This window comes from Eleginops maclovinus, chromosome 21 (assembly GCF_036324505.1).
Source record: "Eleginops maclovinus isolate JMC-PN-2008 ecotype Puerto Natales chromosome 21, JC_Emac_rtc_rv5, whole genome shotgun sequence".
Taxonomy (NCBI): domain Eukaryota; kingdom Metazoa; phylum Chordata; class Actinopteri; order Perciformes; family Eleginopidae; genus Eleginops; species Eleginops maclovinus.
In genome coordinates, this window is record NC_086369.1 from 3437087 (window position 1) to 3581265 (window position 144179).

Here is a 144179-nt window from a genome sequence, read left to right on the forward strand (position 1 = left end):
CAGTAAGCAGGGCTTTCATTGGCCCTTTCTCACTTGTGGGCATTACAAACAAATTCCCTGCGAATACAATCACATGTAAATGAGATGTTTCAGAACACCGTGTTTGTCAATGATTGGATTTTCTTTGACTGGTGTTTTATTCAAATCAAGGTTCAAAGAATTGAACAAACGCAGCTGTGTTCCAAGGGCAGAAAATATCTCACAAGTAGCTGTAGGTGAGGGAGGAGCGCACTGCTTTACATTGAAAAGCATGTAAGTCCTTAATAATCGCTTTATATTTCCTAAAAAAGGAATTCATTGAATTAAAAGCAAATTTGGTGATGTAATTTGGATGTCTTGCTATTATTATTTGTCTATAATTCAATGAGTTTTCAGAGTGAAGTGAGGTGGAAAACTCCCCTGAATTGAATTGAGCTGTAAAAGTGACCCCATGGTGGTGCTTGTATTCTTTCCACTCCTGTTGGAAGCAGCACATTTCCCCTCAGATTACTTTCACTTGCTAAGGTTATTTCAATATCTATTTTATGTTTGATTTTCTAGTGCACAGTACCGTTCGATTGCCCTACCTGGGGCCGCGGGTTAATTTGTTGATGCGTCATTCGCCCTCAGTTTAATCAAAGGACAAGCCCATACCTGAAATGAAAGGAACCGATAGTTTAAACTCCCTGATTCCTCCTCTAGCTCAAGCTGCCTTTTTTTATATACTGTAATTGTATTCTACATCTCAGAGTAAATGCCAAATCTAATAAAAATGCTTCAAATTTCCAATCTTGTTGGGTAAAGAATACATTTTCTGTTATGCAGTATGCTACTGATCAAATTTGTCAGCTATTTGGATTTTTGGATGAAAGCGGTTGTTATTCAAGCAGTCGTTCCAGTTTGGCCTTTCGGTTTTTTCCCTTAAACTCAAGTTTTCTTTTTATAAATGATAAATTCCTCATTTGAATACCAGCCTCGAACAGTACATCTGTGCCCCTTTTGCTTTGTGAATGTTCGCTTATTGAATTACATTCTAAAGCCAGAGGAATGAGAAAAAGACCCGACCCCTCGCCTCATCCTCCTGGCGAGGAGTTTTATGCCGCTTTGAATTGGATCAAATATAATCATCATGCAAACAAATGTCATGCATTTTGCCTGGAATTTGGGCTGTACTCTATCATTAAATGTTCAAAAAGCTCTTTATGTTTCTCATACTGCCTGTGTTGCGGCACCTCTTTCACCCTCAGTCTGAAACCAGAGCCCAGTCTGCTCTGATTGGTTAGCTAGTCGTCTTTGTTGTGAATGATTTCAGACTTCCCATCTGGCAAATCCTATTAATTAGTAAACAACACTTATGTAGTACATTTCACAGCTATCTATACCTCCTGTTAATGTCATATTGTATCATATACAGGGTCTTATTGTTTGGGGGAGGGAAGAGAGCATGCTGCTGAGCTGTCAAAATGATACAGACAAATCGTATTAGCAGTGAGTGATGCAAATGTGTGTCTTTGTAGAGCAGATGGAAGCCCAGGGATCAACAGCACGTCCATTTCTTTGTGAACAAGTACATTTGCAAACATACAGAGTATATAGAGTGAGTGACATCTCTCACATTATCTAAGAGGTTCTCCATTAGGCTGTGTTTCTAGCCAGAGGAATATAGATTCTGTAAAAATTGAAGCTGCAGAAACTCAAATATCCTGACTGATACAAACTCCAAACTCGCTGGATCTTCTGAATCAACAGCGTCTTTCAATAGTGCCTCTGCGCCTGCTGAGCCCCCAGGTGTTCCACAGTAAACTCCATGCCCCCAGTTTCTAATACAGCCCATCACATGCAAGCTTGCACTGAGTAATGTCCTATGATTGAACAGAGCCGAGAACATGCTGGTTAGAAATCCCTGTGAGAACTCAGCTGACCTTTAAGGACTCAAGGATGCAGTTCCCCTTTGAATACGGCCGACTAGACACGCCACTAAAGGAAGTCAGTGGAGAATAAACACAGTCAGTGTAGGGCTGTATCTAACGACTCTTTTAATGATTAATTATTCAATTCTTTTCTGAATCAGCCAAGAAGCAATCCCAATTCCTTAGAGCACAATGATTTAAAATGAACAATTATAAAAGTTGATCCTTAATAATTGAAGAAACTTTAAGGAAGGTTTCTCCAATTTGTAAACAATACTTATATTTGTATAAAAGCTGAATTTATTCCAGTTTTTTCCGTTGCTAGCAGGGGCAAACACATTATCCTTGAACACCAACATGTCCACATTAATGATAACATTATAAGCTCAACGCCCGCCTTGATTACAAACTGAGAGGGGACATAAGGACTAAAAACAAATCCCCTAACAATGCCCCCTTGCTTTCTGATCTGGCGTTTCATGCTCTGGCCACTATGTTTTAAATGACTAAGTATGTCTAACACACACACACACACACACACACACACACACACACACACACACACACACACACACACACACACACACACACACACACACACACACACACACACACACACACATAAATCCCTCATGACCTTCAGCGTCATGCAGGATTTCATAACGCTGACACTCGCTGAAAGACTGTATCTCTTGTCTCATAGACGAATACCGCGTTCACACTCGTTGCATATACTGTACATACGCACACCCCTGAAAGGTTCACAGGCCTCCTGCCCCTAGTTACGGTTGCTATGAAGGATTGGACAGAGGGCGGTGAAGGGTCAGTAAAATGCTGCAAACATCGGTGTGCTTCAATTCCCTTTCTTTCCTTAGGAAAAACAAAAGCTTCTCAGTGTTGCTTCCTAATTAGAAAGTAACCAGCTAGCACAAAGGACAAATGGAAGTTGTCATAGCAACATAAGGTTTGTAGAACGATACGATGCATATGTCTAATGATTAACATGAAAGCAATGTTGTTGAAACAAGACACTTCATGTTATAACGAGATTTTTTTTCTGCAATACGCTCTGTGCAATTTATTTATTTTATTATATATATTATATTATTTGCTGCATTTTTGTGCAAATTTCATCCTCAGTGTTTCATCCAGTAACTCCATTTCTGATTGTTGCATTCATTTTCCTTTTATTCAACAGATAGAGCAACAGATGGGTCTCAGAAACTCGGTGATACTTTACATTTTAAATTCAAATACCTCTAATGACTGGTTGGAAACGTAGAGTACAGAGATAATGGATGTTCTTGCTTCCAGATGTCACAAAACATAGTGGTTAACCTGAAAAGGGTAGAGAAGGAGAAAACCCATTTTGCAGTAAATTGGATTCCTAAATGTCCCATATAGTTCTACTTTCAAAATCACGGCTTAACCTTTGATGTCATTCTCTCTTGACTCACAATTTGACGTCTTTTCTCGCTCCACATGGACTGTTTACCTGCATGCACCCAAAGCCTGCTGAAACGTCATACAAGCAGAGATGCAATAACAAAATCGTATCTGACAGATGTCCGTTTAGAGAGATAACATTAGATAGGATTGATAAGCTTCAAAACTCGACTTAAAGCTGTTTTGCAGCAGGATGTTTGTTTATTCCCCTCAGATATGTCTTTATTTGCAGACATTTATCAGATCAACTCTGTAAAGACTTCCCTCAGCAGAATCTTAGTACACAGCTGTCACTACGCTCCCTCAGGTGGAGGCAGAAACAGAGAGACTTTGGAAGCATCACCTATTGCATAACCATGATGATTCCAACCTTGGCGAAGCAGTTAAACAAGACTTGACTGGACTCCTTGAAAGGGGCATGCCCACTTGACAGATCTCTATCTGCTGAGAACACCATGACAGCTCTTCAGATTCTGACAGGAAGATGGTGTGGCTGAAGGAAGGTTTTGGATAGATATGTGTCAGTGGAATCACACAGGTCACACACACAAGGCACTCAGGTTGAACAGGAGTAAACCAAACGACTTATCTGACATTGTTGCTCTCCTGATGGACAGTGTGAAACAACAACGGATTGACATGTCATCTTTTAGATCCTGCACATCGTATCCCGTGTCAAAGGCCAGTAACGCTAAAAGCCTTGAGCTGATATCCTCAAGCAGAGATAAGGAGCAGGATGCAGAAGTCTGGATCACTCACTGCTTTTGATTTCTTTTTGAACTATATTGACTCCCAAGCACAGACTGTGCCGACCAAACGGCAAAAGCATTTAACTCCTCAGATATGAGCAGTTAGGGGTCAGAACATTTCGGAACACAACAAAAAGACATATGCTACTGAAAAGATTTCAAAAGTTGACCTTGACTTTGTTTTCTTTGCGTAAATGGGAGGGAGTTTCTCTCCCACACACTCCCCCTCCCCTCCTGCCTGAAACGCCTTCATTGGACTCCTTTGTATACTTCCATAACATAATGACATCACTATGTAACACTGGCACTTTTATTTGCTAGGGCTCCAACTCATTGTACATCACAAGCCTAGGGGAGGGACATCTCTAGGAGGTTGACCAATCACAACAGAGCCGGCCAGTTAACCAATCAGAGCAGACTGGGCTCTGGTTTCATAGTGCCCCTTTAAGTGTTGTAGTTGTTTACATTTGAATTAAGTTTAAGCATATGTCCTTTTAAAGAGGCCTAATGGTAATATATTTCCCTTTGTTTTCTTTCTACAGCTGAAATGTGTGTTTACAGACAGACACTTTTCCCTTTTTCCAAGAAGACACAAATGGAGGTAGAATCCATTTCAATTCCTCCAAAATGTATTAAGAAAATATCCTTTAAAAGCTTAACAAAAGTCATGATACTATTTTTGTTCGGCAAACAAGATTATTATTTTTAACAAACTCTTTGATTAATAAAACTAACCTAGTCCATGTTTTCCTGCTCCATTAACCCCGTGGTTTTTTTCAGGTAATCACACATAATCACAGCAACAAGCGCGTCAGTGCTGAAGCTGGGTACATCGATGTTAACTGCCTGGCACTTTTCTGTGAAATTCATTTCCTCGTCCGAGCGCTCAATGAAATGCATCATCTTTTGGTGGATGAAAAATGTGTTTCCATCTCTGCATGTTGCTTCTGGTAATTATGGCTGTCCATGGGAGCCCAGGCACAGTGAGTAAGATGATAAATAACTAATAAGGAACATGTTCCTTGACAAAAGGAAATAATTATCATCTACATCCGTCAAGGAGGATACTACATCTGGGTTCAGTGGACATCAGGTTAATTAATTTTCTCTTGAACAGCATGATGTCTCGATGAAAACAGCGTTTAAATCTTGAGAACAAGTCAAAAGTGATGTTATTCTTTCAACTATGCCAGTCAATCGGATGTTAAGCAACCATTGCATGGCCCCATTAAATATGAAATAGCATGATAAGAATAAACACAATGCATGATTCTTCAATACTTCCTTTTCGAAAACAAATCTGTGCGACAAACAGAAAACTGGATCTGTTTTATTTGACCACAAATTGTAAAAAGTCCAAATGATGCATAATCTTCCTCTGTGCCCAGTTTGCGTGTTTACTCCATCAGCCTGGCAGTTCAAAAAACACTCTCACAGGCTCAATTTCCTCTCCCTTTCACATTTTGAACCCAGATAATTCATTTCTTTCCACTATGCCGCTCAAACCTTTTAGCCTCACTTTCATTTCTTACCCTGCAGGCGATTCGGATCTGAGAGTAAAGGTTCAAATAATAAAAGCCTAGTTCTGCCATAGATTACATTTTGAAAGCAGAATCAGCATAAGAAGTATGTCCCTGATTAAGTTATTTTAATTAAGCTAACACATCACTGTCTTGCTTCGAGAAAGGCTGATTTTAAAGTATTCTCCTGAGCACTCCTTCTATAAAAAGCCCACACGCACTGCCTGAAAAACACATTTAGCCTTTCTGCTTTTTGCCACACATGAATGAGCTTCTTTGTTTCAGTGAGAGTGCATGACGGAGAGTCTTTCTGTGCATTAACATCAAGGGCAAGTGGGACGGCGCAACTCCACCACATTATCACAGACATCATGTATGCTGACAGCATAATTACTCTGTCACGTGGTGGGGGGCCCAAAAGGTAAATGTGAGCACGCAGTGATGCTTTCTGCAGACCCGTGGCCTCAATTCTTCTCAATGATGAGTACTTCATAAAAACAGATGACTAAACTCTTCAAATCCCTTATTTTGTCTCTACATGTTCTCTGCTTTTTTTCCGAGGGAGACAGGGAAGTGGGAGACGTAGGGAATGATATGCAGCAAAGGGTTGTGGGTGAATTCAAACCCAGTCATCTTAGCTAAGTACTGATTTCTTCCAGGTGTGTCAGGGAGACAAATGACTCATTTTCAATGTCACTTATATTTCTACATTCATTGAGAGACTTTTTTCTTTTTACTTTCTTTGCTATATTTTATTATTCAAAGTTGTTTTGGATTTGTAAGTATTTATCAACACAATTATCAATACCTTACGTATATATATCCACTGAAACGTCCTTTTGTGCTTTATCCACATCAAATGAATGTCTCTAAAACCCCTTAATATATACTTTAAATATAGGTTATTTAATGTATAGCTGTTGCGTTTCTCCATATAGTGACTTACATATACACGTTGGTGCTGTAGACATGCTTATGAGAGCAATTTAAGGTTAGGTATATTGACCGTGGACACTTTGACATGTTGACTGCAGGGACACGGGATAGAACCACTGTCCCTCTGATTGGTAAATGCCTATTTTCTCTCTGCACCACAGCCAATAAACTGGTATCCCTCTTAATCTGGATTTGAATAGGGCTATGTGGGAAGTGTGTCCTTCAGCTAATGCAAATAGAAAAACTGCACTTATAGGATTGTGAAGTGTTTGAACACCTCTTTCTATTAACTCAATTGAATTAATCTATAATGTTCAATGTGAGGTTACATTGCTCCATTAGAGATGACATGTCAGATGCTAAGAGTTAACCCTGATAGTAAATTAAGACTGAAAAATATGTCCCCCGAGAGCTCCTCCATCTCATTCAGATTCAGTGGATCAACCTTCCCATTAGGACACTACTCTCACCTTTCCCACTGTGTCATTCAAACAACAAATAACATCATTTTCCCTTTGTGTGATTCAGCTGAAATGAATCATTTTCAGAGAAAAATAAGTGTATTTTTCATGCTGGATAGATGCGACGTGGACCAACTATCTTAATGTGAAACTTTCTTTTAACATAACATTTTAATTCCTGGAAATGTGTAGATACTATTTGAAAATCCGACATATATTACTTAAAGTAGTGTGCATCGTGTGATTATCAAACAGTGAAACGGGTTTATAGGTTACATCCAAATAGACCATTGCTTTGTGTTTTCACTTCATGAATATTTAAAACCTCATGTCGAGGATGTCTGCTGTCATATGTCTCTTGAGAAAGACAAAAATCACCTTATTTCACGTTATTTTCTTCCTCTTTTTAGAGGAGAGAGGCCACAAAGTCGTAGAATATTAATGCTGCTCGACCTGAAGTGAATCATAATGAAGTCCTGCTCACCAGTCCAGGGAAAGTCACTGAGGAGCCTGAAGAAATTGGTGTAATTCCTTCTAAAGTATGGAAGATATATTTAGATGTACCTATTGGTAATGACTGAAACATGACGGTGGAAAACAAACAGCACACTCTGGTGAGTCATTTGAGTTGCAAAGACAAGTAAAAGATAAAGGACCTTACATTTCATTTGGCTGATGCTTTTATCCAAAGCCACTTACAAAGAGTGTAATCGAACATGCAAAAAGGAAAAGGAATTTTGTTCATTAGCTTTTATTATCCAAACCTTTTGATGGCTAATGCATCTTTCTTAATGCTACATACAGAAGAAGGCATTGTTTATATACATTTTATTTTCAAAGGCCAAAGACCTTCAGCGTACAGCGTGTAGGTTTTTTTTTAACAATTGGAAACATTTGGTGTTATTTAAGTCCACATCTTGACAAAGTATATAACACGTGTCTAGTTCTTTTTTTAGACAATTGAATGTGGAAATATAAAACATATTCTTTTCTTTAATTGGATGCAAGCAGAATCAATGAAAAGCAGCTTCAGTCCAAAAGTCAAACATTGTGAGCAGGTGTGTCCACATAGTTGGGTCCACCTGTTGTTTCTAGCAGTCTGTGTTTTTCTTTTTCCCACTGAATCTCAAAGTGGTCAGCACAGAATAATGTCTCCAAGCAGCCTGTGTGGGCTTCTGCTCGCCTGCTTCTCCGCACTGATTCATTTGAACAATTCATAACGTCATTGCAGGGGGCAAATCAGCGTTACTTTACAACCTATTCAGACTGAAAGCTCCTCAGGCAGGTTCAGATCAATACTGAGCGGAAGTCCAACAGTTTCCATGGTCAGGATGATGCGGAGCAGGATTTGCATTGATTTAGTAATCCAGTCAGAGTTTTGCCTTAGTTAAGTAAATATTATATTTTAGTTTAATGGTCTTGCCTCTGTCTCATTACGAAAGGTAATTGACGAGTTGTTTCCATGGTAATGTTGCAAAATGTACAAATTCACGGTCATGCCTTTTATTTACAAACCACTTTGCTGCCATCTAGTGGACACACGGTCGAAGTGCACAGTAACGGTTTAAACAAAAGCGCAATTATTCTTTATTCTTTTCAAATGACTAATGAAAAATGCCTCATATTTTAACAATACTTAAAGTAAAATAAACAAATCCTTAGTGTTTGTGCAGTGTAGCTGTTGTTTGCCATGCAGGGACAATGTGCTTCTGTGTTGTTTCTGTAAACTTTTGAAAAGAAAATATATTTGACAGGAAATATATACATAAACATATTTCAGGAAATATCAGTACGAGTGTCTAAATAATAAATAAAAACACGTTGTGTTATAGTAGCACATTACAGTGAAATGGTTTGATTAAGCGCTACAGGGGTGCTGGTATTTCATTGGCCAATGCCGAAGTCGCTGAATGTGATTGGTCCACTCGCGTCCCTCTCTCTTAGCATTCCGACTACACACACGGTCCCTTAGACATTGAGGTACCCAACAGATAACGTTATTAGCTTCATAATAAAAGCCTTTTTTTAAAGACAATTTACGCCAGTGAAACTCTTGGATTTTTTAACGAGAAATAAAGAAGGAATGATACTCTTCTGCTGCTAGCTTTCATTCTGTTTTTGAAGGTAATATATCCTACTTGTATTATTGTCACGGTGTGCTAGTAGCCTTGCTAATTGGCTGAAATGTTCTCGTTAGCCAGGTGGGACATGAACTCACAACATTAACACTAGATATTTAACCTAACACCAGCTGCTGCTTCCAGTCTTACTGAATGCTTTATCTCCTGACGGTAACATTTAGTCAGTAGTCCGCTTGTTTTGGAAAATAGCATCTGTAGCCACCGCTAGCTAGCTGATGTTGCTGCACGGCTAACACAGCTGCATGAGTGCAAACAATTAATTCGACCGTGATCAGCTGCTGCTTATGGTCAAGTGTGATGGCTACACGTAAACTATCCACTAATAAAGTGTCACTTTGTTATGTTCATCAACAATATCACACATCACCATAACTACAATGTCTTTAATTTCTGTGATTAAGTTTCATGCACTGTTGCTTTTTGTAATACAGTTTACTCCAGCTATGTATTCATTTCCATCACTTTGAATAATAAACTAATGTTAATCTAAATGTAGCCCTATCCCCAATGACTGAAGAGGCATCAATGGGAAACCATATTTGAAGGGGAAGTTGTTTTAACACCAGTTTGCAAACTATTACTATCAGAACGCTACAAAAACATGTCCTCCCAGTGTCATGCAGTTAAGCAGATAAAGTGTTAAGTAATATTTGATCTGGGTGCATTTACTTTTTTAAGTTTATATCCTGTTTTGTAACTTGATTATTTTGTCCCTTCCCCAGTCATGTCTTTCCACCAGGATCGGGGGAGTCCCAGGGGGCCTCCAGGCCATCACGGCCCCGCACAAAACTACCGTCCCACCAACATGAGACCACCCCCTCCCCAGCCACCTGTTCCCCAGTACCACTATGACCCTCAGGCCCCTCCCGGCTCAAGCTACCATGGAAACAGCGGCTACATGCCTCCACACTCTGACTTCATGCAGTATCCTCCACCAGCACCGTCCCACACCCCGAATTCTCTCAACCAGTGCCCTGTGCGCCCACCTTTCCCCAAGCCCCCTCTCCGGCAGGGCTTCCCTGAACCACCGCCTAACTTTCCCCCTCCTCCCCTCCCCAGCTCCACAGGTGGTCCCACATCAGGGTCTTCTCAGAATGCCTACCACCCTTACATGATGCCTCCTGTGCCCCCACCACCAGTACCTCACCAATCCATGCCACCTCCTATAGCTTCTCAATCGATGGGATACCACCCTCCATACTCCATGAACTACCCCCATCCTCCTCACCCCCCTTTCCCTCCTCCCACCTTCAGCCCCGGCTACAATCAGAGCCCCAACTCGTTCAAACCGGACCACAGCTTCAGACAAGGGCCGCAGTACAAGTATGAGAAGCCCATGGACAACAGGAGGTCTCCAGAGAGAGGGTATCGCCCGGAGGAGCACAGGCAGAAGGGCTTCGGCTACCATGGTGACAGGCACAAAATGGAAATCCCTGCAGAGAGGAAGGAGCGTGTGAGGAGTCCGGACAGGCGAGGCAGGCCGGAGGGGGGGCGGCACAGGTCTGAGTATGACAGAGGACGTGCTTCACCCGGACACAGGGGCAGGGACCGCAGCAGGTACTGACATACTTACAGCACTCCCGTGGGATCAGTGTGTGAAACAGTTTCATCTCACGTGTGTGTGTGTGTGTGTGTGTGTGTGTGTGTGTGTGTGTGTGTGTGTGTGTGTGTGTGTGTGTGTGTGTGTGTGTGTGTGTGTGTGTGTGTGTTCACAGGGAGCGGTATCGTCACAGAGAGAGTCGGAGATCCCAGTCACCTGACCGGCACAGGAAGAGGCCTAGAAGGTACACATTATATCCATGATTATTTTATAAAAGAAGAGGAGAGCTGTGTTGATTTAAAAGAGGTAATGTGGTGAAGAAATGTGCTAGTCTACATCTTTTAAATAATTTCCCCCTGTTTGTCACTTTAGCTTTAACCACAGACTGGTATTAATTGGAATTCTGCATATGAAATCAGCAGAGCTCCTCCTAATAACTTTCACCATGTTTCCAATCATCATTTAGCAATTGGATCCGCCTCAAGTGTCCCCTTAACTTGGTCCTCTGGTCACATGACAACCGGTGTTCATAACCTCCTATTGGTTGATTGCAATAATTGTTTTCCTTTCATTTGTCTGTGTTCTGTAGTCGTTCCACGAGCAGAGACCGTAAGCGTGGCCGCTGGGAAGACGAGAGGGACAGAAGGTCAGAGAGCACGTCCGGCCCGAGCAGAGAGCGCAGCTACTCGTCCGCCAGGAGCCGAGACTCTGAGGAGACGTTCACTGACAGGGAGCGAGAGCGGGAGAAGGAGCGGGACAGAGAGAAGGAGAAGGAGAAAGAGAAAGGGGAGGACGAGAAAGAAGAGGAAGCACAGCTGAAACCTGCCTGGATCCGCTGCACACACGCAGAGAACTACTACTCCAACGACCCCATGGACCAAGTGGTACTATTGCCATTCAAGTCTTAATTAATGCTCCTATTCCCTGTTCTTATTACCTAATTGTTTTTTCAATTGTCTTTACGCCCTTAGGCAAGAATTTGAAAAGCCGTAGAAATGTTCTTGGCTGCAGTGTTAGGGCAGATTAAACAGGAGAATAGCTAACTTTCATTTGTTGCCCATTAAAACTGATCTTTAGCCACATGACTGGCAAAGTAATCCTCACGAATCTTCAGTCTGCCATTTTATTATTTTGTCTCTGAAAGTGGTGCAGAAGATTTGAATTCTCTGACACGGTATCTTTTTCAGCCGTTCAGTTAATAGCCAGTGCACAAAAGACGGCTCAGTCATCATTTGCAAATCACCACCTTCCTTCTGAGACGCTTTTCTTCACGTCTTTGGATCTGTGGGATATGGCCGACTCCCTTCTCTAAGACTCTGACCTTTAGAAGGGGTCTCTGGGTGCTTGCTTCATGCTGTCATCAGCTTCTTTTTATTTGCCACAAATTACACCTTCCCCCCAGGAGTCCTGACCTGTCTTTCAATAAAACCAGAGTGAAGGTAAATGTCTCTCCTGCGCTGACAGAGAGGACACTGCCTGTGAGAGGTACTCTCCTGAAGAGTGTTGAATCAGATTGAAGCCTCAGCAGAGTGAGGGCAGATCACTCCAGCAGATTAAATGAACTCTATTTGGTAAAAACATTGTCTCAGAAATCAATAGACATCATTTCTTTGGGGCGTATTTTTAAATATATTACTTAGCCTGCAAAATGAATCATTATTACTCAGACTCTTTAACCTCTGTTCCATAGGACAGTGTAATCCTATAAATATAATCCTAAATTGACTAATGGAGAGACTGTTGTTATGCACAAAATAATGAAAGTCAGCTAGACTGAGGTAGCTTTTATGTTCACTTGCTTTATGTCACATTTAAAACAATGGAAACATTCATTTGCACGTGTTCAGGGGGACTCCACTGTGGTGGGGACCAGTAAACTGCGGGAGCTGTACGAGCGCTTCGAGGAGGAGCTGGGCAAGAGGCAGGAGAGGGCGAAGGCTGTCCGGCCCATGTGGGACCCCCCGAAGACCAAGCTGGACGAAGACCCAGGTGGGCAGACCTGCAAAACTAGTTGGGTATAATTTGTGATAAGTTTAAATGTACATTTATAATCCAAGTAACGTGCATGATGAGTCATTTCAATTACCTACTGCTGATGAAAGTAAGTTAGCGTTGAATGAAAACCTTTAAAAAAATACCTATCCTACCTTTCCTGTGTGAGGGCTCTTCCTCGCTGCTCCTCAGAGTTGTTAATACTGAGTCACATCTAAGGCATAAAAAGCGCATTATCTCCAGGTGTTTTAACAATGCTGGACTTCAACATTTGACTTTTAAATCAGGGTCCCTCTCAAGACAATAACTAAATTATATATTTGAGCTTTACCTAAATAAGTGTGCTTTGCATTTTCAAGTCCTTCATTGTTTGAGCTATATACATGTTAATGTTACAGGGTTAGGGCTATGTTATTGTCATTCCAGAACATTTTAGACATGAAAGGGAACAAAATGAGGTATCAGGTCCTATTGAAGGTAAAAATACAAATAAAACAAGTAAAGGAGTACACAATCAAACGGCATCAAAAATAACAAAAGTAAAGTACATGATGGTCGAAGTACAATGAGGATATTGCTTAATTACTTTCCATCGTTTAACCTCAGTATCACAGTCAACACTCTAAAAACTGAAATCACCTTAGTCTCCCTTTCAATTTGCGAGTCTACTGACAAACGTTAGCTAGCTGGCTAAAGCAAAAAGCAGGAGTGACATAAGAACTGGATTTAATCAGACCTGTAATGATGGGGTCGGTGTTCGTAATGCTTTGAAATTAAAGGTATTATTGGCTTTTATTCTGCACTATGCAAACAAAGTTAGGAAGCAGGAAGCAGAGTGATCCTTCTCCTGCTCTTTCTCGCTACTTTTGTGAGCATATATGTTCTGGGTAAGTGGAAAACAACAATGCGCAAACAGTTAACACATCTGTTGGCAATCTTTTGTAATTGATATGCACAAAAGCGCGCCGTCTCCTCGGCAGTGCATTAGGCGGAGGCAGAGATTAAGTTCAGCGTTTATGATGTTATCTGCGGGGCTGTCAGCCTGATCCGTCTCTCTCAGAGCTGCAATAATAGAAATGTTGCTCGGGAAGATCTCCTTTGCTAAACACGATGCTCGGGGCGCTGACTTCACAATCGAGTGCTCGAGTCAAAATGCTGATAAGGGTGGAAGACTGCTTAGCTGAGGAGCACAACGTATCCACAGACTAGTGATTATAATTCCTATTTTGTTTAGCAAAGAAAAGTGGGAGATAAATAATAAACATCATTTTCCAGTGTCAGCATTGGCAAATGTGCTGCTCTTTGAATCTCATACATGCTTTTGTCTTGTTAGGAGTAATTATAACAGAGTGGGATATTCAAACAATGAATCCAGCATAAGGATTGGTTAATCCCTCTAAGCTACATATGTGGAAAATTCAAGTTATTTAATAATAAAAGTAGTTATTTCTCAATATAGGTCTTTATATGGGGCTCATCTAAATGACTATATGTGATATGGTGTAATGTCTTCCCTAGTTACACAGTAAGAGAAGAGACATTTTAAGAAAAAGGACCAAGAAATAGAACAAATATAAACATATTGAGAAATATTTAGATGAAATCCACACCAGTATAATAAAATACAAATATGTGCAGTATTAGGATAGAGGTGGAGGGCCTGTGCAGATATTAAAAGAGGTTGATTTGTACACAATGGTGCAAAGTATACAGAGTTATATGCAGGACTCACGATATTAAGATGAACAAGAATCGTTCAAATGATGTGCATTATTTAGGCTAATATTAGTTTTAAGGTATTTTGTAAGTGTTAGGTGTTCTTAAGCTTGTTAAAATACATGAACTCTCCCATTCTAGATGTGTTAGTAATACATATTCTGTTCTAAAGCTCATCGGGGCGTCCCGTTTCTCAGATCTCCATTAGGTTTTAACTTGCTGTATTGTGTGGATAATTATTCCTCTAAGAGTCAGCACAGTGCACAATCTGGAAAACATTTTGACAGATTGCTTTACTGAGACTTTATGTTGTTTAATACTTTCTGAGGGCACAGCTGAGCCGGGGAGCTTAAACAGTGAGCGCGCTCCGGCTCATCGTATTATGTTTCCGCTGTCAGCCCTGTGACGTTTCGGCGATTAAAGACCCTCTTTGCACTTTGCTTGCAGAAGACAGCAGCAGTGAGTCAGACTGTGAGTCGGACGGGGAAGGAAGCACCTGCTCCAGCAGCTCTGACTCAGACGTTTTTGATGTCATCGCTGAGATCAAGAGAAAGAAGGCTCATCCTGACCGGCTGCACGAGGAGCTGTGGTACAACGACCCCGGGCAGGTCGGTGCCACCCTCTCACGCTTGTGGTTACAAATCATGGTCTACATCCATTTCCATGCTTCTGTAATCCAATACAGGTCTCACAGAGTATTAAAGGTGGAGGGCAGGGCAGGATCATTGATGTTCATTTCTTAAATTCAGTTTAGTGACACAATTGGTCTTCATAACATACGTGTAGAATTAAAATGCATGTCTTAAGTTTTATGAATCCAGCCTTTGTTCTTCCCACCAAACATACATGCTGTTTCACACAGTGAACAGATAACAGTAGATGGCAGAAGATAATAACAGTTATCCCAATAACCATGGCTTTGGAACATCTTATACAGCTCTGCTTGAAGCAGCTGCTCCGCCACAATCTGTGTGGAGTCAAAAAACACAAAGAAATCAGCGAAATAGAAAACCCTTAATTTCTTTCCCAAAACCAAAAACACACTTTGATTTGATCATGAAATGCAACGTGTGTGCATCATTTAAATATATCACATAAAGGAGGGACAACTTGGTTTCCAAGTCAATGTATAACCTAGATACAGTACAACGGCTGCACAATTATTTGAAATAGCAATATTGTCTAGTACTTTATTCAAATCCAAGGAAGCACAATATTTGTGAAAGTCAAAATATGTTAAAATACATTTTCAATACATTCTTGTGGAGCTGCAGAGATAACCCTGACCTACAAATGGTACAAATCCTTTTTTACTATATAATTGGAAATAAATCTTGTATAAAAAAAGATTATTGAATAGTTCTGCCTATTTAAAGGATGCATTTTCAACTGTTATAGGACAAAGGATAACCTTTAACTCCCGGGGAGAAATGAATGTGCACCGTTTAGAGCTGTACAATGTCCTGTAGACCTGCTGTTATACATGGCAAGCAGCAGCAGCAGTGGTTGTGTCTGATTTACGTATTTTCTCCCTGTCCAGATGAATGATGGTCCCCTGTGTAAGTGCAGTGCCAAGGCCAGACGTACAGGGATCCGCCACAGCATCTACCCGGGGGAGGAGGTATGACACGCCGTGAATAAATCCCCTTTCATAACCTTGAAGTGGTGCCACAGAGGGCCAAGGACATTATTCTAGTCATCTTAAATGTGTTCTCTGTACATTGACCATTTTCCCTTGCATTTAAAGGGACAGTAAGTGGAATTTCATCATCCCAAAGAACCAAATGATGATATTACATGTACATCAGTGTGAGAGCTTGACAGAGGGAGTTGATCTATACCAATGACTCATCGATTTCCTTTTTATTTTGCCAGCCGCTGAGATTTCTGCTTTCCAGCTCTGCTCTGTTTATGAACCAAAACTCCCACATAGACCCGACTTCATCTGAGCAATTTAACACATTCAAGCAACTGCAAATGTCAAAGCTATTTTATGTTCCCTGTATTTATCATAGGTGTGATATGACACCTTTTTTACATTTAAAGCAAATCACCAAGGCTAAAACATGCACTTTCTGGGGCTATTTAGTTTGGTTTACATGTGTTCTTCCCAACAATTGGAAAAGAAAATGACAAAAAACCACATTAAGGTGTTCATTTTACTACACTTTGTTAATTACACCTAAAGTAATGTATTTTATTAACTAGGGACGTTTTAAAGAGACATGTACTAGTTATACGTGTGTCTCTATTCACCCGTATCGTATATGTAGGAATCTTGCAAAACATATTTTTTTGAGGCTTGTTTTCTAAAATGTGTTTTCATTCCTCATCCTTAAAGTTAGAAATCTCCAAACCAACAGCACTTTCATCCACCAAACCTTCCAGTCCAATTCTGAAGGTTTCTGCTCAGGGCTTGGTTCATATATCATTCATAGCCGGATTTATAGAACATTTTTATTCCTAAAAATGGGGTGAAAATGGATTTTCGACTGAATTTTCGAGGCAAAGAGATATACAAAATTCAGTTTGTAAAAAACATATAGCAGGGTGTAAAAATTAACAGAGCTCTCCCCCTTGTTCGTCCCATTAGCTGACTAATTCCTTGTTACGGACTTGGCTGACCTGCGCATCGTTAGTCAATTAATTTGTTTTCATGGGTTCATACGGTGTATTGGAAATGGGACTGTTCATTAAGAGCATGTCAATTATTTTTACTCATCAGGTTTGACTGGAAAATATGAGAACACAATTATATTTCTCTTTTATTATTTGGTCTATGGTGATGTTTTCTGCGAGATGTGTACAAAAGCTGTTTCCCCAAACATCCTTTCTATCTATTAGGCGCCCTTTCTTGTTCTTACTTTGTGCTATTAAAAAGCATCAATAACCGCACGTTTCTGGTGTGTCGTTTTCAGCCTGTGAAACATTGTCGCCCAATGAACAACAATTCGGGAAAACTGTACCACTACAGGATCACCGTGTCTCCTCCCACCAACTTCCTGGTAAGTTTATTCTGTCCCGACTCTAAAAGTGAGACCAGAAGTTTCTTATCTGAACAACATTAAAGATAAAATGTGAATTCTCTTCCCTTCAATCATGATTTCCCCACAGTGTTCTTCCGCGTCCTTTAACTGCTATTGTATCAACGTATTATTATTCTGCATTATGTTTAATACATTTTCACACACTATCATAGCAGTGTATATATTCATATGAGCTGCTGTGCATTTGAGTAGTGTCACTGTTTTGTTTCAGACTGACAGGCCTACAGTGATCGAGTACGACGACCACGAGTATCTGTTCGAAGGCTTCTCCGTTTTCTCTCACACTCCTCTCACTAACGTAAGCTGTCTTTGATTTGTGCATGGTGCAGGAATTAAACAGTTAATGTTACACTACAAAACATTTAACAGTGTACTGTAGAATGATTCCATTATATCTGTCAAGGTTTTTACAGTGTATTTCTGAGCAGAATGGGCAAACTTATGTAAGGCTAAAATCTGCAGCAATGGACAATTACATGCAAAACAATTGAGATACAGCACTGAAGAGAAACAAAATAATTCAATTTTGGGGTGAACCCTCCGTTTAAGGCATGGCACATAGGTTAGCTCAGCGCTCTACTGAAATATCCCCTCCTCTTTGAACTTCACTCCCTTCAAAAATTAACTGAAATTCGGCTTTTGGCTTTGGGTCGACTTCTTTGCGGCCCGGACACGGAGCTCTTCTCTCACTATGCTGACCTTGTCTCAGAGTCCTCTCAAACATGAGAGAGGTCGTGACTTAAAAGAAACCTCTCTTCCTGTAGACACTTGAGCTCTACGCCTGACTTTTATTCTAAGGAGGAGCTTTCAAGGGAGGGAGAAATCGAGAGGGAACCCTATTTCTTGAAAGTGTGTTCAAAGTGTGAATATTTCTCCCTTAGATATACATGCGCGCCTGTGCCCGTCACTGTCTGTGCGCGTGTACTCCCCCCCTGCATGTTTGAATAATAAAGCACTTGGTCAATATCCGTCTAGCTTGTAAAGAGCCCTGAGGATTACGCATGATTTGAACTGGATAATTTAAGGAGCGCTTGTTAAAAGCTGGGGTAAACGCTTCGTGGCAGCGTGGGGATTAGGGACCTCGAAGCGTGCTGATATTAGCCCCCCGCTAGTTAGCCGCCGGGATGGGCGGGAATGAATGTGGCTCCCAGGTTAATCTCTTAAAATGGACCCCACTGACAACAAAGGCTGTGTAGCGAGGGAGATTAAACACAGAGGAGCAGGCTTATCTGTTTAGAGAGATTTGAGTTACTTAATTTGCAATAGTCAGGTGCCTGCTGATCTGTGTGGAGGCATGTGATTCTTGGATTTTAAATTGACTCAACTTGTGCATGTTTACACACTTTTCAGCCTGGTTTCTCAACACTCCTTCTCATGGTTGTGAGTGCCATTTGATTTGAGCTCCGTGGCAGAGATGAGGTTTTAATGAGTTTCCTTGAAAAGATGTAACCTCTGCCTAACGCCATGTTAATGAGCGGGCCGTCCTTTCTACTCCTCGTCCTCTGTCCCTTTCATCATCACAGATCCCATTGTGCCGTGTGATCCGCTTCAACATAGATTACACCATTCACTTCATAGAGGAGATGACACCGGAGGTCAGTAAAACCCTGCTTTATCTCGCGGCTCTTTCTCACCCCTTTTTGTTTTCATCTCAAACGGCTGAGTCTGAGCACAGCTGAGCCACACGTAACCCTCACACCTGAGCCAAGGTGCTAATCCTCCCAGAAGAGGGAGAAGAGATTCTTTTAAACCTGCCGAGGTTGATTACATCGATACGCTGGCTTATGTGATAAAGTTAAAGAACTGGATTTAGTTATCAGTCATATCTACGTGAACACTCTTTATGGCAGTATGCTTTTTTTTTTGAGTCTGCTTCTACTGCTAACCCACGTAACACTGCCTCCCTTCCCCTGTGGCCAGAACTACTGTGTCCGAGGCCTGGAGCTGTTTGCCGCCTACTTATTCCAGGACATGCTCGAGCTGTATGACTGGAACCTGACAGGTAAGAGTCCCAAAAGGGATAGAAAGTTTGCAGGAAAATAGGAGTGTGAGGGAACACTGAGGTCACATTCTGGTTCATTCCCATTATAAGATAAAGCCTCAGAGTAGAGTGAAAAAAACAAGATGCATGATCATTCATTTATTTTCATTTGTTTTGTAGAGAACGACCTACTCCTCTAACTTGGGACTAAGTCAGCCTTTTGCACACAAGCAACTTTCATTATAGTAAATAAGGAACATTTCAGACACTTCTGGATAACACTGTACGGAAAGTCACCAAACAGTTTACTGAAAGCAACAGGACACAATTTAGAAAGATCATCTTGTTGGAGTGTCCTTGGACAGGATACTTAACATTCCATTAACAAAAATGAGTGCCAATTGCTTTAATTGTTGAGTAACTTATCGCAGACAATTTGTAGCTCCTCTAAAGGACCTTTTTATTTTACAGTCACACAACAATTGGGATGAAGAAAGTGAATTCAAGATGAATTCTGGTTAATAATTATGATGCTTTTAGCAACGAAGTGGGGACTATAATTTAGCGATAACTACAAAAAACCCTCTGCTCTCTCTTCCAGGTCCAGAGTTTGAGGCTGCTGGATGCCAACGGTTCCATTTCATGCCCCGCTTTGTCCGGTTCCTACCAGGTAAGACTCTTTAAGCAACCTACTGTCCCACTTTCCTGCTGTTTGTCTCCCTCTGGTGGCCAGCGGCGGTACAGTTATCAGTTCAAAATATGCTACAGAAAACAAAGTCTCCAGTAATGCTTCCCCCCACCCCAACCCTTCTGCATGTGCCGCTGATGATATCTGATGTGTCGGCTGGACCTGCCGCGTGGCGCTGCTGTGAAGCTGCATGGTGTTCACCTCAGGAACACATGATGGTGCTGGTGCTCTACCATATCTCCACAGTGCTTGTTATGACAGCCGTGCCACCTACCTCCTTTCCATCAAAAAACAATTTCTCTCCCAGCTCCCCCGATTTAGTCCGCTAGAAACACTTATCTGCCTCTTTTTACAAAAGCACAACCCCCCCCCCCCCTCCCCCGTCCGATGCAATGTTTCTGAATTGATCTGTAAAGAGAGCGTGAGAGGAGTTGCAGTAAGAGCAAGATGACGCTGTGTTTGAAAGTTGTGTGATTTTGTCTTAATGCATTTGCAGGAGGGAGAAGCCGCTTGCATTCTGTGTGTCTGTCCATGTGAGCACTCATAAATGGAGGTCAATCAATTTTGCATGAGTATCTATTAAATTCACTCCATTTGACCCGCTAGGTTGCATGCATGCGCCTGCCTGTCTCTCCCCGTGCATTTGTGTGCTCATTTCTTTTTCTCCTACACTTTTGCTATTCTATCCCCGTGTCACATTGTGTTCCTTCACGTATTGTGTGACTCCTGACCTTGCATCAGAGCCTCTGTTTACCTGTGCATTTCCTGAACTCTGCGATTGCGATGCACAGGGACATTTTTCACAGTATGTAATCTTGGCTCACAAACTGGAAAGTTGGCAGAGGTGAGGCTGGGTGAGATGCTTGTATAAAAACAAAGATTTTCTCCTAATATCAGACTTGAATTTGTGCCAGGGAAAGAATGCATTGCGTGGAACCCTATGAAACAAAAGTCAAGGCTTGTGTAATTTCACAAACTTTAGCTCTAACAACTAAGAGCTCTTTTTTTTTTTAATTAACTTGAAGTCTCTAGTGAGCTGCATACCTTGTGGTGGTGTTTATGCTTCCGTTTCTCATGAATTTCTTCCTCTGTCTGCTCATAATTGATCTCAGATGGGGGGAAGGAGGTGCTGTCCATGCATCAGGTGCTGCTCTACCTGCTCCGCAGCAGCAAGCCGCTGGTCCCCGAGGAGGAGATCGCAGACATGCTGCAGTGGGAGGAGCTGGCGTGGCAGAAATATGCGGAGGAGTGCAAGGGCATGATCGTCACCAACCCGGGCATGGTGAGGCCCCGGCCCCACTGTTACGACAGGAGGTTGCCTTGTCTGCTCTTTCAAGGGCAATCTTCGCCCCCCCAACCCCGCACTGCAGGAATAAGGCTGTTCCTGTTTGCCTGTGACATGAGCAACCCCACCTATTATCCCCCCCCCCCCCCAAGGGCATTTGCTGTCACCAACATTATTCGGCCCGAGCTTTTATGTCACGATGAAGTTGGTTAACCTTCTTGTCTTGCCCATATTTTTAAAGGATGTGCAGTAATTGTGTCTGGGGGAAAAGGTGAAGATGTCATTGCTAGCTAAAGCGTTGCATATGAACAGTGGATATGATTGTATAACCTTTGGCGTGGGTGAGTTATCGAGTCAACTGCTCTTCCTGGCAGGACTGAATTGTTGCTGTCGGGTTTCCAGATAGGTGGGAGGATAATAGTCTTCAATCCCCAGACTAATGTTAAGGATTAGTCTGCCAGTCAAACAGTCTTTTAAAAAGGTCACATAAAGAGACGTGCCTTGTGTGGTGGAAACACACTTGGGTCATCAGTGGCCATCTTCCAAAGATTGTTTAAATATTGCATTGTTGATTATTTTCTAATAACTTCACTCCAATTTATTGTTAAAGAAAATCCATCTGGAAGGAACTTTGGGATTTTAGCCTTTGCAGACCATTTAAATGCCCACAAACCCACATCCCCAACAACCATAATAGCCTCTTTAAAGCATTTATTCAGTCAGTGCTGTCAGAAACTAACATTCACTAGTTCTTAAAATGACTTTTCTTGTACAAACATTCGTCCAACTCATAATGATCAGAAACCTCAAATGTGTCGAGGTTATTCTGCTTGGAAGTTCAGAATAATAAAAAACACCTCAGCTGGTGCTATACAATCAATAGAATGTAATTCCCAAGCTCAGTGACCTAACTCCAAACATGTTCACATATCTGGAAGTTTCACCAACATTAATGTCAAGTTGACGGCTAATAATTTCACACAATGGCACAGTCGTCAAATGTCATCGACCTTCAAACAGCGTTAGTGCATTATTGCTAACGAATCCCCAGTGCTGTTTGGCCTTGATATATGAATTAGCATGTACAGTGTATTTGTGTCTGCATTGTAACCCGGGCAATCATCAAGCCCTTCCATCAAAGCCAATCAAACCTGATTATGTCTTTCTAAAAGCCAAATCAAAGATGGCTGGCGACCTCTTGCTCTCGAATCAAAGTTTGTATGCGGGCCGCGCGTCGAGTCGGCGCTAATGTCAAGGTGATGCGCGTCTCGAGCCATCTGTCGCGCAGCTCGTCACGCCTTATGCTACAACCCCCGTCCTCTGATCTCGCAAAACGCCTGACAGGCCAACTGTGAATTGGGAGTCGGATGAGGACATGTTGCTTGTCAATCTCTTCCCTGATTAGAGAAGTTAGCTCGCCACCCCTGACGTCACTTTATCAGATCTACGAGCCGGACCCTCGGCTCATCTTTCCTGTGACATACGACCCTTGTGGCGTGGATAATTAGCCATTTCCTGTATCAGCATCTTAGAATTGAACGATGGCTGCCTTGGAGCTCTATTCACATGTTGGGTCTGATTTGTTTTACCCTAGAAACCGAGCTCGGTGCGCATCGACCAACTGGACAGGGAGCAGTTCAACCCGGATGTCATCACCTTCCCCATCATTGTGCATTTTGGGATCCGGCCTGCTCAGCTCAGCTACGCTGGGGACCCTCAGTAAGAGCTTACACACACACACACACACACACACACACACACACATCTGATCTCCCCCCACCTGCTGCGTCTCATCTTCCCTCTGCTTCTTATTCACCGCCGTTCTCCCCGGACACTGTAAGGTAACATCTCGTGACGCACGGCGAGAGCACCGCATGTCGAAGAGGAGGGGAGACGGATAGATGGAAACACAGGGACTAGAAGGATGAGCAAAAACGAGTGGCGTGACATTTTCGCATTGCCGTCACGGGTCCCGGGCTTCCACTGGGTGGCTCCGCCGTGGGAGCCGCCGTCTGGTGAATAGTAATGCCACACGCCACAGGGCTGCAGCAGGGAATACTGTACTTTGCTGCTGCATAATTAACAAAAGCAGTGTATTAGATCCTCTGAGCCGCGGTCCCCGAGGTGTTCAGAGACGATGCGGCAACAACGCGTCAAGCGCCAATCATGAGTCTGTACACAACTCCTTCTGCGGGGCTCTAAATTTAAACCCGTGTCTTGTCTTTTTCAACTCGGAGGTTAAGTGTCAATCACAACATTCAGGAAGAGAGCTGATGGAGACACAAACAAGAGGCTGATCGTTAGGAAATCCATTTAGGCAGAACTAGTTTGCGACTAATGTCCGCTCTCCCCCGCCGCTAACATTTTAGCCGCGTGTCCGCTGAGCTCAGTCATCCCTGTGCACCCTGCTGCCATGTCAAACTTCTCATAGCCGGCAGACGACGACAAATTTATGGACGGACTGGGACATCATTAGCTGATGCAGAAACAAGGGGTGAGAGACCAGTGGAAAAGGATTTCCTACAACTGCTAATGATGCGTGTAGCGAGGGCAGGAGTCGGTGTTGATTGCGGCGGCGGCGATGCCACAGAGGAAGCACAGGGCCACAGTAGAAGCATATATTAACTCAGGAGACTGAAGGAGCTGTGCTGTCTTCTTCCCCCCCCGCTTCACACTGGCCGCTACTCAAGCATCTCCTGCTCCATCATGACAGCTGAGGCAAGGCTGATGACATGTCTGAGGTCAGGCAATGTAAAGAAAAGAACAGGACAGACAACCCCAGCAAGAGCGGGAAGACATGGAGGGAGGGAAATGAAAGGAAGGCAATGTCAGTTTACTACATCAGCCTAATTGAATAAGTCTCTTTCTGTAAAAGTAAAGGCACGTTACATTCCTGTAACACGCACCATAACACAAGTTCTAGTTGAGTTCTCTCACATGAAACACACATGCCTGCAGAGTTCCCGTCTCTCAGCCATGATATTGAGCACGCAGTTTAGATCTTTTTTTCTCGCATGGGCACTCTGCAGACATGGAAGTGGTTAATATACTGAGTGCTGTGCAACGTTTCCCTTATTTTTAAACTCTAGTAGCTTGTTAAAGTTATCTTGAAGTGATTTTCAAAACTGTTGTCTATTTTTCTCAAGATTCTACACACTTCAGGAGTAGAAAACAACTGCGTCACTTCAGGAGCAAAAATAAATTATCGTCAGGTGTTCTCTGCCTGAGCGTGAAAGGAACAGGCCATTGCGCCTTTCATCCTGCTCGTCACATTTTCAGTAACGAACAACAAAAGTCAGATTACCATTCGTAATTCTTCACAAGATAGTCTATCAAAGAGCAGGCGATGAACCCCCCCGTGCGCAGGTAGATTTTTTCTTCTGTCTGCAAAAGTCCGGGCATGTTTAAGTGGAGCAATCGCTGCGCGGTCACGTAACAGATAACTGTTAAAACGCTTAAAAGCCAGCGGATAGATGAAGCCAGCTGAGCTACAGATACCATTCCTGAAAAGAACCTGAGATAGGGGAACAGAAAAGAGAATAAGGGAGGGTGGGGGGGGGCAGAAAGGAAGAGACAGCATATGCTAATGCAAGCATGTGCAGGGAGTGGCGAGAGCGGCGGCGCAGCTACCCTGAGAGCACACAGCGGATCTGCGGAAAGGTCATTGGAGCGGATTGGGGACGAGGGGGCCTCCCAGGCTGGGGAGACTCTCTCTCTTTCTCGCGCTGTCTCACTATCCCTCTCTGTCTCTCGGCTGCCTCGGTGCGGAGGTGGTGGTGAGCTGATAATCGGGGCGGTAAAGCCGTCTCATTCCCTCGTCTCAGTCTCTAATGAAGTCCCCACCATTAAAGCTCTATAATTCTTGTATTCCACGCTACACCCCCACTTCCCTCCTTTCCTTGCTCCCTTCCCTCTCTCTCTCTCTCTCTCTCCATTCCTTTTATGCCTTTCTCTGTCAATGCGCCATCCTATCCCCGAAAACCCCGCCACCTCACCCCTCCATCCCACCAATCATAATTGAATAACTCTGTGTAAATGAGGAGAAAGTCTCCTGAATGGGAGCAGAACGGTCACACTCGGCCCTCAGTGCATCAATCAGGAGGTCTGATTGAAAAGAGAGGGAAGGGGAGTCGGGTGGGGGGTTAGGTGGTTAGTATGATGGCTACATGTCACCTTGCCGATAACTCCCTGCCTCCTTTCAGATGCAAATGAGAGCAAAGACAATGGGGTTTTATAGAAAATGAGAATTATGAGGTTAGGAGACGCGCCGGGCCACTCGTGTGTTTCATGACTTGCAGCTTTTCACGAGAAAACCGAAAATAAGGTGAAGAGCATTTCATTAGTCCGTCTTTGTGTGTGGACCTCTCCTCGCAGTTCAAACAGTGGACATCTGAAACACAAACTCTTCTGTGTCTATTGCCTTCACAAAAAAAAGCAGCAAATGCAATATCGGCCGCAGGCAACTGTTAAATTACCTCTAATGTCGGGCAAGCTGCAGATGAAATATTGATGTGTTGTTGCAAAGCAGGAGAGTGAGGGGGGGAGATGGACTCCTGTCAGCCTGACGCCTCCCTCTCTGCTTCCTCTTGCAGGTACCAGAAGCTGTGGAAGAGCTACGTCAAACTACGCCACCTGCTGGCCAACAGCCCCAAGGTCAAGCAGATTGACAAGCAGAAGCTGACGCAGAGAGAGGTGGGTTGAAAGGGAAAAAAAGGGGAGATATTCTTTCCCTTTTTCTTTTGTCTCGCTCACATTTTTTACATTGTCAAGTGGCCTGCACTTGTTATGTGGATGCTGGGCAATACGCTTTCAATTTAAATGTTTTGAGAGCTCATTTCCCGCAGATATGAAAGGTTACGCTGGAGCATTTGCACTCTCTGCAGAAACAAGAGCAAAACTATTGCTTTTATTCCCGCTGTGCACTCTGATTCAAATGCAGCTTATCTGGAACTTGCCTCTGCTAGTCAGAATTATTGCCTGGAAGAAACAAGGATGCTGTTTCACTAAACAAAAGCGACTTACAAAGGAAACATTATTCTTCTGGTTCTGTAGATTCTTTTTTGTAGAAAACGCTGCCTTGCATTCAAACATTAAAGGATATGGCACAACAGAGGAATATTTAAATATGGCATCCAGGGCTTTACCTTGAGAGCATGCATTTGCACATTAATGCCATGTACATACAAATAAACATGTGTTCTTTGATGTTGGAAACTGTATTTCGGATGTATATGAAATGTGACATTTATCAGTCTAATTGTCAAGCCTTTGCAGATATCTCCCCTTTTATTGTTTACAAACTGGTCCTTCTGAATAGTTGCTGATTTTCTGTTCTTACATTTCCTCTATTCTGTTTCTGTTTAAATACAATTATTATTGGCTTTAACTACGCTTGTATGGAAGAGGATCACGGCCACATGAGCATTTGATTTAGATCTGATCAAAAGTGATTTATTTTTTTGTTCTTTTGAGATCAGAGTCAGAATTCTTAAACCTCAGTATTTAAAACAAATAAACAAAACACTTTTGTTCAGATCTAAAAACAGGAAATACACATCGTCTTTCATACTAAAGGAAATAAAGCCAATAATAATTATGTTTAAAAGTAAACGGGCTGGACGTCCTAATCCTCTTCCATTTTTATTTTAGGTATTAATATTTCCCCTTAACTTCGACTCCTTCTCTACTTTTACTCTACTAATAATACATAATTTAGACGAATGTGTAAAACCGCTGTACCTGCTCTCGAGTTGACTGAAGGTCAAACCCCCCCCCAGGGACTGAGAATGAGGTTCAGGTTTGGTGAAGCCATGACCATGCTGTGTGTGTGTGTGTGTGTGTGTGTGTGTGTGTGTGGGTGTGGGTGTGTGGCCCACGAGTAGCTGAGAACAAGCTCTTTGTGCCGTCATATCTCTCTGGTACTGCGCTGTAACTTCTGGACTGCTTCATCACTATCTAAAGCTCTGAGCGCTCCTCTTCCTTTGAAACACCCTGAACCAATAATGAGGAGGAACTCAGAGCTCAATCAGCTTGTTTCCCAGGTAGCTCGGCAAAAGCTCTGTGGCTAACAAGCCCTGACAATCCTACTGTCAACCTGCACCGGAGCAATTAGCGCACCCCAAACACATGCACACACACACACACCGGGCCCGTCAGACACCACCACAAGCATTAGCCATGTCAGTGTCTCAGCGCTGCAGTGGAAGTGTGGCATCGCTACTTATTTAACGCCCCAGGGAACACTCGAGCTTCCTCTGTAAACGGTCTTTCGCCGATAGACTTAACGTCTGTTTTTTTTTTTCTTCTGAAAGGCGTTTTCCACCATTAAGAATCCCCCTGTCAGAGGTGTCCGCTACACGGTGGTGCTGCTCCAAACGGCTTTGTGATGCCTGTGCGCTCAGTGTGGACAACACACACCTACAGAGAGGTGGGGGGGGGGGGGGAGTTTTGGCTAGAACTGGCCTTCACACCAGGGAGTACCCATTTCCAAACCCCATGCTGAGTGTGTGGAGGACTGTGTTTGTGTGTGTGGGTGGAGGGGGTGTGGCGTGAAGAGGCATGCAGATTGTGCGTGTTGCCCAGATGGATTTTGTGCTAAGAACCTCAGCCAAACGCACGCCTGGGTTTCAAACGTGCAGACTGATATTGTCTTCAGAAAACACTCCTTTTTTAAATTGTATTCACATTTTGGGTTTTTTTTGTACTTGGTTGTCTTTACAATTTTACGACAAGCAGAACACGTGTCGAAAAACATTGGTGTGTAATGAATGGCACTTTCACTATCTCAAATCTCTAATTTGAATAAGTATTCAGCCCCGGCCGTCCCTTCTTTGGCAGTGACTTCAGCATTGACGCTTCTCTCTCAGCTCGGCATATGTGGATTTGGGGATTTTCTCTGATTCTGCCTCGCAGATTTGGCCAAGCTCAGTTGAGCTGTATGAGGAGCATCTTTGAAAAGATATCATTCCGTTGCTATCAATTCTGGGCTTCAGCTTGGGCCACACAAGAACTTAACTTCAAGGAATTAGGTCTTGGTTGCCAAACTGAAAGTATATTGTAGTCACCTTATAGACTTAAGAAAATGTGCAGTTATCAGATTAATATTTGATAAATGGCATAAAATAAGGAACTGGTTGCCAATTTCTCTAAATGTTAATAAAGGAAGATATGCTTTATATTATTTTCACAGCTTCTATCATTATGATTGTAATAAACTAAGGCTACATACATTACTCCAAATGTAAAGTCTGGTTTAAAGGAAGTCATTTAATATTCTTTAAAACAAACGCAGAGAGCTTACAGTACCTTTCTACTACCCAGAGGCAGTGAGTTCCAAAGTATAGGGGCATAAAATCAGAAGGCACTCTCATCAGCACTTTTATGGGACACATAAGGTACATTTAAAATAAAAAGCAGTGGAGTGCCTCAACATAAAATGAGAGAAAAATCTGTGATCTCGGGAGAAGGAGAGTAATTTATAGCTTCATAAACAAGTGGAAAGCTTTAAAACCAAATCTAAAACAGAGGCAGCCAGAGTGTTTTTTTAAAGAATCTAAACTAGGTGTAGTTTCCTGAGGGAATTAATAAAAGCTTGAGTTGGTAATTCACCATCTTTCTTAGTTAACAAAAGTCTGTCTTTGGCAAAATGCTAATGCACAAGTAAGCCAGGGAGCACACATGCAACAGATGGCTCCAGCCTTGCGCAGGCAGTGAATTTCAGACAGTGTCTTTGGAGTTTGACCTCAACCTGATCCAAAACACAAACACTCCTCTCCGCTGAACGATGTGATGATAAAAGTCAAATGAGCTGTGCCCCGTCTGTCTGACCCTGCAGAAAGTTAGTCTCTCCGCCTCCCCTCACTACTCAATTGTTGACTTTTTTGTACTTCTGTCCATTCCCTGACCCTGTAGAAAGGCTTGCATAACAAAGTATTTACATATCATTCGCTGTGATTACTGCTTTCCATATCCAGTGGCTGGCTGTCCACGGACGGAGTGTGCTGTGTGCGGTTGTGCGTGCTTGTGTTGCGCGTGGGCGAGCTTGTTCACTTTGATGCGCAGTTCAAAGTAGGAGGGCATTATTTATTCATGCCTTTGTTGTTCTTATTTCCTCTGCGAGTCAAAAATTCCTGGCGTTCCATTTTAGGCAGATCACGGCGAACTCAGACGCAGTCGATAAATCTCAGCTGAGTGAGTGCGCACACACATCTGGAGGAGCAGTCTGTCAATACATCTTCCGTCTCGGCTGTTATTTGTAGGACCCTGTTTTCTTAGAGCCCCCTCCCCAACTGAGTTTCCAGTTATTTGCTGTAGGTCTGACATGATGTGTGTGTCTGTAATGATTCCTGCTGCTGCTGCTAGTTTTGAGTGAGGGTCCTAATGGGCAGGCAGGTGCCTTGGCTCTTGGCGACTGGGCCTGACGCCTCCATATTAGCCTTCCTCCACCCCCACTGCCTACAGCCATGCTGACCCACAGCAGTGCCTCAATTAGCCAAGGCCAGCAGAGCTGTCAGTGCCCTGTTGCTCCTGTCTTCAGCTCTACAGTATTTATGTCATGCTATGGAGGTTTCACTATGTTGCATCTGCCAGCCGTCTCTGTTGGGGGAGTAGGAGGTGGTGAGGGGGCGGGGTTTTGAGGATGGGAGCTGTCCCCGAAGGCTGCGGCAGATCAATAATTGACTGGCTGATTGTTTGGCAGGAAGCTCTTCAGAAGATCCGTCAGAAGAACACCATGCGCCGCGAGGTGACAGTGGAGCTCAGCAGCCAGGGCTTCTGGAAGACCGGCATCCGCTCCGACGTCTGTCAGGTAACGCGCACAAAAAACACCGACACGTTCGGCAATGCATACTCCAAGATCTAACTTGCACTGAGATGAATGCACTCAGTGATACACACAAGCATACTTATTTACGTGACATTTACATATTAATCTAAGGATTGTACTAAAATTAAATATACAAAAACAAGAATACTAATTTAAGTAATACATGGCGTATGATAAGTGGAATTAAAAACACAATTATATTGCTTGATAAAATATGTTTTGGTTTGCAAGACCTTGATGTTGTAGGAGAGCAAACAGGATATGTTATAGCTAATCCTTTCTTTTAATTGTGAGAAAATGGTGAGCAATAATTGATAAATGACTATAAATGGATCCAATGTGCTCTCATTGCAATGCCCCCTCACCTACAGACACCAATCTGCTCCCTGGTACGGCTATTAGCACTGAATCTCACACCAGGCTCTGTATCTGCAGGATCAGAGTCTCGGCAATCTAAACAGCAGCCAGACCATGAAGAGCCCTAGGAGTTATCAATAAAATATTAAAATCAATTCTGAATCCGACTGAGAGCCACTTCAAGGCACGTCAACACTAAGTGCCGTGGTCGTGTTTAATGGACACTTCTGCCTCTTTACATCCTTGTTTTTGTGGGCAGCTAAGGACAATTAGTGACTTTCCTTGTGTATACACTTAGAGGTTTGACTATCCTCTAGGTTTCTATTAAACATGTAATAACTTTGTAATACACCGCAATTATCCTTGGCACATACATGGAGGACTTCCACTCAGACAGACACACACCAGTGCTTGTGGCCAGTCAGGGACGGGTCTTCTGATCTTTCCACGCATTGCGTCACTTCTCTATTTAAGTGTCAAAATCTGTGTAAGGAGAGTGGACTCCCACAGAGCCTCGGTAGCCATACCATTCATTAAGTGATGTGACGTGACATTTTATTTATACACAGCTTCACAAGCGCTCTTTTTTTTCCTCTAAAAACATTCCCGCCCGCCCGCACAGCGAGGATACCCTACAGCTGATTTCACATTTGGAGAGGAGTGACGGAAAGTTCTATCCCCGCAAACCAGACCTCTCTTACAGCAAGGTCTAGCAACAGAGGATCCAATCCATAATTGCCGCCCAATTATATTTGCTTCAAGCTGTACCGCTACGACTAATTGGTTCATGAATAATTTCAGTTCGAACTGCGGTGATACTCTGCACAACGTGCGACACAGACCAGATATAACGCCTAAACTGACCCATAGTTTCCCCAATCTAAAAACCAGGATCTCTATTCGGAACAGAACCAGCTCCCTCCTTACTGACTTCCCTCGGATACACCAAGGTTGCTTCACTTGAAAGGCTCTGTCAAGGACTTGGCAGCACATTAGATTTATTTATTCATCAATGTTTAAAGAAAGAAAAGTTATAATTAAATGTTGCTTTTTTTATTCACTTCCGTTTCTCTGCCCGATCACATGTGAAGGCTATCAGTCCATTTTTACATTTCAACGGAAGGTAGCTTGTTTTCCATTCTACATCAGAGAGAATAAGTGTGGGCAGCTCTGTCTCTTTGATTCATCACTCACTTGTTACGTTAATCGGCCTACTTTTGTATCACATAACCAAGACACAACACGGGTAAATACAACTCTCTGCATTCCTATTGATGGCAGCAGGTAGGTAGGAAGTAGATCAAATGCTTCCTGCATTGCTGATTATAAAACTTATATAACTTGCCTAAAACAGTCTTTAAAAAGAAGTCAGAGTATTATAAGTCTTAAAAAGAACATAAGCAGAGTTGTCAATTTTTATTTTGTTAAGAAATGATCCTACAGTCAGTATCGAGCTTTATTTTTGGGTTTACGCTAAAATAAAACTGATATTTATTATAATTATTTATTCACACCTGTTAACCTTTTTAATGTATGTTTTTTTTTACTTATAACACTCGGACACCTTAAACATTAAAATATACAATTATTTCAAAATAAAAGTTTGAATTCTTATTTTTCTCCATTTGCTTGTAGGAGAGTTCAAATGGGATAGAGTAGTGGTTATTTCAAAACATTTCTTAATTGAAATACATCCAGTTAGTGTATTATAAAATGATATTTTAAAAACATTACTACACAGCGTGATATATATATTTTTTGGGTCATATTTTTTGACCCTTTTCAAATGTTTTTATTCTGTGAGAAACAAATGGATGTGATTATATGTAAGCGGAGACCATTTTATCACACCCCAGTTCATTAAATCCTGATCCAGTGATTCATGCTGCAGATATTTCAGCCAGGGGAACCGCAGAGTCAGACCACTGCTCCGTCTGGCCGCTGTCCAAACTGCCCCAACGCGATTCGTGACAGTAAATTAGACATTCCCCACCTTTTAATTAGCAGAGTATCAACTCTAACAGCCCCCATCACTCCTCTCTAACACACACACACACACACACACACACACACACACACACACACACACACACACACACACACACACACATACTCACACTCACACTCACACTCACACTCACACTCCGACAGTCATCAGAACAGGTCAGGAGCTGTAGACACGACCAGGGCCTGGCTTTGTTAATTGGCTGCTTAACAAGGCCTGGGGAGTGTGTCACCACGGCCCCGGTGACGGCCCCGGGGCTCCGTGGCAGCGCTGCTCGTAGCCGCCGGGCCCCGGGCTCACCCTCCCCAGCAGCGCTAATTAAAACATGCATGGCTCCATCCTCTCTCATGTGGTGGCTCGGGGTTAATGTGTGTACACCAGCCTTTGCTACACTTCCTCAGCCGCCACTTACACCCGACTTGATAAGCCCCCCCCCCCCGCTAATGATCCTGTAGATTGGCTCTCTGACTGTCAGTGAGAAGAGTCAGTGGTCAGTAAATGAGCCTGTTGCTGTTCCTTCTCACAATCCCGTCGATGCGCCTCCTCCTCTCCCTCCTTTTTCACTTTTTCTTTCACTTTGTTGCACTGAAACTCCCCCCCCCCCCCCCCCTCTCTAATACATCAGGGTCAGAGGGGGCTGTCAGTGTTTGTCCGAATGTAAGAGTGTCAACATGTTGAAATGGGCTTCGATTTCACTGTCCTGTCCAAATGTGAATTTCCCTCCTCTCTGTCATTCCCTCTCACCGTGCTGCGATTGGGTTTTTGATTATTTCATCTCTCTCTTGCAGAGCACCACTTAATAAATAATGACCGGCTGATTGATTTCTCCCCGCCTGTTCCCTCCATCAACCCCTCTCCCTTTCTTTCAATCTCTTCATCACACTTTCTCTCAAAACACAATCCTCAAGCACATCTTTCATATAAAGCATGATTCCTATTCTCTATCTCTTCCTGTTTTTCTTTCCCCTTTCCAATTTTGTCTCCCTTTTGCCGCCTTCTCACTTTTTGATAGATCTCTCTGTCCCCTACAGCACGCCATGATGCTGCCTGTTCTCACCCATCACATCCGCTACCACCAGTGTCTGATGCACCTGGATGATCTGATCGGCTACGTCTTCAAGGAACGCTGCCTCCTCCAGGTAAGGCACAGTGACGATGGCTCTTTACCCCCAAAGTGCGACCCAAGCTGCACTATTTAAAGGCTGCAGAAGCTGATCACTAACAGGATATAGGTAGGCAAATCCCTGGGGTTCTCAGTCAGGGTGCAATGTACAGCCGGTTAGATAGCATGATAAAAAAAAGTTTTGTGCAGAGATCCAGGGAGGCAGCGTTTGCCTCATTACCGTGCCCAGTCCACCTCTGCAGGGATAGTTCAGGTGGAAACCGGGGCTCAGAAGTCAACTCAGGTAACCCACACACCCGCCTGAGTCATATCTCTGCAACGAGCCGCTCGGGTCCACTGTGAGCCGCGGTGACAGTAGTCAGGTCAACAACAGCCTCCTCCGTAACGCCAGCTTCTCCCCTGTCAGGTCTGCAGCCTCAAGCTGTGTGCTCCTGTTGCAAGCCCCCCCGGCCGCCTCCAGCAAAATCGAAGAGCTGTCATAACCTGATACATTAGAAATCAATGCGTTGTAGCCTGTACATAGTTAAAACGGGGAAGGATGCATTAAGATTCGCTCAAGGCTCCGTGTGTGTCTGCGCTCTGGGCGTGTTCCCACGAATCGATCGCCGATTGACCTTTCTGTCGTTTGTATAATGACGAGCCATCATTACGAGTGTTAAAAAGGGAACGCGGACCCGCTGCGAGGCCACCCGGCGGCCGACAGCCTGCGTGGCTTTCATCGAGGAGACGCCAATTTGAGCCGTCTCTTGGGGAGAAGTTAATGGATCTGCCCCTCCCTCCACTCTCGTTGTACTCGTTCGTCTTTCAAAAGAGACAAACAAACAAAAGAAAAACAATCAGTTTGATCATGACAGCTCCCATACAGTTCCCTGCAGTGTGTTACCTGGCTGTCTGTCTGCATCACAATTCTATCCACTTAAGTGTGAACAGCATGACACTGCTGTGTGTGTGCGTGTGCGTGTGCGTGTGCATAAAAGCCAAGCCTGTCAGCAGTTCACCACTTCTGGGACTGAAATGACCCAAGGAGGGAGCCATCATTGCTTGGCTTACAGTACATTCCTCATATACTGCACACACACATCATCTACTAATGTCCCACAGAACACACACTTTGTGCCCAGATAGGTTTGGACAGGACGGCTGCATGAGTGCGACGGTGCTTTTTCAAAAAAGCCCTCTTGAGTCAAACTAGTTTCAGATCTGCCATCACATCCCATTCCCCTATTTTCTCTGATGACATGATCATATTTAATCAGAGAAATGTTTTCCAGCTGCAATTTATTTATTTCTAATATGAGAAGAGCTGGAGCTAACAAATGTTCTATGGACTATTCTCTCAATAAAGTAAAAGACAAATTGTGTAAAAAGAGACCGTAAGACTGATCCACTCATTGGTTACCTTTTTATAAAAACCTACATTTTTATTGTTTAATTGCAAATCATATTACCTGTCCAAACTGAATCCATTAAGTGCATGTGAATGCCCCATAGACTCACTTTCTTTTCTTTAGTGTGCTGTTATCGACCCAGAAATATTATTAGGATAATTTCAACCATCATCATTTAAATTTAATATCGACTTGAGTTTTCCTCTCCGAATTTTAACCCATTCAATGCGTTCTAATTTTCTTGAAAATGAATTCTATTTTATTTTATTCACACCATTTGTACAAAATTCTTGCCGAAAAAAACAACAACTGCAGCTCCCTAGAATGAACATTCATCCAAGTGTATTAATGTTCAAATGCAGTATACCTTGTAAAAGTGTAAAATGTTTTGACATTTCTATTTTGACACATTTAACACACACTGAGTGTTAATGAGACATACTGTGGGTTACACTTAGAGGAGTATCACTGCAGAGGAACCGGCTGTCATTCCTGGTTTGGGGCAGTAGAATAGCTATTTCAGAATGGGATTTCTTGTTCTGGCTTTGAAGGTTAATGAGCTGTACTCCCATTAAAGGCATGCTATATTTTGCTTAGAAGAGATGAAAGCAGCAGATCATTTGGGAGACAGAGTTTTGTGGGTCTGTGCGGAAATCAATGCTTGTTTCCAGCTCGCACTGTAATTTAATGAAATCATATCTGGGAATCAAACACGCAGGGAGAACGTGTGTCAGAGATGTTTGATCACTGTGCACATTCAGTCAGGTAATCCATTGGACATCCTTCGATTCTCTGTGCAGCAACACACCTGCTACTTCACTACAAAATGGCAGTGTGATCTTTGCATGAGGCAACTTCCCAAAAAGCCGGGCAGAGAGCGGGAGCCTTTGCACTCGCCCCCCCCTCGCCCCAACCCGCCTGACTCCAGTGGAGCCGCGGCCCTTTGAAGCTCCTCTTCTGAGAGCCTCGCTGTTAAACATTTAACATTTAAAACTGGAGGCGGGGGGTGGGGGGCAGGTGGATTTGGGTTGGAGAGACATGTGTTCGTGGTCGCCACATGCTCCCGCATCCCAACATCCACCAGACCCTCATAATCACCCCCCCCCTGTTGCTTCATCCCCGTCCCTCACTTTTGACCCATGCTGACAGGATGAGAGGCATCACAGAGGATCTCAATAATTTATCCGTACAAGTCCTCGGCCCCGACTCTGATATCGCATGCTTTTGTTTGTGGTGCCCCCACGAACGAGGCTCTACACAGAGTACCGGGGTGTTTCAGGCTTTTTCCTTGTTCAGAATGTTATTCGTACCCAGCCATATCATCGGGACGCCCATCTTTTTCATGCATTTTACGGCTTTAATATGTGCTTATATTTCTGAGCAAATATTCCAAATGTTAAATATTACATAACAATGCAAGGGGATGGACTTTTGTGCCAATGTTACGTAAGAGCTGCAGACCCAGCTGTTAAAGGAATCATTCACCCCAAAAATGACCATTTATTTATTAATAACACTTGGAGACAACTTCGTTTTTCTCGCTTGTTCACACAATGAACGAAGAATCAAGAACATCTAATAGATTCTGCAACAGAGATTACCGCTGTAAGGGTAAAACATGCAATGCCTTTTATCATACAAACCCGATATTTGAAAGGATTCCAGTCTCTTTTCTTTACCTCTGAGTCTACCTGTGCATATCAAATAATGCAGTGCACGGTAATAAAGAGGTTGTTGGGCGCTGTTTGCCAAACAGGCAGTTTGCCCATCAGCTTCCCGGCATGTGGGTGCAGGAACACGCTTTCCACTCGAGTCTGCCGCTCTCCACTGACTGATGATGTTTACTCCCATTTAGCCAAAGGCAGTTGAGCAGCAGATCACTAAATCCAAATCCCTCCGATACGTTACGCAGTCATTATGTTGACGGGAACAGTCGCAGACGTCAGTCCGCCCCACAGATTCAACTTAAAAGCCAATACCGCTGTTGAATGTTGTCCGTAACTGTGATGGACCTGTGCTGTTTGCAGAGTGTGTTATTCCTGATGGGTTTCCTGTGGAGTACCCAGATCTGCAGTTGAGGCTGTGTAGTAGGCGGTCATCGACTTGTGTCTGACATTCGCACAACGGGGGGGAGTTGGAATTAGAAATAGACATGGTTTTTTATTTTTATTTTATCAAATTGTCAACACGGCTGAGAATTGCTAGATTTCTTTTCGTGTCATGTCAAATAACTCGCCTTTTTTCTTCTTAACTACAGAAAAAAATACAATTGCTGTTGAATCTGTCGCTTTGGTGTTCAAGGCTACAAAGCTGAAGGCCTCTTGGGCAACTATAAATATTGAAACCTCTCTGTTAACTTTTACATATATATCTCATTGGAGCTTGAAATTGATTTGAAGTTGGCTGAAAGGAGACAAGCATTTTGAAAAGCAAGCCCAGGGGGGAGAGTAGTTGCAGTTTTTTTTTGGCTGAGATTAACATTCTCCTAATGTAAGATTGATAAAGGCTTGACATATCCTACTGAGCCCTATCTTTTGCCTTTTTCTTCCCTGAGTGAGTTTGAGATGTTCAGCTGCGGCAGTCTTTCTAGGCACAGCAGTTTTCCGTCCTCTTTTCGAACAAAGTTGAATGTCGACTAATACGTTTCCTTCAGGCGTATTTTACCTCTAAATTCCCATGTCTTTACAGGTTTAAAAGTTAAAGTTATACATTTTCATATAGACAACCTGACTGTGACAAAGAGGCGCGAGGGAACCTTCTCTTTTCTGAGTCTCACCTAAGCACACAACCCTCTCTTCTGTTCCTTCGAGCGATCGCTGATCAGACATTATGAGACTGATTTGCGTTGAACTGTGCTACCGTTTGTAATTAGACAAAAAGAGGAAATGGAACGCATCAGTCTCTGTGGAGGGTTTTCATGCAAATGAAGACTCGGGTTGCGGTTTAATTTTGAAAAACAAATCAGGTCCATGAGTCTTTTCCTAACCAACCTCAGTGGAAAAACATCATGGGGTTAAGGAAGGATGTGAAGGAGTACTCATCAGGACTTAGATTGCACTTAACTGGGCGAAGCCATCATGATGCAGCAGCTAAGGTGACTTGGGTTAACTATCTGATTTCCGTTCGTAAAGGATGACCCAGAGTATCCTATGCTAGGATATAATAAAGGACGCATTAAAGCTCCTTTCCTTTCATTTAGAGGACTCGTACAGCTCTTATCATGGCTGACACTTGGCAACATCCGGGTCATTTCACTCCATTGAGAACATTTGTAAGCAGTCTTTTCCACCCCAACCCTGCTCTGCTCCTTTCCCCTTCTTTGAAAAGCGTCGCCTCCCCCTCTTTGCTAACTCCCTCTTCCTCTCCTCCAGCTGGCCATGACTCACCCCAGTCACCACCTGAACTTCGGTATGAATCCTGATCACGCCCGCAATTCCCTCTCCAACTGTGGCATCCGCCAGCCCAAGTACGGAGACAGGAAGGTCCACCACATGTACATGAGGAAGAAAGGTGGGTGCCTTATTCATGTCATTGAATCCCAGTCTTATTTTTGTTCTTACCGTCACATGACCACTCCATCCCTCTCCTCTCTACCCTGGGGATTTTTCTTTTTCCAGGAATCAACACATTGATTAACATCATGTCTCGGCTGGGGCAGGATGACCCCTCCCCCTCCAGGTAGGCCTCCTGCAGCCACATATCTGTTCACGCTATCACTGACCACAGGGGCAATCAAAGGGACAATCACTGTGATTAATACACCCAGCGGGCCTGCTGACAAGAGAATTAACTTCATCTGAGAGGAAGGGACGTCACAGGGGAATGAAATGAGCTCATTTTAAGGGCAATGGCTACTTCTTATTGAGCGTGAGCTGCTGTTATTCTCTGATGCGTGTTTGTCCATCCTTCACATTACTTCTTCAACTCTCCTCCCCTCGTGCCGCCTCCTCCTCACCCCCCAGGATCAATCACAACGAGCGACTGGAGTTCCTGGGTGACGCCGTAGTGGAGTTCCTCACCAGGTGAGAAAGCGCTCTCCGCATCTTTGATAGACACAAGCACTAATTGAAGCCGACTACAACACTACCAGCCTTTCTTCTCCCCCCCCCTCCCCACCTCACTTCATCTCTCCCTCTTTCTTATTGTCTACGTCTATCCGTGTCTGTCACAACTACGCTCTGCTCCATACTTTCCCCTCGATCAAGACAGTGATCTACTGGTAATTGGAAGCAGGGATGTAATTTTTCCCCCCCACTACCCCTTTTTAACGGGCTGCAATTCTCCATGACAACTTGCAATTAGCTGTCTGGGATTGCTGTCTGGAATGCTGACTGTGTTATTGACTCCCAGGTGAGTGTGGACGTTGCTGCCCGGCACTTACCCGAGCACAGTGCTAATTATGAGTTGCTATTATTAATCTCACACAACCTAGCGAGGCAGAGCCCACCGACCCACAGTACCTCTTCATCAGGGTGGATGGTACTACTTGAAAACATAAGAAAAGCGCTTTTTATCTCTTCCTCAGGACTTAATACAAAGTTACAAAATGGATATTGTGGTAGATTTTTAATCCCCCTAAGAGAAATGAATAAATGATCCATAAACAAGTTTTTCTTTTGATATATTTAATAAGTAAAGTCCCCAAAACATTTGAAATCATTCTCAAATTGTAGGAACAGAGCAACTTCACCACAAGTGGATAAAGAAGTCATGCCCCCAGAACACAGCTAACAGTTCCTTCATATGCAAAAAAGCCAACCAATCCTACCCATAAATTCTCTGTTTGACACTGTCTCAACATCCCACCATTAAACCATCAAATCCTCCACTCATTAACCATTTGCAAATCCACCTTTCACCCCACCTTTTACCCTTCTGGAATGTTCTTTCCAAACATGGGTCTATGTTTCGCATGTTTAGCCATGTGTGCACTTTCCCAGCCTGAATGAGTTAAACTGTGACAGTAGCTATCAGTGAGTTCCGCAGGACATGCCCCCGCTCCCTTCAGCAGGAACAGTGTTACAGAAAAGGTGGTTAGCCTCTGTTTCTCTTGTTATCTCCGGCCATGTTTTGCCTTACTTCCTCTGCCTCCCTTCTTTGATTGTTAGCGTCTGACGAGACATGCTTGGCCTACGCTCTGGCCCTCTGAATTATTTATTAGCCTCTTGTCCAGTTAAACGGGTACAGCAGATCCAGCCAACTGCCTTGTGCACCTCCAGTGCGCGCTGCCCTCAGAGGCTATCTGTGCCTCTGCTGTCCAGCCAACAGAACATTTTTGCACATTTTGAATAGCTCTAACACAGGGAGTATGTGCTGAACAGAAGGGGTTAGGGCATGATTTAAAAAAAAAGAAGTCCACTGACAATATTTCCATTCCTTCTTCTGGAAAAGATAATATTTAATTAGGAGTCTATACGTTCAGGTGCATTTTTAAATTAGTAGTGATTATCAAAGATGAAAGCCTGACCATAAGTCGTCTTTGGAATTGCACTAAGAACATTTAAGAGTAAACATCACTTGTGTTTTTTTTACCCAGAAGGCTTAGAACCTCTGCTGCTGAACTGGTGAATGAATAACTTTCAGAATTAAGAGAAACAGATCCAGCTTTCATGTCCACTTAATGAACCTTTGATGTACTGCACGCTCAGTGGGGTCGATCGTTCAGTGCTTTTTTAAAACATTTTTAAGTCCGTTTTTTCTCTGAATCAACATTATCTTCAGATGAATAAACTAAAATACAAACACCATAGAACCCCATGCAGCCCAGTTAGCCACTCTCTGTGACTGACACTTTATCCAGCCAACCAAAATCTCTGCTCTAATTATTTTTCATTACGCACAAGTGTTTTGTATTAATTCCAAGTGCTTTGTTTTCACACTAAGACCACAATAGCCTGACAAATAGACCTCTCATGAATTTGGAAAACAGAGCACCACCTGCTTTCCTCTCTTTGCATTGATTAGAAATGACTGAATTAAATGGCCTGCTTTAATTCAAATGAAATCAAATGATACGCCGCGGTTAGGGAGACGCTGGACCGTAATGAAAATGGAACCTGCTCGCCCGGAACCCAGCTGTGGAACCACTGGAGCGTCCGCGGACATCTCTGGGTTCCAACACAGACCTGGAAAGGCTTCAGTATCTGGAAAATTAATTAGGAGGACTTGTCAAAATTGGTATATCCAGGATGAGGCAATTAAAAGAAATATCTAGTAACCATTTCTTATCTTACCGCACAATTAGGAAAGTTGTACAACACGTTTCTTCATTACAAATTCTCCTTTTAGGATCCAATTCATTCAAGGAAGAAGATGAATATTTTTTTTTCCCTTAAGCTGTAGCACTCCTGTTCTCTAACCTAAAGTGTCTCCAAACCATTAAATCTGACATCAGTGACTTGTTCTTAAACTTATCTTTTAATTTTTCTTAATTCCTCCATCCGCAGTGTCCACTTGTACTACTTGTTTCCCACTTTGGAGGAGGGCGGACTGGCCACCTACAGAACAGCCATCGTGCAGAACCAGCACCTAGCCATGCTGGCCAAGGTAAACCCGTAGCATGTACCTGTGAAAGGTCTAGGAACTGACAGGAGAAAATGTTTGTGACAGTGTTATTTTTTTCTTGTCTTGCCGTGATGACTTTGCCTCTTTTTAAGGGGGCGCTTGGGAAAAGGGTAATTTTGTCTTGCTGCCATCCCTTCCTTCTTTTTTTTTTTTTTTGCCCCCTCAGGTTTGTAATTGGAGTTAAAAGGTTGTTGTTTTGGAGTGCTAGACTAGTACGGCTTGGTTCCCTATGGGCCCCTAGAAGTCTTCCTGAAACACTCTCCAGTTCCTGTTATCGCCGGGCCCCCTTTCTTCCCCCTTCCCTCTCTCGCTGGCAGCGTGGTACAGCCAAACCGCACTCACTGGCACGTTTGTAAAGAACACAACAATAATCGTCCCGTGATGTGGAGAAAGCAATTAAAAACTTCAATCTTTCATGTTGCTCCCCGCTGAATACAGAGATGCAGCCGCCCGAATCTGCATTAGTGCTGTGTAGCAGTTTGGCTTGTTTCAATTTGCCGCTCGCGGTAAAGTGAGTGTGATACAGTGTTCAACGTTGCCAAGTTGTTTACCAGGCTCCTCTAAAGCCGTCTGCTCAAGAACACTCGCAATTATCTTTCAAAAAGTATCTTCAGCGAGCAACGGCACAATCCGCCACTTCACTTAGAAGGCTTAAAAGTCAGACCGGGTTCCCTCTGAGTTGGAGTATTTATGAATTGTGATTTAATTTGTGTGTGCAATCACGGGGGGTGGGATACCACCAACAGTTATCAGCCATAATTAAATAGCACCCTGACTGTTTTTTGCCGGGTATTCTTCTGTGGTGCACTGCCAGTAAAATCAACTTGAGCTACTGTTGACGTGGCTCAAAGGAAAAGTTGCAGAAAGTTTGACTGACCCTCAGTCTCAACCAACACAGAGTTATTTACAGCAAGGCATTTCCATATTGCAATTATGTTTTGCCTATTTTGCATGAAAAATGACTTGCAACAAATAATCATTTTTCCCAATCGTGGTAAATAAGTTTCCTGTTATTAGAGCAATCAATTAGCCACCTATTAGTTGCAGCTCTAGACATGAAAATAAATATATAAAACCACACACCTGGTAGTCAATAATGTTGTGTGAAATACCATTTGTGTTCCGTACAGTCGGGGGCTGGATTGATCTTTTAAAGATGAATAAACCGTTAAAAATATATTGAATATTTGCAGATATAATACATAGGTGTTAAATACAGGGGTGATAACAAGATATGTTATAACGCTGGAATAAGATAAGAACTAAATACTAAATTGGACATAATAATGCAACTTTACAGTCACCACTAACGTGCAATCAATATCTTAATTTTTAAAGGTACTCTTTTATGCTCTTTGGGGTGGTTTTTGTGCGTGTAAATGATGTGCAGAGGCTAAAATCCAAAGGAGTTGTTGTCCGTGATGCATATTTACTACCCATGTATTTTATTGTAAAAAGCAGCTCCCCACGCTTCAGACAAAATGAAGGTCACCACTGTACTATTTCACAATTTATCCAGGGATTATCAAGCATGTCCGTGTGTGTGTGTTTGCCAGTGTATTTCGTGTGTGTGTGTGTGTGGACATTGTGCTCCTGCGCTGGCTTAGTGCATCATGCCACAGCTGGACAACACATGGGCACATCTGTCAGTGCCATGAAGTAGAACCTTTTCCAGCAAGGGCAGGCAATCTTTTTCATTTCCCCGGAGTTTGCTGCCCCCCCCTGTTTTCCATAGAGAGCCTATGAAAATGTGCAATACCAAAAAATGCTATTACTTTTTCAAGAGGCTATTACCGAGGTGGCGGTGGCGGCGCACTGATATGAATGTGTTTGTCTTTTGCAGAAACTGGAGTTAGATCGCTTCATGCTCTACGCTCACGGACCCGATCTGTGCCGGGAGTCGGACCTGCGGCACGCCATGGCCAACTGCTTTGAGGCTCTTATCGGTGAGATTCCCCCGGGACCAAGACCGAAGCAGGGATGATGGTTGTGCCAGGGAACCCCAAAAAGGGATTGCATTTTGAGTGAACTAAATATGCAAATCTATTCCTAAAAGGCTAGATTTACATACACTGAAAACAAATGGTGTCTCTCCGCTCCTCTAAACACAACACAAAATTCGATAGGGGTTTAATACTGTAATTTAACTCAAATGAGGCCTTGCTGGACTTTGCAGCAGCACATGGGCTTTTACATCGTTAATGCTTCCTTGCATTAATGGGTTTAATCACCTGCTAACTTCATGTGCTTTGAATAAAATGGACTCTTTGAATAGTTTAGCTCAGGTCTGTGTGTGTTAAGCTGTGCAAATAGCTGCAGTGGATCTCCCATTAGGCCCTGGAAACATTACACACTTTATTGATCTCGGGAGGTGTGGTTTGACCTCTGGCTGGACGAGGCGATCCCCAGAGCTCGGCTCAACACGCACACACACAAGCTCGCTATTCGTCTTGCTGGCAGCTCAGCGATGGAGTTTGTGCAGTGATTAGGACCTTGTGCTTAAACCATACACACACACACAACTCTTGGTGGGGACCGACTCCCTCTCTCCAGCCGACCCCATGGGCAGCGCTAAGCTAAGCCTCACTCCTCGAGAGCTGCAGAGTCGGCAGCTTTCCTCTTCTTATCACCATCTTGATTGAACCAGTGCAGCCAAGTCTGCGCCCCCCTGATGATAGATACGGAAAGTGGGTGGCTTTAAAAAGAGACCGTCCTCCCCCTGCACCAAAACAGCAGTGCGCAGGGAAAGTGCTGACTGGTACCAAGGCCCCCCGTCGGCCCCGGGGCCCCCGAACTTGTTACGGGTTCATTATCGGCCGAGACTGAGCCACAATCTGTTCGGTCCTGTGGCTGCCGCTGTCGCCTCATCGCTGCACACACCCGAGCATAAGCAGCGGGGCCACGACACCGGACAGCCCTATTTTCTTTTTCCCCTTGCCTTTTTCATATTTCAACTTACTAAAAGTGATGAATAAACAGCTGTTCTAAAGGAACCGGTGAGGAAACCGCTGTCAGAGAGCACCCTGCGGTGATGGGTTTTAGATAACTAACTCAAAAAAAATACACCACCGACACACATGCTGAGGGGCAAAACATGCACACATACGCACTTTGAAAGTCGGTTGAATTGCGAATGCCGTCTGATGTCGTCTCTCTTCTTTCTAGGAGACTTTTGTCATCTTCATTTCAGTTTTTTTTTAGCTCAAACGCCTCTTTTAAGACCTTGTCGTTGAGCCGTCTATCTGTCTCCACGCTCCCCTGTCTCAGCCTTACTCTTTATGTCCCTTTGCGTTCCTCTAACTCTGTTCCCCCCCCCCTGTGATCTCGAGTTTGGGTGTTATTAGGTGAAATATGTGCCACGCAGATGATGAGTCATCATGTCGCTCTGTCATCTCCAACCTCCTAATCCCCCAGCCCCTGCAACGGGAGTAGAGCCTTTCCTCCTCACAACACACACTCGCACGTGGCGGAGGATGATGCGAGGGGCCCACAAACGCTGTCATGTCATCCTCACGCACGCTTCTCTATCTGACAAAGACATCAACCACCACTTTCCTAAAAGCAGCAGGCGCCACATCAACAGACATGCACTTGCAGACGTGTCGCTGCCTTGTTGTCTGAAGGTAGCGTCACTTCTTTCTGTTCTTTCCATTTTATCGTGTTTGTTTCCTCTAGCGTTCACGTGCGTGGAATTCAAATGGGCCTTTTTTCGCACACTGAAAGCTGTGATGGAATATGACATGCTCGTAATATTTCCAAGGCCGTGGCAGATAGCTCTAACGGCTTACTATGCATGTTTTCTGACCTTTGTTTTATTTGTTTCCTTGCCACACTGACCATTGAACCTGGACTTTGTTGGGAATGGCAGATAATCTCCTGCTTTGCATGGGCAAAGCTTTTCCTCCATGAAGCCGAGAATGTATCTCCTAACCCCGAGGCAGGGCCATTCTTTAGCTCGAGACACAGAGAGGGAAAGAAAGGCAGAGAGCTGCAGAGAGAGGCGGGATGGAGGGAGAGCGGTAGAGGAATGGAAAGCAAAGGCATCTGCAATGCAAATGGGTGCCCTGCAACCCTGAATAATTCAAAGTGTTGAATGGAAATCTTGCTTTTCTGATCCCCTGTCATTAACTTCTGCCGGAGTGGGCCATTCTCATTTGGGCTCTTTTGCCCTGCTCACCTCCCATTCTGTACCACCCCCTCCCACGTTCTCTCTCACCCTCTCCCTCTGTACTTTTGCCCACTTTACCTCCTAGTCTTTAGAAGACGCTTTTTTCCCCTCTGCTTATTCATAGAAACTCTGCACGCCTGTTGCCCTCCCGTTTCCCTCACAGGTCTTCTTCACTGATAAGCCTTTGTCGCTTCCTTCCCTCTCCGAACAGTCTGAAAAGAATTGAGAGAAGAAGAAAAGAGGCCTCACTCTGTTTTTATGGCCCTAATTTCCTTGTACAGTTGATCTGTGGATTATACGCTGCCAGCAGCCATGGGGGATACAGATGGTGAACCTTTGTGAGGGCCCTCTCTAAGCTCTTCCTATTAAAAGAACGGAGAGAAAGGATTATCTCTCACTTGCTGAATATCAGATTCATACACAATGCAGCCGGTGTGTTCATCGAGCGAGTGCGGCTCCCTTTGTTAATTGCTGCAGTGGTGGAGTTGGTTTCTTGCGAGCCTCTTCTTCTTCTTTTTCTTTTTTTTTGTTTCTCCTTCTTACCCTCCGCTCTAAGCATCAGTTTTGAAAAGTAAGATGTTTGATGTTACAATGCTCTCAGCCTGCCTTTGTCGGTGCTGTAGTAAAAAAAAATCTATTTCCATGTTTTGTTTCTTTTCTTTTTTACTTTAATGTGTTGCTTTCTGTGTCCGTCTGCTGTTTCAGCCCCTATTGAGCCGAGAGGGAGCGGCTTAATATATTATTTGATGGATTAGAGCCTGAGCGTTTTTGAATAATTCATTTTAGGTTATTAATGTGACTGTCAGCCGCTGGTGTTTCATATGCCCCTGACTCTGGGTTTTTATTGGTCACTGAAAGCCCACAGACATTGGAATTCTATTCCTAAACATAACACTGTACAGTTGGCATGGCTGTCTGCATTACACTTGTGACAGATGTGGAGATTCATTAATGGCACGCCTTCTATGGCCTTGAATGATATCCTTTGCACAGCACCGGAAGAAAAGTTTTGATTTATCACTTTCAGGTTGGCTCTGGTTTCATTTCTAAGTCTAATACAAAGTTAGGAAAATTCCCTGATTCTTTAAGCTAAGGATCTGACAAATCTACAGGGGAAAGATTGCAAAGAACAGTGTAAAGGTAACCATTTATCAAAATGGCGAAAAAGGTAATGTGCTTTGGGAGATTGGAGGTCAGGTGCACTGAAATCTGAGTTCTTGAGTTATTTGTTAAGTTAGTAATTTAAAGTTCTAAGGTAAAACTCAATAAGAGATTTGATTAAAAAAAAGGCTGGTGAATCACATTTCCTGAAGGTTTCAAAAGGCCATCCAGTGCGCTCTCAAACAACTGGGACCACCAGCGCCGTGTCAGTAGTCCTTAATGTTCATATTCCAGGCAGGTTTACCTCTCTGGTAGTAGGCCTTCTGTATTGTATGCTGTTTCCACAACTTAGGGAGCTGAATGTGCTGGGGCTCTGAGACTGCAGAGTGCTTTGACCCGTGCATGATGTTACTGCGAGATGAGCTGCGGAGAGATGCTAGCATATAATTGCCCGTTGAGTTGGCTGGGCGTCTTTGTGGGCTGTGTGTATTCAGGGCGTCAGCTGCAACTTTGCAGGCTGACGGGGTTTACTGTGAAGCACAGATCTCCGTTTAATGATTGCAGCAAGTTGTGCGATTGATTGGATCGCTTTGAGGCACACTTTTGCACGGACAGGCGCCTCGTCAAAAGTCTTCTCGCTAAAATAAAGCGCATATCTTGGTTTCTTCATCCACAGGCCCTTTGATTGACACCAAAGGTGTTGCTTTGAGATTTGTAATACCTTTTTAAATCCCTTGAGGCTCTCCTGGTTTTTCCCTTCCTCCCTGCTTACCCCCCACCTTCTCCTTACTCTTGGAAGAAGTTTTAAAAATGTAATAGGAAGAAAAAACTTCGAGTTCAACGTCTTTGAGGCTTCCATTTGGAGAACTCTCCGAATCTGCTGTGTCATCAGAACATGAAAAAAGCTGCCTCGCGGTCCCACCCACACCAAGCTAGCTTCAGTGTTAACACACATGAATGCTTTATGAGTGATAGTTCAAAGACGTTCAAAATCTGGTCCTATGAGGGAGTTCTTATCCTCCCACAGCGGGTCTCCAGAGGAAACATCTGCTACGTAGAGGCGTCTAGAACTGAGGTCCACATTATGGTGAAACCGAAGAACCGCTCCCCTCTCCTGGGCTTCCTGCGGTCAGCCTCAGTGAAACGCTCACCCCGACATGCCAACATTTCAGAAGCCCTGCCTAGTGATGAACATCTGTGTGGACAGCGAGAAGAATTTAGAGTTATAGATATTGATTTACTGACATATTGTGGTCAGATTTTGGATGGTTATAAGCATTGCAGGAAATGATTCTTCCGTCTAAATAGCACATTAACTGCTGCCGTCCAAATTCTGCTTTCATTATTTTACCAGCTAGATTTATATATTAAAAGGGCATCCAAATGTATAAAAGCCTGCCATTAGCCAAAGTAGCTGCTAGGGTTAGACAAACATGTCAGGCTTAATCAAATTTCACAAACATTTGGGCGGCGTCTGGCAGTAATTTCCCCCTCTGTTTAAAAGTAAAGGGCATGAAAGGCAGAAAGCGTGGGTGTGTTTGTCTTTGTGCTAGGTGGTTTGTTTGTATTTCTTTATGGTTTTGGTTATGTAGGCTGCATCTTCACTGTTTGTCTAAGGGGGCTGTGTGTGTGTGTGTGTGTGTGTAAATGGCCTGTTAGCCATCTGAAAGCAGTTTCCCTCCTTCGATGATGGATCCCTCATATGTTTTTGATGTCGTCCATGAAAGCAGTTTGCGCATTTAGACTTGCAACCGCACCGCGCCCCATTTCCACTGGCTCATTTATGCACATAATAAAAACCGCTGCACAATTGTATACCCAATTTGCCAGGTGGTTATTGCCTTCTAAATTGAATGAGCCACCCTAAGTGTGATGGTTGGAAGTTGTATGCAGCTTAAAGGCACCATGATAGTTCCACTGATTTCAGTAGAAACAGCAGAAGAGCAAAACAACAAAACACACAAAGGAGTTGTGTAAAGGAGCTGACTATAGCAACTGAATGAGCGGGCGCCGCTGCATATTATTCCCATAGAGAGATACATTTGGGACACTTGTCTTGTTCTTTGCTTGCTGTGACAGCAGCTCTCTGCAATTTGGGCCCAATCCTCCATCGCATGTCTTGCTTCGTCCTTTGTCTTTTATGTGGGTCTCGTGTTGAGATTGTGTTTTTTCTCGGTCACAATTCAAGTCGGATTCACCACATTCTGTTTATGTGGTTCTGTACAGAAAAGTCGGGTCAGTATGTGTAGGCCAGTAACAAAGAGACGTTATACTTTTGTCCGCAACCTCCATGAAAGCCTTTGACCATGTAGAACATATGTGTATGGGCTTGTGTGTGTTTGTAAGGCCCATTCATGCCTTAGCCTGTGACAAGGCTCAGCCTACCGCAATTTAGATGTTTATGTGACCTTGTCCTGTTCCATCCCGGTGTGGTGATGCAACCATCCCTTCCTCCTCCTCCTCCTCCTCCTCCTCCTGCGCTCTGACAAGGGCAAGGTGGATCTGAAACCCAAGGTCATTTTCACTGCCAAAAAGCAATAAAAATGCACTCCTACTTTTTAATAAAGCAATTATAACTCATTGCCGAGTTCAATTAATTTTAAGTTTTCCATTAGCAGAGAAGTCTGAAATTGCCTCAGAATTGTAGGATATATTTCACAGCAGCACCGGTGGACTTTAGTGCTGTTCCTAGTTTTCAAAAATGGGTTTTGCATGTTCTACACAGTATCCTACACAATTTACAGTCCAACTTTGTTTTGTTTTTCTAGGTGCTGTGTATTTGGAAGGAGGCTTGGAGGAATCCCGGCAGCTCTTTGGAAGACTACTTTTCAACACACAGGTAACTGACACAATGTGGTTTCCTTTGCATCTCTGTAGTTTTATGTAAGTTCTTTTCTGAGGCCTTTCTTTTGGTGTACACTCGTGTGGTTTTACATCATTCAAAGAGACGAGCTGCGGACACACTACACAACATTCTCCCTTTCTTTGATTTGTGGAAGACAGAACTGTTATGCATTCACCCATGCAGCTTTTTTTGTTGGTTTTAACCCACACACTGCGCATTTTGGCAAGCTCCACATATGGCACGATACCACCTCAGAACCTGAGATTGCAAATAATCTTGCTTTACCCCGCAATACCTTTGCCTTGCTGCGCATTGTGTGCATTGTACTGATATGCACAAAGATAAAACAATAGGACTGAGAAGAAAGAAAACGTGGATGAGCCACAGCGCGGTTTGTATATTTTGTGAAATGAACTGGAGGTGTGGAACATTGCAATTTGCCAGTCTTGAGCAGGACACCTGCTATTGTTTGCTAGTGTGTGTTTGTGTGTGTGTGATCAGCGGGCATGAATAATTGATGAATGGATCAGTATTTGCATTTATCTTGGCAAGAACTGTTATGAGTCAATTAAATGACTTGCAGCGCATCCAGTATGTAGCAGCAGGCTTTGTTCTAATTGGCTATTGTGGGTGTTAGTCTGAGATTCAGCCGGCAACTCCCACACACTACAGGACACATGGCTGGAATATGTTTGATCAAAGATGTTTGATTTTGGAGAGACCGGATCAGAGGAGTCAGGACTATATCTTTGAAAACTTTACACCATAAAACAACAGGGGAAGAATATCATTAACCCGGGACCATCCCTGGAACTTTCTAACCAACCTGATTTTCTTTATACTTAAGTAATAATTGTGTTTTAAAATCTAAGCATTTCTTTCTTTCACTATGAGTCTTATCTACCACACAGCTAGTCATTGTGTTGGAGTGCCAATCCTTGCAGTATGGTCTTCCTCTGACTATGAAGATGTCCTCAAGTTATTAAGTTGTCATGAATTAGAGCTTTTTATTTGTATCATAAGAAATTCCCTTTTTAAAACGGACGTCTTTCAGCTGCTGAAACAGATGGACTTACTTTTTTTAGTCACCTTATAATAAAAAGCAGTGCATAATTATTGGTATAGGCAGAGGACACGGTGAATATTTAGAAAGTGAAACATCCTTTCACAAACATCTTCTAATGTGAAATACACTGGCAGCATTGAGCCAATGGCTACAAAAGATACCTGCTGTTATTTTATTTGTTTCATCACCCAGGGAGGCAACAGATGATGGGAACGATAGCCGTGCTTACAACACAACTTCCAGATTGGAGATTTTGTGTTCAACAGATACAGACGGGGTGTGTTAGTAACATGTTTTTGGGGAAAAGGAGCCCAATTAGATATGTTGTATGATATCAGATTCTGAGATGATTTCCTTAGCTGAATTCCTGCTGTGTTTTTAAATACTAATTAGTATAAAACTACAACACAGATCTTGAACTAATGTCGGGTAAGGTGTCCGAGCTTAGAGATGCTTTTAATTAACGTAAAAAGCTAGATCTAAAGTCTGCTCTGAACAGATTGTCGTCCGAGAAAAGCAAAAGTTCTTATTTCTGTGGTTGTGTCATATTTATCGACTTCCAAAATTTGAAGAAATGGAAACAGCTGCAGCTAAAAAGAAACCTCATGTCAGTTTGACAATGTTTTGCACTATAAAACCTTTACAACCACAACGTCCAATGATGAATTCAAGGCCGTTAAGTACAGCCAATATGCGGGACTCTAGTGAATAGCAGAACCACAGTTCAACAATGACTGCAGAGGGAGCATGTTGCATGCGAGTGAGACTCCTCAGAACATTTGCGCTGACCAAAGTTGAGTGATTTCCAACTTTTAGACATGCAGACTGAGGATTGAAATAGTTTGGCTTGTCACTCCCCCCCCTGCTGAATCCTCCTGATGGCTTCTCTGTCACACAAAGCTGAGAGGAGACAGATGGACTCAGACCAGAAAGCCAGCCGGGTGGTGTGTGGTGGAGGGCAGGGGGGGTAGAGGAGAGGGGCAGAACACAGAGACGGACACACAGAGGGTGAGATACATTTTCTGCAGCACGACTTGAATCCGTTTCAGAATGGGTCTTCACGTCGCACATTACCAAAACTAATGAGAGGAAGTGTAAAATTGGAGGTTTCAATTTTTCACACCCTGGAAGGTTTTGTCGCTCCTATTTATCGGTACGGTATTCCATTCACACATGGCTGATCAATCCCGTGCCCTCCTTTTCTCTCTTTGTAACCACAGCATGTTGGCTGTTGTTTCTCTTTGGCTCGCTTTTGTTTTTCTCTCTTTCCTATTTCGTTCTTTCCCCTCTCCAGCACTCCAAGGATGTCATTTCCCCCCACAGATGTTTTGCTCCACTCCTCTTATGACAAGTCACCACAAAAGCTCCTCAACTCCGGAGGTAGAATTCTGAATTGACTTCCCTAAGACAAAGCATGCATGTCATTTCCACCTCAAGAACTATCCAGACAAACAACGGCCACCGTTTTCCTCCCTCTCCCCCTTTCTGTTATTCCATAATTGGTATGGCATTCATGGCTGGAGCGCAACAGTTATTTTGGTCCCCTTGTTTTTCTCTTAACATTTCACCTTGGCTGGCGCTGTTCCCCAAACAACAGGGCTCTCGCAGAGGATGGAATCCGGCTTCATTGCACACAGAAGCCCCGAGGAAACAATAGATGCTAATTTGCTAATGATGTTACTGTGGAGGTTATTAAAGCATCTGCAGAGTGGCAGGAAGCATCTTCTTCAGGGGGTGCTGCTTGATTGCTCCCAACCTGGACTCAACAGCAGTGCAATATTACTGGGAGAACATGTTGATGCCACTGTGCTGTCCTGAGGCCTCTTCTGAGGAGCAATCATCCTAATGATGATCTCACCAGTTACCCAACGGCTAATCTGTTGGATTTTTACCAACACCAAATCTAACAAAGGTTGCTGTAACAACCGAGATGGTCACCATGGCACTGTGGTGGTCGTCTTTTGGCTGAATGGCATCACAGCCTTTTTCCTATCGTGGAAATGTATAATTTAAATGTCATTCAGATATTTTTTAAGTTGTTTTTGCCTTGGCTCACTATGGCTGGACCCAGAGGCTTGTTCACAACTTTAGTACACACGTCTGGCTTCCTTCTGTTCTCTAGCATTCAACTCACAGAAGGGTGCCACTGTGACCATAGACAAATTATCACACGGATGTCTTATGTCCCTTTGATTCCCATTTGGTAGGCTGTAATGTAAACTACTTAGTTGCCTGTCCCCCTTTGTATCATCTTCCTTGTACCACATGTTAGTGCATGTCTTTCTGTCCTTCCAGCTTCAATATATTGATTCAGTTGAATGCTTCAATTCCTTAAAGAGCATAACTTTGGTTTAACTTATATGTTGGTTCATTTCTTACCAGAAGGTGATTCATTGTGGAATTTCCACAACACTTCCTACCTGTTACTTCTGGGGCAATACTTTAAAGGAATACAACAGCTGTCTTTCAACACACTCAAGCAGAAATTTCATCAACGCTTTGACCCTTCAAACTCCACATTTTGATATTGTTAACAGTGCTGATATGTGTTCTGAATCGATTGGTTTTGCAGAAAAAGGCCAGTGAAGCAGGTATTTGATAAATTTAACTCTTCCTGTTTTTTCGGTCTCTTGGTGCACCAGTAGAGTGTGCTAGGCTTGCATGCTCACACAGGTGAAAGGCTCTCTCTCAACTCCCTCTGTACTAAAGGTCAGCAAAAGCAATTCCTGTCTGTGATGTATTCTGGTGCATTCAAGCTAGTTCTTTCTGCATAAACACAGATTAATAATGTGTGTTCCCATCAAAAGAACATGTACTGGACATGGGCCAATTTGAGATTGAGTAAGTGTTTCTATTTTCCGTTGCATGAACCACAAACAATGCACTCCACTCGGCTACTCTTCACCTTTTCAATGGCCGAATGTCCCTTTCTGTGAAATTTGTATGCTTTTCATGTGACAGCTACAGACAATATGTCCACATGTGAATGAGAGCGTGTATGCCTTCTCCACTGTGTCCTTGGTTTAGTAATAGTGGAAACTAATCTCGATCTGGCAAAAGCAGCCTGTGTATTTTTTGGCCTTTAGCCTTTATTGTAGAGACAGGACAGATGGACTTGGAAAGGAAAGAGCAAGGGGGATTACATGCAGAAAAAAAGGTCGGAATCAAACCTGTGCTGCTGTGGTAAGGACTCAGCTCTGGTTAGTGCCCACTCTACCCGGTGAGCTTTGTTCCAGAAATTGTTGTCTTTCGTGTTTTTGGAACACGATGGCCTATTATGGGAGAATTGCAGCAGAAAACACATACATATTTCTGCATATGTAGAAGTTTAGCTCATTGCCTCAACCCCTAAATCACATGATGGACTTCGCCAAAAGGACTAAATCAGTTTTCTCATATTTGGAAAATCACCTTGACCATTCACTGGCAGAAGCCTCGGTTTTGGACTTAGGGCCGCTTTTATGTTGGTATTGATTAGCGGCGCTATCTCTTATTGATCTCCCTGCTGCACTACTACGTCTGATGGATTGATTGGCAGCCTGTAGCTAGAGACCAATTTGTCAAGGAGCATTGGACCTTGTCAGCGTAGAGCACCATTATGTCCCAATCATGGATGGCCAACAATCCCAGGGGTGTGTGTGTAGAGGGTATGCTATTCACGGTTGACTTGTGAGCCCTGAGTATCTCCGAGCCTTTGTCTGGAATCCCCCGTGAGTTACAGCAGCGCTGATTGCAGCCCACCTTAAAACAGAGATCATAGGAGGCTTCACAAAGTTGCCTTTCATTACGCTCATTATGGGTATGCTGTTGACATTCAAATAAACATGTTTGCATATGTTTCTTTTTCTTTCAGTTTGTAGCACTAGAGTTCCGTCCTCCAAATGGCTGGGATTCAGCTGCTGCACATGGTGATTTGCGCCCCCAGTAATTATACCTTCCTCGTGCTAGGAGAGAGACAGAGTAGGGAGAAGAAAAAAAAACCTGTTGTTATTCTTAAATCCCCACTGGATGCTGGCTTAATCATTGTCTGCCTTGTCTTTGGAATGGCTTTAATTGAAACATTAGCTGTTCGGGTCTATATACAGCATGTGGGTGGATCGCGTGCGCCTTGTGGATGGATTTTCATCGCTTCCTCCTGCGTTCTAGATGCATCACTTACATGCGTATTACAGCAGTATGTGCCACTGCCGAACCCCAACGACAAAAACCCAATGTCGTATTCACATGCAGGCTCTGTGTCCACTTGAAACCTGCTATGTCTTTAGTGCTTTTAAACTCCAGTCCCAGACCAAGAAACAAGCTAACCAAAAGGAAGCATTTCTCAAATGTATTGACCACTTTCATGAATTTTTCATTGGCTGCTCAAGGCGATGGGTTGCCAGCTGGGTGGGTTGAGAAGATGAGGCGCCCATTCGATGCCGCTGACCACACACAACCCTCCCTGTGGGGTTAGCGCCGCATTTTAAAGGTTTATCTCCTTGAACCTTTTAAACACCTGAGTGATACTGTACTTTAGAGGCCCTCGCCACATCTCTATCACCGCTATGACTCACCTAACGTTAGACCCCAGGCCGAAAGCTGCTTCTGGCTGGCGTTGTCCTTGGCAACAACTTGAGAGCCACAGCTACTCTCTCTCTGTGCTGTCTATTTTCCAGCTTCAATCTCTTCTACCATTCAATCTTGTGTGGTAACCTCAGAGCATGTTTGAGGAAACATGTTGATCTCGCACATCTTTCTCCCCACAGGCAGGGGACTCCGGCGCTGCCAATGTGTGTCTCCAGAGACAACACACCTCTCAAAGCCAAATCCCACCAACCCTGAAACCGCAACACCCTCGCCTTCCACTCAAATCCAACATCAGCAACCCCTACTCACTGTCAAATAGGGGGTCGATATAAAGACCTTTTGGTCAGAAAATGAGATGCCAACTCCTTTGCTGTAATCTCACCGCCCCAAGTGGGGTTTTATGGCCCCTGAACCACTAAAGGAATGAGTGTCCCCAACATGGCCCTAAATAGTTAAAGGAGCCCTATTGCATTTTGGGGGTTACCTTTCCTGTAGTGTGTTGCTTTGGTTTGTGTTAAAATCCCAAAATTTAAGCCAGAGGGAGTCCCCCACCCCCTGCCTGAAATGCTTCCATTGGACTCCTTTTGTTTACTTCCTCGACATAGTGACATCACTACACTCACACTTCTTTTGGCTAGCACTCCAACACATTGGATGTGATGGGCTAAGGGGGACAAGTGGTTGACAATCACAGATCCGGCCAGCTAACCAATCAGAGCAGAGTGGGCTCTGGTTTCAGACAGAGGGTGAAAAGAAGTGCTGCAGCACAGGCAGTGTGAGAAACATAAAGAGCTTTCTGAACATTAGAGCATGGAGACATGTTAGAGGAGAGACACTAAACACAATTGAAACCTGAAAATGAGCAGAATGGGGCTCTTTTAATAAATTAAACACTTTTGTAGGTACGTTGCTCTTAAATAAGTGAACAGTGAGTTGTCAAGACCAACATGTTAAGTCTCGGAGGCTTTTACTAACCAAGCATCTGTGGTTTTCTGTATGTCTACAGGTAAGCACATTATGACTTTGTCAGTGGAAAGGTTTCCTGTCCACCGGAGAAGCCAACGGGACTTTTTCTAGACATACCGTTGCATCACAGAAAAATGCGCAAAGCTGATGAAATTCAACAAAAAACATGCAATACTTCAAATCCACCTTATTATCATACTAGGTTATTTTTCCAAAGCTGGGACATTTTAATTATTTGTGAAGCAAACACATATTTGTATTTAATGTTTATTTCTTAAGTTCATTTTGTGGTTTTGTTAGAATGATGTTGTTTTTGTGAGCATGGATGAACTACACACAAAGCGGAGACACCACTTTCGTTTTCTTTGACTGCTCACCCCCCCCTCCTCTCTCTCTGTTTCTGTCTTTGCAGGGTCTACAGGAGGTCTGGCTCAACTACCCAGCACACCCCCTGCAGGTTGGTTGAGAAATGTTTTATTGAAGATGTTTGTTTTGGACTATGTGCCTCCCATTAAAACTCGCCTCACTCCTAAGACAAAAAATATTCTCCCATTTGAAGTTTTCTTGCAAGGATGTAGGGTGTGTGTTTGTGTGTGGGTAGGTGTGTAGGTAGGTAGGTGTGTGTGTAGGTGTAGCTGACAGAGGTGGGCAATTTCCCTCGGGATAAATAAAGCTTCTTGAATCTTCTTGAATCTTGAAGCTGTTAGCTATTCTGCCTGAGGCTGACTAAGTTCCTTATACCTGTCACAAGCCCCCCAGCAGCCTTCCAATCTTCATTGTTCTGCTCCTGTGTCTCAATGCCTTCCATTTTGGTATAGACTCTAATGTACTTTTTCATTTACACACTCTTCCTCCTCTCCATTCCTCCTGTTCTCCATCATCATGATTCTGTCTCTTCCCCTCCAGTTATGTTTTTTTTTTTGCTTTTGCCTGATCTGCCCAGAAACATTGAACATGTCAACAGTGTTTGTTTGAAATTAGGATTTGGAAGAAGAGATCAAAGATGCCATAACAGGATTACAGTCCCGAATCACACGAGGCCTCCAGGGACCATCAGGCTCTCTGATGTCTGTGTGGAGAAAGTGTTTCTTTGTGTGGATGCCGACACTCGTCTTTAAGCAGTTAATTCTCTTCATCTCCCTACGTGTGCTCGAGTGTTGCTGCGTCTTCATATGTATATTTTTGCATATCCATGTTTGGCCCCAAAATAGCATTGTTTGCTTCTGTTTACGTACATTTGCGTGTTTGATTTTTCCCTCGTCTGTCCCTCAACACCTCGTTTTTCTTTTTATCCCCAAACGCTGAGGACCCAGCGTGCTTGGATGTTTTACGTTCAGCTCTTCAGGGCTCAGAATAGCTCATTGTATTCAGCAGCTTGTGTTCCTGGTGAGTTTCACAGCAGGGGCCCAAGCAGTATGCAACCTGGTCAGGGAGGAGGCCCAGGGTCAGCCCCCCTAGCACTCTGTGGTGCAGGGGGAACCTCCACAGTGTGCTGCATGAGTAGTCATTAGCCGGTTCTGAGCCGCGGCCTCATTACCACACACTGTGTGTGTGTCTGAGGTTTCCTGAGGGTGGTCCCCTGCCAGTGGGGTAACGCCTGTTAAATTGTGCCTCTTGCTAGCTTGATAGCATCCTGACCTTTTAGCTTGAGATGATCTAATCAAAGCAGTTTCTCACACGGAGCAAACAGCTTTCCCTTTCATTATTTATTTATTTCATTATTTATTCTGTAACTGATGAAAACCCCCAGGAGCTTAGGCTGGAACATTATGCCAAAAAGTTGTTGCTGAGGATTAACAAGGTGTCGTCCCTCCTCCCTGCCCACCAAGACGAGGATGATAAAACCGAGGTTAAAGAGGAGCTGTCTTAATGAGGTTTGAGTGGATGGCAATGGCAGCTCGCCATGGCGTGGTTAATTATGCGTACAACCGTCTTTGGCATACACGCATACATTAGCCATGCCACCGCCGTGCCCTGCGGAGCGCAGAGGAATGCTACGTGGTTGACAGGCAACTCTTTATGTCTTTCGTGTTCACTCGATCCGCACCAGCGCATCATCAACCCCAGCCCTCCAGAACAATTTACCCAAACGTCATTTACGTTTTGAGTCGGGGTTTCAAATTCTTTCTTTAGTTTTACTTTGGGGGGGATTCATGAGTGTCAGGCTTTTTGGGCCTCAAAAGACCTCGGCTCTGATTCTGCCTTCTGTCTGGACTGAGCTGAAAGTGATGCTTTGAAGCCATTTCAAAAGAGTTGTATTTTTTTCACAACTGCTGTTGATTTTTCCTCCGCTCTCCACTTCGTTTGAAGCCTTGCTGCCGGCCATTCCCCCTGAAGGATAGCTCATGCCTGTAAGGGCTGAACTCGTCAGATGCCTTTAGTTGTGATGCATGACATTTAAACGCCTTTCGTTAATTAACACAGGGAAAATAGGCAAGAAATGTTTCTTAGGACACATTGGAAGATGGAACCATGACCTTACTGGCCGTCCAATTAAAATACAGAGTTTAAGCAAGCATCTCTGCACTTGCTTGACATGGGAGACTCTGAGGAAGCTGTTTACATTCCTTTATGAAAACACAGACATAGGAGAGGCTAGATAATAGAGAAAGTATGCATCGTCCCCAGGAGAGCCTAGAATGGCGTTTTCTTTATTCTTATTTTTAGCGCTTTATATACAAAACCACACTTACAAAGTCAATTTAATGTGCTTTAGTTCCCTTTGAATGTCAGCACAAATGTACGTGGCTCAGTGTTTCTGTTTTGCTGGGAAAAGATGTCTTGGTCAAGCCTACAGTTGTTCCACGCAGAGTCCAATTAGATGTTTTCTCGCAGTCTAATTAATGCACCCATAAGGATATGTCTTGATTCAACCAACACGCATGCACATATTTTCCAAGCTTATCATTTCTTGTCCTAATGAGCACAGACATCAGCAAATACCGTAGTCAAAGCGAGCGGCGTGTTCGGCTGAAGCATTTCTACCTCTGAACTCACCAAGCCCTAAAGCTGATTTTAATAATAGTCTACAGCAATTTCACAACCAAAAACTATTCTTTCAAAACATATCGAAGTCATGAGGCCGGCAGTCTCTGATATAGCCTGCTTTAGACCAAACAAGACTTACAGTTCGGCTGAGTCACCAGAGATATTAATTGACTGTTTGAATCACCCGATGTTTGCGAGAGCGAGAGAAAGGCGAGCTGTTTGACTTAAAACTTAATGACTAAGAGATTCCATCTGCTGCACATCATCAGAGTTTGTTTAGAGGTGGAGTAAAAACACACACTCTAAACAGGCCCTCAAGCAGCACACACTGTAGAGGTTCATTTAATTTAAGGCATTTATTTGAGGCTGTTATGCGGAACGACTTCATTGAGCAAATACCATTTTTTTTTTGGTCCTGTTCAAAAAATCCGTAGTAATGCTGGCGTTACTGGAAACAGAATGGCAATGCATTCAAAAAATATATATATGAATATGGAGAGTGACTTTATTTGTATTTACATGTACTGTTCCCAATACTGTATGATTTAATAGCCATAATTGGACAAACTATTGTAAAATAAGTAGTTTAGTGTAAATGAAGAAGTCTTTGTTGGCTTGGCACAGGATTATTGTCATGTTGAAATAGAAGAGTGTTTTTCCATAAAGATTGCCTTTTAATTTGTTTAAAATAGAATTTTACGCTTCTCCATTAACTGTTTTAATGACCCTAAACAATAATGTAAAAAAACACCCTTATGGTGTGCCTCTATAGCCCTGTTTTTCTAACCAGAAACACCTTTCTCCTGTTCCTCCTTCCTCGTGGCCAGGTCCAGGAGCCTCTAACGGACAGGCAGCTAATTGAGACGTCTCCCGTCCTTCAGAAACTGACGAACTTCGAGGACTGTATCGGCATTTTGTTCACACATGTGCGTCTACTGGCCAGAGCCTTCACTTTGAGGACTGTGGGCTTCAACCACCTCACCCTGTAAGTACAGCAAGTGTTTGTTTGTTTATAATGGAGTTACAGCCAATTAAAATGCAAAGCGAGGCACTAGATGGCCAGATGTAATTTGCAAGCATGCTGCAGAATAGCCAGACTTTGTCTGCTGTTCCCTTTTAGAGGTGATGAGGCATGATGCATTATAATATATAATATGATCTGAGACGCTGGGAGTTTCAGCGTACGTCGAGCATTTGAAATCGTTTTATCTGTTGTGAATGTGGCAGCCTCTACCTCCCACATCATCGTTATGTGTACCCCCCACAGCTTCTAAATTTTTTCGCAGTCACTAAGACTGCCTGTATAACAAATGGTGTCCTGAATGTCACGTAAAGATAGCTCTTTCACTGAGTTTTAGCCCCCTCCCTTATCCAAGGGGTCTCACAGCCGAAAGAGAGAGGCCTGAGGGACTCTGAAGTCCCCATATCTGTAGTCTGCCTCTATCTGTGAGGCCATAACCTCAGTGCCTCATGGGAAATGGGGTTTTGATTCACTGGGTTGTCCAGGGCAGAGGGTTTAAAATGTGTCTTTTTTTCATTCATTGCAGCCACAGATTTTATTTGACAGATATTTTTCTCTCTTTCATGCTTCAGTCCACCTTTTGAATTCCTGGATTCAACAACTTTGATTTGTTTTGAATCCAGATTTCTTTTAAATATATTAAAAGTACAACCCTGCAGTAATGCTGTTTGGTTTTTGGGTTGTTTTTCTCCGTTAATTGCGACGTTTCACAGTGATGCTTTGGTGATACAGCGCTCTAGTGTTTTTTCCTCTCACCCTTCGGCTGTGACATTTGTTCAATAGTCAGTAGAGCTACAAACTTCTACATCCACGTCTTCAAAATGATTGGACGCATAGGCGGTCTGATTGTAAAAAAACAAGACACCATTGTGTATCTACAATTTAACCTTCAAGTCATTCATTGATAGAAAACAGGTTTCAACAAATAGCTGGTTTTATTTTTTTACATCACTAATTAGACTTTTCACTTCCATTTAAGGTGTTTCTGACTCTGAGTATAAGAGAGTGTTTTCCATGAGAGCTTAACTTACTTCAGAGCTTTTCCACACTACACTATAACGAGTTTGACAGCTACAACAAATTAGCCATGGCAGCACACCTCTGATTTCTATTGGCAGGCTGCTCTCTGTAATTGCTTTCTTAGGCTTGCCACAAGGACATTGCTCCATGTGTGTTTGTGTGTATCATGTACACATGTACACATACAGTACTCTGCTGTGTATGTTCTAATCCATCAATTGAATGTCAAAGCTCTCTCCACTAATGCCCCATGAAGTCGATTAGAGGTCCAGAGGTTCGTCTCACACTGAGCTTCACTTTAAAGGACTTTCAAACTCAAGGTTGATCCCAATGGTATTTCCTAACATCCAAAAAGGGGTTTTATTTATGGTGGACATTTAACTTCATGCATTCATAATTCAACATCATTGTGTTCTTTTGTTTCCTGCAGCAAAAAGACGTAATTTATAGACGATCAGGGATAGTTATGCTCATTATCTGGTGAGTGGGTTGACCTAAATAAAGCAGACCCACTTTTCAGCTGCGACTGAGCAACAGCTGACCATACGGACCAAAGGTTAAACCAAGGTGGGACGCGCTGCCGAGAGAAGGACGAGGTCAGATATGGGAAATGAAGGTCACACGGTGAGGTAGGCGGCAGATGAGGAGAGAGCACCCAGGTTGGCCTTCAGCCTATCACTTTATGCAGAAATAGAGGACAGAGTGCCCTAGAAGAAGGCAGCGTGAGTAGCAAGGAGGAGAGTTGACCCTGTTTAGAGGCGGCGGAGGCCAGAGGCTACTATCAGACAACAGAAATGGAGAGCTGTGGCCCCCAGGCGCCGAGCTTCCTATCTCCTCTCTCAGGAAGAGCTGGCTGTTGCAAGAATTTCACTGTTGGTGAAAAAAGGATCCATCTCTCTTCATGTTCTGTATTTCCTACATAAAAGTAGATTTAGCTGGGCATCTTTTTTGAAACATTTATACATGTATTCATATTTTACTAAAGCGAGTCAGATTCAGAAACATTCAAACTAGTCAGTAAATAGTATTTATAGACAGAATAAACAGACTACCAAAGGATGGCTACCTGATGAAATTCTCGAGGAATGTCTAAATATTTACTTAATTCACTATTTGCCCAATAGACTTTAAGTACTTGCATTAAAAAAAGTGTTGTGCACACAAAGGCGATAAAAGGCATTGCACTGGAATAAAACAAGTTATCCCGTAGAAGAGCTTTAGCTGAAATGTCACACTGGGCTTTGCTAATAAATTGCACTTAAGGGAGCTCCACTGTGCAGACCTTGTATTTATGTTTTCATTAAATACTAGATAGTCTATTAAATAGCTTGTCTGTAAAGATTTGACATCATTCATACTGTAAAGCCAAGGCAATAGTTGTCCTCTGCAGCAAAACACTTCATTATTTCTCCGCTCAGTGCAATCTTACTAAAAGAGACCGTGAGATTTCATTATATTCAAGTACCATTTGAGATCTATATTGATTTTTTTATGCAGTGAAATTTAAAATGTTGCTCTTCTCCTGTTACACATTGCACGCAGTAGCTACGGATTACACGTTTTACCCTCGCACAGGCATGCTCATCTGAAACACGAACATTATTTCCCGTAGAACTGAGAGGCGAAAAATGGCCCTAAAAGATGGAGTGCTCCCCTCTTTTAGAGCGGGCAGCGTGTCGCCGCCTCCTCAGAGGGGCTGTTAAAGGTATTTTAGATCAAAGTCAAAGGCGGATAAAGACCTCGGCACCACACTTTACTTCAATTTCCCCCACCTTACCGGAGCATTGTGCCTCTGCTGTTGAAGTGAATAAGGAATGGCTCTTCACACAGAAACGCATTCTCCTCTCTCACTGCCACTCCTCGATTCCCTTTCTCCCTGCCTAGTATTGGACATGGAATTAGCTCACTTTCTCTATCTGTTACCCCTCAGCATATGCTCTCTGGCGTCCCAGCTCACATACAGTATGCATGATGGCATGGATGTAAAGGAAGTCCACATGTACAGTACAGAAGAGCAGGATGAACACGGAGTTCTCTCCCACTGGCCTCCTATTCCCTCCTCCATTTCCAACCTCCTCTGCTCCACGCTCTCATGTGTTGTGGCAGAGCCTTTTCATTAGGCAGCTCTATGATTATTTTTAATGTGGGAGTGCGTGTCAGGCAGAGTCCCTTCCGTCCTAATGAAGCTCAGTTGTGGACCTTGAAAGCGGGGTGAAGTAAAAAGTAGCTTTTCAAGTTCTCACTGATCGTGTGTGCTTTAACTGCTCCGCTGTGTTACATCTCTGGCATGTATCAGAACATGTTCCTGTTTGTATTATACATTTGAGCATTCAAGTGGCGTTTGCAGAGCTGGACGGTGAGTGGACAAATGACTAAATGACATGAATTCCAAGCCAGTTTGATTCATTATTAAAGTTTATGAACAAATGTCAGAAAATGGCTCTTAAATATGGAGATTTCTCTTAACATCACATTTTATATGGTGATCTTTAGGTATTGGACGGGGAAAAAAATACACTTTTACACATAATCTTGGATTTAGCTGAACTAGGATGGAAATTGTTTACTATTTTTCATACATTTTCAGATCAAGCACTCTATAAACTACTCTTCAGATCAATACATTATACAAATATTTCTTTGTTGCAACTCTGGGCAACAAAACAATGCCCATTATGATGGGCTTTTAGCCCGCATTCCAGAAATGCAATTAACTAAATGATTAATTGACAAAAACGAATCTACAAATGAATCTAAAAGAAAAAGCAATATCCTAGATTTGAATGTCAGTCAGCAGAAACTTTTTAGCACTCTTCCAAAAGTGCTGCTGTTGTGGTTCAAGTGAGACTTTATTCATGCCTCCCTCGTCTTCTGCACACTTATACAACAACGTGGGAGAGAGAAGTGATTATAGAAGCAAGCAGTCCTCCTCAGAAAATCACTGGATTCTTCAGAAACTCCAAGATTTATTAGAGCTCAAATAATTAATTGATTCATTAATAAATGTCCACATCCTCTGGTTTCAAACTCATCATGAATTTGTCTCTGTTTCACATCGTGAATTGGACACCTTTGGAATGTTGCACGGACAAAATAAGCAATGTGGATATTGTGATGAGCTTTAATTTTTAATCTGTTATACGTTTAGCATCTATTCAGCATGGACAACAATGATTGGATTCATTAATAAGCACAATAAGTGACAGAGCAGCCCTGTAAAGATGCTCTAAGAGCTGTGTCATCTCTTTGGCTCTGATAAAAGGCGGAGGCGCCAGGAATCGGACAATAAACTTTGACCTTTCTCCCGTTTGATGTGTTCTACCTTGTCTTCTACCCCTTCATGCTGCTCTCTCATCCTCACACTCTCCCCCTCCTGCGAGCAGCTCGCATCTATAGATGGATATGTGCGCTGCTGCTGCTGCTGTATATACCTCCCTGCTCACGCCCCCCCACCTAACGCTTCCTGCCTGGCACAGCAGCAGCCCACATCTCCAATGCTAATCTATAATTCTGTTTAATTAATGACCTTCCTTTCCACTGACGGGAGAAAGGCGGAAAGCTGATGTACAGTATCACAGTGCTGTTTTTCCAGGAATTGTCGGAAGCTTGAAAGTAAAGCTGTGTGCACACTCGCGGCTTTTTACGGGGGTTTAGGATTTTGACAGGCAGGTGTACCAGAGGTTTTTAAGCATGTATTTTCCCCTTCCCCTCGAGTTCTCTTTTTTTTCTCCATTTGAATTGCAATCAAAGCCCAACGTTTTTGCTACTTCAGGCAGCCTCCGAGTTGTCACACAGCTTGTCAGTGCAGCTGCTCCCAGAGGCCGGCCGTGAAATGTACATCAGCCGACTTCACTGTAAAAGGACTAAAAGCCTGATGCCTTTAATGCCCCACTTTGGCGTACCCTCCCACCTCACCCCTTGTGATTTCCTTTTATAACCTTCTTTTTTTTGTCCTTTTCTCAATTTTGTCTCTTATCCAGGGGCCACAACCAGAGGATGGAGTTCCTCGGAGACTCTATCATGCAGCTGGTGGCTACAGAGTATCTCTTCATCCACTTCCCTGACCACCACGAAGGACATTTAACAGTAAGAAGAAATCAATTAAATAACATGTTATCAAAACCGTCTCCCCCCCGCCCACAGGGACTCTTTTTCTATCTGCATCGGTGCACCTGTGTTTTGTCTTTCTTCTGAGGTTGAACAAAAATGCTGCTTCTTACATCGGTTCACCTCAAATGAAGTTGCAGCTGTGCTTTTGTGTGTGTGTGTGTGGGGGAGTGTTTTTCTTCCCTTCCCATCAATCTTTGAATCTCCCAGTGCCAGCCAGGTATTCACCCCCCATCATTTTTTTTGCTTGTTTCCACAAAATACCTCTCTTCCACTGCTCGCCCCACACTGCGCCTGTATGTTCACTGTACTCCTCCTTGTGATGGGTATTGTCATGAGACAAAATTGTTCAGTGGTTTTCAATACCACAGTTTGTCTGCCGAGTTTTTCGAAACACAAGCTGTCAAGCGTCGGATGAAAATGAAGTTGCGCGTTTGTGCGAGAACTTGCGCGTCTTGTGGCGCCGGTACAAAGCGAATGATCACACTTTGAACATGCAAGTCCAATTTCTGACAGGCGGCATTACATCTTCCCTCTTTTCATTTTCACATCAGCACTTCTCTTCAGAAAGGCCGACTACTCCAGGCTACAGGGATTGAACTGTGCTAAACCTGAATAAGAACCTTTTGCCGTTTTGAGATGTATTCGCGGACACTCCTTATAGATGCAGGCCGTGACGTCATTTGTTTGAAAGCTTCCTTCAAGCTTTTCGTGGAAAGACAGAAAGCTCCTGCAAGGCCAATGCCCAAGAGTCAAGATGGGGTACATCTGAAATGGATTTCAAATCGGGGAGAAAAGTGCTTATTCAACGTGTGTGTGTGTGTGTCCACTTGCGTGTGGACTGTGAAGGAGGGCACATCACAGCAGGAGCGATTCAGACAGTCATATTGCATTCTTTTTGCTCTTTTCCGCATCTTGTGGCTATATTTAACATGTTTGTGTTCTTCCTTTTAGAGTGTACCTCACCCAGTCTAACATGTTGTCATCCGCTAACTCAATGTAATATTTATCGGCGCAACGTGCAACTTCCCTGAAACATTTCCTCTGCATTAGCGCTTCTTTCTTTGATGAATTATTCCTCGTTGTTTGGTCTATTTCCATGTTTTTGTGTATCTTTCCCTGCAAACATATGTAGTGTTTGCGCACATTTCTGACGGGTGGACATGACTCCATCATTTTCCTGTTAGTAATATACATTTGAATTATTAAAGGGGGCATTTAAAGAGCTGGACAATAAATGGACTTGCATATTAAAGGTGCCCTATCATGGTTTTTCTCTTTTTGCCATAATGTAGTTTGTTATATAAGTTCTTCTGCATGTAAATCCCTGAGTACCTTCCAGAGGGAGTTTGTGGAATAACAACGGGTATTTTGAAAAATGTTAATCATGTTTTGTTTGTCCGTAGCTTCTCCGCAGTTCCCTGGTGAACAACCGCACGCAGGCCAAAGTGGCTGAGGAGCTGGGCATGCAGGATTTCGCCATCACCAACGACAAAACCAAGCGTCCCGTGGCACTGCGGACCAAGACTCTGGCTGACTTGTTGGAGTGTATGTTCACAACCCTTTGATTAATGCGCAGAGAGAACATCTTTATAGATCTGTCGAAACCCCTACTCAACCTTTTTTTGTCGCATGTCTCTCCAGCATGTGCAGTTTAAGATGGCAGCATGAAGTACCTTTATTGATTTCTTTGTTCCCTTTTGTGCTGGATGTCAAACACAGTCATTTCTCTGCTGAAGATGCTCCCTATGTGCTTAGTATGACTGGAGCAGTTAGGGATGATTTGTCTTTCTCTTTTTCCACCAGCTGCCACAATTAATAATTTACTCCCGGTGTTCGACTACCTCTAATAGATTTTTGGAACAGAATAAGACGTAAAATAAAATATGTCTCGTTAAAGGAGTGGACGGTAAAAGACATTTTGGCAGCTGAATGGAAAATGATCATCGTTGTCTAGTGGTTGTTTTATCCACTCTGATGTAGCCCAGTTCATATCTTGCTTTCATGATATAATAGAAACCAAAGTGGCTGGAAGGTAGAGAGGCTCATGCCTAAAGCATTGAACACAATTCAACCTGAAACCCCAGCCAATGTGTGCAGCAGCCTCACTCCTTTCACATTTCTATAGAACTGAATTTAAAAATGCAAAACAATAAAACCATTTCTACGTGTGCTGCAGGGCAGGAGCAGTGAGTAGGCAGAACTTATATATTTCAAATCCATTTAAATATGTCATACATTTTAATGAGGAGAAGTTATACTCTGCCTGTTTCGCATATTTGACTTTCTACTCTTTATTACATACATGTTTTAAACGGTACGGGGTTGCAGCTTTTGCCTGGTGAGATTAAAGGTAGAAGGTCAGAGTTCTGTTTATTCAAATCAGGGGTAACAATACCATTACAATATTGTGGGTTTTTGTTAATGGTTTGTGTGAGAGGACTGCATTGTAAAATCCTAATTCTTAATATTGTAATGTTTTTGAAAAATAATGTACTTCATGTTCACACAGGTAACATATTAATTATGTGTGGAAATGTGAAATATTCTTTAAAAATCTTAAATGAATACACCCTCTCTCCCAATCCCCATGTTCTCAAATATAAGAAGAGACGATATCTTCTTAATTTAAGGATATTAATCCCAAACAGATGAAGCTACTCATTTCTAAGGAAAGTATAGCATAGGCTTAAGTCGCTTGCTCGTCCAAAGTAATATTATCTGAGCAGGCAGGGACCGCTCCACGTGAACAGAGGATCATGTTAGTGGAGGCGGATGGTGAGAAACATGGTAGTTGGGATTGGGCCCATGTGCGGTCCTCATTAGACCCACAGAGAGCTAGCAGCCATGGTGACTGTGCTGCATCCCACATTGGCAGCAAGATGGAAAAAAACAAAGCAAGGAAAAACGCATTCCAGGTCAGCATTCAATAGGCATACTTTAATACATGAGCTTCACGTCATTTGCCTTTCAAATTATCTTTCAAAGTTGAGGCCAGAGCAGAGTTGATGACACAGGAAAGGGACGAGGGTCAGCGCTGGAAATGAGTGCAGCTCTTCCTCATATGAGCGGTTGTGCCCCGCAGCTACAGCAGGCCTCCTGAAATATTACCTATTATTCTCCTCTCATGTTGCACTGTCTTAGTCACGGAGATGAGTGAGCGCACTGGCAGCTAATAGAAGAGGAAAACAAAGGGACGGCTGCGAGATGAAGATGACACCCAGCACCTCCTGCTTACATTTCACATATTTTCCGTTCAGTCAGACCGCTGGTTACTCTCATTTCAGCCTGACATACAGTTCTATCTTATATAGATGTTTCCCTGAACTCTGTGTGGCCCTGGCTTTACCAATTTCCTGTTTGATGGGAAAAAGGCAGGGAACTAGAGGCATCTTTTCCAATTGTTTACATTAACTTTGTGTCACTTTGCTGTGAGCCATCCTCTGTTAATGGTTCAATTAAGAGCCAGAAAAGAGACCACCGTAATAGCAGCCACACATCATCTACTGTCTTCAGTTGATACATGTTTACAGTAACTGTCTTTATTTTGTTCTTCCTGCAGCTTTCATCGCAGCGCTGTACATCGACAAAGATCTGGAGTATGTGCACACCTTCATGAATGTCTGCTTTTTCCCTCGGCTGAAGGTGAGCCCCTATTGATAGTCGTTCACCACTTGCACCTGATCAATGAGCCGCTCAGCCGGGCACCTCGTAGAGAGAGCACCATGGAGATGATTAGGAGGGAGCTAATGGCCGGGACCTAATGGCCCCGGCCATCGACGCGAGGCCCGAAGTGGTGCTCGGCTGTAGAATGACTCGCTGACTTGATCACTATTTTAGTCTCCTTTTTAAATAGGAAGCTTGTGGTGTTGTCAGTCTTTCATGTTTGGCTGTTGACAGTGTCCACTTCTGGAGTCCTGGAAATCATTAGATTGTCCGAATATAAATAGAAGAGACGAACATTAATAGAGCTGCGGCTGGGAAACTATCACATACTGTCTCATACCCAGGGGTGTAAGAACTACTCAGATATTCTGCTTGAGTAAAAGTTGGAATACTACAGTGGAAAAACACTGTCACAAGTATAAATCCTGCATGTAAAATCTTACTTAAGTAGACAAACAGTAAGTATTGGCATCAAAAATGACTTAAGGACAGTAAGTACTTTTACTTTTGGAACTTTTTGTCCCATTTTAGAATTATTTACAATTACTGGATTTTTGTATTTTCGTGCATGTATGTGTTCATCACAGCTGTGAAAGGTGGAGCTACTTTGTAAAGCTGCTGGATACCTATAAATACATATTGTTTTTAAATGTTTTTATTCACATTTTGTATAAGCTTATAATCCGAATCTGTAAAGTAACTTATTCGGCAAATGTAGTGGAGTAAAAATGTAAATGTTGGTTTCAAAATTGTAGAGGAGTAGAGGTATATAGTAGCATAAAATAAAAATACTTGAGTGAAGTAAAAGTTCCCTTCAGTCCAATACTGGAGTAAATGTACCATACATCACACTGCTCATACCTAAATGGGCATGTGCATACACACTGGCTCGTATACCCACACAGCGCGGACCTCTCCTTGTGAAGCTGCTGCAGCGGTCTGATATACCATGCTAATTGCTGTCTTGGTGTGCCTCTCCAGGGAGAATCCCCGGCTCTGGAGGAGCTGAGCTTTGCGTCATGGTCGCTGCAAGAGAGCACCTCATTTCCACTTCCAAGAGAAAGTTGTGAAACAGCCAGCTAGTCTCCTAACACAGCCTGCTGGAAACCACAGTGTTGCAAACTGTGCTGCTTCATCCAATTTGGACAGGAAAAGAGAGGCAAACGCAGGGACATAAACGCTGCTTCCCTTATGTTCCCCTTTTTTCCTTACGAAATACAGCGCTGAAGAAAAAACTGCGTAGCATATAGCTGCTCTTTTGAAAACACTGTAATTTCTCGGCTTTAGGCTAAAGGGGTGTAGAGGCCCCCCAGAGAGAAAGGGAAGTAAAAGCGCCAAAGCAAGAACGGTAGGGATGGAGGAGTAGCGGGGGGGTGGCAGTAAAGCGAGAGTAGGAGAGTGCGAGCAACAGAAGCAGAAGCACTCTTTGTAGAAAATTAATAGGAGCAGACAGTTCTGGATTCAAAGTCTGCCTTTTTATGACTAGGCTGCCTCCCTGTTAATGGAAGGGCTTTTAGAAGTCCCCCTTGGATAAGAGAAATGTATCAGGGCTGCACACCTGGGAGACTCCCAGACGCTCTTTATATCTGGCCGGGGATTGGCTTTTGTCTTAAGTAGCCTGTGATTTGTACTCACCGTAAAGACACAGATGGAGAGCCAGTCAGGGAGTGAGCAAATAAGTGAGTGCAAAAGAAAGAGGGGACAAATGGTTCGAAGGGGGTCACGGCAAGAATGAAATAAAAGCATGAGCGGCCGCAGGAAAGATCTGCGGATGATTTTCTTGTTTCTGATTCGATGAAAGAAGTGGTTTTATTACATGTGGGTTTTTGTGTGTTGTAGGAATTTATTCTCAACCAGGACTGGAACGACCCAAAGTCCCAGCTGCAGCAGTGCTGTTTGACCCTGAGGACGGAGGGCAAGGAGCCTGACATCCCTCTGTACAAGTAAGAAAACACAGCAGCTATTTGCAGCTAGCTCTGGTGTTAAATTATAGACAGTTAAACAATCATTTTCTCCCCCATGAGTGACATTTTGTATCCCCTGGGTTTAGGGTTGTATATTGTCCATGTAATATGAGGGGGACTTTGCTGCTCACAAAAAAAACACCTTTTGAAACTACAGTAAACACGGCCTTCACTTTGAGCTCACCGTGTATCCACTACTCAAACCAACACTTGTAACTGTTTATCCATTCCTGTAAGAGATTTGAACTAGTTTTCCTTTTCATCTATGTATCCATGTCTTCCAGAGAATAATCTCACCTTACTTTGTTGTTTTTATCTTCTATTACATTGCTATTACAAACTTATTTCTGCTTCGTTGCCAATTCGTTTTAAAACACTCCCAACTTTTTGTATTAGTTGAGTCACTCAGAAATCTTTCAATTATCCCCAAGCATCAGAGACAGCCATAGAAATCAAAGGACGTATATTTTCATATTATATTCATTTAGCGCCCAATTCTATAAATGATAGATTGTAATGTAATTTAAGCTTTGAGAAAATAGAACGACTTCTATCTTTGTCGTTTATTCATTTACTCTTAACACTTTGTTTCCATAGTAACAAACTGACACTGTTGCTGTGTTACGCCGTGGCTACACTGGACGGCAACTGAAGCGCAGCGCACGTTGAGCGCACGTTGAGCGCACGTTGAGCGCACGTTGAGCGCACGTTGAGCGCACGTTGCATCAATAGATTCCATTGTAATCAATGAAAGTGGTGAGACCAGACGTGAGAGCGGCGCGCAAGTGCTCCGTAAGGGCCGCGCAGATTTGCTAAAATAGACCAGTCTTCTACTTATATTTGTTTGCGCGGGGTGTGCACGACCCTTTTTACAGAGAAATGGGTCAGGACATGTCTGTATGTTTTTTTTTTATTCAACTACCGGTATACATGAAGTAAATAAATGTTCCTTTCACCGGAGACTCTGATAGACAAGTTGCCATGGAGATATCTGTTGTCAAAATTCATTAGCCAAATTATGCAGCCTACAGATAAGATAACGACAGACGATCGATGGATGAAACACAAACTCGGTGTTGCAGTTTCACTGTTGTCGTGATGGATCCAAAAACTGAAGACAACGAAAGGCTTGTTTTGCCTGTGCGTTGCGCCGTACGTGCGCTGTATGTGCGCTGCCGGTGGAGCCAGTAAAATGATACATTCTGCAGAACCTGCGCTCAACATGAGCTGCGCTTCAGTTGCACGTCCAGTGTAGCCACGGCGTTAGTGTGAAGGCATGACATCCATCACAGAAAGCGCACCTAAGTTGAGTCCGCTCCGATATGATTTATTATACAGGTGTGTTTTCTAACTTTAGCTGTCGATGCCCTGATGTAACCTAAACATGCATACACTCGTCTACGCTGCAAAACCAAACATAAGATCTGGTCCCTCTCTTCATTGTGACCCAGCCCACAGTTGAGATGTATTCAGTCAGGCATCACACGGTCCAAAACACACATTGGGAGATGAAATGGCACAAACCTAATTTTCAGCAGCGTGCGCTCTGAACATTGTGAATAGCCGTGTAAAGGTCTCTGTTGTTGTGATGTATAAACACCCCCAAAGAGACCTCTTATTTGACAAAAGGTCGAGGAGCAAGTGTCATTTGACAGAATGCTTTTGAGGGCTGCCATGAAGCAGCGTGTTTGTCGCCATGGAAACTGACAAACAATGTTTTTCTCTGAGAGGAAAAAAAGGGGGGTCAGCGGTACGCACAAGGGCAGTGTGAGTCGGAGCGGTTTTATTTACAATGAGCTCCACAATCCGGCATCCACTCAGTGTCTCTTCCTGGTATTTATTTGAAATATCCTTTCAGCGCTCCTCTTGTTATTGTTCTGTCTGAGGTAGTAATGTCACTGTCGCAGCAGTAAATACAGGAGTCCAATGGAGGCATTTCACACACACAAAGAATTAGTTTATTTTTTATTTTATTTGTACAGCCGAGAGGATAATCACTACTGACTTTGTCCTGAATACACAGCCGATGATCTTGAGCCACCTCGTCAGATGACCGGCTGGTCGATAAGCCAGAATCATAGACCCCCCCCCCATGCAGGAGTAGTTGGCGCCAAATCAGACCTTCCTTAAGGGTCCGCTTGAATTTGTTTACAACTGTGAAGAGTACAGAAACAGAGGGTGAGATGAGAGTGTGAGTCACAGTGAAAGAGACTAAATGACCGAGGGAGGGCAGGAAAGGACACAGAGAGGAGGAGGGGGGGGGGGAGTTAATGCACCGAGCCCTCTGCTAAAGGTTCCCTGGTGAATGTGTCTGGCCGATGACAGATTCGCACCTCAACCCCGGCACCATCACTCTACTGTACATCACGGCTGCCAGGACACACCAGGGAGCACACACACACACACACACACACAAACACACACACTCACTCTCTCACATTGTGCAGGGAAAGGCCTGAGTCAGTAAGTAGCTGCTTTTAGTGCACGCTAAAGCACGTTCGGGCCCTCTGCGGTGCCATTTCTTCCCCCTGCACACTTCCATCTGTGTGCAGCCTTGAAGCAGACCTCGGCTCACACTTTTTTTCCTTTTTCGGGTTATTTTAACCGGCTGATAATTCCAAGTGACACACTCTCCCTGTTGAGATTTGGCTAAAACGTGGCCCATCAGAGTCTTATTTGCTGCACACGTCCTATGTGCTTCATTTGTAAGTGAGAAAGGGGGCTGAATTATTGATAAAGTGTCATAAGTGACCACATTGCATTAAATATGGATCTCTCTCCTGAAATAAGTAAATTGTCTGTGAATAATTTAGGTGACTCACAGCTTGGGCCTGAGATGTTTATGCTAATGTTAACATTTCAAACATCTCTCAAGTTTTGTCTGCTGTCTTGTTCTTCTGTCCCTGCAGAACTGTAACAACATTGACAGCTTTATTCCACCCCCCCCCTCTCCTAAATGAGGTGCATCTGTGGATGAGTCGTGATATTCTCTTCTCGTAGCTTCCTTAGTCCCACTTAAGCTTCCTCATTGTTTACCCTTCTAGCGCACCAAAGACTCGTGGGTCCCTCAAAGACTATTGTCATTCTTTCATTGCAGCTCCTCTCCCAACATGTCTTTTTTTAACAGATCGTGGTATCTGAAGATGATGGGTGTGGGGAGTTGGGAATGCTTTATAAGTTGTTTATAGTCCCCTCAGATGGCTTCCACGCGCTTTTAAAACACGCTACGGGATCAAAGCTCTCCTCCCCTCAGCCCGCCGCTTGAGATGAATTATATTTGTTCCAATTCAAAACCTGTTTTTCCTCACCTCCCTTTTTTCTCGTTAATTCGATTCCTTCAGTGTCCTTGTGTCCTTTCTCCTGGGTAGTATTATTATTCCTCAACTCTACCCTCCTCCTTGTCATCTCATATTTCTGTGTTTGAATGTGCAGGACCCTGCAGACGGTGGGGCCCTCTCACGCCCGCACCTACACCGTCGCTGTGTATTTCAAAGGGGAGCGGATCGGCTGCGGCAAAGGCCCAAGGTGAGTGAGACAGTATAATAAGACACAACAGGACAAGGAGCTGCACTTCTCAATGCTCCGCTAATGAGCTGGAGAATAATGGCTGTGCTTTATTGATGGTGTTTATTATAGCAATTAAGCTCTCGTTGGCCTATTCTATTGGGAGAGACATTGTGCAGAATGAAAATGAATCGATTCATTATTGATTCTACGTAAATTGTGTTATGGAAATATCACTTTGTGCAAAGCGAGTTTGTCACCAGGCGACACTTTATCTGCGGCTCTTTCTGCTCTACCTTGGATATTGTGTTCACAGCGGGATGTTTGTGTTTGTGTGTGACTGCACACCTTTTGTGCGCGCTCACACATTCCCGCTTTTGTAAAGTAAAGAAAGTGAATCTCTGTGCAAATGCCTTTTCAGGGTTAGAGGGTTGACAATAAAGCTGCAGCTGAGCCCGCCAGAAATGAAACGTAAATCCATCAAACATCTTTCAACCCCCCCCCCCCCCCAACACAGTCACACATGTGAAAATTCCCCTCCACAGCACCCTACTTGAAAGCGCTCCCTCTTGCTCTAAGCTGGCGATAAGTTTGTCCCTTCCATAGGATCTCTGACAGCTTACTGTTTTTGTATTTACATGACTTAAGCTCCCAGCCACCTCCACCGCGGGCTCTGATCAGGCGGCGCAGAGAATATACGAGGGACGTAAACAGTGCCCAGCGCCAGCAGGCTTACCTTTTTCAAATGTTACCTGCAATTGTTAGTCGGAAGGGCTCTTTCAAACCAGATATAAAGCACTTTTGATAATCCTCTCAATATTGGGCCTGTTTATTTGAAAGAATTTTGAAAAAAAGGGACATTTTGATTATTCTAAAGACCTCTCTCACTCTTTTCTCTTTGTCTCGTTTTTACAATATTATTTATCTAGCATCCAACAGGCGGAAATGGGAGCTGCGATGGATGCGCTCGAAAAATGTGAGTTGTTTGGCAACACACACACACACACACACACACGCACACGCACTTTAAGCCTCTCACACGCTTTGCCACAGTGTTGTATATTAGCCTTGGCGGTAGAGTATGCAAGATGGCTGGCAGGGAGCTGTGGTAGGACCAGCCGGTTGGCGGCGACATATAGGACATTAGGCTGTTTGAAGTGCTAGCCCAGAGCACAGCCATGGGGCGCAGCCAGAGATGGAGAACCAATAAAACAAGGACGGGGGACAGCTAAGTGTCCTCCACCACGTCTATCATCCCAAGAGACGGCAGGAAGTTACTGTTGAGGGCCGGCGCGCAAAGTTCCTGTTTTTTGGTTGTGTTTTGGAGTCCTTTAAAGACCATGAGAGCGGAGCATTATCCTCTGAGCAACTCTGTGGTGCTCAGCGGGCCTCTTCACATTTGAAGAAGTGCGGCTTCACTCCTCGGCTGTTTTTCATCTTGTCATCAGCCGCCACTTAAGGAGAATAGAAAGTGTGTTTTCCTTTTTTTACAATGTCGCGTTCTTTGCCAAGTAAAAAAATACAATTACAGGGCTCTCAGAAACACATCCACGAGCCGCTCCTATCATCTCCCGTCCCGCTTATTCTCAATGCATATGGATGTCAATGCAAAATACCAGAGGATACATTAGTGGGTAAAGAGTCGGGAGTGTGTTTGAGTGCATTTTTTGGCCTGTCTCTTGCTTGCTATCACTGTGACCTGCACATTAATCAAATGTACGATTTGTTCTTTACTCAACTAATTAGATGGAGTTGAGCACAAATGGCTTTGTTGGAACAGGCCTGCAGAACTTGCAAAGGGCAGGGGGGTGAAACTGTGATTTCATTTGGCTCACAAATGGGTCCTCCAGCCATTTGTGATTGATACTGTTTGTGCGCCCAGGCTTTAGCTTTTTATGAAACATTAGCGTTATGCTGGTATTATTTAAAGCCGCTCCCTCGGTCTCCCTCTGCATTTGGCTCCCCCTCTCCCTCCCTCCTTATCAGGGGGCGTAGTTCAGTGCACACACTCACTCTCGTGTGTCTTCCTCCCTTCCCTTAATTCGTCCCATTTCCTCTCCCCAGTGTACACCTCTGTCACCATGATTGATAGATGCTCATTGCTAGTAAATGAACATTTCCCCCCTCATAAATTGCTGTTTCATGTGACTAGATTAGCAATGCCTTGTAAAAGGTCAGTTAATTTAAAATCATCTCTTCAAATCTCCTTTCCTTCAGGCACAAAATGTTTCTAGTTTGAGGGCTTTGTTTGACTTTGTATTGTCACTTAATTTAAAGCTGCCACTTTATAACTCACCCCTCAGCTCAAAGTCCTCTCACTCAGGACCGGAGGTGAGACTGGAAATGATTTGATTTTTGTAATTAGTAAAAGGCTGCTCTCTATATATAACCAGGTTTGTGAGCACATAATGTGGAAATGAAAAAGAACAAATATATCAAACAAATATCTCAAAGGGGGAAACAAATCAGACCTGAAGAGTAAAATATATACTTCAGAAGATACAAATCTGAAGACGATCTGTCAAATGATCACTATAGAGGGCAGAATTACAGCTAACCAAATGTAAAAGTAGGGTGTTAATAACATTAAGTGTGCAAGGATTAGCATTTCAAATTGAATATAAATGTAAGGTACAGTGTGAAGAAGCTTTATACAGATGGATGAAACTTTATGAGGTAAATGTGTAAGGGAGCAGGGTTCAAACACCCTCTTGTATGATGACCGTCTCCTGACCATGAGCTTATACAGCGAGACTCATCGCCTCCTGTTGGAGCCGCATTGTCTCTCATGTGATTGTCAAGAGCCTCGCTTCATTTGTTCCCATAGCAAGACTAATCAACGACATTAGCCCTGGTGTCATGTAATTCCTCATTGATTGTCTTGTTGGCCCTCACTGCAGCATCGGCTGAACCATTACTCCTCTCGTACAACAGCCCTAGCTCGTGTTACACTCGGATCGAAATCACCTCCCCGCAACATGTCAGGATTCATTTCCATGTTTTATTTAAGGCCTCCTCGAGTGTCAGGAGCGCTTTGAGCAGGATTGAACTTTTGTCTTTTTGTTTCTGCTGCAGAGTTTTCCCTGGCAGACAGGAACCCGGCAGTGTCGGGGAGGTGAAAGACATGGCTGTGTTCAGTCAGACAGCTCAGAGCTCATTACAGAGAGCCGGGGCCCAATGTTTGGTGTGTGTGTTGTCTGCAGCCGAACCGCTGGTGGCTCGGCTGATCCACATTACATTTTATGATGGCCCACGTTTTTTGACAGTCTCCTGCCTGTACCCGTCATGGCAGAATTAAAGGTCCCAAGGCCTGGGCTGGGAGGAAGATGAGTGCAAACAAATTGAGCCGAGAGTTTCTGAGCGCTGTCTGCGAGTGGAAGACTGCAGAGCTTCCCAAACCCTGAGGCTCCACGCACCTTTTGGTGTAGGGCTGCATCAAATATACATGGAAAGGGCTTAACCATTTATCATTCATCCTTACAGATAGCACTGTTTCTGTTTAAAGTCACTCTCCAAGACTCAGCCCCCGCCCCTTCCTGTTTCTCTTAGCTTCCTCGCAGCTGCTTGTTTCGCAAACAATGCAATATCTGTTGAATAAGAGAAGGATGTAGCTGGAAGGGGACTTGGTTTCTCCTCTGCTTTCTCTAAACCCCTTAATCTCCGGATAAAAAGCATTGGACGGATAGAGGCAAAGTAGAGTACAGTATGCAGGGTCTATTTTCAATGGCTTGAGGCTTTTGTTTGGCCTTTGGCACGGCGGGGAAATCCCTTCATCGGCTCCGCTATACAGGTGCTCCATCGGCTCGCTGACTGCTGCCAGCTTTAAGTGATAGACTCCGAGTCCATTGTGGAGTCGTCTCACAGCCTGAGCCGAGGCTGAATAGTGAATGCCCGAGTGAAAGGACACTGTATGTCCTGTGCTGATCCCTCATCACAGATTCCACATCCAGCTGCCGTGTGAGCGCGCGATTCGCCACCGCTGCTGTCGGCGGGCACAACAGGCCACGTTGTTGTCCGAGGCCAAGAGCAACTACACCCTGAATCTCAAGGCCGCAACCTCCGTTCTTGAGAGGAATTACCGCATTGTCGATAAACAAAAGACCCCAGCAGAGTTAAGTGCGGAAACCAAAGTGATCAGTATGCGGAGCGCGCAGTCCTCAAAGATTCGCCAGAACGCCAGTATGTCTTTGCGATGCCCATCACAGACTGAAATGAAAAGCCTTGTGTATTCTTCAACAAGCCCTATTCGTCGTTGTTGCTCTTGTGCCGCATGTTAAACAATGTAAACGGCCAGAGCTTTTTTTCCTCTCCCCTCGAGTGGGTTATTCTCTAGTCATCTCCGAGGGAAAAATGCCGGTGATTTCCATAGTTTAACTGCAATATGTCGTTTTCTCTCCAAGGCTTACCAAGTATTCTTACCCGCCAAAAGCATATTGAAATTGTGCTTGTATTTGTGAGTCTCAAATTTCCCTCTGAATATTTGTTTTATGTTCCCCCGTTTTTTAATAGGATCTGCTGTTATCTTGCAAGATTCCTTTCAGTTGTCATAATGAGGAATAACAGTGTAGCACGAGGAAGAGTACACCTCAAACATCATGTGAATTCCACTATTTACCGTTCCATCAGATTTCTGAGAACCACAAACAACTAACATACCTCCTAAAGGCAATTCCTCTTCCAACCAGCTGAAGAATGTGATGCTCTGAGGACGAATATTATTCAGTCCAAAAACATCACTGAAATACCTGAGCATATTAGTTACTACTCAAGGTTACTTCTTCAAATTACATTTTGGGTCCAACCAACAAAGGGATACAATTGATTGTGTTCTTGTGTCATATCTTTTAACATTCTTTTCCCCCAAAAACTGGTAAACATCAGGTACAAAAACTACTGTAAAATTGTAATCGCAAGCAGCAGATCAAATATATAATAGCCTACATTTTTGGATAAAATGACATTTCTAACAGCTCTTTCCAGACATGTTCCTTATGTCTATATTAAAAGCCCTCCCTATGAGTCACATTTCAATGGTCCCTCAGCCCTTTGTGAAACTCAAATGTCCATTGTTGTGGAAGGATGCTCGCAAAGTGCATTTCCAACTTGATTAATGACTCGAGTGATTAATGAATTCTCACATCTCAGTCATTTAACCCCGGAAACACTCTGAAAAAAGTTCTAAATGTGCTCTTAATTGGACATTAGATGAGGCCGTTTATAAATAAACCATTGGAGTGCTGCAACGACTGATACACCAACTCAGAGCGCTTCGGCAGCAGCGAGGGAGCTGAGCAGATGGATAATGTGTCGCTCCAACATGTGAGAAGCGTTTTAACTTCTGCTCCTGCGGTGTGTTTCTCCGACCGTGGTTATGGCTCTTCACCAGCCGTTTCCGAGTAAACTCAATATCCACACCAGATCGTGTAATCGTTGGCGCAAACCCTGAGGCGCCATATTATCAGCCGTGAGTCCACTGTCTGGACAATAGTAATAATTAAATTTGCCCAATTATCGGAGGATGATATACACTTCCTACAGTATTTAGACTGTGACACGTTTTCTGTTGTTCTCTTTTGTACTGCAGGACATTTGGTTTGGAATAAAAACAAACGTGTGAGGTTTAAATCTGTACTAGGGAACCTTTTTTGAAAGAATACGAGCAGGAACATTTGAATCAGATGAGGACCAGACACTAATGTTTTGTTATCATTTGTTACTTTACATTTGAAGATTATGTCTTTAAAGAGTTGTGTCTAACTACTCTTTTGCCTCTTACTTCCAACTAAACATACCAAAGTACAGAGCCAAAATATAAAAAAGTGCAGCTGTTGAAACTCTTCCGAAGTACACTGTGTATAATAAAGCCGTCACAGAGAGGCCGGAAGGAGAATCCTTGAGGGTCCTCTCCATTTTCCATCACAGATCGACTTTAAAACTTCTGTGGGAGAAAAAGTATTGAAAGAGGGATTTTAATTTGTTTAGGTCTGCATCGGTCACGGTCAGTGACTGGAAAAAGTGCACAGTCAAATTTGTGACTCAGCGAGTTGACACAAACCACCGGGTCTCTGTCAGGCGTGCTGTTTTAAATTGAAGAGTGCGGTGGAGAGACACACTAATAAACACTTAACGGGAAATTACCTCGGCTCTGAATAACAGAATTCCAAGCAGCGCTGCCTGACGGGTCAGGGGGGTGAACTCTGTCAGAGCTGGGAAATAAAGCCGCTCGTCCCTGTCCTGTTAAACCAAAGGTATCTCCAAACTTGGTCAATGTTTTTCTAACTCTGAAGGTTTCTACATTCCTCCATGGGAAGGGAAATCCTACTATGTTACCAAGCTGAAACAGTTGGTAGCTCTTCCCTGTTTTAGCATTGTAATGTTTCGCGGTTCAGATGTTATGTTGGACTCTCAGATTTAGTGATTTTTTCAAACTATTTTATATATTACACAGCTGTATAAAAGATCGATGGAAGAAAACATCCAAAAAGAATATTCAGTAATAATAATTCCAATTTGTATTTCTAAGTTGCATCTAGATACTTCGTTCATCCATCGATTTAACGGAAAAAGCTGTCTGTCGTTTCCAAAGTTAAAATGCAAAACAAAAAGCGTGCTTCCTGTACTATAGTATATTTGTTGTCTTTTCAAGTCATTTGTAATTATAGTTTGAATATGTCAGATTGGATTTAAGGGAATCTTCATTTTCACTGTATCCTGACATTTGTAAGACCAAACCATTCCTTTTTGCTGGACTAAGTACCACAGGGCAATGTGTGCTTGGTAGCAAATGTCTTTCTTGATGGAGAGTTGAGAGTAAGTTGAGCTTTTTGTTTTAAAAAAGAAGTTCAGCAGTTTTATATTTGAGTGTTTAAGGCATGAGACCTTTAAAAGCGTGTATAGATCATCTGTGATCAGACTGCAGGATGAGGAAGTGATTTAGTATCTACCCATACGTTACCGCCCCATCAGGGGGTGTCTCTGTATTATTTGCTCTGCTGCCACCATCTTATTACAGATCTCATTTAGAAATGTTCACTTGTAATTATGTTATCAGATCTCCCAGTCATTGTGCTGAAACCAAACAAGGCTTGTCTAATTTCTTGTTACATTATCATTATTAATGAAATCACAACATGAGGGCAATTTAATCCGGGTACTGCCGGCAACATTTTGGCTCATTTGGCCAAAGTGACAACATGACACTCGCTTATGAAAACTATTGTCTGTGCAATCTGAGCCCTAAACTGTTGTACCCGCCCAGTCGGGACTGACCTTGTCTCTTCTCACCCCTGCCTCCCTGTCTCTCCCCCTCTTTATCTGTTCTCCTTGGTCGACTCCTCTCTGTTTCCCGCTCTGCCTCTCCCTGCACCAGATAACTTCCCACAGATGGCTCATCAGAAGCGCTTCATCGAGCGGAAATACAGACAGGAGCTGAAGGAGATGAGACGAGAGCGGGAGCGGCAGGAGAAGGATACCGACGAGCCGGAGGAAAGCAGGAAGTGACAGCATCTTATTCCGTCGGCCAATCAGGAGCAGTGCCCACATGTAGGAGCTCTGAGTGCAGATGTGGCTGCTGTCCAAACAAGAGCTGGCAAAAGGCAGCCACGATAGTTTGGTAATGATGATGAACTGTTTCCTAAGTTCTCCACTAACACGAGAGGACTCAGGTGAGGAGTGGCTGGGACTCTTAACCCGGAGATTTAGGGGGAACTCGTGCAGGATTTTCTTAAAGTGGAACAGAAGCAAACGGAATTAGAAGTGAAGCAACACCCTGTGATGTTTGATGCTGTTTAGTCCTGTAGCACTGTGAAAGGGCCTTATGTTGTCTTATGTTCATGTTTGTCGCTTATCTTTAAATATTGAGATGACTTTTAAATCCTTATAAACAGCAGAGGCTCACAATGTTACTAACAAATGGGGAAAAAAGCTAACAGGTTTTTAAAAAAAGCATGTAGTGCTAATTAAACCATTAAATATAATATTGTAAATAAAGTTTCAGATCAACAGTCTATTAGTTTGCTTCTTCTTTGTTTTTATATGCTTGCTTAGAGGCCCAACAGAGACAGGGTTGAGTCAGTTATGTTCAATGGAAACTTCTGGAGCATGGAGTGGAAACAGTGGAGCGGACTGTGAAGATGTTTCTGAAGCTGCGGCTGCGAGGTGACCAGGCTCCTGCGCGACCAATTCTGAAGATCTCTCCACTCAGTCCAATGTTTTTAGCCAGCTCTGAGAGAATAATCGACAAGACATTACAAACAAAGCTCTACATCTCTATCCGCTGGCAGGAATCAGGAGACAGAACGCAGACATCCCAGCACCCCAAGGTCGCAGGCTCGTACCTGATGAATATGTCCTTAACAACAATCTGCCACTCGTCCACTAATAATCAAAATGAGATTTTTTTTTCCCTCTTTTTAAACCTCTTTCCAAATCCGGTTGGCTGTGTGACAGATCTTAATTATAGATTGTCTAATTAACAATTTCCTCAGCTCAGTAGCCTCTGGATCCAGCTCTTTAACAACGGCCGTCATTAGAATTACAATCTGACGTGTCGAGTTGGGAGTCTTATACTCTGATTTATCGAAGATAATATATACGTACCTGTGAGGATGGTAAATCTCTTGCTTGCTAGCCTGTGGCCGCTGTCATAATTCAGATTCAAGTTAAATTATCCTTCATAACCGGAAGGAACACAAGAAGAGTTATTCCACAGGAGCATCAACCTCTCAAAGTGCACCCCCCCCCCTCCATTTAATGAATGTGGTTTTTTTTTCAGAAGAATGCCTCACAAAGAAAACAGAGAAGCTGATTTTAAAGATATTTAATCGTGTCATATAAATATTCAGTACAAAATATCACGTTTTACAAAGCAGATTGATGAATGGCCGGTGATGTAGGGGCCCTTACACTACCACAACCTCTCAGGTTGTTTCTACATTGACAAAAACTCCACTGCTCAATCACATTGTCACCAACATAGTATACTGTAGCAGAGGTGAGCCCGAGGCCGACCGAGTCTACACATCAACAACCACAGATCTACCGTATCTGGAGAAAGAGGACATCAGCGCCACCATCCGGTCGCCTCAACTTTAAAGGAAGAACAGAAATGGCGTTGCGGTACGTTCAGATGTGCAACACTTTTCCGTTATCTTAGCTGAGCATGGCGCCAATGCTTGGAGGCAATTATACTCTCCATAGGAAAACACAAGCACGTCTCTGTAATGGCGATATGCTGACATCCCGTACGGAGACAGAAAATAGTGAATGAAAAAATGCTTTTGTGGAGTGCTGCTGTCATGTTGATTTCCATTTGAGACCTCGCATTGTACCTCGAGGCAGAGAAGCAGTTTTCTTAGAGTGAAGGGTTTCTAACCCCATTAAACGCTTATCACAGCAACACTGCCGCAGTCTGAAATGGCCACTTACAATGGGAGCCACAGCAACAAGCTAATAAACAAAAACAAGGGGCGAAAAAAAAGAATGCATGTATACAATAGCAGAGCGTAAAGAATTTTCCAACCACTGTCAATTAGGTTGTTAAATGTGCTGCTCTGGAAAGCCTCTTTTGGAGCACAGACAGTGTATCGCTGTGAAGAATTATACCATTATGTTTTGTTATTACTGTTCCCGACGTCTGATAAATGTCAGCCTCCTCCCATGTTGGCCTTTTGCTAAAGCGAGGGCAGAGCTTGTTTTAGCTGCAGCTTTGTCTTTATTATTTTGCCCTCCTAGTTGAACAAGCCTACTTTATTCCTTAACCGTTTATTCTTGAAGTTATAGTGATGAAAAATGCTTCTATGTTTTTCTTAATCTCGTGAAAGGCTAACTTGTTGTGTGTTCTCGCTGCAGGAAAACGCTTTGACCTTCTCTCGGAGGCAGAGGACACCGCTCTGCGTTTAAGATTCAGCCCTGCTCAAAGGTCAGAGGCCCCTTCGTAAGCGCCACTACGGGAAAGGCTGTCCGTCCCTCAGGAAATCAGTTGGGTGAGCTTCACGTTCAACACTACATACAGTACATGTAATGAAGGATGTGATTAGGAGTCGTTTGAAAGGAAAATACTGGTGCTGTTTGGCACATCTCCAAAAACCGCTATGTTACATTCGACTGTGGGCGGAGCCTTCTCTACAAACACAACTCCTTGATCAGAAAAACCCTTCCTTTTGTTGACTTGTTTTAGGCCACTTCTCATTGCGTAGTTTAGATTTTATAATGTAAGGCATCTTTTGATCCATTTAAACTTTGTCAAATGAAGTATAAAGATTTACATATGGACAGAGTTTACATTTGAACACATGATTTAATTTTTAGATCAATTCTAATTGAAATATTTCCAGCTTGGTACATGAAGTCAAATCTTCCCGTCTTTCTTCATCACACATACAGGTACAAAGAAACCATCTTTACAGATAAGAAAATAACATCGAGTGAATGGTTTTAATGGTAACAGTCCACAGGATGTTTTATCTAATCTAATGTGATGCTAGTTCTGAGCTCAGTGGCATCACAACAGTGCAGGGAGTAAACGTGACTGATTCACACCATGCTGTACAGAGTGAATCAGAGGGAACAAGACCAGCATTTCCCTCTAACTGAGCCTGGTCATTTTTTCTTCGAAATGAACTGTTTTTTTTGTTTTTCAGACTGTTGGCTGCACGGGGGAAAAGTCCTTCTCAAGACATTCAGCTCCAGTTAGTATTTGGATCACCTTACAGCATATTGTTTAAAGCTGTGTGGAGATGAAATTAAAAAATGACAGCTTTAGGGATGCTTTATTAGCCACTCGTCAACAGCACTATTTGTAAATTCATACCTCGGATCCAATCTCAAGCTGAACTGTGGATGAGTGCCTTGTATGAGTCAGCCATTGCTATAAGGAGGGATATTTTGGACAATAGAAATCCCTATTAAAAAGAACTTTACAGCGTATCATATTACCGTACATACACAAGCTAAGATAGAACTCACAATATGCAGCATGTTTTTGTCCCAGAAACACTGAAAAATACATAGGCATATTTGTAGGTTTACAAAACTGCTTGTTGAACGTGTCCATCACACGCAGCTTTGGAAAAATGAACGAAAAAGAAAATATTGGTATAGATATATTTGGGCGTCATGTACACCCATATACACACAAAAAAATGTCTTGACACAACGTCTCTTTTCACTGCACCCAGGCAAAACGCAACTAACACTGACTGGACACACAAAGCCTACGTCTGGTCACCGGGGGGGACAACTGAAAGGTGGCGGTGAAGGAGCACGTGGATAAACGGTGCTCGTTTCTTGGTCCATTGTTATCGCCACACATGCACCACAACTGCCTGAACGTTTTAAATGTGTGTTTCATTTCAATGTTTCTCTCCTTGTCTCTGTGCCAGGCTCTCGTTAGGAATCCCTGTCGCTGTCGTCACCCCCATACATGTCTGCCAGTTTCTTAAACCGGGGTCCCCACTCGCTCAGGTAGTTGTAGTCCTGGTCGCCCTCGGTCGTCACAGACTCAAGGGAGCTAAGGGACTCCGCTACGGAGCCGGTTCCCTCGTAAGCATAGGTGGCCAAAGAATCGTAAGGTGGTGCCGTTGGGTCACTGTCGTTGTCCTGCAGCCTTTGGTTGATGAAGTCTCTCACGTCCCCGTTATTGTCCCGGATCGGGGGCAGCACGGGCCGTCGAACAGGAGGGAAGAAGGTCTCGGGGACGATGTCCCTCCGCTGCTTGTTGTCCTCGATGGCCTCTGGGTTGCGCAGTGTGCCAATATCAAAGGCCTGAGTGTCCTCCTCTCCGCCCCCTTCATCGTTGTAGCTGACTACGTTGTCTCTGACATCCTCTTTGGAGATGATCAGAGGCTCCTTCTTCCTCTGTCTCCTCAGGGCAGCAAACAGCACCACGATCACTACAGGGAGAACAAAAACAAAGACAACAAGCGTCAGACTTTGGTGACTTTTGCTGTTGTTGCTCCTCCTCGTTTTGAAGGCCAGGGACTGTCCAGGGGGAATTTGTGATATTGCATGAGTGTTCACTGATGTTCAGCTACCACAAGGATGCATTATGTATTTTGCCTCCCCAGCACAAAAACTGCAGTTTTAGAAAACACAATAAATGGTGTGCTAGAGACACATCTACGTGATATGTTGCATCATTGCATTTGAGCTAAGGGAAAATAATGGTCATAATATAATGTGTTGTATATTATGACTTATCTCGATGTTTTTTTTTTAGCCATGATATGCTAAGTTATGTTTTTCAATTTTTTTGACATGCTGATTTTAAATCTTATTTGGACAGAATACACGGCTCTTAACCAGTACACAGTATTCACAGTTGTTTTTTAGCATTTGTTGGACATAAGACACAAAATATTGAAAGGGATACGTATCTTTTATTTTCGAAACAGCATATCACGTCCAAAACAAAATGAGGCATAATACGGCGTGTTTATTTTTGACCAAAAATGGGAAAAAACGACATAGTAACCCATGTCGTTTTTTTTCCTGCTCCATTTATTTGAAACAGCATTTCACGTCCAAAACATGCTAAAAAACGACTGCGAATGCTGCGTAGGGGTTGGGAACGGTGTATTCAGTGCAAATTAGGCATAATACGGCGTGTTTATTTTTGACCAAAACGACATAGTAACCCATGTCGTTTTTTTTTTCTGCTCCATTTATTTGAAACAGCATTTCACGTCCAAAACATGCTGAGAAATGACTGCGAATGCTGCGTAGGGGTTGGGAACGGTGTATTCTGTCCAAATGAGGCATAATACGGCGTGTTTATTTTTGACCGAAAATTGAACAAAACGACATAGTAACCCATGTTGTTTTTTTTCCTGCTCCATTTATTTGAAACAGCATTTCACGTCCAAAACATGCTAAAAAACGACTGCGAATGCTGCGTAGGGGTTGGGAACGGTGTATTCAGTGCAAATTAGGCATAATACGGCGTGTTTATTTTTGACCAAAACGACATAGTAACCCATGTCGTTTTTTTTTCTGCTCCATTTATTTGAAACAGCATATCACGTCCAAAACATGCTGAGAAATGACTGCGAATGCTGCGTAGGGGTTGGGAACGGTGTATTCTGTCCAACTGAGGCATAATACGGCGTGTTTATTTTTGACCGAAAATGGAAAAAAACGACATAGTAACCCATGTCGTTTTTTTTTCTGCTCCATTTATTTGAAACAGCATATTTCGTCCAAAACATGCTAAAAAATGACTGTGAATGCTGCGTAGGGGTTGGGAACGGTGTATTCTGTGCAAATGAGGCATAATACGGCGTGTTTATTTTTGACCAAAAATGGAAAAAAACGACATAGTAACCCATGTCGTTTTTTTTTTCTGTTCCATTTATTTGAAACAGCATTTCACGTCCAAAACATGCTAAAAAACGACTGCGAATGCTGCGTAGGGGTTGGGAACGGTGTATTCTGTCCAAATGAGGCATAATACGGCGTGTTTATTTTTGACCAAAACGACATGGTAACCCATGTCGTTTTTTTTTCGCCTCCATTTATTTGAAACAGCATATCACGTCCAAAACATGCTGAGAAATGACTGCGAATGCTGCGTAGGGGTAGGGAACGGTGTATTCTGTCCAAATTAGGCATAATACGGCGTGTTTATTTTTGACCAAAAATGGAAAAAAACGACATAGTAACCCATGTCGTTTTTTTTCCTGCTCCATTTATTTGAAACAGCATATTTCGTCCAAAACATGCTAAAAAATGACTGCGAATGCTGCGTAGGGGTTGGGAACGGTGTATTCTGTCCAAATGAGGCATAATACGGCGTGTTTATTTTTGACCAAAAATGGGAAAAAACGACATAGTAACCCATGTCGTTTTTTTTCCTGCTCCATTTATTTGAAACAGCATTTCACGTCCAAAACAGGCAGAGAAATGACTGCGAATGCTGCGTAGGGGTTGGGAACGGTGTATTCTGTCCAAATGAGGCATAATACGGCGTGTTTATTTTTGACCAAAAATGGGAAAAAACGACATAGTAACCCATGTCGTTTTTTTTCCTGCTCCATTTATTTGAAACAGCATATTTCGTCCAAAACATGCTAAAAAATGACTGCGAATGCTGCGTAGGGGTTGGGAACGGTGTATTCTGTCCAAATGAGGCATAATACGGCGTGTTTATTTTTGACCAAAAATTGAAAAAAACGACATAGTAACCCATGTCGTTTTTTTTCCTGCTCCATTTATTTGAAACAGCATTTCACGTCCAAAACATGCTGAGAAATGACTGCGAATGCTGCGTAGGGGTTGGGAACGGTGTATTCTGTCCAAATGAGGCATAATACGGCGTGTTTATTTTTGACCAAAACGACATAGTAACCCATGTCGTTTTTTTTCCTGCTCCATTTATTTGAAACAGCATTTCACGTCCAAAACATGCTAAAAAACGACTGCGAATGCTGCGTAGGGGTTGGGAACGGTGTATTCAGTGCAAATGAGGCATAATACGGCGTGTTTATTTCTGACCAAAACGACATAGTAACCCATGTCGTTTTTTTTTCCTGCTCCATTTATTTGAAACAGCATATTTCGTCCAAAACATGCTAAAAAATGACTGCGAATGCTGCGTAGGGGTTGGGAACGGTGTATTCTGTCCAAATGAGGCATAATACGGCGTGTTTATTTTTGACCAAAAATTGAAAAAAACGACATAGTAACCCATGTCGTTTTTTTTCCTGCTCCATTTATTTGAAACAGCATTTCACGTCCAAAACATGCTGAGAAATGACTGCGAATGCTGCGTAGGGGTTGGGAACGGTGTATTCTGTCCAAATGAGGCATAATACGGCGTGTTTATTTTTGACCAAAACGACATAGTAACCCATGTCGTTTTTTTTTCTGCTCCATTTATTTGAAACAGCATTTCACGTCCAAAACATGCTGAGAAACGACTGCGAATGCTGCGTAGGGGTTGGGAACGGTGTATTCAGTGCAAATGAGGCATAATACGGCGTGTTTATTTCTGACCAAAACGACATAGTAACCCATGTCGTTTTTTTTCCTGCTCCATTTATTTGAAACAGCATTTCACGTCCAAAACATGCTGAGAAACGACTGCGAATGCTGCGTAGGGGTTGGGAACGGTGTATTCTGTCCAAATGAGGCATAATACGGCGTGTTTATTTTTGACCAAAAATGGGAAAAAAACGACATAGTAACCCATGTCGTTTTTTTTTCCTGCTCCATTTATTTGAAACAGCATTTCACGTCCAAAACATGCTAAAAAACGACTGCGAATGCTGCGTAGGGGTTGGGAACGGTGTATTCAGTGCAAATGAGGCATAATACGGCGTGTTTATTTCTGACCAAAACGACATAGTAACCCATGTCGTTTTTTTTCCTGCTCCATTTATTTGAAACAGCATATTTCGTCCAAAACATGCTAAAAAACGACTGCGAATGCTGCGTAGGGGTTGGGAACGGTGTATTCTGTCCAAATGAGGCATAATACGGCGTGTTTATTTTTGACCAAAAATGGGAAAAAAACGACATAGTAACCCATGTCGTTTTTTTTTTCTGCTCCATTTATTTGAAACAGCATATTTCGTCCAAAACATGCTAAAAAACGACTGCGAATGCTGCGTAGGGGTTGGGAACGGTGTATTCTGTCCAAATGAGGCATAATACGGCGTGTTTATTTTTGACCAAAAATGGGAAAAAACGACATAGTAACCCATGTCGTTTTTTTTTCTGCTCCATTTATTTGAAACAGCATATTTCGTCCAAAACATGCTAAAAAACGACTGCGAATGCTGCGTAGGGGTTGGGAACGGTGTATTCAGTGCAAATGAGGCATAATACGGCGTGTTTATTTCTGACCAAAACGACATAGTAACCCATGTCGTTTTTTTTTCCTGCTCCATTTATTTGAAACAGCATTTCACGTCCAAAACATGCTGAGAAATGACTGCGAATGCTGCGTAGGGGTTGGGAACGGTGTATTCTGTCCAAATTAGGCATAATACGGCGTGTTTATTTTTGACCAAAAATGGGAAAAAAACGACATAGTAACCCATGTCGTTTTTTTTTCTGCTCCATTTATTTGAAACAGCATATTTCGTCCAAAACATGCTAAAAAATGACTGCGAATGCTGCGTAGGGGTTGGGAACGGTGTATTCTGTCCAAATGAGGCATAATACGGCGTGTTTATTTTTGACCAAAAATGGAAAAAAACGACATAGTAACCCATGTCGTTTTTTTTTCTGCTCCATTTATTTGAAACAGCATTTCACGTCCAAAACATGCTAAAAAATGACTGCGAATGCTGCGTAGGGGTAGGGAACGGTGTATTCTGTCCAAATGAGGCATAATACGGCGTGTTTATTTTTGACCAAAAATGGGAAAAAAACGACATAGTAACCCATGTCGTTTTTTTTCCTGCTCCATTTATTTGAAACAGCATTTCACGTCCAAAACATGCTGAGAAACGACTGCGAATGCTGCGTAGGGGTTGGGAACGGTGTATTCTGTCCAAATGAGGCATAATACGGCGTGTTTATTTTTGACCAAAAATGGAAAAAAACGACATAGTAACCCATGTCGTTTTTTTTCCTGCTCCAGTTATTTGAAACAGCATATCACGTCCAAAACATGCTGAGAAATGACTGCGAATGCTGCGTAGGGGTTGGGAACGGTGTATTCTGTCCAAATGAGGCATAATACGGCGTGTTTATTTCTGACCAAAAATGGAAAAAAACGACATAGTAACCCATGTCGTTTTTTTTCCTGCTCCAGTTATTTGAAACAGCATATCACGTCCAAAACATGCTAAAACACGACTGCGAATGCTGCGTAGGGGTTGGGAACAGTGTATTCTGTCCAAATGAGGCATAATACGGCGCGTTTATTTTTGACCAAAATGGAAAAAACGACATAGTAACCCATGTCGTTTTTTTTTCCTGCTCCATTTATTTGAAACAGCATTTCACGTCCAAAACATGCTGAGAAATGACTGCGAATGCTGCGTAGGGGTTGGGAACGGTGTATTCTGTCCAAATGAGGCATAATACGGCGTGTTTATTTTTGACCGAAAATGGAAAAAAACGACATAGTAACCCATGTCGTTTTTTTTCCTGCTCCATTTATTTGAAACAGCATTTCACGTCCAAAACATGCTGAGAAATGACTGCGAATGCTGCGTAGGGGTAGGGAACGGTGTATTCTGTCCAAATTAGGCATAATACGGCGTGTTTATTTTTGACCAAAAATGGGAAAAAACGACATAGTAACCCATGTAGTTTTTTTTTCCTGCTCCATTTATTTGAAACAGCATATTTCGTCCAAAACATGCTGAGAAATGACTGCGAATGCTGCGTAGGGGTTGGGAACGGTGTATTCTGTCCAAATTAGGCATAATACGGTGTGTTTATTTTTGACCAAAAATGGAAAAAAACGACATAGTAACCCATGTCGTTTTTTTTTCCTGCTCCATTTATTTGAAACAGCATTTCACGTCCAAAACATGCTGAGAAATGACTGCGAATGCTGCGTAGGGGTTGGGAACGGTGTATTCTGTCCAAATGAGGCATAATACGGCGCGTTTATTTTTGACCAAAAATGGAAAAAACGACATAGTAACCCATGTCGTTTTTTTTCCTGCTCCATTTATTTGAAACAGCATTTCACGTCGAAAACATGCTGAGAAATGACTGCGAATGCTGCGTAGGGGTTGGGAACGGTGTATTCTGTCCAAATGAGGCATAATACGGCGTGTTTATTTTTGACCAAAACGACATAGTAACCCATGTCGTTTTTTTTCCTGCTCCATTTATTTGAAACAGCATTTCACGTCCAAAACATGCTGAGAAATGACTGCGAATGCTGCGTAGGGGTTGGGAACGGTGTATTCTGTCCAAATGAGGCATAATACGGCGTGTTTATTTTTGACCAAAAATGGAAAAAAACGACATAGTAACCCATGTCGTTTTTTTTCCTGCTCCATTTATTTGAAACAGCATTTCACGTCCAAAACATGCTAAAAAACGACTGCGAATGCTGCGTAGGGGTTGGGAACGGTGTATTCTGTCCAAATTAGGCATAATACGGCGTGTTTATTTTTGACCAAAACGACATAGTAACCCATGTCGTTTTTTTTTTCGCCTCCATTTATTTGAAACAGCATATCACGTCCAAAACATGCTGAGAAATGACTGCGAATGCTGCGTAGGGGTAGGGAACGGTGTATTCTGTCCAAATTAGGCATAATACGGCGTGTTTATTTTTGACCAAAAATGGAAAAAAACGACATAGTAACCCATGTCGTTTTTTTTTCCTGCTCCATTTATTTGAAACAGCATTTCACGTCCAAAACATGCTAAAAAACGACTGCGAATGCTGCATAGGGGTTGGGAACGGTGTATTCTGTCCAAATGAGGCATAATACGGCGTGTTTATTTTTGACCAAAACGACATAGTAACCCATGTCGTTTTTTTTTTCGCCTCCATTTATTTGAAACAGCATATCACGTCCAAAACATGCTGAGAAATGACTGCGAATGCTGCGTAGGGGTAGGGAACGGTGTATTCTGTCCAAATTAGGCATAATACGGCGTGTTTATTTTTGACCAAAAATGGAAAAAAACGACATAGTAACCCATGTCGTTTTTTTTTCCTGCTCCATTTATTTGAAACAGCATTTCACGTCCAAAACATGCTAAAAAACGACTGCGAATGCTGCGTAGGGGTTGGGAACGGTGTATTCTGTCCAAATTAGGCATAATACGGCGTGTTTATTTTTGACCAAAATTGAAAAAACGACATAGTAACCCATGTCGTTTTTTTTTCTGCTCCATTTATTTGAAACAGCATATTTCGTCCAAAACATGCTAAAAAATGACTGCGAATGCTGCGTAGGGGTTGGGAACGGTGTATTCTGTCCAAATGAGGCATAATACGGCGTGTTTATTTTTGACCGAAAATGGAAAAAAACGACATAGTAACCCATGTCGTTTTTTTTCCTGCTCCATTTATTTGAAACAGCATTTCACGTCCAAAACATGCTAAAAAACGACTGCGAATGCTGCGTAGGGGTTGGGAACGGTGTATTCTGTCCAAATGAGGCATAATACGGCGTGTTTATTTTTGACCAAAATGGAAAAAACGACATAGTAACCCATGTCGTTTTTTTTCCTGCTCCATTTATTTGAAACAGGATATCACGTCCAAAACATGCTGAGAAATGACTGCGAATGCTGCGTAGGGGTTGGGAACGGTGTATTCTGTCCAAATGAGGCATAATACGGCGTGTTTATTTTTGACCAAAAATTTACTGTAGTTTTTAGAAACTCTCAAACCTCATTTTCAATGAAGCCAACAAGGGTAAAATTAAGCTCAAATTGAAACAAAAAAACTAATGTTTGCAAGAGTGTACTCACTGAGCAGAATGATGACACAGAGCAAGATGGCCACCAGGGCTCCTGTGCTGAGTCCCGCCCTCGCTGTTAGTGCCTCGGCGTTGCAAAGCTTCATATTGCCCTCGCGGTCGCAGGAGCACACTCTGACGGTCAGGGTGTTGGTGCTGCTTTGCATGGGGAACACCCCGTCGGAAATGACCACAGGCACGTGGTAGATGCTCTTCTGAAGGCTGTTGTAGCTGTTCCTTCGTGTTAGGATCCAGGCCGTGTTGTCTGAAAACAGCAGGATGTCCGGTTACTATGCAGAAATCAATAACCTAAATGAATATTTCAATAAACTCTACTCTAAATTCAATTTGGTCTGTGAATGTGTTTGAAACCGCTCTGAAGAACAACTATAAATCAGGTATTGAGCAGTACGGCACTAAATATGGTTAGGTTTAACAACAGGTATGTGTGCCTTATACAGAGCATTATACAGAGGAGTGAAGGCAATGTGAAGACCAGAAGCATCAGCTGAGAGTGAGTCACCTTTGTTATCACGGACAGAGAAGTTGGCCTTCCCAGCAGCCTCCTGTGCGAGACTGAAGAAGAACCGGTGTCCTCCGAGTGGATCATCAGGATCTGTGGCACTCACGGTTTGTATCCTCTGAAATAAAAAACAGAGGTGATCCGATACATTAAATGTCAGGGTGCTGAATAAACCCTTTGAAAGTATGAAATTGCTCAGTGAAAGGAACACAGCTGGGAACACTGACGTAGTGTAGAGAAGTATCAACGTTAATATGAATTTGTCCCTGCATGTTGAACAGAAGACAACAGCTAAGATTGAGATGTGTGAGTATTACATTTCACATTTTGAACCACTGCAGAGGGGACTATTTAATCCTTCTTGGGAGGAAGAAACGGGCATTTATCAAACTGAGATGTGAGTTTCATGCAAAAAAAGCTCCTTGTGTATCAGATATCCCACCTATCTTGGTCTAGCTTAAATCACACGTGACAGTTTTACAAATAGTCTCTGAGATGTGCTAATTACACGGTGAACAGGCCGACATAATCCTTAAGGGGAAGTCTTGATGAAACTATGACTACTGTTTTGTATTTGGTTATACCAACCTGATTAGCCTTAGCGTTCTCACACACAAAGGTCTCGTAATTGGTGGCGAATGTTGGAGCGTTGTCGTTGACGTCCAGCACTCGGATGTAAACAGGCACACGGCTGATCTGGCGAGGGTTGTCTAGGGAACACAGAGGTGGGAATTGTAAATTTACACAAAGAATTGTTTCTCTACGGGTACATTTTTCCTGTTTGCAAGCACACAGTACTACATAATGTTGTTGTGATATTTGACATGTTATGTTTGACATGCCATTGACTTCATATTATTAACTCGCATGAAGAAAACACAAACAAGCTGTATACCATCTCTTGATTATTATCTACATTTCCTACACATTTGCTATTTTTCTGCAATTATCAATACCTGCATGGGGTTTGAAAGTGTCCCTGAAAGCCAAACAGGGACACTGTAAATGCTCATATAAAGTCAGTTTCTAAATTATGAAGAGCTGAAGACCAGTCAATATAAAAGTGAGCATTGAGGAAGTTGTATAACCCATACTACATAAAACATTCAGCACAATATAGAGAATTTCCACATCACTAAGTTAATCCTTCACCTGAAAAAGAACATCTCATAACAAGCAAACTTCTGCCCCGAGTTTATTAGCCTTTTTCGTTTGCATGGTTACACTCAAGTGGCAAGGAAATAATACAAATAAAGTGCAGTGTTACTGTAATGCTCAAAGGGCATTATCATATCACTTTCCATGTCCTACTGATATTGAAACATGGTTATATAGGGGGCGAGGTGAAGACTTGATGGATGCAGGAATTCCTCTATATATTGACAGATATAGGAGCTTTCTATCCTCAAACACATTTTGAGTGCATCGGGTGCAGGAACATGCATGTATGTTCTGCGTATAAAAAAAAGTATTCCTGGTAAATATTTAAAATATGTTGCAAGATTTGTTTTCTCTTTGGGTTGGAACTATTTGATTTGAGGTCTCCCCTCCAACGTCTTTCTGCAGAGAGAGCCTTACAGGAGGCCTTGTCCAAGATAGAATGTATAGTGGGGCCACTCAGCTGGGGCGGGTCCGAGCTGAATGGAATAGATGTGAGGAGATGGTTTTCTTGAAAGCAAACCATAAGTGCTCATCGCCGTGCAGTCTGAGATAGAATAGGAAACATATGCAGGGTAGATTGAAACATTTCAGGATGTCTTGAAATGCTTACAGGCCCCCAGGACCATAAATGTCACACATACACTTTATTACTCCATTGAGGGAAGGAAATGGGTTGGCCTCCCAACCATATAGGCCTTTAATGTGAAGTTGCAGGAAGTGCCGTTTAATTAAAACACCAAGAAAAGGCAGTGGAGTTAATTAGTAATCATTAATTAGTTCAAAAAGCAGAAAAAAAAACTCAGAGCAGGAGAATGGTAAGTGCAATATCACTTTGTTGTTGTTCTTATGGAAATAAAGTCAAACATATTATAGTTAATCTGTCGTGTACACAAAGAAAGTGATGGGTTTACATGAAATTAAGCAGGGTCAGGAAATAGGAGTAGTTTATAATACTTTATAACAGATAACCTTAGGATAAAAAGCATTTATAGTAAGGACTTGTTTTGAGAGTTCACTTCTTTTGAGTGCTATTTGGGGCTAGTGTAAATTCCCAAAATACAATTTGGTGCACAGAAAGCAGGTGAAGAGAAAGCTTCTACACTTACTGAACTCTGTGGCGATGACGGAGATGTTGTGCCAGGCGCTCTCTTCTCTATCCAGCTCCCGGAGGATGAACACTGACCCGTTCCCTGCATGGACGTTGAACATTCTGTCCATGTCGGTGCGTCGATCAATAGAGTACCTGCTCAGAAACACACAGAGATCGCCTTTTAACCTGTGCACTCAGGCTGTGTGGAAGTGTGCCGTGTTCCCTGAGTGAGGGCTACAAGTTACAGACACGTCTTAGAGTTTCTCAGGTGTGAGCCCGAGTGAAAACGGTCCCATTTACAGAAGAGTCTCTGTAAAAATTGACATTTTGTGAGGTAAGAGGAGTTTCAGCATGCAGGAGGTACTCAAAACAAGTCTGACTAAGCATGATGGACTTGTCTGCGCTCATTTTTTCCTTTCCTTGCAATTCATACCACAAAAGAACGCATTAAGAAAAAGATTAATTTTAGCATAAATCCAAGGCACCGTTTGTCCTCAAAGGAACTTTGTTGAAAGGAACAAAATTGGTTTTCACCTGCGGAAAAAAAAAGCCAAACTACAGGAGGTAATAAATCGCGTCTATACATTCTCAGGCTTTTTAAAGGGTCACTTTAAAACATAGCACAAAAAAAAACACATTTTCTCTTTTAGCCTTTGTGTTATATAACCATGCAGTAAGTTGCAGGTTTGCGTGCACAACTTTGGGTTTAAACGCCTCTGAAACATCTGCTGCCACAAACGAGTGCTGCTCAAAATACACACAAACTGTTTTTTCAAACAGCTGTATCCTTTTACAGAAACAACTCTGGATAATCCGAAGGCCTTATTGTCGGCAGGGTTTATCAGGACTTTTCATTAATATTGTATAGAGGTCTTATCCAGATTTACCAGGATATGGTTTCTAGAAGGACAAGTTGCTTTTGAGCTTTACAAATGTCACTCCATGAGATGGCCACAAGAGGAAAAATACCGTATTTTCCGGACTATAAGGCGCACTTAAAAGCCTTACATTTTCTCAAAAAACAACAGTGCGTTTTATAATCCAGTGCGCCTTATATATGGATTACGGTAATGCTGGTTGTGCTTACTGACCTCGAAGTGATTTTGTGTGGTACACAGCTCTCACGGCGCTCTGTCAAAATGTTTTAGTACGACTTTGGTAAACTACAAAGCCGCACCGCTTGCAGCATTACGGCTACCGTAGTCAGGAGCGTCGCGGAGTTGCACCAAATGGCACCGGACTTCAAACTCGAGGCTATCAGTCACGCAGTAGAACATGGGAATAGAGCAGCTGGGAGAGAATTCAACATTAATGAATCAATGATACATATTTTACGTGTTGTAACTGAACTTATTACTGACTTATCTGACTGTTTTGTTTCTGTTATATAATTAATAATTATATAATATGTATCCGTTTTACGGCATTTAGAAAAGGAGTGTGTAGGAGAGCGACATGCGGGGTGGGCGTGTGTGTGCGGAAGAAGTAGTTTTGGGAAAGTGAAGTTGTTGCCAGGTTGGCTGCGTTGTCGGCGAAGACAATAAAAAAGGATTACTCCAGCTCCGCTGTTTCCCCCTCCTCTTTCCTCAGAGTGTCACATACCCAGCTGCTCTTCACTACGGTATAGAGCATAACAACGCTGGAGGTAACAACATTTTGCTTAATGCGCCTTATAGTCCGGTGCGCCTTATATATGAAAACATTTCGAAAATAGACCATTCATTGACAGTGCGCCTTATAATCCAGTGCGCCCTATAGTCCGGAAAATACGGTAGCCGTTCTGCTTGCAACAACAAGGCTAGACTAACTAGTCATTTACCACACATTATCAATCAGGGATCGCTATATTCTTTAGTCGCTCGCGGCCCCCCATCGAGTCAGCTCAAAGCGGGCAGTCAGCTGATCCATCCCTAGCTGGATCCTTTTTTTAAATCACCTATTCATCAAATGGAGCTGAACCTTTAGTTCTTAGCTGTATATGGTTATTTCCATTTGAAAAATAAGGAGTTGAAGTTGTTTAATACTGTCAATGGGGCTCACAGTCCTGAGACAGATTTTGCAGCCCCCCCGCCCTCAACACACACACACCAACACACACAGCCAACAGGTTATCCAGTCGTGTTGTTTTTCTCTGCTTCCCAGACTACTGTGATACATCAGTGTGATTAATGGAGTAGCGGGCATCAGGAGGGCCGATGTAAGAGGGAGGAGACCCCCAAGGGGAGACTAAGAACCGGGGCTCTCAATGCACCACCGCACCGCTCTCCCCTTTCGGCAGTCACCCCCGCCCCCCCACCCTCCTCTAGCCCCTCCCCCCAGCTTCTCCTCCTGCATGGAGCATTTTACTGTCTTTGTCTAAACACTCCCTCCTCGTCTCTTCCTAGCTCTCCTCCTCTCCTACCACCTCGCCGGCCCCGGCAGTAACTCTAACCTCGTTAAATGTGCGTCGGCCGTGGGCTTTACTAATTGCTTTTCTAATATTCCCAATAATTCAGCTGGCTGAGCCTAACCCTTTCCCCTGATTAATGACGGAGAGATAACAGCGCGCCTCGTCCTGACCGGGCACCCAAAGTGCTGCTCTCAGCAGGCAGGCAGCTGGCTGGATGGGGGCCGGGCAGAAGGACATAGAGGGTTACAGAAATGTTAGTGATCAGCAGGTTGGGACATATATCCTCTTTCCTCCCTACATAAGCTACATGAGCGGCTGGCTGGCATGCCACAGTATTTTCAGAAGGACACTTTTCAAGAACAAATCAGCGGGAAACCGGCAGAAGTATTGATTTGGGGATTTGCCGGTCAGGAGTTTGAACTGGGTTATATTTAGATGAAAGTTTTTTAGTTAAGGTTGGAAGATGGTTGTTTCATCAACTGTTAAATCAATACATTCCTATGTAAAGCAAGTCCTTTAAGACACATTTCAAAATAAATGAACAAACTTGGAAACACAATCCCATCCCAAGTTCCATTAACCAACTATCTCAGAAATCACTTTCTAGCACTTTAAATATTTATGTTTGAAATTGAATGTGGTTGAAGCAAAGATGAAAGCTCCACAGTAGTTTCTATTCTCAAACAGCTGTATTCAAGCTCAGGAATGTACTTGAACTTGAATTTCAGCAACATTTTAGGACTTTTTTACATTACATCCCAAAACCACAACCGCTTTGTCTATGGAAATGGTGTCAGTTCATATTTCTAAACATAATCAGACCGAGTACACTATGGAAACAGCTGTCATGTTTAATTTCAATTTCTAAACTTTCAAACCAAACTATTTAAAAGTTTTCAATGGTTTTTTTTTCCAAAAGTGTGCTCTTGGTAAGGAAAACATTATAATATTGCAGCACTTAAACGCTTCATTGACTTCCAGGGCTAATACAAAATGTTCAAGAGTTGGCAGCTTTTGAAAACTCTGGCTTATCTTTTCCTACTTATGTATAATATTCAAAAAACATTCCTGTTTGTGTGAATTTCCATTTTACGTTTCAAAACCTTGAATATTGTTCACGTTTTAGGAGCTTGAACATCAGTAATGAGTTTTTGTGATGGAATGACACTGACTGAATCGCTTAAGCTCAAGAAATAAGCCAATATGATCCTGTCGTACGTTCAACTGGATCACACACTGAATGTTCACGCATACAGACACCCTTGCTTACTGAGGGGATTGTGTTAAAAATCCATGCCTCAATGTGCTCGTGTCTGCAAGTGTTGTGGCAAGCTAATAAAGATAAGCGTCTCAGTGACTTCCTGATGCCAGGCAGCCCCCGGGCAGCCTAGCCTCCTCCACTGCGCGTCTTTAAATGCCACGGGGTAGCTACCTCCTTGATGATCGGCGATAAAAGAGAATGATATCATATTTGACACCTGCAATAAAGTGGTGGAACTTCAACCTTGAGAGCCAACTCCCTTAGTGCATCATAAAAATGAGAAAGTCTTTGAGACCGAGTGGAAGACGCAGCCTTACACCCCACTGCCATTACTCCCATTTAATAGAATGCCCGCATAATTTTGGATCTCCATGAAGCCAGTTGTGTAGGTGAACTTCTGTTTCCGTTTAACAATGCATCCCCTACCAAGGCATTACGTTTTTAATGCAATGTTATATTGAAAGAAATCTAATGGAGTAAATCGACTTCATACCCTAAAGCCAAATCAGATAATTTGATAGAAAAACTGGAATAGGGAAGGAACTTTAAAAAAAAAAACCTACTTGTCATTTTTTTATATGAATCGTCTTTCTTTAACCGCTTGTAGGATAACTGTAGCCAATCAGATCACTGTCGATCAATGATGGAGATATACGTCCAAAATATCAAATAGTATTTTAATGACTACCCTTTCTCTTTTTCAACTAGTACTTTCAGTCTGGACTTTTAGCCACATCAAACCTATTTCTTGATCATTGGATAGATATGTTTCAAAAGAAGCCAAACACTGATATTGTTCCTTTAAGATGTGTGTGTGCTTCGGTACCTGACGAGACTGTTTTTGTCGTCGGGATCAGACGCGCTGACGGAGCCGATGGCGGTGTTCCTGGCTCCGTCCTCTTTGACCTCCATGACGTAGCTGGCGCGCTCAAACAGGGGCGGCTCGTCCACATCCTCCACCACGATCTTGATGGTGGCCTCATCCCTGAAGGGGCCCACGGAGAAGAAGCGAGGGTTGAGGTGGGAATTTTCCACCTGAATACGGAGACTGTACTGACGCTTCCTCTCAAAGTCCAGAGGCTGCAAAACAGAAAGGACAGGTTTGAGTAGGATGTTTAACATACTGTGACTTGACATGTTTTCCCGTCTTTCTGGGATTAAATAGACAATTGCACTGTGAGTTTTCTTGGCCTCTAACATTTGTTTCTAAACACTCATTTGTATGCAAGCTGCACTTTAAGCTGTTGATTTTCTGAAAACTAATATCCATTCAGAGCATACTGCCACATTTTATTTCAGGTCAAATTGAGATTTTATTCGTTAAAACTGGCAATCTTTTCCAGAGCATCTTCTAATTAGCTTGTGTGGAGGGGCTCAGCGTCTTCTTCAAGGACACTAACAAGACTGTTGATGGACACACCGGATCAGATTAGGGCTGCACCATTTGGTAAAAAAAGTCATATTGTGATTATTGTTGGCAATATTGCAATTTGCAACATAACAAAACAACTGGTATCATAGGTAAGCTTGCTTATTTACAGGAAAGGAAAATGCAGTCTACTGATCCGTTTCAAATGTGTATTTCTAAAGTCATACATACAAACTTAGTAGGCCTATCTTGTGTCAAAAAATAAGGGTCTATTTTTATTATATACCAAATTAAATGAACAACAAAAACAACAAAGGCAAGATAGGTTGGGTAGGTTTCTCCCAGTAATAAGAATCACCACTGTTTTCTTATTGTGTGGTAAATAACCTTGGACAACGCATGGATTCTGCAGGTAAAGTTTGTCTGAGAAATGTTTTGTATGATTTATTTTCAACATTATATATTTTGTATTAATTAAATCAACTACATAATGTGTGTGTGTGTGTGTGTGTGTGTGTGTGTGTGTGTGTGTGTGTGTGTGTGTGTGTGTGTGTGTGTGTGTGCAGAACATAAATCATTACAATGTGAAATTGAAACATAACATCTCTTCTGGTCTCTGGGATGGCTACAGACGCCCCTCACAGAGCCATGCTACCAACATACCTGAGTGAAGACATGTTTGGTGTTGCACACATGACCGTTTTTATGCTATGTTTGTTTAGCTAGCACTCTAGCCCTTATACGTGTCTTTATAAGTCGGAACTTTCTGCCCCCGTGTGTTCTTTATATTTGTCTGTACAATTGTGTTGGGTTGCTTCCAGGGTTACTCAATTTAGTTTTGCACTGTATACAAAGAACCTCCTTGTGCTAATTGTAGTTTAACTTACAGCCGAAGTATCGCCACGCACCAGCGGTCGCGTGTTCTTTAAAGTCTATCTGCTAGTTAGCATTAGCAACCCTTCCCCAGTGTATAGTCATGTGACCAAACAAGCAGAGCCTGATTGGTCGGCTCTGCAGCATGTGCGTGCCATCGATCAGACTGCGCACACAATGAATACATTGTCACATTCGCAGATTCGCACACCGCACACTTTTTAATTGAATGAAATCGCATCCTTTTAGTTACAAATGCAAAGGAACAGTTCAGGATATGGCAGCAGTTTATGAAAGACCTTTAAACGTCACTCATTAATAATCGATTAACAACTGCAATCGTGATATGACCCTTTGCAATTGTAACTGCAAAAGGATGCGATTTCATTCAATTCAAAAGTGTGCGAATCTGCGAATGTGACAACGTATGCAGTCTGATCATTATGCAGTGCCGGCCCGAGCCTTTAGGGGGCCCTAAGCAGAATTAGATTTTGCTCACATGCCAAAAATGTTTTGGGGCAGGTATATTGATCATGAAATCAGAATTTTCTTGGATTGAATTATTAATTCATTCATTCATTAGATCATGTTGTCACTTCTTTAAGTTATTCAATAAATGTTTTTAAATTTATATGTGCTTAGTTCGCTTATGCCTCGGGCCGGCCCTTCCTGAACATTGTGAGTGATGTGGTTTTTTGAACTACCCACAATATTGTTGGGTTAATGTAGAAAAATAAAATAATTGCAACACACATTATTAAAGTTTCATATCTGGTAAAAACGTGTTTGTAAGCTTGACAGTAAGACAAACCACATAGTGTTTCAAGTTATAGTTCCTACTATATTCCCATCTTTTGTTGGGTCTTATTATTGCAAGTATTGAGTATACTGTGGTGCACGTTTTCCTTTGTTCTTTTTTTATAAAGAAAAATATGCAAATGTATTGGATGTTTGTGCGTTTGAACTCCATTTCCTGATCCCTGCCACACTCTATGAAACAATTAATCACAGTTGTCTCTCCATGTCTGCTTGGTGACATCTGTTGTTTTTTTCCTTTGCTGTCGTTAAATGAAGACATCACTGTATCAGATAAGTGTACGATCAACAAGGGAGATATTACAGTTTGGAGAGGCAGTGGAGACTTTAGTGTGCTTTTTTTTTTCTGACTGCATGATGGAAAAAATATATATAGCGCTTTGTTTTTAAGGGTGTTATTGTAAAGTTGCCTGAAATATTATAATTTGAAATGAGTAATAAGGATGGAAGATTAAAAAGAACATACAAAATAACATAGAAAATGTCTTGTACAACTTTCTGGTGAGCAATACTTTTTCTACATTTACGTTATATGTTTATTCCACGTTGAATATGATGAAAAGCAGATTACATAGTAATATAATGTAGATGTATACTAGACCTCCTTTGTTGGTTTACACACCTTTATTTTACAAATTTGTTTGCTTGAAAGGAAGCAGCTTTATTATTTTTCACGTGTGATCCTCTTTAATGCAGCATGTACTGTACACTGCTCTAACATCCTATAATTTATGGACTGCACATAATGATTGGTTCCTTCTCAGAACTTTTTTTGAAGTTGTAGCCACTGAAGGTATCCCCCCCATTCATGGTAATAATTGGGGAACGGTGCATTTTAATGAATGTGCGCCCGGCGCTGAGCAGGAGCAGATAGATCAGAGTGAGCTCTTCGCAGGCTGCCTGTACATATGAAAGGATGGCGGGTCCGTGATCGCTGGAAACAGCCCTTAAAAGCATGAAAAATCCAGATGGAACATTCCTTTTTCTGAATCCATGAATAAAATCATAAAATGAGTCGGTGATTTTCAACGTTTCTTGTTATGGCAAGAGGGGGACCTCACGTCAATGGGAGGAATCTGTTGCTTTGAAGGGCCGGTGCAACCGGTGAAGGGACACACTCCCACTTGACAAGCCCATTTAATTATTAGGTTCAGAATTAGGGCATGCAGACTCCCCACACACACTCTGCCGCACACCACATCCACTACACACTGCGACGGGCTACAAAAGGCAATTATGTCATCTTCCACTTAATGATGGCGTGATGGAAGCGATCAATCGAAGGCAGCAGAGAGGCTTGATATGGCAGGTTCTGTTGAATACTTCAGAAACACACCACAGCACACCACTGAATGCTGCAATCCATACTGAGCATCAATATTTCTGCTTTAGTCTCAGCTGGGAGGGAAAATGAATCTCACTCAAAACACATGTACTGGGAGTGTAGGCAAGTGTTAGGTGAAATCTAATAACTCTGCTGTCCATCCTCTGGCTGTCGGAGTGTATGGAGATAAAAAAAAAGGTTCTATTACTTTCTGCTTTATTGAGTGCACTACCTTGTGTTGTTTCCTCTGGTTTGCCAAAATGAGAAGTGGGATGCTCATAAGGTACAGTGCGGGCTTGGTGGAATCAAGTCAAGGGTTCTCAAACCACAAAATATAAATAAATAAACGTTTGTGTGAATGCTGTTTATGAAATCAAACCCAATTTCTAACGTCCTGTTGCATTTTCCCTTTCTATATAGAAGTGTTCATTTGTTGTGGCACCAACCGAGTCCCTGACCTTTCTCAGCAAGATGACCCCCTCCTGTGTGCTCCTGTTGGTGGTGACATCAAACATGCCGGGGCCGTCGCTGCCGATGATCCTGTATTCCATCTCAGCGTTCTCGCCTATGTCATTGTCCATGGCTCGGATCACTCCCACAGCAGAGCCAACATCGGAGGACTCGGGCACCCTGAACTCATAGACGGCTGCGGAGAAACAATAACATGTTAGTGATTTGGTGGTCCAGGAATAGATTTAAAGAAAAAACTTGTTTGGGAAAAGTTAGTGAAGTCAAGTCTCTGTAGTTTAAGTGAGTCAAACATTTGCGTGAGCAGGGTCGTGACATCTGAGGTTGTGCCATTCTTTAAATATTGATCACTACTAAAAGAATAATAGAAAAAAGCCCTGAATATCCAAGATTCATTTATAAAGACAATGCACTGGCCAGAAAAGAAAGACCACTGCCCCTGACACCCATGGAGCGACTAAACCTGCCTATTATTAATGACCCTGGTAGTGGAAAAAAGGAAGAGTGAAAGTGGGTGAGTCAGAGAGCAAGAATACAAGAGTCCAGGAGGGAGTGAGTCAGAGCAAATCAGAGAGCAGCAATATACGAGCCAGGCGGGCAGGGAGAGTGTGTGAAAGGAGAAGTCATGTGGGAGATTTAGTGCCGAAACATTTGTAGATCAGCTGTGGAGCAGCCATTTCATATGCGGTAAAACATATTTCATTTTCAAACACAGACATTTGGCTTTCCACATAAGTTGCTACAAGCGGTATTGACTCAGATGTTTAGGATGTGACATAAATTCTGGGCCAATGTGCTCAACACAAATTAATTGCTTCCCCATCTTTTTTTTTATTTTGTGAGATGATTTCCTGGTTTGAGGGCGGATGAATTGATGGTTGCCTGTCGGCCGCAGTGGCCCCAGCTGCATCTTGTATGCTTAAATAAATAGCTGGACTGCGGGGGGAGCGGGCGTGATATACACACAGCCTGCGGAGACAAACAGCACTGACACACTAATAAAACAAGCTGACAGTGTTTTGGCAACGCCTGAGTCGGCAGGTCTCTGTGACGCTGACACTTGCCTCGACACACACACACATACAGACAGACACACACTGAAAGCGACGCACTACTAGCAGGTTTCCCTAGGCTAACAGGTATTTAGCATTGGGTGGAAAAGAAGAGGCATCACTCCGGCAGACAACAATGATATCGCTTCCTGACACTCTACCTCCTCTGGGTGTCCCATTACAATATCTCTTCCTCTTTCTCCCTCTTTCAATCTTCCCCTCTGTCTGCCCCCCCCCCCTTTCCTCCATCACAGGCTGTCTTTCTGTCGCCTGCATCACTCTTCTTCTTTCTTCCTCTATCTTCCCCTCCTGTCACCTCCTCCATCCCTGTCGTATCCATCTCCCTCCCTCCCTCCTCTCAGTGTTCATTCATTGGCGCAGGGGCAGAGATGACAGCTTCTGTTTCTCCCCCCTTCCCTCCCCCCAAGCTGGTGGAAGGAGGGAGTGATAAATGCGGGGACGGCGGGAGTTCTGCGGTCGCGTGTTTGCCTCGTGTCGCACGCTGTACAGTGTACAGTGCACTTGCTGTTACTGAGGGGAAACACGACGACACCAGTAATCTGTCAATCTGATCTGGCTGCCATCACCGTTCGCCAGATGCACTAGAGGAAGTGAGACGGGTGGGAGGAGGGAGAAGAAAGGGAGACAATGTGCGAGACTGAAAGTGAGTAGGAAGGGAGCAGAAAGGGAGGATTGATGATTGATGAGTGAGAGGGTTACAAAAAGAGGGGGGGAAATTCACCAAGGAGAGTTGAAGCACTGAAATGAGAACATTGGTTTTATGGAGTTAAAGGCAGCAGAAGAAAGACTTAATAGCAGGAGATAGACAAAGAGAGGAAGAGTAGGGGAGATAAAGCCCAGTGAATGTACTCTCTTCATTTAATAGGGATTACAGGGCTGATCTGATGCACTTTGCAGGACCCCTCGCTCTGTCATATGGCTCTATATTTAATTATTCCCTGCCTTTAAGAGGCCCGCCTTAGTCGCACAAACCCAGAGCTCCCTGCAATAATCCAAATTCATTTGAAACTGACACCAGATGGGGGCTGCCTGCATGGCACTTGCTCACATTGACAAGTGGTTTTCATGAGTATTGGTCACTCTGTGTGTGGGGGTTCCAGAAGTCCTGTACTCACTCTTAGTGAATCGTGGCGGGTTGTCGTTCACGTCGGAGAGCGTGATGCTGACCGTCGTGGTGCCGGAGAGCCCGCCCATCTGCCCAGCCATGTCCTTAGCCTGGATCACAACCTGGTAGTTTTCCTTCACTTCTCGGTCCATGCCAGGCAGGGCTGTCTTGATCAGGCCTGAGGAGAAATGCAGAGATGAATGATGAGAGATTGTGCAAAGAATCCATTTGGTTATTTGGTGAAGTCAAGTTCATTTATACAGCCCAATCACAACCCTTGATTTTGGAATTCTAAAGAAAAGCTTCAAACAGCTTTGCGTTGACATAAATTATATTAAACTGAATATATTTTGCTTGTTAAGCTTTTGGTAGATTAATTTAGGCTCTGGGAAATTATAAAAGGCATTTTTCACAATTCTTAGACATTTTATTTACAAAATTAGTAGTCATGCAATCAAGACTTTAATCAACAGACTAATGCATTATGAAAATCATCATTAATTGCAGCCCTTAACGTGTTTTTCAATGTTTAATTTGATTGTTATAAATGACAAATGCTGATCTTGATTAAAATTGCAGGACAAAACTTTTCAACCACTTATATTTATAAGTTTAAAGAGACTCTGACACATCACCAGCTCCTCATTTGCCCTTTTGGTCACTTTATATAACTGAAAGCTTTTTTCTGAGGTGTGCTCAGCACAAGAGGACCTGTGAACTCATTGACCCTTCAGCTGCAGTCAACAGTGTCCTCTGCAGCAGCACAAATGTATTTTGGGTGAGCGGGAACATAACATCTGGGTCAATATCACTTAAAACGGACTCCTTTATAAATATCATGGTATGTTTTCATAATGTTGTGTGAATTCTGCTATGATGTGCAGTATGAATAAAGCAAATAAGCATTATGTACAGCTTTAATGCTCAAAGTCATCATTTAACTATGTAAGTTTGGCAGGTTTTCTTTGCAACCTTCCAAATCAAACACCCATTATGACATAAAAAATAATGATATTCCTCCACAGGTGGACTGGGTATCAAAAGATCACTGTATTTGCCTGAAAGAAGCCTGGCTGCATCAGCTATATTAAATAAATGACATTTCATTTTTTAGATTTATGCATCTACAGGCCAGATAATTAAACCACTAGGAACATTATTACAGAGAGGTCAGTTCTCTTGCCGAGGAGGCGCGGCGGAAGGGAGCTCTGCGGTCACACAGGAGCACATTGTGGAGTCTGTGTTCTCGTGATTTAACTGGTAAGTGGACCAAAGGGCCAATCTACCAAAACCACAGCGTATTCCTTTAAATCTCTATGCCTAACATTTGCCTCCAAATGCATTCAGCATAATTTATCTCCTCTTTGGAATTAAGGCTCGGTTAATTTTCTGCCTTTTAAGAGCCATGCAGTTGCTTACGTCTGCGCTCTGATATGTTAGATCTGTAGTTTGGAGTCAGGACAGAGACTGGGTATAGCAGTAATTGGCAGCATATTCAAAAGGTGTGCTGCGTCTCCCATCAGAGACGGTCTTAAATCACGTCTTCTATCGCATGTTTGAATTAGGAGCGGCATAAAAAAGAAGCAGGTGGAGGGAGAGAGGCAGACAGATGAAGTTCAGTGAGAGAATAAAGTAAAAAAAATAATTACTCACCCTAAATAAACTGCTTCGCAAACTTCATCACTTTCAGTCTGAATAGATGATTCATTACATATCAAAAAGACGTGGTGCATCATTCAAACTGAGATCAGACTGGCCTACGCTGTTTAAAAGACCCTTCAACTTTTTTTCTTCTTCTTCTTCCTAATGATGTGCAATTTATCTCTCGGACAACACGCTGTTAAGAGAACAGCGATCGTTGAGGAAAGGAAGCCAGCGTATAGGCGCTTTATAGCAGCGTCAACCTTGCTCAATGTCTCCGTCTACCTTTGTTATTGCCTAATGACTACAATGCACACACACCAAGGAGGAGAAGAGAAACAAATCCTGCTTATAATGTGATGTCCAGGCATGTCTTTGTGTAAGAGGGGATGTCAGCTTACATACCACATGTGGGATAAACCATATTACTGTTAATCCCCGCGCTAATCTGCAAATGGCTTTTGTGTCTTTTCCCTTTTGTTTAAGCAAAAAAGACAGGAGCGGGATTTGTTCCAAAGCGTACATTAATGATTAAAACTAGCAAGCAAGTACATTTTTGGGGTTGGTGAATTGCCACTCACACTATATCTCCTCCCTCCGCCCGTCAGCCAGCGAGAGGAGGCAGGCGTGTTGGTATTTTTGGTTCAGTTAAAGGAGGGAATTCACAGCCTTCCAGGAGTTATTTTCTGATAAATTGTTTTAATTTTCTTTCTTGGTAAAGCTCAGCTTGCCTCCTCTATTCCTGTGTCAGTTAGTGATTTGTTCTGTTTTAGCCGAATGGCCACCTCCAGATGAAAGGGTGTAAACGTGTGGGTTACATATGTAGGTGGAGAGTGCAATGGCAGCTGCCTTGTTAGAGTGAGGATAAGAGCTTTTCCACTGAAGAAATATTGAAGAGTTGTGAACATTATTCAGAAAGCAAACGACCTTCGTGCATGCTGTTCTACTGAGACTAAACTCGGTGAGGAGACATTATAATCTTTGACTTTTCTTTGGAGGATTTATTCTTACATTCAATATTTAGCCTTTTGATTCTGAAGGACAAACAAACAAGACTTGATTTTCAACTTTGTTGTTGACAGATGTCGATAGCACCAACTTACCTAACTGACCAAAATAATTGGGTCATTTGTGTAGTGTTTCTTTCTTAAAAGACATAAAAAGAAAATAGCATTTCTTTAACCGGATTCCAAATGAAAGTTTTATATAAAGTTGATCCCAAAGAACATCCATTTTGAAGCATTTCAACACTTTTTTTCTAGGGAAGCAATCCTTTTTTCTTCAGGATAGACATTTTTGAAAAGTCCTTGAGCAAAACTATTTCTTTTTCTGTAGTAAACTTGGCATCACAATGGAGGGATCTACACAAAGTATGCCACTGTTAACTGTAGTGTGTGTAGTTTTTCCTACTGACCGGTTTCTGGGTCCACAGAGAAATACGGTTGGCCCTCCAAGATACTGTACACCACCCGGGCGCTGTTCCCGTAGGTGGCGTCGTCAGCGTCTGCGGCTGTCACCTGAATCACAGAGGTACCTGGGGGGGGGGGGGGGAGAAGAAGATTCATGACAATGATTTCTATCAACTCTTGAATACCGCTGAAAATTGCCTGCTGGATAATTGCTAGAGCTGATGGACCTTCTGATGAGTAGTCCGATCCTCTTCTAATCAGGCTCATGCAGAATGTGACTGATCATTTCTGTCCCTTTGCATTACCCAGACCAATCTTTATCCTCAGCCACTTATACCCTTACACGTGATTGATTTTCACGGGTAATCGATAAGTCCTAATGTATTTTTCTAAGTATATCTCTCTAAGCATAGCAGCGGCACCGATACCGGCTCTTTGCAAACCCCAAGAAGCCTATTAGTGTATCCACAGATCTGTAGTGTCTAAGAAGCCAACTATCTGATTGTAGGCAAAAGACTGTGATCCATTTTCTCTTCCAGGGAGGCTCAAGCCCTATTTCAGTAGAACAAAGGGAAACGGTTAGCCAAGTGCTACCTCCCAAATGGCGCCTTGCGGGGCCACGTGTTGCCTCATTACATGCAGAGGAAAATTAATTGAGTAGAAATATTTAATGGCAAAGTGGTATAAATATAGAATTGTGAAGTACAATGGAATAACGGCCCCATGAAACTTCACTAATTTGATGTCAGCCATGATCTGTAAGGGGTGACAGGGAGAGTTTCCCTCCTTTAAAATCAATGTCATTCGTATGGATGACGGATGTTCTGTGGAAAGAAACTGTAAAACCAAAAAGTGGAGAGAGAAAGACCACGGCTGTCTGATTTGGTGTAAGTGACAGTTCGGAGGATTCCTGAGTAAGTTCACCGAACCTTGATGACTAATACCTTTAACTAGGGAATTAGACTCAAAGAGGCTTTTCTGACACGGCGGCTTTTAGAAAAATATCACTGATCCACATCAGCCATCTCATCGCTGACTTTAAGCTTTGGAGAAAAGAATTTTCTGACAAACAAGTCAGGAACGATCGCAGTTTTTGTGCTCGGGGAGTAAATTACCTCAAATGTAATCGTTCAGATGTCAAAGGAGAGGCGCGTCAAAGTCGTCCGAGCACACGAGTCCAAGGAGGAGAATGTCAGAGCCATGAGACTATAATAAATCTCAAAGTGTATGTCACATTTAAAGGGGCAGTGTCTGGACTTAGTCACTCGTGAACACATGCTCTGCCAACCGGTGACATCACACCTCGGTTGTTGCCATGGGCACCCGTGCTGCCCTTAGATAAGTGCTGGCCTCTCTCTTGGGCTTACTGAACCAAGTGACAACTCTGTCACATGTCTGGGCTGCAGGACCAATGTCCCTCAGTCCCCAAAGCTCTACAGCAGCAGAACAGAACAGAACAGAGAGTTCAAACCATGTTTTCATGCAAGTATTGATTAGGAGCCTTTTTATATTGTTTATCTATATTCATGAGGCCACTGTGTACTTTTAGACTAAGAGCAAGAGCCAAAGTGCAGAGTAAATTAAAGTTTAATCTGGAGCCGAATCACAAGAAGGAATGATAATGCGAATTGAAAATGGTGCTGTCTAGGAATCAGGCCCTGCAGAAGTGAAATCTGAAGTTATTCACTCTGAGGATACAACTGACGCCGCTGGTAATTAAATTAAATACAGTTTTAATAAGATACAATACTGTATTTAAAAGATTATCTGCACCAGTGCTGTAACCGTGACAGAAGCACTTTACCTTGTTTATTTTTCGGTCATAAAAAAGCTTTAGTCTCATTTAATTAGCCGGGCCCTCTTTGTTAAGCCTGCATCATTATTATGATTGATAAAGTCCCATTGATCCAGTAAGACTGCCATTTTGAAATGTCTCTATCCAGTCTGAATCATAAGCCTTTTAATCCATCTGCATACACACACCTTCATTCGTGTAATTATTGTGTGCTTTTGATTAATACATTTGTTTTCACATACTAAATTAACTCTCTCTGCCTGCTGTTCACACTAAATATATTTTTTTCCCAAAATGAATTACTGTTATTAATTTACTCATCTGTTTTAATGTTTTATCTATTCAATCTTTAATTTCCTTTTATGGAAAAACCTCTCCAGGGTTAGGATGGCTGTATGGACACAGTGACCTGCTAGCACATGTGAAATGTCATTATTTATTCAGTTAGATTATTACAGAGGCTCATCATCACTTGGACAAACACATAAAAAAGAAAGATGTGCAAAAGTTATAAAACAGATTGACAGTAGAGTCAGTTTTCCAAAGTTGTCTAAAGCTACTTACTTTGTTACTTTATCGTTCATTTCGATAACAAAATGCTGTGATAAGGCCTATTCCATCTCCATTCTACTAGAAGACAATGAATAATACTATCAGGAATACAGTATATACGTCTGGAACTTACCAATGTCAGACATTTCAGGGACCCTGGCCATGTACGGGTCCTTGGTGAAGCGAGGCTCGTTGTCGTTGATGTCGTGGATCTTGATGACGAACTCCGACTCCCCCTCCAGCGCCTCGTTGGTGAAGCGGTTGACGGCTTTGGCGTGGAGGATGTAGTAGGCCTTCTCCTCCCGATCCAGCCTCTTGGTGGCATGGATGTCCCCGGACTTCTCGTCTATCTTGAAGAGGGACCCGGCTCCCTCCCCTGTGAGGACGTACCTCGTGTTTCCATCTCCTCGATCTGAGTCTGAGTGAAGCTGTGGTAGAAAAAAAGAAAAAGAAAATGATGATCTACGCAGAACCATATGACAACTTCAAGCAACAGTTTGTGGCGCTTTCATTCTAATACATTTCCACTTTGCAGCTCTCTATTGCTAATTGTTAAAGCACAACAGTGATTCAAACTTCGCCTTATGAAAGCTTTCACATTTGCTTAATGTGCTCTTATGAACACCAAATGTCAGCTAGCTTCTCTCCAGAGAAATATCTTCAAATTGCTATGAGCAGAAATAGCCACGGTGAACAGAAACCTCATCTACGTAAAGTCCAAGAAAAAATGACAAACATCAGAGCACCCGCTGCACCGTTTGATTGACAGGTGATCACCGAGAAGAGAAGTGCACAAAAAAAACAACATCTAAGCAATAAAGCACTTAGTACCAGGGATGTCAACAAAATCAAATTACAAAGTGAAATCTCAGTTCCCCACTTAAATATTTCTGATACACTGTGCACATATCAGCAATCTGACCAATCTGGGTCTTGGCAAAGAAGCAGTGACAGCTTTGATAAGTGTGTTTGGTGTTGTTTAACAGATTCATATCATCTTTAGTAAACTGTCAGCGTGTCATCTGTGAAATTCGTATCCTGCCGAGAAGAAAAACACAGATTCGGAGCATTTATGTTGCATTTTACTGGCATTGGACTTGCAGGTTGTCATCACGCTTCTTACCGCAGGGCCACTGTGGCATTTTCACAGTGCTGTAAAACAGAATGCCAGTGGGTCGAAGTCTGTGAAGTACCAGCATGACTGCGCGCACGTCCGCCGCCTGCCAATCCCTGATGGATCGGCAACATGACCAACATGCCAGAGGACCACCAGTGTCCACTTGTCTGTGGAGCTTCTCATTATTATTTGCTCTCTCCCTCTCCATCTCCTTTTTAATTTTTTTTCTGCATGAACAGCAGCTTAGCATGCGCTGACATTTTAATTCCACTACCAAATCCCCCCAACATATTTATCTCCGGGAACTCATCAAAAGCCTGTCCAGTCGTTTTCCCCTCCCACTACTTTCCTGCCCACTTCCCATTCCACTCTTTAATAACCAAGGACATGGTAATAATTGCAGGGGGAGGTAAAGGGCAAAGAGAGGTTCCATGTTTTCAAAGTAAAAACCGAGGCCATCTGAATGTTTACCACGACGAGTGGTCACAAGTACGGGATTCCGATGTGTGCTGTCGATACCTCGTTAACTCGAGTGAGCCGCAGCGTTTCATTTTGACAGTTCGAATGCATATTCTCTCTGAGTTGTTGTTGTGTCTACAAGCGTTTCTGGCTGTGCCGGTGGACAGACTGAGGGGGGATATTGTGCGTTCCAGCTGGGTCATGTGGGAGCACATTGCAAAGTCTCCCTTCTCATCATATATTAAAAAGCTTTTCATCCCAGGTGCTCGGAGGCTTTACTAATTCATGCTGTTATATCAGGGCAAAGCTGGCACATGTGAGACGAACAGCTTTGTGGATTAGCATCTTTAACACTATTTTGTTCGCCTGCTTGAATGCTGGTAAAAATGACTGTTTTCATTCCTTTCTCTGTCTGTCTAACCGAGCCGCTTGGGCGTGTTGCAGAATTTCAGTATCGTTCGGATTAGGATCTGGAGTAGCGCACTGTTTCATTAACCCACTTGAATTTTGGTCACAACGACTCTCATTTTATTTGTATTCCCTCTGTCTAACCAAGCCAAGAGAATATCCTGCACATTTTTTATTTGTTTACCATTCTGCTTTACAGTACGTGCTTCCAACTGAGACTCAGTTGGCTGAAAACAATCCACTTCAACATTATTATCTATCTCCCGCTGTTATAGCTGCAATGTCCTTTCCTATGATTGTCTATCAAGCTGCCTATCTCTGCCGGTGCGACAATTCAGTTAATAACCGTTGAGTCCTCTCTTTCCGAGATGTGAGATAGACAGTGTGACATACAGTATGCTGTGTGGACTGTCATTACTATGGAAACAGAGAGTTCTTGTGGTCTCAAGAGTTCCTCCTTGCTCCCCTCAAGGAGATTACAAGGCAGTATCGAACTCCATCATCCGCTGCAATGACCCTGTCCCTCCCAGTTGCCCACCTTGCTGGTCAGGAAAATTTACTGCAACCCTTCTACTCAATTTAAGAGCAAAAAAAAAAAAACTCTCCCAGAAATCAATGTGGCAGCCCAACGTGCATGCACAATGGCCCTCTGATCAATTTATATCGAAAATACAATTAAGCTGTCACAGGGGGAGAACCAAAAAGCCACATGTGCTTTCAGTATGGTCACCAAGAAGCTCTGGCACATCGATAGCTAGCCTTTTCTCCTTTGCCCTCCTATGGTACCAAATCGTAAAAAAGGCAGAGAGCATGACGCTATAGCCATTAACACTGAGACTTCTGGTCTTATTATAAGGAAAGAGCACACTACAAAAATATCCATCTTATCAAGTCATTCTGTCTATAATAGCGGCCCAATATCCTCATCTTCCAATGGTTAGATTAGAAAAACAATACACCACTTTCATATTTTATAGAAAGTGCACTACAGCCAGCAGTTAGCTTAGTATGGCATAGAGCGTAAAGGAAGTCATACATGACACGTGTTAATGAGATAGATTAAACGGGCTGCTATTGTCTTATTTTGGGTTAAATATGTAGCTGTTTTCCCATTTCCGCTCTTAAAGTTAAGTGCTACCTTCATATTTACATGAGAATGGCATCACTAATCTCATCAAATGATATGTTTTCCTAACTAATGTAATCTTTCTTTAAAACAAGTTTGCAAAAAAAAAGATTTTTCTTCTAAAAATCAAACAAGAAACTTGAGTTAGAGACTCCGTGAAATAAGTGGAATATTTGGAAAATAAGGCTCAAAGGCAAATATGACTACAAAAGATGTCTTGGCAGTGAATCAGCTGTGAAACAACGTATTGCTAATTTACTGAAACCATTATATCATCAATAATGTGCTATATTCTTCAAAACCCTCCACTCAATTAGACTTGTTAGCAGAGATTTCTAATGGTTGGCATTTTTTCACAGTAGAAGATATTTATTTCTATTCCTATGTGCTTCATCTTTCACTTTGAAGTGGGCTGAGAAGTGAAGTAGTACTCATCAGACATCTGTGCGTGAGAACCTAGAAACAAGCCGTCTTTGTTTGTGAAATTAATCAGCTTCAAGTGCAGCAAATGTTAGCGCGGACTCGATCTGGCCGCCATTTGTGCTTCACTCAAGTTAGGCCCAAAAGATGGCACCGAAAACGGGCTGCTAAGGGCAATTAGCCAGTTAGCCTTTAAGGCCTTGTGTCCTGGCCTGTCGAGAACTGGCTGCCTTCATGTAGCCAGATGGTAGCCTCAGACTGTGCTCAAAAACAGCCTATCAAATGTCTGTTGATGTGTAAACTTGCGATATGGCATCAGAGCTGCACAGACTTAAAGGTGAAATATCCCTTAACATATATTTCCTCTTTTATGGACATCTGACATCTTTGGTTTTTTTTGTCACATGCATCATTTCCATATGTTGTCTTTAATTAAAGGCAGTTTGTGTTGTATTTACAGGGCCGTAGCATTTTGTTTATTTTGGGGGGATTTGAAAAACGAGTAGTTTTTTTATGACTATGATTAAATGTAAACTATCTATGGGGTGTTTTAAAGGCTTATCCGGGATTTTATTTGAAATGTGTTACGTAAACACTGCAAAGAATGTTTGTTTTAAAAAAAGGTTTCAACCATTATCAAGCTCAAAGTCTAATTACATCATTTTTGACCCTAGTGCCACAAAGTGAATTAGCCCTTAATGTTTGTAAGACAAAGAAGAAAGGAGTTTTTCAAGAAAAATAAGATAAGCAGTTCAATTTAGAAAGACATTTTTTACAATAAAATGATGAAAATAGGGTTAGGGTAAACATTTCAATATGACATTTAAAAAAAAAAACCAATTTAACTAATACTTGGCCAACTAACAACTTGATTTCAGGTACACAACTCGACTTGTTTGATGATAGAAAATCAATTAATCTCACCCTGACAAAACCAACGGGTGTTCAAACAGTAGTGGGCAGGTGATAGCATGAAAACAATTGCAAGATGTTGCGGTGATGTCGGCCTATCTCGCGCCGACATCGCTTCGCCCCTGCAACGTTGTCAGACAGATGTTTGTCGGGCCTCTGCGCTGCGTGACCTCATCACACCCTTTCCTCTGCTGCTCACACGTCGCAGGAGAAGAGCATAATTGAAGTCGCCCCCTCCCAGTGCACACGCAGGAACTTATCGCCTAATCAACAAACACTGCCAATGTGTGCTCCAGGCCGCGGCTGGAGACCGCAGAGGTTGCCATGGCGCGGGTACAGCCAACCCGATGCCATATTGCAAACTCCTTGCCTCTTTGCCAAGGTGAGCAGCTGGTAGTGGGGGGGAGCATGAACAGAGACCAAAAATCACCCCACCCCCCACAAACAAACACAAACAATCCCTGCACCTTTCCACTCCGCTGCCATAAGATGCTTGAGTCTTTCCCCCAGGTCGCTTCAACCGCTGAGTCATTCAGGTCTGGGAAGAATATTATGTCTGTGTTCATCTGCCGCTTTTTTATTTCCTCTGATTTCCAGCCCATTACTAGAGGCGGACGTGTGTGTGTGTGTTTGCGTGCACGCCGGTGTGTTTGTTCACATTCAGAGAACATTGCTCACTTGCTAGGGACTGTGTTGAAGAGTCTACCCGGCAGACCCAGAACCACTGGGGCCTATCAGGGGCTGTAAATACTTTATGAGATATGATAGTACAGCACAAACACTCCTAAACCACAGGCCATTAACCATTTTCAGTGGATGTGTGCCCTTTGGTAAAGTAAGAAATAATGAAATAAACAAACATTCTCTTCCCCCAGTGACAGCGCGGGCCCTCGGAGGCCTGTATGCAGCTCGCCTGCTAATGAGAAGCAGTGTACGTTTCCCCCTCCTGCAGGGGAAAATAAAAATGGTTGGGCAATACAGCCAGATTAGCAAGATTAGCAGCCAACCAGCTCCACAACAAGACACCGGCGAAGTCTCCTGTTCCCCTTCATCTCAATCGCTTCCCTTGATTCCTTCCTGTTCCAACTGCCATTGTTACACTTGCTCAGGAATGATTAAACTTTCATTTGTTAGCACTTCACAACTCGATAAAGCCGTCAAAAAAAACAAAAGGGGAAAGAAAGCAACCGGGGAGATTGAGTTTACCAAATAACTGGAGACGGGATGTTGTAATTCAAGTGTGGTTTCATCATTCTATCTTTTACTGTGTGTCAAGAGCTGCTCCCTTGTTTATAATAACCTGCCATTGTGTTATTTCCAATTCATTTTTTCCACGACTAACAAAAGTGGTTTTGTTCCCTGCTGTGTTCTCTGGTTGCAATGATGTCACTTGCAATGACAAAAGCCTTCCCTTTTGTGTTTCTGGTATTGTTGTTATTTTCTTCAGGCCCACTTGATGCGAATATGGCCTCCACCTGAGGGTATGGATGCAGATGGTTGTTCTCTATGTTGAGGCACGTGTTCAACTACGAAGCTATTCAAACCGTTTAGGCCTTTTTCATCACTTGTACTTAATCAAGCAATTAACAAACAGTAATTGCAATCAGATAAGATCCACCAACTACAATCCTATGAGACAACTGGCTAGTGAGCTAACACTGTGGAGAAGTTCCCAGCTGCATGTACTTGGGGGGAACAACAAGCGCTCAGAGTCATGATTAAGTGTGGTGCTCGAAGGTTGACGCTGTAATGGCATCTTCAGAGGACGGACTCTTAGGCCACAGCCTCTGGCTCCATAAGTGTATACCACACTCAGATAATCCATTCTTCTTTTGCTATTAGTCCTTTTACAAGCTTAAGAACGAGTGGCACATCAATCAGCACTCTCTGAAGACAAAGTGGTTTGATCATGATCGGTACTTACTTCTGATCTTCATTCACTCAGTTTTTTTCACTTCTTTTCAACTTTTTTGTTCTTTCTCGTACTTGCCCCCCCTCGTACCATATTGAGTGTTGTAATCCTTTAAGACGGGGGCTGAAAGTCAACCCTCACTTTGGGAGGACGTATGTTGCAGAATCTCATTTGGTTGGATGACTCTATCCTCCGTGGACGCACGATCGGAATGCAAAGCACCAGCCCCATTCAACTCCTCACACAAAACTCCCTTTCTTCCTTTCTCAGTCGTCCCGACCTTGCCCCGACGCTTCACAATCTCCTCAATTACAGTAGGTTGGGAGAGGAGACTGATATCTTGACTTCCGCTCCGCTGCATGTTAAGCAAGCATTAGTTGGCCCGTCTTCTTGTACATTCCCCAATGTTATCTGGGTCAACACTATGTTTTCATATTGTTGAACAAATAATACCTTTGGAGGAAGTCATATTTTACTGTCGGGCAAGACAGCCGCTTTCGGACAGCATGATGTGAGTGGAATGGACATCGTGCAAGCAACCGCAAAGATGACAGTAAGCACAATATGTATCAGACAGGCGACAGCAAACAAAGCCTGAGGATGGATGGATGGAAGGAATCCCATACATGAACATTAGCCGATCGGCGTATCATGTCATGTCTACTCTCCGATGATGGGTTGATTCTTGTATTTGCAGAGACAGGATGAAGCACTAATAGGATGTTATTTATTTTAAAGCATCTCATTAGGAACTATTCCTTTTCTTTGAGTTAATAGAGGATGATCACATTACCCATGAATCCATTATGCTACTAAGAAAAGCCACTACAGGTAGTTAGGTCCCCCCCCCTTTTGCTTAAAAAGAAACTTTCAAAATTGTGTGTCACCAATTCCCTTTTTTGTAGGACTGTAAAATGCAAATAAAGCATTTGATGAAATTTGCATTAATTTGGATTGACGGAGAGATAGCAGAACTCTGACTTCATAAATATGTATCGACAACACCACATACTGTAATGAGAAGGTTTTTAAATGATCTAAAAAAGCTCCTTTTCAAATGCCGGCTTGTGCAAAGTTCATGCTTTGTTGTGTAGACATTGGCTCCGAGGAAAAACAATCCCAGAAGAATAAACAACATTGAGGAGAGCACTCAGACGAAGGGGCGGGGGGGACTGCAGATTTGATGCACCATGTAATTTGTGAGATGGACTTCATAGAGATCACTCATAAACTTAAAACTGCGCAGAGAGTATCTCCGGGTTTCTAATGATACAGTTTGATTATCTGTTTGAGACCTTCGCTTCTTTTTCCTTTCAAATATGGTGGATGGTTAGCTGCTCAAATCAAATACTCAGTACTTCTTTCAGTCATCTGAAAAAACTGAAAACAGCAGGTTTAGTATATATTGATTTTTTTCGTCTAATGCATTGCTATTTATTGCTCTTCTATATAGAACTTATCCCAGAGAAGCTTTGGATAAACCTGACAGGCAGCTGATTCTGAGAAAAGAGGAAGAACTGTATATCTTTTAATGTTGATGTTTGGACATTATCTGTTATATGAAGTATTCAATACCTTACCTTATGAAACATATGCATTTTCCACAGAAGAATCCAAAGTTCTCTAATGTTAGGTACTGTCTAAAGCAGCTCTGCAAGAACTTTACATACATAATATAATATTTGAATTAGGAAGAAATCTGATCAAATCATTCAAAACAGTTACAGATCTGATCTGATACACTATGCTGTAGACTAGAGTGGAAATTAACACAGATTTCCTTGTTGATCTGAATGTGTTTCATTGATGTGGGATGCTATTATCCCTGTGCTTTTGTTGCATTATTGGATGTAATAATACTTCAGTGTGAAGTACGTCCTCTGTGTGTTGGACAAAAGAAAACATTGATCTTTAATTACCTTTCCGACATACTGCATGTCAGTCCCGGTGTACTCCTCCAACAAAAAGAACTGGTTCCACATCCATCCACGTTTGGATCGCCTCAGCGGCAATCCATTGGCGTCTTGTCCCGTCATTCCTGTGGCCCCCTTGTGCCCCCCTGTAGTTCTCCGCAGGGCCCTCAGCCCATGACCAGGAGAGCTGAGGTGGGCCATAACCCACAGCACCATCAATACGCAAACTCTCCTTCTATCCATGGCCCCACCCACCACCACAGCCTTGTGTCTTCTCCCCCCCCCCCCTGCAGTGGTCTATGTCCAGTGGTTCTTGGTCAGAGTATAGGATCACTCCACATGCTGTGATCTATTGAAGCAGAGAAGGCTCCTCACACTCACATCGGGCGGAAAAACAGCACCTGGAACATTTACAGAGAAAAACAGAGCGTCAATATCGGGAGGGGAAACAGCGGTTTGTTACTGCACTTTCCTAACCTGTACTCAAAAGCAGCTCAGGCTTTCTGAAGATGCAGTACTTACACAATTCAGTCAGGACCAAGTGAAGATGGGGAGGGGAAAACAACTCCCCTAGATATCAAGTCAATAGAGATTTATCTATGAAATTGTTAGGGCTAAGAATGAAATGTGCAATCAATGAGACCTCAAATGAAATGAATTGACCTAGTTTTATGACACAAAATGTATTTCACTGTAAAAACAAAAAGCTTTTCTTTTCATCTTCTTTTATTTTTCTATCATCTAAGTTAAGTTTCTGCAATTATACATGTTGTCATATAAATTACAGATCTGAGAGGACCAATGACATTTTACTATAACAGCCTTCCTAGAGAAAAACAAAGAAAAGAAAAGAAAGGCATTAAATGTTTAATAAATGCAATAATCAGCTCCTGGTAAAAAAAACATGCACGAGACAGATAAAAGCTGTTGACTTGCTGCTGCCACACATTCCCATCCTCACAAGCCCTGATATACATTCATGTGCACACTCGTACTGTATGTTGACTGTCAGTCAACTGATTGATGGGCAGGCTGAGTGCTGCCTAACCTGATAAATATCAGATTAGAAATATTACACATCAATGTATTGGCTTACATCCTGTACAGCATGTGTAGAGCTACTTTATCTGCATTAAGCCCCTGAATCAACATCTAATAGAGTGCAAGGCTGGTGGAGCGGCCTGTTCTATCTTTTTAAACAATCTGCTTCGGCACACTTTGTTATCAAACCCAGCTGAATGCCAATGGAGACCCTGGGCAATGTCAACTCCAGTTTATTACCTTAACATCAGTGTAAAGATACCGAACAAAATGACTGTTTGCAAACCACAGAGAAGGGCCCTGATGTGGGCAGTGGAATCTCTCCGCTTTATGTCCCTCAATCATTTCTCCCACCCATCTCCTTTTCCCTTTTCTCTGTCCTCTGGAGCCAATGCAGAACGCGCTGGGTAATATGTGAAGGAAACGGAACAAGAGGAACAGAACAGGACGGAGGTGGATGAGAAGGAGGGGTAGGGAGAAAGAGAAAGAAGGCCATGTATTCTGCTTTTGTTCTCATTATTCCTCATGGCTGGAAGATATCCAGGCCGCCAGGGTTCCTCGGCTGGGGTTTGGTAGGAGGGTTATCAGTGGGCCCGCTAGGGAGCGTCTGTAACGTTCCTCCGTATCGCACGCTCTCAGAAGGCGGGTGGAGGGAGAGGGGGCGTGTGGGGGAGAGGAGGATGCAATCTAGCACCAATGTATGGCAAGTCTTTCCTTGCACAGTATGTCGGGGAATTAGGAAACAATGTCTCTGGACATGAATTAAGTACCCTGACCTGCATGCAGAGCCAGACAGTGAGGGAAGTGGAGCAAAGAAAGAGGAAAGGTGCAGGCTAAGGGGAGTACAAGCATGAGTCCTGTCACAATACCACATTCTGTCTAGTTTAGTTTAGTGTCTGAAAATGTGAGACCACAGAAATAAAGACAAACCATCAAGCCATGTCACAGAACAACCGCCCAGCTTTTGACAAACAGATGTCTTGCAGCATCGACTCAGAAAGCTTTATTGTAACTTCAGTGAGGGGGTTTTGATGTCGGCTTGGGGGCTTTGTTGGCTCGAGAAACAAAATACAGTAGCTTCATTTTTCACCTGTTTGTCAAGCTGTTTTGGATTCAGTTCAAAACACAATAAAGAGTTTGATAACTGTGTACACTTACAGTTATGTGGCTCTGTCTGTTGCACTGGTTCATTATGACTGTTTGCTTTTACTACAACACCATCCCTAAGTGCACCAAGTCGAACATCATGTAAAGATGCTTACAAACTGCTCCTCAAAATGCTGCAGTTTACAGGCCTCACACACCTGGTAGAAAAATGAAATCAAAGAGCAATTTCTGATAGACATTGTTTACTTTTGTAAAAGTTCTGAGTCGAGTACTGACAATCCTAGCTACCTCTGTAGTTTCGGGTCAAGTTGCTTTTAAGTCAACAACATCAATGCTGCTTTTGTATTGAGAGTGGATGATTGCACGCCTGCTTTGAAAGACTTTGTAGATTCTGGGCCAAACCAGTCCATGTCAAACTGCCTCAATGCACTTCTTCTATTCCTTAAACAAATTCCAATCGCAGTGTTTGTTTATGCCCTCTAGGTGTGACAGCCAGGTAAAAATTCACAACACGCAAAGTTCTTGAAATCAGATGTAGTTACCGTGACAACACCAAGGGGCAAATGGGGAGAGAGGGAGTGAAGGAGAGGTAGAAACATCCTGTCAGAGCAGTGTCAGCAGTCAGGCGGGGAGACTGGCCCATCCATTACGGTACCTGTCTTCCAGAGGCAGCCAAGGCATGCCCTGCTTTCCCCTTATGAGGCAAATTGTGAGCGGTTGAAGCTGAGGGTTAGGTCCCATCTTTCTCTTTTCCCTCATGCGTTGCAGTTTATAGCGCCCTTCCCCTCCCACCGCCGCATCCCACATCCCCCTGCCTACTTTGCTTGCATAGGCCTGAGCTGATATGCATTATCACTGGGCTTTTTGCTGAAAGCCAGTCACTTTGCATGTGTCCTCTGCCTGGCTCAGCACGGGGAGGGGGGGGTGAAAAAAGACTCCCGGGTCAACAGTGCGTGTGCTGATGGAGGCAGGTGAAAGTGAGATGGACTGTCAGGCTTCTTAATAATGCCCGTGGAGAAATAGTCTCTTTTAGACCACCACTCTCCACTTTCGCTAAGCCACAACTCTCATGGCAGAGGCTCTGTTTCCTATCCAGATTTGCTCCATGACTGGATGCTTTTTTCCTGCTTCCTCTCTCTCTCTCTCTCTCTAGTATTTTGCTTTTTATTTTCCTCCCCCAACTCCCAGCGCACTCGACTTTATGAATTTACTTAATTGACGCTGGTGAGGAGCATGTGGGACTTTGAGCTATTGATTTGCTGTAGGCTTCGGCGTAGTTGGAAATACCAGTCGGTCTCTTGGGTGGACTCATGAAGCTTTCTACCTCGAGTCCCCCAGCAGTGGGAAGCCGGCCTTTTCAATAGATTTCTTCATAATGTCACTGTGGAAAGCTAATGCTTTCACTGTATGGAGGGCTTTGCCGTCCCTAAGGAGTGCTCGCCCCTTGACCACATTTGTCATACCCTGGAAGCCATATTGTACAGCTTCCTGCCCTGATAATGCTCTTGACAAGGGACCACGAGTATGTCAGCTAAAGCTTTATTTTGCTATGTCAAAAAATGTCACATCGGGTTAAGAATGCTATGCTGCCACATGTAGCCCATTGGCTATGACAAAATGCCTGCCTCTTGTGATGTATGAGCATGAAGTCGGAAGAAAGACGGAGCGAGGACTTCCAATTTCTTAGGACTTGGATCTATTTCGTAGTACTTTCCACAGCAACATTTTAATTACCTAGATTAATGATAACAACAAGGACTCAGAAACTATGCCTAGAAGATGACAGAAGGTCAAGAAACACAAGCAGTCTGACAATCCACATTGAATTGGAGAAGAAACATAATCTGTTAGGCATCTATGACAGTTTATAGACTGAAGCCCTGGTTCAACTTTGACCTTTGTAATTTCTGTAATTGTTGGCACAGTTGTTTTACTGATTGTTATTGACATTTCTCCAGAGGCATTCTGTAAAGAAAGTGACATCGAAAGAGTGAGTGTGTTTCTTTTTCAGAGCCATCTTCCATGTATCCCTGTCGCTGGAGGGGATTTTTGAAAAGGAGCCACAGGTCTTGTCATCCCCTGTTCTCTTTCTCAGGGAGCACTATCGTCATAATGAAGGTGTGTAATAGAACATGACACCATAATTATATTCTCCCAGTTAAGAGGCAGTGTTTACAACAAGCACAAGGCTGCCTTTATTTTCTCCCTCTTTACACACACGCTCACTCTCTCTTTGTCTCGCTCTCTCGCCTGCCCCGTCTTCGCTTCATATCATGTGCCATTTAATTGCATTAAAAAAAAAAGTGCTTGATGAAAAAATAAAAAAAGTAAATTGCTTTAAATTGCCTGTCACAGTTTGTGTGGAGTCGCCCATCGAGCAATGAGACTGCATTGTGCTGGGTTCCTGGGTAAGCAAGATTAATGTTTATGCTGCCAATATTCGAATGCCCCCTGATCCTACGCCCAAAGAATTGCTTGGGATAACATTTTGAATCAGGACAATTAGGTATTAAATGTATCTATTGGTTTTATCGAATACAGGGCCACAAAGATAGAGACGGGGACGCAGAGAGTCACACAACTGCATTTGTCGATACATATTGGATCTGGCCAGCTAATGGCTTTTCCAGTGCACTCGTGCTGTTACACAATAGGGTTTGGTGGCATTTTAGCCTAATCTAGAGTTGGGAGTGACCCCTCGGATTAGGCCTGCAACTCTCCTCTCCTCTCCTCTCCTTTTACCTCCCCCCCAGACTTCTCTTCCTGTTTTCTTTTTCTTTTCCCTAACGAGAGATATGAGCGACACGGCAAAGCACCCTATCGCGCCCGTTGAGCCAAAGACTTCCACAGCAACCCAGAAAGAGCCCCGGGGGTGCAATTAAAAGTGAGAGAAGAGAATGTCAGCCAGGGGGACGAGCAACGGAGAAGAGTAGGGGTGAGATAGGGAAGGGAGATGTGGGGGGGAGGAAGGTCGGGCACTGCTGCCACAGGTAACGTCGTCATGTTACAATCCACAGAGGAGACCCTTAAAGGCTGCTAATGTGTGGAGGTGTCAGCAGCAGATTGTTCCACTATTTCTACTCGCATTGGCTTCCTCTACCTCACGCCCTTTCTCCACCTCGCCTCATCTCAGACTCAGTTTGTTAGGAGAGCTCAGCCTCAGAGAAGGTGTCATTCAGAACTCATGTTATGCCGCTAGCAGAAGAAATTTACAGCTAAATCCCAAGTGCAAAACAGTATGCTCGACCCAAATCTGCAGCTCTCCATTTGTCTGGTTGCCCATGTGGGTTAGTGGTTCACAACTGGGTTCCCAAATGGCTAATAACCGAAAAAGTGGGTCGCTGGATGAACTTTTGCTCTCCAAATGTGGGCAAACAAACTGTGTGTCCCTTGTCTTTGCAGCTTTGGATACAGATCCGACAAAAAAAAAAAAAAAAACCTAAGAATTCTGTCAATATATATCGATGTTTTGTTCGGCTGAGAAACAGCGTCTAGACACAATGCCGCATTGTCTTGAAAATAACTTCAACCCACTCCAATGTGACATGAACAAACACACGCCTCACAGATTAAGGCACGGAAATTGATCACTAAAAGGAGATTTCAGACAGATGGAGCCTATTACCACTAAGGAAAATAAAAAAACATCTACGGATTGAGGAGGGCAAAATCATCATCATAATATGCAGGCAAATAAACAGCTGAAAATCCCCAGTCAAATTGGAATGCAAAGCTGAAGCGAAATTCCTGACTGAATGTCAGCACTGTACTGCAAACACCAGAGTCCTCTAGTCCAAATTAGGATTCAACCTACAACACTGGAATAGCACCAAGATTTAGTTAACGGTTCTCTAAATCCCCCATTCTGCTTCTAAATAGCACATTAACTTTCACCATGTGTTGCCAACTGTTAAATTTATACTAAACAAAAAGGACATTTTCAAATGTTAATCTGCACATTACTTAGGAAGAATTGAAAAATAAACAACAAGGACAAATAAGGCTCTGGAACAGAACCCTTTAAAATGTGGTCATCAATTTCCTGATCATACATGACATGCAGGTATGTGCGACTGTGCCTTTGACTGAATCCAAACAAATTAGCTCCAACTATCCCTGTCAGAGGCGGGGGTGTGCCCACAACATTCATCCCGGTGCACCGCTCCAGAGCTCACTGCAAACACATTACCTTGCCTGGCTGCCCAAATGCATACCAAATAACCCATATAAATCATACAATCTGGGCCAAGTCAATGAGAGCCCCGTATTTTCCCTGTTTTCTAGTTATTTCCACCGTGCCATCATTCAGCAGAGCCTGCATCACTCAGTCCGAAGCTCTCACAATTGTTGTCTGAGTGGCCCAGTTTAGAACCCACCGAGGGCTCCTGAAGTAACCCTTCCTCTAGTGCACTTGATTTTATGTCTCCACAGTCTGGACTAAATTGTGGGTTGCCAGCTCTCCAGCTCTGTTTTTCAGCTCACCCCCTTTTTTCTTTCTCCCTGTTGTCACTTTGACAAAAACAAAGATGGGACTCTATGAACTCGCACCAGTGTTTATGTCTGTGTTTACCACCGAGCGAGGCGGCAGTTGAAAAGGAACCCCTCAGCAGATTATTTTAAAGGGTCCCTCTTCTGTGAAGTCACTCCAGATTCTCTTAGTATATTAGGGAAGCATCATTTTGTCCCACTCCAGTGCCAGATAATGACTTTCAGAAATATGGCTGTGAACTGTGTCATCATAAACAACAGACTCTCACTTTTTAGCGGGCAGTTTCTGATTCCACTCCTCAGAATTAATTGACTAAATGGGAGCTTAAAGTCATTATCTCCCCTCGCCAGTTCTCCAATCCTGCGCTGGGGGCTAATAAACGGAGGTTTGATTTCGCTAAATGTCCTTTTGCGAAGATTAATAACGCCTAGTGCCCCGGTGGAAAACAGATGTGGTCATCCTCGCTCGACAGCAGAACAAATGGGCACGAGACGTCCTCTCACATAAAGAGCAAAGAAATAATAGCTTAATGGCATTCATCCGGTGACACGTTAGCAGATGAGACATCCTCGGTTGTTTGCTTTCCTGTGTGTTCACCAGATCACATGTTTTGTCACCAGCAGCCGTGTGGTCTAACACAGCTTTCTTCTGAGGGACTGACAATTGGAGAGGGAGGGAAGGGAGGATGGGGGGGAGTCTCAATGGAGGGGACTGGCGGCTTCCTGCTTTTCCCACTGAGGCCTTTGTGGTAACACACTGGTGGTTATGGGAGCCTCCGTCTCTATGCAAATCAATGTTTGCCTCCCAAGTGTTTGTGTGTCTGCCATGTGCAGTGAAGCACAAGTGTCAGCTTCTTTACATTTAGCCCTGAACACTGGAGCAAAAGGCCAACGACAGGGATAAAATGCGCATTAAATGAAATCATAAAAAGCTATTATTCTTTATGAAAAATGTTGTGTGACTTTCTTATCATGATATAAGATCACGCCCCAGCTGTTGTTTTTAAATGAATAGTGCGTCTCTGGAAGCAAATGCATTGATTGGGCTACACAAAGGTCAAACTCGGCGCAATGAATTGAAAATCGGTGAAGGAGTTGTGTTCCCACGTTTGTCTCAGTCTCCCCGTTGTGACAATTACTTGAGAGGGAACGGCGTCGAAGCACATTTCCATTCAAGCGTATATCGACTGTAACAGTGGGTCAGTAGCAAGACAGCTACAAACACAATTGTCACACAACACTAAATAATACATGGAGCTAAAACAAAGACATCACAAACCTAAAATACGGCCCTAATAAAAGGCTGCACAGACGAAATGTGTCTCCACCTCGACCAAGAGTAATGACCTTTCTTGGAAGCCCACCATAAAACAACACAGCGACACTTTGGAGCAACCGTTTTTACATTATTAATACCAGAGGCTTCACACACACTCATAAGGTAAAGACGCTCACTTATACTATGGCTTCTGACTGTTCTCAAATTGGACAAAATTCTCTCAAATGGCACCCAACTAAAACCACTGAGGCATTGGAGTGTTAAGAAAGCCATTTGTCACAGCCAGGACTTCTGCCAGGGTATCAGCCGAGCCTTGGGATAAAAACAAATGAAAATAATACGCATTGTATGAATACGATTCAATAATAAGCCACACAATTTGTGATAGCATCTGAATTCGAATGCCTTGTATAAATACATATTTTGTTAGCAGTGCTCCTCAAGAAATGAAAAGGGGATGTTTGCTGGCTTTTCATTTGTTGTCGTGCATTTTGAATGAATCCTGCAGTATTGCTGCTTAAAAGAGGGCACTATTCTCAATCCAATCACGTCAAAAACAGATTCAGGCGTCCTCTGAGATGAACAACAGACGGCCATGATCTCCTCTGACCTTAACTGTGACTCATGTTTATTTACCTCGGCTAGTTACCCCTGAGGGACAGCGGCCTCATCATTGAAATGAGCGCTGTGATGGGTTGCTTTTTTTTATTGCCACTCCTGGGAACCCTAATGAACAAAGAAGCCTGATTGATCCAAGTTAGCATTTGATTCCCGAGCCCTGCCGAGACGCACGATTCAATACGCTGGCATGCCACTGGAGCACCCCTTGAACTTTGCTGTACACACATCCTTAATCACACTCACCTTTTCTCGTGGCTGGTGTGACTTCCAGCTTATTTGTAATTACCAAACTCCTCGGGGGGGTTGGCTGAACAACAGGCCCGGCCATAGGTCACGGAGAGACACTGTAGCCGGCCATATGGGCTCCGGGCCCAGGGGCAGAGAGTGGGTGGACGCCGGCGTTGGCACCAGCAAGTTACCAGAATGGTCGGAGCAGGAGATTGAATTATTTGGAGACAGGAGACAGCCTTATCGAGCAGCGGCCACATTGCACTGACGTTTTCACCCCAGTTTCTATTTCCCATTTCACACTTGGACTATTGCCAGATAGGATGTGTTCAGCCACCTCGTTTTACCCCCAGATTCCGAATCACCGCCGACCAGTCAAAAGAGGGTATAGTGCATTATCTATCTCCACCGGCGGCACCTTCCCTCTATCCCTAAACCGTTGTCTCCCCCCTTTCCTCCCCCTTCTGTCACCAGCAACAGCATTGCAGATAAACAATCAATACTGCATTATCCTGACCACGCTGGGCACCAGGAGTTAAAAAGGCAGACGAGGGAAATAATTCAACCCAATGTCACGGGAGGACTTCAAGCAACTAATCTCGCTCATGAACCGATATTTATGTATTGAAAATTCAGGCCACTTCTTTCATTATCTTCCGCCATCATTTCTTTGTGTTTGAGGTCACTAGATACATTTCTTTTCCTTCCTCTCCTCACTGGTCACAGAATGAAACCCCACTGCATTAAAGAAGTAATACCCTACTTTATAGCAAAGGTGACCATGGATATTGGAGAGCAGGGACCCATACGATCGATTTGGAGCGAGGAATGGAAATTTTAACATGATTCCAAGCCGGGCATTTTAACTCAGGAGTATTGGACCCTCTCTTTTGGTGACTGCTCTCCAATCCAACTCATGACTCCATTTCAAAAATCTAATGACGTCTTTATTTAAGGGAAGGCCAGTGAGAGAGGCAAGCCCCAGTGACCTGCTGGTGGCTGTGTGGTCCTATTCCTCTTTGCAAAGCTTGTTTGCAGCAAATTTGCATCTACATTCCCAACGCTGCCATTGAAAAAAGGGAGGCTTTTTGTCCAGAACCTCTGTGAAAAAATGAAAACAAAGGAGTTCTTATGAGGAGCCCCAACAAACACTCCCTGCCTCTCCCTCTCCCAGGCTAGAATTAAATACTCCTCATTCCTCCTCATTCATTAGCCCCTGCGCCCACAGCTCTAATACCATACGGGGGTATAAAATACCTCGCACACAAAATAAAGGAGTTGGACTTGGCTGAATGATTGCACAGACTGTTTACTAATACTGCTGCTCACTCTGCTTTATTACAGAGTGCCAGGCTTTCCATTACTGCAAAGGGAGAGAGAAAAGGGGGGGTGAAGCTGAGGAGGGGGGAGCAGACAGAACAAAAAAAGAGAGAGTGCGGGAGAGATACTGCCAATGTCAGATTAAAAGAAGAAGAAGGAAAAAAAAGAATGGCTCAGTTGATTTACACCTTCATTACTCTCCCCTAACTCTTCTTATTGCAAATCATGATGCTGCTTTATGAGCTGAATCCTCTATTACGACAAGGCCGGGAAGACAGCGCTTTAGTCCATAAAGCAGCCGTACAGTAACCGCCACCCGGCAGCACCCGATCCACCCATCCTACCACCCAGCTGCCAGAAGGGAAGGGAAGCACGACAGAGACCCAGCCGCTGTTGAAATGTGTTCCAGTGCACACAACCCAGGCTTCGCTCGTTTGCTTGCTCACTGTCCTTTTCCTGGCCCTTGTGACTGTTGTCAACACATCCAGAAGTCTCTGAGCCAGATGTGAAGGAAGTACGCGCTGGTGGCTGCACAGCTCCGCGGCTACTTTGGGAAAGGAACTCACAGCAAGTGTTTAGTGTGAAGCGAGCGGTGCCATATTTAAGTCAACAAACATCGAAGGCAGTGGAGGTGTGTGTTTATCACTTCCCCACCCCCATGTGATGAGGTGCTACTGATGGGAGAGATTTGTGTTTGTTTAGACGGAAATGTATTTTTTACAATTTTATTTAGGGAACCAAGGGGAGGTCTTCAGAGCACACTTGCACTTTTGCTCGCGATGATTACATTTTGTGTGTGTGTGGAGAGCAGGTCCAAGAAGAAATGGTCGAGGAGGACGGGTGCAGGACCTAATAAATCAGCAGATAGGCTGAGGCTTGGAGGTGAGCGCGGGTGTCAGTGTGCTGATGTAAACATGGAGCGTGTGCATAAGACACACTGGATGGAGGTTTGTTATGTGTATGTAACACGCTGCTCTGACCTGGCCTGTCTGACTCCCATCTGGAACAGGGTTGACAGAAAAGTTGACAGATGCTTCAGCAATGTCCATTATTTATGAGACTGAGGAGGATCCACACCACATTTCACAACCGTCTGCTCCTGCTACTGTAGGTCGAGTTCTGACATGGTATTCTGTGGGTGTCCATGCACACACATGAACACACATATAGGATTCTCCTTGTGTTTGGTGTGGAAGCTGATAGGCGAGAAGCTGAGTGTGCAGGTATACTTTTTGGCACATTTTCCCAAATTCACAAGCTTATATGTTGTGTGTTTCATTGTAGACCCAAGTTACCACTCCACCTACTTCTGCGAGTCTAACCTATGACCTCTGGAGAGTCATTAAATCCCTGCTAGACATGCAGCCCTTAACTTCTGCACGGAGGGTCGTACACCAGTAGACTGAATCTCTCTTAAAACCCACTCAGAGGCTTAGAGCTGGGAGGCCCGACCATCAGATTGAATTAAAGCTTTGATTAATTGAATCTAGTGGTGAGTACCTTGAGTGACTGATGTCTCGTAGGACCAAAGGTCTAGACACAATGCTTCAGAATAAAGCTATAGTCACTTGTTCAGTGACATCACAGGCAGTTTTAGTGAGCCTCAGGCATGGATGGTTGCCTCTAATATTATTGCTTGGAGTGCTGCTCTAAGCCCCGTTCTACCGGCAGCACCACCGCTGCTGCTAAGCATGCCAATGTTAATAAGAGGCACAAAATAATTAATACAAATGGAATGTTTAATGCAATTTTAACATTTCAAAGAAATTCCCCCGGCATCTTTCCAAGCAATGAATTCAACTGTCTCGCTTTGTCCTCAGGCAAACAATAACCCAAGTTTGGCATTACCTTCATTAGATCAAACTCAATTATTGCAGAGTGCTTACAGCTCCTCCTGCACAGGGTGGACTGAGGCTGCCTGCTCTGGCAACTTGAAGGTCCTATGGCAGGTCCTGCCCCATTTGTCTTTGATGGACAGCGGCATGAAACAGTAATTGGAGGCCTGAGAGACCCGTACACATGCGTTTGTCAGTTATTCATGTCAAAGCACAGTCTTCAGCTGTTGGGGTTCTCAAAGAATGACCTTTTCTCAAAGAGGACAGGTTTCCCCTACTGTCTGAGAGATGCCCTGGGTAATATACAGCCCAAAACAATACTGCGCTGTTATTACTCTGTGTCCTGTGTTGCTGCAGAAAGCCTGTATTGTGTCCTTCCCTGAGGAATATACAGTCCCAGAATGCTACGCACGCTTTGGTTCGGCAGGTAGTTTGTGCGGGAGGTCTTTCTATTCCTCTCGTTGTCAAGGAACCATCCTAATGTTTTGAAAAGTAGCAGAACAATGGCAGAAACCTCTCTTTTTCCCTCTGGGGATTGAAAGCAAATAGGACCTTTTGCTGATGTGTTTGTCTGTTCATTTACAGCACCTTAGAATACAGCTTGAACATTGTACCTCCACCAAATGAAAGAAAAAGAAGAGCTCACAAAGGCATTCTGCAGGACAATAGCACGGCTGAGGAAACGGGTACACAATGGAGTCCAGATATCATTCACGACATGGACAGGAGACCATTATCCACAGAAGGAGGGGCCCGTCTGAAAGTGACAGGTTTGGGAGACGGAGGAATTGTGCGCACAACGCTGCCACCACGACAACCATCTCCCTGAAGTCTAACCTATAAGGACAGGTTTTCGCAGCGCCAATGCCCGCTGGGTTGAGGTGTTACACGTCATATGCAATAACCTGGATCATTACTCCTGGAGGCTGTTAGAGGGGAAAATCACATCACTCTGCTTTCACCGCTGCCAAGAAAAATTGACACGCTAAAAGTCACACAAAGACGCGCCGCAATATGCACACGCACGCACAAAAGCCCTCAAACAGCCTCGCATTGCTCTGTCTCTGACACTTACAAACAAACACACACACACACACACACACATGTAATTACACACCTGCAATCTATCACATACTGTCAGTGATGTCTGGGGGGTTAACATACCGAGTGGCATCACGGCCGTGTCCCACCAGCCTGTATCGCCTGAAGCTGACAGCTATCACTGCGGGAGTAAAGTAAGCATCATTATCGCCTTCTCTCGCCACACCTCTCTCTAGTTGGAACAAACATGACACCATTTTTTTTTTAACGCTCCCTTGTTTGGTCGAAAATCCAACTCTTTCTCCACACCGCCGTCACTGTCTTCATTGTACTCCAGTCAGGCACTAATGCTCCTTGTCCTGTGGCTGGACTCTCTGATCTCCTATTACCCTCTCGTCATGAGACAGTCAATATTATCCTCCCTTCCTGACCAATCTTCCCCTCTCATTCCCTTTGCTTTCACCAAACTCTCAAAAGTCAGACAGACAATGTTGCCCCGTCCACCCCCCTACAATCCTTCATGCACTTGCTCGTCTTCCATACACTTATTAACTGGCTGTCATGTTCAGCAGCCTTCCCCCAGACAGTGTTTAGCGTTCCTCAGTCCACTTACTGCAGCCCGAGTTAAGCCTGTGGGCTTTGCAAAGACAGGAATCCAACTAGAGAGGAAAGGCAGGACCCGCGGACATGATCTGTCTGCTGCACTCACTCACACTCTTCCTCCTTACTACTAGGTACTAGCTACCTCAAACCAGGTCTAAAACACACACACACACACACACACACACACACACACACACACACACACACACACACACACACACACACACACACACACACACACACACACACACACACACACACACACACACACACACACACACACACACACACACACACACACACACACACACACACACACATAAAGGACACCTTTCCAAAAAGATAGAGTGTCAGTCAAGTTGAAAAAAATAACTTTTATCTTCTAAAGTAAATATATTCAGGGTGGGAGGAGGACATCTGGACAGAATACGCCACTCTGAAAGTCAAAAAGAATAAGAAAAAGCTCATTTGGTTTTTCATAGAAGTGTTAATCAAATACATATCTTTTAAGTTTTTGTTGATCAACAGTTACATGCACTTCATTATTTGAGACTCCCTCCCTCCAAAGGTATGATTAGCAAGTTGCAAGTCTTACAATAAGTTTCATTTCTGGTAAGGTTCCTTATTCATGTGACATAGGTGGTACATTTTGTACCTCTGTTACGGAAGTTGCATTGTCACCTCTGTTAGTTAATCTGTAAATCAGCAGGGTGTCTGCAAAGCTCGTGAACAAATTTCCATGAAATTTGGTGCAGGGAGATCAGCCAGCAGCCAAGGACCAGTTGATTAGATTTTGATAGTGATCTGTGATTTCCACTATTATATGATTATTGTTTCCACCGCCCACATATTGGATATAGAGATTTAATTCTAAATCCAATCCGAACCCTAACAGTACCCTCGCAGGGTCAGTAAATCGATTTCACCTCGCATTTAAGAAAGAGGGAATGTCCTTGAAGGTAGATTTCTTCTGTTTTTTTTGCTCATATTTTAGATGGCACCAAAACAGAATCCTGACTGAACTCGTCATTGTGTGGTCGCTACAACACTGCATTTGTCATCTGCCCCTTCCTTCTGCACCCTCCCCTTCCCGGGGCAAATGGTGTAAGAAATGAGACGTAGCTAGTGTATATACTTTCATGGCCCCGCTTTACCAGTGTCATTTCGGAAACTCTGAAATTGTGCCATGGTCTACAGGGCTTTGTTGTAAATCACTATCTCCCACTGTCAGACTGCAGTCTGCTGTACACTGAGGATGCCTGGCTTTCTGCTGCCTCCTGGGTGACTAATATATCTTGTTAAATTGTGCTGAGAAGCGTGCGGAGAACTGTACACCTTGCCTCTTTGTACTGTGTTTGTTTGCTTGAATTTGTGCCTGTGTGTGTTTTTGTGTGCCTACTTCAAAATGTGTGTATGTTATCCTATGTTTGAGTCGACTGAATAGGTAGGGATGTTACTTTTTGCAAATGTGTTCACTAAACTCCACAAGTCTGTCAGGCTTTGTTGGTAATTCAGTTAGATTGCTATTCGGCCAGCTTCCCCTCACCAGCACTACAGTATCGGAGTTGTGAAGCTATCTCTCAGCCACTTCATAATTAGAAAAGCTGTGGAGCCAAGCCACAGTTTGAGGGGGAAGAGGGAGAAAAAAAAAGCTGTTGGCACACTGCATTATTCAAAATTGGCAGCAATTTACTCTGTCTCCCACCCCAGACATGAATCTAAGTGATTTCATAGTCACATCCATTCTAGTGTGCCATACTGTATGAAGCCGGACCCCTCTCTTATCAGCCGCTCTTTAAGTATGCACTGTATACTATCAGCTTCATCCAGGATATACATTCTCACCGCACACACACCATATCCCAGTCCTACCAGTTTGAGAATAGATGTATGAGTATATCTCTGTGTAATTGGTGTTCTCCTGCACAAAGCATGAAGAGATAATTACCCATTGTTAAGTGAGGTGTAAATTGTCTGATCCTTGTGTATTTATCTTCTCAGCACAGTGAGCAAAATAGGCCTTTTTGGGGATTTAGGCAGACTGTACAGTGACGTTCTACTCCCCTGGCCTCCGTCCAGCTTTCAAATCCCTTGAGCTGAAACATCGTCGAGAAACATCCTCGCTGTGGCTTAACCGTATCCCACAAAATTCTAGCGTCTTTTTTAGTCGTAGCAAATTCAATTTGAGACTAAGGTCGACCTTCAGGAGAAGGTGACACCGGCTCCAGTAAAGTCTATATTTAAGTAAAAACAAACGTCACAGTCTCTGTCTCTGTGGTTTGGTGGGTGAGAAATACGTCTTTTAGGTTTCTTTGAAATCAGGCTTTTGACTGCTCTGTAAATAGGCGTCTCTGAAGGGAATCTGTCTCATTACAAGGAGCAGTTATTAAGTTGCCTTTGTGCCTGCAGGAGATTTGCTCTGATGGTCACAAGACACCTCGAGAAATAAAGGCAATGTCTTGGTGAGGGAAAAAGTCAAAACTGTCATTCTTCACAAACTGGCCAGAAAAAGTCCTGTACAGCAGAGCCATTGTTCCAGAGAAAGAAAGGAAAAGAGAAAGGGAAGAAGAGAAGCCCTGTTGGCTGGCAACTCCAGATAAATACTTGGCACAGGAAAAATCTTAGGAGGAATCCCTTAGCACTCGCAGTACAAACAACGTCATGATTTATTATCACATCATACAGACCGTGACTAATGCACTCAAACAATCAAGGTGCATCTAGTGAACTACAATGCCCAGGGGTGCTCTCTGCAACAGACTTCAAACATTTGTAAGCGCAGCACACACATATTAGGAGCCACTTGCGGTGCATATGGGCTCAACAAATGTCCACAAGTAACCAAGCACACACACACAGAGGAGGAGAAGTCCTGTAGGCATTCCCATAGGGAATCAGAGTTTGCTCCAGCAGTAAACTCAGATGTGATTGTATTAGCTCCAGATGCTGCTGAAGAGCGGACCAGAAACGCTCAATAATATGAGCAGGACACATCAGAATGATGCTGCCCATCTGGAGCACAAATAATGTAATCAACTCGGGTCACCGGTCATCGTCGTCTGGCCTTCGGGTAAACCCGCCATCCTGTGACGTCAGCCCTCACAGGGCCAAACAGGAGCTGGCAGATTGAAGCTTTTGTGGAGTATCCCCTAAGCTGCTGCACATGACCCGCGGGGGGGGGAGATATTTTGGGAGAAAGATGAAATATGAGGGAGTGTCTGAAGTCGAGTTAAAAAAATGCAGATGGCTCTTATATGTCTATTCCCCTGCCTGTCAAGTCCGTTCCGCACTGTGAATGTCTTCATACGAAGTGCTCACACATCTCGGACCAGAAGCACATATACAGTACACTGCTGTAGGCTTCTGTATGTTCCACACACCTGCACACACACAGGAACTCTATTTGCAGAGCCTTAAAATATTCAGCACCTGCCATGTTTTCTGTATGACTTTGATCAGCCACAGATTCTACTCTGTCCCTTTCATCTCTGAACTTCAAACCAGCGTGTAAAAAACCTGGACCACAAAACCTGTTCTGGTTCAGACAATCTCTGTTCACCAGGCTGCTCTCTGCTTTCCAAAAACAAGCAGGAAGTTGTTCCAATAAAAAAGAAGACAAGCAATGTAGTTAACCTACTCTTAACAAATGTAGTTTCTTTTGCAGAGCCTGCATGAATCCCTCTCTTGTTTGTTATTCAAAAGTATGTGAGCAGAGGAGTGATTATTGCAGAATATTCCCCAGATAGCTTGACAACACCCCCAAACAACTTCTTGGCTGCCTTCAGGCATATTACCTCAGGCTTACATTGAGCCAGAGCAATAACTACCATGGAGCAATCTGCAGGCAACAGGAAGGACACAACTTTTTCCCGAGCACTAAATTCAATTTTCAGGACTGCCTAAGTCCTGTTGGATCCACCACACCTCTTTACCCTCCTCTGTCAATACCTGCAACTTTTGAGTAAAGAAGGCGGGTTAATTCTTTTATAGCCCTGCCTGAATTATTCAGCAAGTCCATTAAATATTCACAGCCACATCACTGATATCATCTTGTAGTCAATAACCTAGAGGACATGTTGTTTTAAGAAAACTTGAGTAAACTCCAGGAGTGTTCCCTCACATCCATACAAAAAAAGAAGCAAGGCCTTTCAGTCGATCACAAACAGAAAGCAGAAAAAAAGGCATCACAGAGCAACTGCAGGCAACCACAGATAGACAGTCATCCGCCTTTATCAGAGCCTGCTGTCCCACCTGCATCGATTGGCATCCCGTGGATTTGCCACTGGCTGCAGCGAGATCATCGGTCGAGAGGGGGTGGGGGGGGGGGGGGGGGGGGGGTGACAAAAAAAACATCCACCGATAGATTTAAGCGGTTTTTTTTCCAGAAAGGCCTGAAGTTTCATCCGTGACAAAATAAGGCAACTGTTTAGAGCCCAGGCCCGCATGGCTCGCATCACTTGGGGCACACACACCGCCTCTGTACCGGAGGGGCACGTTCCGCTTCGGTACAAGAAAGAGAATTACGCACGGTGCCATTTAACAACATACAAAAGTTGATAGCAATTTAATGACCACCGTTTTAAGTTGCACAAACATAACTTCCGATTGGAACTCATTTAAAATTCAAATCCCGCAGCTATTCCGATCATTACTATTATGGATTTCGCTCCACTGGCGATTTCATTAGAATAAACACACGAGCAGATCTTATATAAAAGGAGCTGTTTCGCGTAGGTCATCCGCATCCCACAATAACCCGACTCGGACCATTCAAAAACGCTACAGAAGAAGTCACAAAAGCGACATTTTCAACAGAAGTTGTAAGCAAAGACCCGCTCACCTGATAATGAAGTTTATTCTAAGGAGGAAATGTTTCCCTGGGTTGTGAATGCGCGTGTCGGAGCCAAGTGTATCCGTTCACTGCAGCTTTTGTTGCCCGTTGTTCCACCTCAACTGCGCGTCTCAGTCGCGCTGCATCACTTCTCGCTGTGGATGTCAGGGAGGCTGAAAGGCTGAGGGGACTCAACCCTCCCATTGGCTGCCATTCACCAGTCCCCAGCAGAACACGGCGCAGGAAGAAAAAAAAAGGAGAAGGGGAGGAAAAGAAGGAGAGGAGGAAAAATAAATAAAAAAATCACACGACCGACAAAAACAAAAGGAAGATAGAAGAAGAATGGGATTAGTGTTCCAGTGGGGCTGCGTTTCAACTGGCGTGCAATGTTCAAGTTTAATAATACGAGTCAAGTGTTTTTGTGCATCCGCTTTGTTGACATTTGCATAATCCCTGATTAATAGTTGCAAAGTCAGAGGTTGAGTGTGGGTTTGAATCAATCAATACATGGCTATTTCTGCAGGAGCCTGCAGTTAGACTCCCTGCTTTTCGTTAAAGCCCTGGAAGCCGTGGATCATGTATGATTACAATGGCTAATTAAATTTGGTTGGCTGTGTTCGAAGTAAAACGATAAATGCACCGGCAACATCATGCCAGGGACAATTAGCATGTGTTTTATTCCATGTTCCTACCTCTGCCTTATGATAATGTGTTCAAAATACACTTACTAGTTATTCTCACATAATATGATATTCTTCAGACTCAATTATCTGTATTTCAAGTCCATGAAATGCACTTCTAACATTTTAAATATTCTCCAGTGACTAATACCTCCTCCTGTTTTAATACTACATTCAACTACTCCCTATATTATTGTTATAGGACCAAATCATATACTCAAATGCCTGAAACTACTGCAGTGCAATGAACCAGCATGCAACAGAATGCTATGTCTGCACCTATGTTATTTTACAGTAATTAAGTACACCACATTTTATTTGAACTTAGTTACTTCCCTGTAGCTGAAGCCACTTTCTCGGGCATTGATTTTAGGATGGGTGCTACAGTTGTGATTTGCAAGTCAACCCTTCAATACCTTGCAAGTGAATTAATCTGTGCTACATGGTACATTGATGTTTGGAGCCTTTAACGGTGTCAGATTCTGTTTGGAGAAGGTATAGGCAGGGAATCTGATTACTGAACCGAGCCTGTAAACGCTGGGGTTTTAAAGTAATCAAACTAATGCAGCTTATAAATGCTTTATCCGGTGCCCTGCCTTGACCAGATTACACGGGGTAATCTGGTATATTTCATTCGTATGGGTAAATGTAATACATTCGTGCTGTTAACGTTACTGTGCCTGAGGAACACATATGCATGCTTAATGATTCGATGATGTGCTGGGAACTTGTTTTGAATTAATCTGAATTCAACAAATGCTGCAATATGCAAATGTGCTATGGGACTTTGCTAGCTTTGTGCTATACTGAGGTTTGCAAACATTCAAATCATTCAGTTTAAAATATGAGGAGTACATTTTGCCAATGGTGTTGCCGTCAGCATAAAAAACAAAGAAGAATGCATTTATCCAATATCGCACGCGTGTAGACCACTTCAAGTGAAGACTTCAGGCCCTTTTCATGTGATTTCAATACTTCACAGGTGAAAAAAAGATATCACATGTCGAAAAGAACATGATTTTCAGCAATGAGTTCCACAAGTGATTTATTTTTCATAACAGTTTTGAATGACAGGAACCATATTGAGTCAGATAATTAAGGTTTGCAGTTCAGTGTTATCTTGTGAAGATAAGATGATGAAATTATAAACTCAAGTAAACAAAGTATGATTTATCGAGATAGCACGATTAAGTTGTGATCATAAGCTGACTCTCCACACTATTTTAAAACATCACAATTATTGTATTAATAAATTACACTCAAAATAAATAAAGCCTTTCGGAATTCAAAATGAAAATGTGTCTTTTATTCATCATTAGGTGACCCATCATTTTCAAAATGCTGCTTTAGCGAGACATGGGCCACACAACATATGTCACATCTAATAAAACTGTACTTCACATAAAATGTGCAATATGAAGATGGAAGGAAAGACTGCAGGCGTTTATGGTTTTATGGTTTCAATTTTTCCCTTTTTTTCCAAAGCCAAGGACCCCATGCTGTGCACGCCTTACCACCCATGCAGTGTTTGTGTCATGATGACCACTGGCTGCTGTTAGATTCATGAGTTTAATCCCTGGAAGCGCTCCAAGCATCCACTTTGCTGCTGCCCTGTCCTCTCAACCAAACATCAAACTCTTGCCTATAGCGCAAAATGCAGTGAGCCAAAGGGATGTCTGCATTTGGCATCATGTTCTATCAGGAGATCAGCCTTAGACGAATAACCGCTGCCCTTGACTGCATCATCGCTGCTGAATGAGCTTACATTGCCTCAGTATTTTGTGCAGTTTATTTAACAGCCTGGCTCTGTAAACATTTCACAACATCGGAAGCGTTCAGCAAACACCAACATGCCATATCCACTACTTGTTAAAAATAAAATGTAGACATGCAGTTCTGTATAATTAGTGCTTGTTGGACCTTTTACAAAATGTATTATACTGTAGTACTATCAACAAAAATAATCAACCAGATTTCCTTTTCTCCCTCAAATATCAGAGAGAGATTTCTTCATATTAAAACAGAAAGCCAGGATATTCATCCTCATGTAGCACCATGTGTTACTTTACTGCAAAATGACAGTTATGGGGCATGAAGTTAGACAGGGGATGTAGAGGGCAACCTCAGTACAAATTTGAACCCCTATTATTCCTGACAGCCAAGATACTTTAGGATTTGTCAGAGAAAGGGATTGTTTAAAGTACCAGATCTGAAAATCCAACCTCGTTTGTCGCCAATATTCCCGGCTTTGGTGTTGATAGACGTCCATATTTCACCCATCTGTCTCACCTTGCCAGAATCTGTGTCAAAAACACAATAAAAATGGAGGACACAATGAGCTATGTTTACACGATGTAGTAAAAGGGAACCAATCCAGCCTCATACCTAGTTCACGAGGCCGTCACCCCAAACCCAGCTCATCCTCCGGCATCTGTTATTATCTCTTTCTTGTTTGAACTCATTACAGATAGTGGCTTGGCTGTGGTTGTTAGGTTTATGTCTGCAGTTTATTCCTGTACAGATGAAGCTTTCCATGAATGCAAACACAGTAAACGTGGAATTAAGTTGCAAATTATACTAAAAAAGTTAATGTAAACAGGCGGCCAAAACATAAAAAGGCCAAAGCCATAATGTGTAATGTGCTAGTCGACTACTCCATCTGTCATCTTTAAACATTGTTTGTTGTAGTGTGGAGGATTTATGTGTGAATAAAAAATGCACATCACATGCTGTTTCATAGAAGAGTCATTCTGGGGTTCAGTACAGTAACAGCTCATTAAAGACATCATAAAACTAAAACAAAAAACACCGCAACGATTAAAGATTACAATTAAAAGTATATCTCTCCACCGTGGAGACTCATTATTAATGATTAAGCTGACTTATTTTATTATGTGTTTAATTTTATGGGTGAGACTTAGATCACTTCTGTGGCAGAACCCCCAAACAGGAAATCAATAGGTCTCCTTTTAGACACACAGAGTCTTATAAACAATCCCAGAAAAAGATCAATACGCTACAGGAAAGTGAACAAGGGTGCACAGCAGAGTCAGGCGCCCAAACACCCTGTATCACAGATATCATAGCGTTTTTAGAAAAGAATACACTGTTGTTCTGCGAGGCAAAGATACGTTTTTATCAACATAGTTTTCACAACTCCCAGGAGAAATAAACACAAGACAAAATGTGTGGATCTTCCAACTCGGAGGATTGCGTGGCATAAATATTCACTCAAGTCGTAAAATAATGCTGCGTCTCCTTCATAAACTGGAACTGTGCCTTAAGTCGACCATATTTCATCTGTCATTTTTCAACTGAGATAAGGCAACACTTAACACAGCGACGCATTGCTGTCACAAGCTTGTTTACGACACAACAGCACAGTGGGTAATTATCTTTGGAGTCTTGAATCAGTGCACTGTTTTCAGTTACTCACACTTAAAACAGCTGATGGTCACAAGATTTCCACTGCATAGTAGGTTGTTTTTTCAGATGGAGTGCTTAGCGTTTTGACCTTAACATCGCTTCGACATGGCTATATAACGCACATTTCCCTTTGCCTGCTGACCAAGCTGCTTTTCTGAGAAAGCAATGAAAAAGTACTTCTGAGTATGAAAAGAAACCCCATTTTGTAATCAGACAATGATGGGAATGCTTTATAGGTTTGCTTTTACTGACAAGGTGGGAGTTGCAGCAGATGGTGGATTAGGGCAAAATAAACTAAAGCAGATCAAAAAACTAGTTATGAAATATTTCTTCCTCTCCCTCGAACACCACTAAAAGAGTATTTTAAACATTCATGCCACCTTTTTCGGTCAATGCTGAGCTGAAAAAAAGACCTGTTCTAAGTGCCAGAGGCTTTTCACACTGAGGACGTGTCTGTGCTCCTCTAATGACTGCAGAACATGTGACATTACCTTTAGTACATGTGAAGGAATAAGAAAACTGGCGAGAGGAACTATACCTACAG

General features: G+C 43.0%; 2 protein-coding genes and 1 long non-coding RNA gene across 4 annotated transcripts; 2 read left to right on the forward strand and 1 right to left on the reverse strand.

The window, feature by feature from the left end:
* Window positions 1-8968: 8968 nt before the first annotated feature.
* On the forward strand, window positions 8969-82640 carry drosha (drosha ribonuclease III). 2 transcript variants are annotated; one of them, XM_063912376.1, is made up of 32 exons: window positions 8969-9125; window positions 9865-10699; window positions 10858-10926; window positions 11272-11566; window positions 12530-12692; window positions 14838-14998; window positions 15931-16011; window positions 17309-17395; window positions 17649-17735; window positions 18961-19032; window positions 19358-19439; window positions 20020-20088; window positions 21219-21388; window positions 22986-23110; window positions 25984-26083; window positions 30090-30197; window positions 33609-33716; window positions 38460-38598; window positions 38706-38766; window positions 39051-39110; window positions 41535-41634; window positions 43496-43598; window positions 49690-49760; window positions 56777-56821; window positions 60180-60337; window positions 65374-65479; window positions 66907-67048; window positions 69063-69145; window positions 71006-71109; window positions 74563-74655; window positions 75564-75610; window positions 82004-82640. In XM_063912376.1, the coding sequence occupies exons 2-32, from the start codon at window positions 9867-9869 to the stop codon at window positions 82132-82134; spliced, it is 4053 nt and encodes a 1350-aa protein (XP_063768446.1). In that variant the 5' UTR covers window positions 8969-9125; window positions 9865-9866; the 3' UTR covers window positions 82135-82640. The 2 variants fall into 2 exon arrangements, with proteins under 2 accessions (XP_063768446.1, XP_063768447.1); XM_063912377.1 differs by having other exon boundaries at window positions 12530-12671.
* Window positions 82641-83437: 797 nt separating this feature from the next.
* On the reverse strand, window positions 83438-121378 carry LOC134883892 (cadherin-6-like). Its single transcript, XM_063912380.1, has 11 exons — window positions 121142-121378; window positions 113002-113296; window positions 110527-110646; window positions 107482-107649; window positions 105284-105471; window positions 101270-101523; window positions 96810-96946; window positions 95131-95252; window positions 94543-94660; window positions 94033-94284; window positions 83438-86525 (listed from the first exon to the last, which is right to left on the reverse strand). Exons 1-11 carry the CDS (start codon window positions 121376-121378, stop codon window positions 86023-86025), a joined length of 2394 nt encoding a protein of 797 aa, XP_063768450.1. The 3' UTR covers window positions 83438-86022.
* Window positions 84430-86787, forward strand: LOC134883893 (uncharacterized). Its single transcript, XR_010168347.1, has 3 exons — window positions 84430-84617; window positions 85275-85322; window positions 85812-86787. It is a non-coding gene; the product is annotated as an uncharacterized LOC134883893 (long non-coding RNA).
* Window positions 121379-144179: the final 22801 nt, after the last annotated feature.

Bases quoted from the DNA above. Each gene is read 5' to 3' on its own strand.
- LOC134883892 (XM_063912380.1), bottom strand. From the start codon at position 121,378: ATGGATAGAAGGAGAGTTTGCGTATTGATGGTGCTGTGGGTTATGGCC. The intron at 110,647-113,001 runs GTAAGTTCCAGA...CCCCCCCCCCAG, and splicing joins CCCTGAAATGTCTGACATTG to GTACCTCTGTGATTCAGGTG. The intron at 86,526-94,032 runs GTGAGTACACTC...TTCTCCCTGTAG, and splicing joins CTGTGTCATCATTCTGCTCA to TGATCGTGGTGCTGTTTGCT.
- drosha (XM_063912376.1), top strand. From the start codon at position 9,867: ATGTCTTTCCACCAGGATCGGGGGAGTCCCAGGGGGCCTCCAGGCCAT. The intron at 20,089-21,218 runs GTAAGACTCTTT...AATTGATCTCAG, and splicing joins CTTTGTCCGGTTCCTACCAG to ATGGGGGGAAGGAGGTGCTG. The intron at 43,599-49,689 runs GTGAGATTCCCC...TTGTTTTTCTAG, and splicing joins CTGCTTTGAGGCTCTTATCG to GTGCTGTGTATTTGGAAGGA.